Source organism: Gopherus evgoodei, chromosome 17, assembly GCF_007399415.2.
Source record: "Gopherus evgoodei ecotype Sinaloan lineage chromosome 17, rGopEvg1_v1.p, whole genome shotgun sequence".
Lineage (NCBI taxonomy): Eukaryota > Metazoa > Chordata > Testudines > Testudinidae > Gopherus > Gopherus evgoodei.
The window spans coordinates 22,090,297-22,234,475 of NC_044338.1; the positions used below are offsets into that span (position 1 = coordinate 22,090,297).

General features: G+C 49.0%; 1 protein-coding gene and 1 long non-coding RNA gene across 2 annotated transcripts in view; one reads left to right on the forward strand and one right to left on the reverse strand.

The window, feature by feature from the left end:
• Nucleotides 1-24,658: 24,658 nt before the first annotated feature.
• BAZ1B (bromodomain adjacent to zinc finger domain 1B) lies at nucleotides 24,659-93,816 on the reverse strand. The gene is made up of 16 exons (XM_030537094.1): nucleotides 93,642-93,816; nucleotides 85,173-85,294; nucleotides 83,662-83,859; nucleotides 78,209-79,904; nucleotides 63,876-64,014; nucleotides 59,823-59,965; nucleotides 52,365-52,476; nucleotides 45,024-45,122; nucleotides 44,405-44,582; nucleotides 43,302-43,487; nucleotides 38,559-38,706; nucleotides 36,556-36,703; nucleotides 34,293-34,411; nucleotides 29,679-29,830; nucleotides 27,102-27,205; nucleotides 24,659-26,465 (listed from the first exon to the last, which is right to left on the reverse strand). The coding sequence occupies exons 1-16, from the start codon at nucleotides 93,643-93,645 to the stop codon at nucleotides 26,099-26,101; spliced, it is 3,915 nt and encodes a 1,304-aa protein (XP_030392954.1). The 5' UTR covers nucleotides 93,646-93,816; the 3' UTR covers nucleotides 24,659-26,098.
• Nucleotides 93,817-138,442: 44,626 nt separating this feature from the next.
• Nucleotides 138,443-144,179, forward strand: part of LOC115636531 — a 14,334-nt gene continuing 8,597 nt past the window's right edge. The window contains exon 1 of the long non-coding RNA XR_003996980.1: nucleotides 138,443-138,530. This is a non-coding gene — a long non-coding RNA (uncharacterized LOC115636531). The remainder of the gene's footprint in view (nucleotides 138,531-144,179) is intronic.

Here is a 144,179-nt window from a genome sequence, read left to right on the forward strand (position 1 = left end):
GGCAGGCCCAGGGAGAGGACACCTGCAGAATGGCCGGGTTGGGGACAGGTGAAGAATACCATGAGCTGGGGCATGGGCTAAGTTATGTCCCCTAGTGGTCAAAGTCCGTCTTCTGAGCGCCAAGTGCTTTCAGCCACCCAGGGCTGAGCAATAGCAGCCTGGGATGCCCTGGAGCACCTGGGGCTTCGAACAGATCTGGATCCCCCCAGGATCCCACTCCCAACAGAGGGCTCTGGAGAGCCTGTCGGCAGAGAGGTGATGGTGCCCTGCTGGGAGCTGCAGGCTGTGCCAGGGTAGGGCTGTCTCTGGTATCTTCTAAGTGTGTTGTGTTAGCTGACAACAGAGCCCACTCCAGCCCTCCCCTGCTGCCAGCTTGGAAGGAGGCCTGGAGGCTGCCCACGCTCTCCAGGTGCTCCTGCTGCATCACCCTTGTGGGGCACCTACCCCTGTCCTCTGCAGCTGGGTTTTCTACTTGGGAATCTGAGCTGCTGCCACTGGATTTCAAAGGCACAATCCTTAGTCCTCCCACAGGGAGCAGGATCAGAGCGCAGGGGCTGGAAAGCACCGGGCATTCCCCTTCTGGCTAGTCCCAGTTAAACTCCAGCAAGACCAACTCCCCAGGCACCTCCAGCAACACCTGGCAAGCGTGTGTCTCCCCAAGGAGCAGGGTTGCTGTGGCATCCTGGGCAGTCTTCACTCTGCCCGCTCCAGGAAAAGGCACGCAGCCAAGGCCAGCTGCTAGGCAGGCTGTTTGCTGAGCTAACGAGGAACTTTTATTGCCTCAATAGAGAGGTGCTGTGGCAACTCCCTAGCCATTCAGACAAGCTGGTTGCCTTCATCAGCTTATCCCAGACCCGCATGTCTGGGAGAGTCAGTTTGCAATGAGGCCTGTCAGATCCAGGTACACGCATGGGTATCGTGATGCAGAGTGCAAGGTAGCCAGGCGGGGGTTTGATGGGTGGGCAGACAGGCACATACCTCGCCTTCTCCATCTCTCTGCAGCTGTGGACCTCACTCGTCGCTGACCTGCAGGAGCCCACAGCCAGGTCCGAGTGCCCCATCCCTGCAGTCTGTCACACGTGAGGGCTGGGGTCCCTCTCGCCCATCCTGAGCAGGAGTAGTGCTTCTGTCACAGAGAGATCTCCACCCGGCTGCTGCTGAGGTGATCCTGCAGCCTTCGTCCACACCCACCAGCTCCCCATGAGGCTGTGTCTCTCTGACCTGGGGAATGCTCACCAGAGGCTGAAATCAGCCACCTCCAGGAGGTGCTTGTAGATTCTGCATTGCGGAGAGCCATAGAGGGGTCTGGATGGATGAGCTTTTTGCTACGTCTTTCAACGCACCTAGAAGGGGCTATAAGCTGCTCCCACATAAAGGCAAGGTAAATCCTTGGAAGTTCCTGCAGAGCCACACGGGCGCAGTGAAGCAGACCCCCACCCACCACACTCAGCACTTTGCCCTCCTGCACGGATGCTCGGGGGAGCCCTTGGGGAGAGGAGGAAGCCACCACACCAGTTTAACACACAGTGTGAATTTAAACAACTTTTGTTAAACCAGTGCCACCCCCCTGTGGATGCTCTTAGTTTGGTTTAAGAGCAAGTTAGGTGTGTTTAGCCTGAGTCTATTTAAGCTAACCCAAAATATGCCACTCTTCAACCGAGAGGCGAGTGTCCGCTCGGGTTGGCACCGATTTACTTAAGCTGGGTTAAAAACCAATTTAAGGGCAAATTGGTGCAGTATTTCGGTACAGACACATCCTCAGCAAGATTCTCGGTGTCAGACACCACCGTACCGGCAGCCATGCAGGAACGGAGCTGGATGCGATGAATGTACAAAAAACACCTGTGTCTGAACGCTGCAGCTGGCTGGGATTCCTCGGGCTGGCCCAGGTCAGAGGGGGAGTGCTCTGCTCTGCTGATTGCTGGGGGGTCTTACACAGAGGCAGCAAGGAGAGAGAAATAGCTCCGATAACAGACAAATGCTGTTGTTAAAGCCCAGGCAGTGGGTGGGGGCTTTGGGGGGGCAGTAAATAAAACTCCTTTTCACTCAGTGTTTGAAACTGACCTGATTTCACGCTGCCAGCATCCCGCACGCTGCCACACCAGAACCAGATCCCGCTGGGGGTAGGGGCAGGAGTGCTGGGGGCCGTGCTCAGGGGAGTCAGGCCTGGTCGTGCAGGCGCCTTGCTCGAGCTACGTGGTTACTGAAACGGGTCTCGCTGGCAGATTAACGTGGGGACCCTCCACCTGGGGAGTGACACGCGTGTCACTGACATGCTCAGCAGGATGCAGTCAGGGCAAGCAGGAAAACCACCCCAAGGAGGGTGTCAGATAAAGCAGCCTCCTGCCTGCACCAGCCGGGGCTGCGTCCCGGCTGGTGGTTCGTAGCCTTTGCTGGGAATTGCAGCCCCATGCTCCAGGACTGCGAGTTCCCCTCAGAACACAGATCAGTGCACCCTCCAGCTATGCTAGTTACTGCCTCGGGCCTCGTGGGCTGTAGCCGGGCTAATGCTGGCCGAGGGGCTGCTGTCTCTGCCTCTCATTGAGCACTGCTGCCCTGCTGCAGGCCCTGGGGAAAGCCAGCCCGCTGAGTGAGCCAGGGTGAGGGCCCATCTTTGAGGAGACCAGACACGTGAGCCTCAGTGCAGACAAGGCTGCCTCATTGGGACTCCAGCAGCTAGCACCTCTCTGCGTGCAAGGGGTCGCTCGCGGGAGTGGGTTTGCACAGGTGGGCTTTGCAAAGGGTCACCACTCCCAGCCCCCAGGGGCCTAAGTGAACAGCCCCTGGCCTCTCCAGTCCCCCACGCACTCCAGCTACCAGAGCCCCACGATCCATGCCTGACTAGAGGGACGGGCTCCAGCAGCAGTGGGGCTCGTGTCCAACCCCCAGAGTGCTGGGATCCATGCTCAGCCTCCACCAGCATAAGGGATCGGGTCCCCCACATCCCTGCAGGACCAGGGCCTGTGCCCCGAGCCCCCCAGAGGGACCCTAGCAGGGCACGGAGCCATGCAATGCTGCTGCTTTTGCTGGCTCCGCATGGGGACAACTGTTCTGTTGGGTGCTGCTTGGGGTAGTCTGTGTGGGCTGTGGGGGTTCGAGGCTGATGCTTGGCAGAGGCCTGATTCTCGCGGGTGGTCAAGACCCCATGGAAGCTGCTTTGGCAGCTGCAGCAGTCAAAGAGTTAAGCGTCTCTGCTGCTCGCCTGACACTGCAGCCCTGGCCCCGCAGATCTGAGCGTGGAGGCTGCTTTGCGCACTCAATTCAATCTGACGTGATTGATGTTGTGAGAGCCTTTAATCTGCTCCCCCCACCCCCTTGGGGGCTCCCTGTCTTCAAGAGAAGTTGAGAGAGCGACGTGCTAAAACATCTGCCTCCCCCTCCTCTGGGAGCTGGTGCGTTCAGGCCCAACCGGGGAGCCGCGCTCCCGGGAGCTTTTCACTTGCAACATGAATCCGGCCCAGCGCCACTGCTGTGCTAGGGGCTCTGCTTTGAAGGTGCAGGAGAGAGGAGGCAGCTACTCAGCAAGGATAAGAGCCCAGCTCGGGGTGTGCATGCGTGTGTGTGCGTGTGTGTGCGCGTCCAGTGCTGCACGGGTTTGTGTGCATCTGTATGTGTGTGTGTAGCTGTGCGGTTTTGAGTCAACTGCATGGGTGTATCTTGGCAGGTGCGGTGTGTGTCTGGCTTGGGGGGAGAGTAAGCTTGTGTATGTTTGTGGGTCTGTCAGGGTATATGCAGGCAGGGGCATGCGTGTGCACATATCCCGGAGCATGTGTGTGTCTGCCTCTCGAGGTGAGTGCAGCCCCGCGTTCGCAGGTGTGGGTGGGGAGGTGTGTGCTTGCATAGCAGTGTGTACTAGCTTGTATATGTATCTTGGTGGGAGGGGAAGACTCAGCGTGCGCGTGTTTCTATTCACAGTTGAACCTTCCTAGCAATTTCTGCCCCGCGGTGCAATGCTGTTGAGACATACCATCCCCAGCTCCGTTTCCCTGGGCTGTGAGCGCGCGTCTCGGCGAGAGGGACAAACCCATTCATGTTGCTGTACGCTGGCCTGGTGTGTGTGCGGCTGTGTGCCCTGCCTGTAGCACCTCGTCTGCGTCCGTTCTCAGGGCCCCCAGTGCAGAGGGTGAGGCACCTCCAGGGAACCAGCGAGGGCCAAACTGCCCTGGATTGTTGACCCCCCCAGAGAGCTCCTGCCATGCTGGCCATGGCCTGAACCTTTCACCTGACCTGACCTGCACTGGGTGGCAGAGGGGGTCTTATGCAAATCACCAAATGAGCTAATTTGCATCCAATGCAGCTGGCCTTAGTGGAAAGTGCTGGCTACTCCACCTGGGTTTCTTCTTCCCACATGAGTGGCCAGCCCTGGGAGAGCTGAAAGCCTATGTTTGTGGGCCCTGGATCATAGACTAGAATCACAGAATCTCAGGGTTGGAAGGGACCACAGGAGGTTCTAGTCCAACACCCTGCTCAAAGCAGGACCAACTCCAACTAAATCATCCCAGCCAGGGCTTTGTCAAGCCGGGCCTTAAAAACCTCTAAGGAAGGAGATTCCACCACCTCCCTAGGGAACCCATTCCAGTGCTTCACCACCCTCCTAGTGAAATAGTTTTTCCTAATATCCAAGCTAAACCTCCCCCCACTGCAACTTGAGACCATTGCTCCTTGTTCTGTCATCTGCCACCACTGAGACCCCCCCCGAGCAGTATGGAATCCCCCCCATTGGGCCCTCCCCTCAGGGGGAGGGAGGGCCTGTCACTCAGCAGGGGGCAAGGATATCCCTAGACCCCCGGGGGTGGGGGGGGGCGGGTTGTACACCTCCCCTGAATTTCCCCAACACTCCCTCCCAGTGACATGCAGTGTTGCCAATTTAGTTGTTTGGACATTTGAATTGAAATTGAAACATTAACACACACTTTAAAAGCACAGCCAGCGGATGAAAATCTACTTGTACCTGAGAAAACAATAATGGGTCTGAAAAGTCTGAACAAAGACTAGCTTCCTCATACAGCTGGTATTTCTGACAGTGCCGGCACGTTTGTTTCAGCTGTATTGGCCAACCTAATAACGTCAAATTCTGATTTGTAAGCAAGAGCTGAAGGAGCTCTCCCCAAAAGGCTTCAGCACCTGACTGTATTTACATGAACTCACCTACTCTGACCAGGTATTCGGCAGCCAGAGCCGTGCTGCTCAAGTGATCAATTTTGGCTGGTGTTGGTTACAAACCAAACACTGAGCAATCCCTCCCCCCTTACTGCGTTATCCCTCCCCCTCAATAGTGATCTCGGGATTTTACTCAACCGCCACTTGGTTTTTACAGCTGCCTGTCTTACAAAACACCAGCAGTAGAGCAGAGCGAGGCACTCCCAGCTCCGTGATCGGGACAGACTAAAGAAATGTGAACAGTGGACTGTCATACGATGAACGAATGATGATTTAACTTCAACTTCTTCTCTTGATCATCACTGCTGGTTCCACCCGCTCCACGTGCTACGTTTCCTGGGATGAAAGCAGTGGGAATTCAACTCTTGCTGCTCCCAGGCACAACAGCTACAGCTGAATGCTCTTTTTCCTCATTGACTAGGATTTTGTGTTCTGAAAGGAGTCGCCTCCTGCCTGACCGTGAGCGTGTCCTGAAGGACTGGCAGTGCTGGACACAAAAAGACACCAAAGAGTTGTGCAAAATTACAACAAGAAACAGCTCCCCATTCTGGCCCCGCACCCACCGCCGAGTGTCCCCCCTGGCTCCCCCCTACCCCCTCCAATTCAAGGCTCTGCGTCTCCCTCCTTACACAGCCTCATCTCCCATCGCGCTGCCCCCCTCCCACCTCCGCTGTGCGTCCCACAACAGCTCTCGGGCCTGGCGCCCACGACCTCTGAAACGTGCTCCCACGATGCCGACAAGAGGCTAGTCAGGGCCCAGCCTGCGGGGAAGCATTCAGCGGCGTCCCTGTGGAGCCAGCCCCCGCCCTGGCCTGTCTCTGGGTGCTACGGACCCACACTGGCAATGAATCCAGGCTCTGCAGGACCAGGGAGGTGGGTGCGAGCAGCTGGGGCCCAGGAGCAGGACTGACCCCAGCGGGACAGGAGGGGGAGCCAGTACTGCCCCCATCCCTGGCCGGGCTCCACTCCCACCCCCGAGTCCTACAGCTGCTGGAGCAGGGTGCAGGCCAGGCAGCTCGGGGGCTGCCCGAACTTGTGCTCCTGCTGCTACAGCCCCTTGAGACTTCTGGCCAAGGGGAATCACTGGAGGGGAAGGACTGGCCCAGATCATCCCCCTCCCTTGTCCCCGAGAGCACTCCCTGCAGGCAGCTCCACACTGGCTGTATGCTGGGCAGCGGGGGGGGGCCTGCTCTGGGCAAGGGGGATCTGAGCTGGGGGGGGCTCTGCACTGGGCAGGGACTCTGCTCTGGGCAGCGGGGGGGGCCTGCGCTGGGCAGTGGGGGCAGGCTCTGTGCTGGGCAGGGGGGATCTGAGCTGGGCAGGGAGGGCTCTGCACTGGGCAGGGAGGTTCTGAGCTGGGCAGCAGGGGGGCTCTATGCTGGGCAGGGGGTTCTGCGCTGGGTGAGTGGGCTCAGCATTGGGCATGGGGGGTTCGGCACTGGGCGGGGGGGCTCTGTGCTGCATGGGGGGGCGTTTCTGCGCTGGGACAATTCCTGAGGAGGGCAGCAGGGCCCCTTTGCAGCTGCTTGGCACCAGTTTCTGGATGAACAGCCCCCTCGCTGGGTCACAGGGAACAGCACCGCAGAGCCAGAGAGCTGGGAAGGGCAGAAGGGGACAGCAACATCCTCACAATCTGGTTGGGTTCAGAACGACCCCTGAGCAAATGCTGTTATCAGCCTGAACTGAACCTGACCAATGTGCTCCTAGGTAGCCCAGAGAGAGATCTGTCCATCCCCAATCACACCCAGCCATAGATCGATTGATCAGTCTACTCTATCTGTCTCCATACACCCCCTCTATCTATCTATCTATCCCCATACACCCTCTCTCTCTCTCTATCTCCATACACCCCTTCTATCTGTCATCTATCTATCTGTCTAATGTCCCCCATCACCAGAGGACCGGAGAACCTCACACTCTTCAAGGTTGTTATCCCCTCCCCCCCGACAAAGGCGGGGCATGGCAGGACTGTCACCCAAGTGTACAGCTGGGAAACTGAGGCACAGAGACTGGCTAACTGGCCCAAGGCCAGCCTGGCTGCAGAGGTTTAAAGTGCATGTGGACCGCTGGTTCCCAAACTGTTTCATTGCAGCCCTGCAGCAGCCGGGGGCCTGGCACGCAGTGCGGAAGGGAAGGAGTGTGACATTCTATACCTTGGGGGCTTGTACCATAACCCCTGTATTCCTCATTTTCATATAATCGGGATCTTACATATAAAGCAGGTCAGGATCTGCTGACAGTCGTTTCTCTATCCATAGATGTGTATCATTAATGCATATGAGAATTGTGTTGTGTGGTTGTCACTAAAACATGCTGTAAGTAGGGGAATCAGCCAGATATTAGCTCCCCAAAGGCAACAGCAAGGAAAATATCCAACGTCCAGGCAGTGTGTCAAACAAACCATCCCCAGCCATTGTCCAGCAAGGGAGCTACAATGCATGAGGCCACACCAGGGGAATTGCTCGACCTTTCTGTGAGAGACTCAGCAATGCCCCGCAGACATGCCTGGACATGTGCTCCCCAAGCACATGGACTGAGGGTATAAAACAGACAGAGCGGACACACACTGGGCCCTTCTCCTGCCCCCATGTCTACTGCAAGCAACCAAGACACTGAGAAGAAGACAAGGCTCCAACAGAGGAGACTGGCCCAGGTTTAAGGAACAAACCTGTATATTAAGGACTGCAATATCCAGTGGGGTGAGAAAAACGGCTTCATCTAGTTGCTGCCCAGTCTAACAGGGTTGAGGATTTTGACTGCACTTATACTGTATTTCTTTTGGTAACTGACTCTGACTTTTTGCCTATCACTTAAAATCTACCTTTTATAGTCAATACATTTGTTTACTTGTTTATCTTTACCAGTGAGTTTGTAGGAAGTGTGGGGCAAAGGCTCTGCTCAGGTTTGCAAAGGCCGGGGTCTGTCCATTTTCCATGGCTGAAGTGGGGAACCAATTAATAAAGGTGCATTGCCCATCTTGAGCAGCGCAAGACGGTATATTCCTGGGTACAGCGCTGGGAGCTGGGGGGATTTGGCTGGTGCCTTTCTGTGTGTGATCCATGAGTGGCTCTGGGAGCATTCATGCAATCTAGCCAGGTGTGGGGGTCCACATGCGGTTGTGCTGAGGGATCACAGCGCCTGGATGGGGTTGCTGCTGGTCACTAGCAAGCACTATGAGAGACGGCCCGGCTGGGGAGAGATAAGAGGGCACAACGACCCCACGGGTTGCATCCTGGGGGGATCCCATCACAACGAGGCCTGGGTCGGAGCCGTAGGAGCCAATGAGCCTGTCTCCCATGACAAACAGCCATCAGCCAAGCGGCAGCAGAGAGCTCCAGCTGAGCCTGGAGGGCGTCAGGGATGGGCATGGCTGTGTGCTGTGCACAGAGGAGCTGCTGAGCAGAGTTCGGGCCCCTTACCCCACAGCACTAGGATAATATGTCAGACTTAAGGGAGGGTGCTTGGGGGGTGTTAGTGAGTGCAGGGGAGGAGCAGAAGGAGGACGTGGGGGCCAGTAACACCCCCTGAGAGTGGGGACTCCGAGCGTGCACTGCCAGCCTCACAAGAGATCTACTCTAGTTCAGGACAGGGCTCTGGCCTGGGTCATGCAGGAGGTTGGACGAGATGATCCCAGTGGTCCCTTCTAGCCTTGGGATCCATGAATCCTTGAAACCTAGTGGAGAAAAGCAGAACAAACCCCACGGCCAGGCGCTGAAGCCAGGCAAATTCCAATCAGGAACTGTGGCAAGTCACCCCTGGGAAAGGTGGCATCTCCAGGGCCTGGTGTGTGCAGTTCAGGGCTGGAGGCGTTTCAGGAAGACGTGGTCGCTAAATGCAGGTTATTGCGCTCGCTCTGGGGGGAGCTGCAGGGGACGTGCTCCGCAGGAGGCCAGGCTAGCTGCTGGAATGGTCCCCTCTGGCCCTAAACTCTAGGAAGCTCTGAATCCACCTCACAATCGGAAGGTCACCTGGACAAAGCCAGTTCAGTGCGCGCCCTGGTGGAGCTCCCGCCGGGAGATGCTCAGCGTCGGGTGAGGTGGACAGATAGGACGGGAGCTCAGCAGCGCTGATCGGTTCCACCACCAGCCCGCCAAGAGAAACCAGACATCTGCGGTTCTCCTCCAAGAGACGCAGCGCTGAGAGTTCACATACTGAGCCTGTAACAGGCAGCCAGTGAGCCTCGTGCTGGGGTGTGGAGCCATGTTGGGCCTGGGGTAGTAGAGAAATATTAGCACATGGGAGCCTGTCATTCCAGTACCTGCATCCAGCATAGAAGAGTCCCAGCCGCCCTTGTTTCTGCAGAATCTGATCCCACTGTGAAAGCTCCCCGTGCAAGGATTGTGAGGCAGCTGTGACTGGTACCCCCCAAAGCAGAACAGGCTAGTCCCTGAGGTTGCCTTCATGCTTCAGGGTCTGGAGAAATTCAGCGAGTGAAATATAAAGAGCTAAACACCAATGAGTGGTGGGCAAGTGACAGGTACCTGGAAGGTCAACACTCCGTGCAGGAGGATGGAGCATTTTTGGGAGGGGCTCCAAGGTCACGTAACTCAGAATTATGGGATGAAGTGGACTATCCTGGGAAATGTCCCAATTAGCAAATCCATAACACAGGGCGTACTGGGCTAAAATGTGGGTTAGGGACTCAGGGAGCTTGAATTCTATTCCTGGCTCTATCACCAAACTGCTGTGAGGCCTTGGGCAGATAACTGCCCCTCTCCGTGCCTCAGTTTCCCCTTCCACTCTGTCTGGTCTATGTAGACGGTGAGGTGCTTGGGCAGGGGCCTGTGATGGAGTAGGGACTGTCTGTCTGGGGGATGGGAGAGCAGGGGGTAACTTTAGGTGAGGGACAGGTGGTCAGCCTGTAACCTGAGCTTGGTGGAGGGGGAGGGGTCTCAGCACCTTTGCCGGGAAGCTGGACAAAGGAAGGGGCCGGCTGGAGGGAGTTGAGTGAGTTCAGGTTCGGTTTTGGGCTGGGTGGTTGGAATTCAGGGAATCCCAAGCTGGGGACTAAGCTTCCTGAGCCCCAGAAGAACTCGATTGAGCGATCCTGGTTGTGCCTCCAAGCTCTGCTGTAGCCTGCGTTCCTGTTGTCCAATAAACCTTCTGTTTTCCTGGCTGGCTGAGAGTCACTGTGGGTCCCAGGAAGAGGGGTGCAGGACCGGACTCCCCTGCACTCCGTGACAGGGCCATCTCTCGCTCTGTACATGTCAAGCACCCAGCACGTGTCCCAGATCTCAGCTGGGACCTCCAGGAGCTGCTGTAATAATAACCCGGGGGGCTCTGGAGAGCCGGTTGCCGGGAGCGAGCCTGATGGGCAGGGTATTTAATCGCTGCCGTTCTGCTACGTGCGGTAGCCTTTCCCTACGGGGTTCCCGCAACCGGGGTGGGAGTGGCTGTAGTAGGTGTGTCCCGCCCCCCGCCGCCAGCAGGACATTGCTGCAGGCGATGAAAGGGAGCGAGGGGGGGGCTCCAAGGCTGCTCCCAGCACTGGGGGTCGGTGTCACACTCTGACAGCGGAAGCACAGGCAGTGGAGCTGAATCCCACACCCGGCTCTGGGCAGGAGGCGTGGGGAGGTCACTGTGCAGAGGGTCCCGGAGGAGGCCAGGTAACTCCCCAACCCCTAGCTCCTTGGGTCAGAACCACAGCAGCTCTCATCCTCCCCCAGCTCACTGCAGGGTGTCACTGGCTGTCAGGTGAGGGGCAGGGCCCAGCCCTCCCTACCCTGCAGAGCCGGTGCCCAGGCCGGGCGAGGGGTGGGTTAGAGACTCATAGACTTTAAAGTCAGAAGGGACCATTATGATCATCTAGTCTGACCTCCTGCAGGCCACAGAATCTCACCCATCCACTCCTCTACCAAACCCCTAACCTATGTCTGAGTTACTGAAGTCCTCAAATCATGGTTTAAAGACCTCAAGGTGCAGAGAATCCTCCAGCAAGTGACCCGTGCCCCACACTGCAGAGGAAGGCGAAAAACCTCCAGGGCCTCTGCCAATCTGCCCTGGAGGAAAATTCCTTCCCGACCCCAAATATGGGTTCTGGGGTCGGTGCCCAGGCCGGGCAGCCAGTGGGTTCTGGTGTCTGTGCCCAGGCCGGGCGGCGGGTGGGTTTTGGTGTCTGTGCCTAGGCTGGGCAGTGGGTGGGTTCTGGGGCCGGTGCCCTGGCCGGGCAGGGGGTGGATTCTGGTGTCTGTGCCCAGGCCAGGCGGTGGGTGGGTTCTGGGGCCAGTGCCCAGGCCAGGCGGCTGGTGGGTTCTGGGGCCGGTGCCCAGGCCAGGCAGGGTGGACTCTGCAATAGGAGCAATGTCCTGGTTTAACGACCTTCCTACAGAAAACATCTGCTGTGCTCATGAAAGGCCCATTTGTGATTTCCCCACAAGTGTGCGCCCGGTCCCTCCCCCCACCAGTCCCTGTGCGGCTGCTGCTGGCCCTGCTCCCTGCAGCAGCAGCAGCTCCTGGCTGCAGGAAGGAACCCCTGGCGCTAACCAGTGGGGCATGGCGCTCTCTGGCCAGCCGCTGGGTCCGGGCAGAACTGGCAGCAGACGGCACCTGCTCAGCCAAGCGTTGGGCCTGGATTGCTGCCCCTGCTCCAGCTCTCACCAGAGATCTGCTCTGAGTTTCAGACCGATCCATGCCCCTCAGGCTCCATCCCCGAACCTGCCCCCAGCTGGGTCCCGCTATCCGGCTCTGCCCCCCATCCGGCCCTTTGTTCTGGGGCTGCTGCCTGCCACGCTCCTCCTTCCCCGCCTCCCATGGCTGTGCCCTCTGTGGTGCCACAAGGCAATGCTCCAACTAGTGCCCCCCGGGGGCTCACGCAGCTGGCATGCCCAGAGAATCTGGCTACAGCATGAACCAATGGCCTCAAGGTCAGGAACAGCCCCACCTCCTGCCCCCCAGTAGCAGTGTTAGGGGCTTTGTTCCCCTGGCCTGGAGGCAGCATCAGGTATTGGCCACAGCTGGGGGTGGGGCAGGAGTGTGCAGCTCGTGGGCATTGAGGCCCTACTCCTGCCTGGCTCCCTCAGTCTCCCCCCCTCTAGCTGGGCCCAGGGCTCCAAACTCTCCCCGCCTGGCCCACTCCTCCTCCCCAGGCAGCCGTCTCCCCCGCCGAGAACCCCAGAGGCAGCAGCATGTGAAGGCCAGGGCCAAGGTAATTCCTCCAGCTGACGTCAGCCTCCCAGCCCTGCTGCCGCCCCCGCCCAGCGTCCTGTGCCCTCCCCAGGGCAAGGCCGTGAGGCACAGCCACCAGCCGGGGGGTGGGGGGGGGCGTTCGCTGAGCTCTGTGCCCTGCCCTGGATACAGCTGGCAACCGATCGCGCTGGCCCAGGAGCCACTCGTCCGTCATGCCGTGACGTTCAGTCCCCGCGGGCTGCGGCTCAGCGGCGAGCCTGGCGCTGCGCTGGGGAGGGAACGTGGCTGGGCTGGTGGCAGCTTGTGGATTTGCATGTACAACATGGAGCATTGCAGCCCGGGAGGAAGCGGTTTGGATTGTGGCAGGGGTGCCAGGGTCCCCGAGGCACTGGCAGGGTGTGTGTGTGGACGGGGGACGGGGATAGCGCTGGTGCCAGGGTCCCCGAGGAGCTGGGCCTGAGGAGACTCTGCTTCCCTTGGGTCTAAATCCACCAAGGAGCGCAGATGCCCTGCGGCCCAGGCTCCCCACAGCGTGTGGGGGAAGGGAGCTAGCAGCCAGCACAGCCCAGGAGGGCAACGCAGAGGAAATGGGTGGGTGTCATGGAGTCCCCGGGCGATGCTCTGGAACTGCTCCCCACCAAGCCAGTCAGGACTTTGGGGAGCCTCCTCTCCCTTGGAGCAGACTTGTTCAGGGCAAGAAGCTCACACAGCTTCACCTCCTGGGTCTCTCCTTGGAGCATTCAGCATCCTCTGCCCCTCCGTGCGCTTCCCACAGCGAGTCCACCCCAGCTGGGTCCTGGGGAAGCCACCGGGTTCTGCACCCCCACTTCGCAGTCAGACGTGACTCTCAGCCAGCCAGTAAAACAGAGGTTTATTCGATGACAGGAACAGGGTCTAAAACAGAGCTTGTAGATACAGCGAACCGGACCCCTCGGCCGGGTCCATTCTGGGGGGCAGTGAGCCAGACCCCCCGTCTGCACTTCACTCCTCGTCCCCAGCCAGCTCCAAACTGAAACCCCCTCCAGCCCCTACTCTCTGCTCAGTTTCTTTCCCGGGCCAGGAGGTCACCTGATCCCTTTGTCTCCAACACCTTCAGCTGGCACCTTTGCAGGGGAGGGGCCCAGGCCATCAGTTGCTAGGAGACAGAGTGCCAGGCATTTAGGTGCACTGGCCCCTTCCTCTGCAGCAATCACACACCCTTATTCCACCACCTAGATATTAAGAACTGCCTAGGGGACACTGAGGCACCAACACAGTATTCAGAGGAAACATCAAGAACATTCCCAGTTCGTCACAGCGAGGCCAAGCCCCATCCCCTCCAGGATATCTGGGCTCCTAACTCCCCTTGATCTTGGTCGCTAGGTGCTCTGGCGCTGGAGTCTTAGCTGTGACCCGTCTCCTGGCATTAGGTGCCTAGGCCAGGCTGCTGCATGGGGACCCGAAAGTCAGAGCTTTCTTGCGCGAGAGCCCATGGTGGGGGAGCCCTGGGTTCACGCCCCTGCTCTGCCCGAGTCGGAGCAGGGGCTCGAACCCAGCTGGCTGATGGAGCCCTTCGCCACAGTGCTGCCAGGCCGGGGCTCACCCTGGGCTGAAGCCCCGTGGGGAGGGCTGTCTCCTGGGGAAGCTCTCCGCCTGCTCCTGCCTGCCAAGCTGGGCGATGTTTGCTAGGGGCTCGCTGGCTTTGCAGAGGTTCGCAGGCCCAGGGTGGAGAACTGCCGCCAACCCCCGGGAGGCTCCCAGCAAGGCCAGCACCCAATGACAGGCAGGGAGCCGGGGCCGAGATGCCTCCTCCAGGGCCTCTCCCAGGTGCCGGGGCTGGGTCACTTCCATCACCTCCTCTGGCTGGAGACGCCTGAGAGGCCAGGTGGAAAACACGAGAAGGGAGCCAAGGAGTTATCTGGCTGGTCAAGTGGCATTCCCTCCCGCTGGTGCCTGGTCCTCTGGGGGCTGGGGAGAGCCCCACAGTAGGGTTTGCTCTTCCTGGGGGGCTCAGCAGTGAGAGGGGCACTTCCCACCCCGCCGTGCTGCTCAGTAAAGTTCCCGTGGCTCAGGGGAGGGGAGGCAGGGCCCCCCAGCATGCTGCCAGCCTGGCTCTGCTCAGGTGGGGCTCAGCGGGAGGCAGCCCAGGCTGGCTCCCTGGATGGGATTCCCAGCAGCTGTTGTGCTCGGCTGTTTGTTTGGGGAAGATGAAAGCAGCAGCCCCGACCCCTGGGCAGTGAGAGTCAATATTGGCTCCGGGGAAAGAATCCAAAGTTCAGAACCCGGGGAAGGTCGTTTAGAGAGCGCGGCTCAGGGGGCTGCTCTGGGAGGCATGGGGGGCAGGTCACCCAGAGGCCGGGGTTTGTGCTGGGCCAGGGAGAAGGTCACCCCAGAGGACAGTGCTGTGGGGCGGGGGCACTGATGGCATCCGCCCGAAGCCATATTTATAACTCATTAATAGGCAGCTTGGCTGCTCCAATGGGATTCCGGCCATGGCTGTTGTGGGCAATGCCGCTATGACCGGGTTCCCTGCCCCCCAGCCCTGCATTGCACTCGCCCCTCTGGCTCTGCCGCCTTTTTAGGAGATTTCAGCACAGCGCTGGGCCCCGTGACGCCTCCGCCCCTCACGGCTGCCTCCCAAAGGCGCCAGGCTGGGCCCACATGGAAACGTGCCCAGGACAGCACAGAGCCAGGGATGGAAACAAGGCAGAGCTGGGGATGGGGACCCGGGAGCGGGGATTGGGATGTAGGTATGAGGGGACATGGGGTTGGGGCAGGGTTGGATGTGGGAACATGGGGACCGGGCAGAGCTGGGGACACAGGGACGGGGATAGGGATGTAGGGATGAGGCAGAGCTGGGGACGCAGGGACGGGGATAGGGACGAGGCAGAGCTTGGGACGCGGGGACGGGGATAGGGACGTAGGCACGGAGCAGAGCTGGGAATGCAGGGACAGGGGTAGGGACGTAGGGATGAGGCAGAGCTGGGGACACGGGGACGGGGATAGGGACATAGGGACGAGGCAGAGCTGGGGACACGGGGACGGGGACAGGGATGTAGGGACCGGGCAGAGCTTGGGACACGGGGACGGGGACAGGGATGTAAGGACCGGGCAGAGCTGGGAACGCGGGGACGGGGATAGGGACGTAGGTACGGGGCCGAGAGGAGGACATGGGGCATTGGGATCTGGCAAGGCACATGGCTGCAGGAGGGGTGCAAGGCGGGTGCTGATGGGGCGTGATGAGCACCTGTGGTTGTGAGCAGTGGGGCACCGTGAGGCAGTGCCGCTAGTCAGGCAGGTGAGTGAGCCGGGGGGAGGAGGGGGCATTGCTAGAGCAGAGAGGGACTTGGGGGAGGGGCTGGCATGTGTGGGAGGGAGCCAGGGCAGCAGGCCAGGGGGGTCTGTGGAGTGACAGGGGAGGAGGGTGCAGGACTGACGGGGTGTGGAAGGCAAGTGGGCACTGTAGGGGCACAGGAGGAGAGGGGCTGCGGGGTGTGATGCTGCGATTCTGGTGGGACCAACTGAGAGTGCCAATTCAGGAGCAATTGCTCAAACAGGGCAGTTACAGCCCTAGGCTGGGGTTTTTCCACCTCTAAGGCAAACCAAACCAGCCAGCCAAAGAGGACTTTGGTTTTACCCCACTGACTAACCACAAGTCACACAAGCAATTCCCTTAGACACTCCAGTTTCCCAGTATCACCACCAGTGCCACTCGTCCTGGGGATGAATGGTTATGAAAACCAACACCCCAATAAAGGAAAAAGGTTCTCTCAATCCCAAAGAATCAAGCCCCAGACCCAGATCAATATATAAATCAGATCTTACCCACAAATCACGCTGTTGCCAATCCTCTAGAATCTAAAATCTAAAGGTTTATTCATAAAAGGAAAAAGAGATGAGAGCTAGAATTGGTTAAATGGAATCAATTACATACAGTGATGGCAACGTTCTTAGTTCAGGCTTGTAGCAGTGATGGAATAAACTGCAGGTTCAAATCAAGTCTCTGGAGAACATCCTCCGCTGGGATGGGTCACCAGTCCTTTGTGTAGAGCTTCATTCAGTTTGTAGCAAAGTCCCTCCAGAGGTAAGAAGCAGGATTGAAGACCAGATGGAGACGAGGCATCAGCCTTTTATACTTTTTCCCAGGTGTAAGAACACCTCTTTGACCTTACTGTGGAAAATTACAGCAAAATGGAGTCTGGAGACACATGGGGAAGTCTCTGCATACTTTGCTGAGTTACAAGGCGTATCTGCCTTCTCTCAATGGGTCAATTGTGTAGCTGATGGTCCTCAATGGGCCATCAAGCAGGCTAGGCAGAGCTAACACCAACTTGTCTGGGATGTTTCCCAGAAACTCAGCACAAATTTGAAATACAGACAGTATAGAGCCAATACTCATAACTTCAACTACAAAATGACACATGCATACAAACAGCATAATCATAACCAGCAACCCAAAACCTTGTCTCAGACACCTTATATGACCCCCTTTACATAAGATTTGGTGCCACTACAGGACCTTGGTTGCAACCATGTTCTATATGGTTCCAGATTATATCAATAACGTCACAGGGGGACAGGCCGCGGGAGGAGATGGGGTGTGGAACGCGAGTGGGAGATAATGGGGCGGACAGGCCGCAGGAGGAGACGGGGTGTGAGACACGGGTGAGAGATGATGGGAGGACAAGCCACAGGAGGAGATGGGGTGTGGGACACAGGTGAGGGATGATGGGGGGACAGGCCACAGGAGGAGATGGGGTGTGGGACACGGGTGAGGGATGATGGGGGGACAGGCTGCAGGAGGAGATAGGGTGTGGGACGCAGGTGGGGAATGATGGGGGGGACAGGCTGCAGGAGGAGATGGGATGTGGGACACGGGTGGGGGATGATGGAGGGAACAGGCTGCAGGAGGAGATGGGGTGTGGGACGCAGGTGGAGGTTGTTGGGGGGACAGGCTGCAGGAGGAGATGGGGTGTGGGACGCTGGTGGGGGTTGTTGGGGGGACAGGCTGCAGGAGGAGATGGGGTGTGAGACGCTGGTGGGGGTTGTTGGGGGGACAGGCTGCAGGAGGAGATGGGATGTGGGACACGGGTGGGGGATGATGGGGGGACAGGCTGCAGGAGGAGATGGGGTGTGGGACGCAGGTGGGGGATGATGGGGGGACAGGCTGCAGGAGGAGATGGGATGTAGGACGCTGATGGGGGTTGTTGGGGGGGACAGGCTGCAGGAGGAGATGGGGTGTGGGACGCAGGTGGGGGTTGTTGGGGGAGGACAGACCACAGGAGGAGATGGGGTGTGGGACGCGGGTGATAGAAGAGGGGTAACGGGGCACAGGAAGTAGGGGAGGGGAAAGGAGGCCGGCAGGGGATGGGGGAGGCAGATTTGGCAGGGCAGGGGGCCGTGATTCATGTCATTCTCCTGGACTCCGGTTCCTCTTGCTGCCACATGAGCAGGGACGGGCCCAGCAGGGGGCGCTGACTTGGGGCTGCTGGGGTGAGGGGGGAGCTGCTTGTTCCTGACCCTTACTCGGGGAATGAGCCCAGGTTGTGTCACCCGCACCACAACCCATAGTGTCCCCTGCTGGGAGAGGCTGGGATCACAGCTCTTATTGCTGAGCAGAAGGGCTAGAAAAGCCTCTCCCGAGACATCCTGTCTGGAGCTGGGTGTGCTGAACTGGGCAGGCTTCACCACTGCTCCCACCAGTCCCACGTGGGCAGCCTGTGCCAGCCCGAGCCTGGGAATGCCAAGGGGATAGTGAGGCACCACTGGGCTGAGAGCTGCATGGCCTGGGGTGCCGGCTCGGGCTCCATGCAGAGGAAGGCAAGGTAGATTTCACCCACAGCAGCAGGGGTGGTGGACCTGCTGTCCCATGGAGGCTGGGTGGAGAGAGGAAGCAGCATCTGACCCCCACAGCCCCTTGCGAAATCCGTCTGCACTTCAAACAAGGGGGTTCCCCAGAGCTGGCACCCCAACTGCAGGCAGGCCCCTCAGTGTGTCCCAGAGCCCAGCCCGCGCCTTGGAGAGCCCATGGGTCAGGAACACAAGGAGGGTCCTACTCACCGCCCAGCCCAGGCGAGTTATAGCCTGAGCTGGGGGCCCCTCGGGGCTCAGAGAAGCTCCCTGGGCAGGAGCAGCTGGGTCCCCGCCAGGCAAACCTCTCGGCTGGGAGGAAGGGGCAGCCTGCCCTTGACGAGCAGCTGCGCTAACGAAGTAACTCCTCACCTCAAGTATCCCGAGACAAGCGGGTCCCGTGGGCCGGGGCGCAAGAGGCAGAGAGCGCGGCGCTCCCAGCTCCAGCCGAGGCCACTTCGCATTCTAACACCTCGGGCCAGCTGGGAGCAGCCCCCCTTATCAACCATGTGCCCCCGCTGCTCAACCCCCCGCAGCAGGGGCGCTGGCTCCTCCACCAAGGCGAGCGGCCGGTGCCTGGCTGGAGGTCACCCCAGTGCACTCGGGAGAGGGGACCTGAGCTCAGAGCAGCTGCCCTTGACAGCGCTCCTGGGGCCCAGGCTCGGGCAGCACAGGGACTGACCCACTTGAACTGCAGCTACGGCCCTGGGGGGCCTCAGCAGCCAGACGCTGGAGCAGTGTGTGTGTGGGGTGGGGGGGTTGCTGAGAGCCACTGACCCACACTGGAAACCCTGTGTGATGGAAACCACTTCAAGCCAGGGGGGGTGAGAGCACATACTCCTCCCTCCCCAGCTCCAGCACCTACAGCGGCAGGGTCCAGCTCTGGTAACTGCTGCATCATGTTCCCTCCAGCGCCCCCCCCAGCCAGCCCTCCCACACCATTTCCTATAGCGCCCCCCCCCCCAGCCAGCCCTCCCGCACCATTCCCTATAGCGCCCCCATAGCCAGCCCTCCCACACCATTCCCTATAGCGCCCCCATAGCCAGCCCTCCCACACCATTCCCTATAGCGCCCCCGCACCATTCCCTATAGCACCCCCTCCCAGCCAGCCCTCCCACACCATTCCCTATAGCGCCCCCCCACACCATTCCCTATAGCGTTCCCCCACTGGGCCCAAGCCCCACAGCCAGCCCTCCTGCACCATTCCCTATAGAACCCCCTGTTGGGACCGCGCCCCACAGCCAGCCCTCCCGCACCATTCCCTACAGCGTCCCCCCACTGGGACCGCACCCCACGCCACAGCCAGCCCTCCCACACCATTCCCTATAGCACCCCCTGCTGGGACCGTGCCCCACAGCCAGCCCTCCCGCACCATTCCCTATAGCATCCCCCCACTGGGACCACACCCACAGCCAGCTCTCCTCCACTGTTCCCTATAGTGCCCCCCACAGCCAGCCCTCCCGCACCATTCCCTATAGAGCCCCCCACTGGGACCACACGCCACAGCCAGCCCTCCCACACCATTCCCTATAGCGCCGCCCCCCCCCCCCCCCCCCCCCCGGAACCCATACCCCACAGCCAGCCCTCCTGCATCGTTCCCTATAATGCCCCCCACAGCCAGCCCTCCTGTAACCTTCCCTATAGTGCCCCACCCCTAGGGCCACTCCCTACAGCCAGCCCTCCTACCCCATTCCTTTATTCTTTGCCCTTGGGCCCCCTTGAAGGGGTGCTGAAAACGTTTGTATAGCAGGGGGACTGAGCCATTGACCCAAACTATAAATCCTGTATATGATAGAAATCACTTGAAGCCAGGGGATGCTGCTTTACCCCCAGCACCCCTAGTTCCAGTACCTATGCTTGACTCTCCCTATGGGCCCTTTCGGAGCATGCACTAAGGCCAATTGGCAGCTCCCGCTCTGGTGCGGACACTGACTGTGCACGTTGGCTTCCATTGTCACATTGCCCGAGGGGCCTCGTTCCCTTCCCACGCACTAGTGATTACAGACAACAAAGCTGGTCCAGTGCCAGAAACGCACTCCAGCTTGTATACGCCATCCAAGCACCTGTGCTCCTCACTACTCGGGGCCTCTCCTCCACAGCTCAGCGGGCAGCATGGCGCTCACCAATGGGGCATTACTTGCCCTTGTCTCGGCATCCCCTGAGAAACAGGCAAACACCAGAGGCCCTAGCTCGTTTTTGTGCATGGCCTTTCTGCCAACCCCGGAGCCAAGCAGGCATTTCCCCAGGGACAGTAGCACTGCAGAGTTTAGACCGTGGGGGCAAGGAGAGATGAGGAAGGGGTAACATTTTTCAGAAGCGGTGGCATAAACTATTTACCAGAAGCAGAAGTGTGTGCGCGCATGGGGGGGGAAGCAGCTGCTGTGAATTAGACCTTTCAGAAAGCTTTCAAACTATCCAAACTGTCTGTCCCTCCTGCTCACACCTTCCTCCCCCATTGATCAGTCAATTCATTCCAAATGTCTGACACTCAATTCATTGGAAAGGGAAAAGGGAAACCAAGCTTGACTTCGGCAAAAGACCCAGTGGCTGAAATCCCTGCCCCTAGAGGTAGCACCTTGCATGCAGAAATCCATGCCCACAGTTGTACTATTTCTGGCCTGGGGAGCCCCACCTTCTGTTCCCACAAGAGGAATGTGGGCAGTTCCCAGGTTTTCCTTGCTGCAGATTAAGCCCATTACTTCTTGTCCTACGTCCAGTGGATATGGAAAACTGATCCCGGTCCGCTATAACAGCCCTTAAGATATTTGAAGACTGCAATCAAATCCCCTTCAGTCTTTGTCCAAGACTTAACCTGCCTAGTTTTTGTAGGGCAAGTTTTCTAAAGCGCTGATCATTTTTGTTGCTCTCCTCTGGACTCTCTGCACTTTGTCCACATCTTTCCTGAAGTGCAGCACCGGAACTGGACACAGGCTCCAGCACTGAGCATAGCAGGGCAACTACTTCCTGAGTTCAAGGCATTAATGAAAACATTGAACTCCACCCACCCCAGCTTGGCAGTGAGCCATTGAGAACCACTCTTGGAGTACGGTCTTTCAGCCAGTTGCCCACCTGCCCACCCACCTTTCCATATTTGCTTTGAGAGTCAGATGGGGCTGTGTCAAAATCAATATATGACATCTACTGCTTCTGTCTTTATCCACCAGGCCAGTAACACTATCAAAGCAGGAAATCAGGTTCTTTAGTACTTCGTATTAGCAATGCATCCATGTCTCCAGTTTTTGGCAGAATCCTTTTGATTTCCAGCTCATTACAGAGCTCCTGGTGAAGCCTGAGGGTGTGTCTACACTCTGATGAAACACCTGTGGCTGGGCTGGAGCAGCTGACTTCAGCTCCAGGGCTATGAAATTGCAATGTAGACATGTGAGCTCAGCCAGGTTGCCAAGGCATCCAGTTTTTGACTGGAATGTCCAGTTAAAAAAAGGGACCCTAGTGGCTCCGGTCAGCCCTGCTGTCTGGGCTGTTAAAAGTCCGGTCGGCAGCGCAGCAGGGGGGCCCACAGCTAAGACAGGCTCCCTGCCTGCCCTGGCTCCATGTGGCCTCCAGGTCCTTGTGGCCTCTAGGTGGATGGGTGGCCAGGAAGCCTATGTGTATTGCCCCCATCCAAGTGCTGGTTCTGCAGCTCCCATTGGCTGGGAACTGTGACCAATGGGAGCTGTAGGGGCAGCACATGCAGGTGCAAGGGCAGCACATGGAGCTGCCCTGGCTGCCTATGTGCTTAAGCACTGCCAGGACCCCCCCCCCCCCGCCTCAAACCCTAGCCCAGAACCTCCTCCTGCACCCCAAACACCTCATCTTCATGCCAGAGCCCAGCCCCACACCCCAACCCGCACTGCAACTAGAAAGTGGGTTCCATACCCAGAGGCATATACATCACAAAACAAACTGTTCTTTGGAGTTATAGGTGGTTTGTGTGTAGACACTGCAGAGGACACAGTGAGGTCTCTGCTAAAGGCTGGAGAGAGACCAGTTTGAGTCACATTTTCATGCATACAGGTTCTACTGTTCTTTCCAGGAGCTAAAAATTAGGTTCTAGAGGAGCCTCAGATGAGTCCAGCATCTCTGCTGGAGAAAGCATTCACGCCTCCCCCTTCCACCCCGAGATCTACTGGAACAGACTGGCAGGTTCCACCATAAGGTACAAGCCAGAGCCCCACTCACTTCGAGATTTTAAACTACAGCAAGCCAGGAAATTCAGTTCCTTCGCAGCCGTGCAACTCAGACTCCTTGTAAATGTGTCCTGTTCAGTCTCAATGCATGTCATTGCAAGTTCCAAGGCACAGTTGCTACGAAAACGAGGTTTGCATTTATTTAGGGTTTTGCCTTTAAATACAAGACAGCATCAGGAAAAACCCAAGCTTTGCAAATCTTTCCTAGCAAAACGTAGCAGTGCCGGTGTATCTTCCGAGCACAGAGGCAGCTTATACTACCCATAAAAAAAGTTTATAGGGGAATAGCTTATACCTGTTCCCAAGTAAAATAAGCTGTGCTGGCAAAAACACTTATCCTCGTCTGTGTCTACATGAGGACTTTTGCCAGTGTAGAAATGCTGCCTCCCCGGACCCCCAACAAAAATAATCACACCCTGAACTGATAGTATAAACACCAGCAAAAATTTCCAGTGTAGACCTGGCCCAAGATTTTAGTTTCTTCTGTTTATTCAAATGGACAATTAGTCACAGAGATAAGCATCGTAACCCATCATGTCTCAGTCTGCATGGCTTCCATGTAGGTCTGCAGCATGACTCCTCAGTGTGAAATGTCCTGCTCACAGAATACATGTTCTCAGTGGCTAACTTCATTATCTGGATGTCACAATTCTTCAGACATGCCAAAGGGACATGTCCTCAATAACACCGAAAATGAAGCTGTTGGGATCATGAGAACCAGACAAGCATTCAATGAAACTAGCGAGGACGTTTTGTTCAAAGTACCAGCCAAATGATACTACAGACTCCCCAGAAAGTTCACTTTGGGGGTGGGGACGCAAAGAGAGTTGCAGCCTATTGCACTTGAACAGACAGGAGTGTATCTGAGAAACTCATTCTTTCCATGTATCATAGAATATCAGGGTTGGGAGGGACCTCATGAGGTTCTAGTCCAACCCCCCTGCTCAAAGCAGGACCAATCCCCAACTAAATCATCCCAGCCAGGGCTTTGTCAAGCCTGACCTTAAAAACCTCTAAGGAAGGGGATTCTACCACCTCCCTAGGGAACCCATTCCAGTGCTTCACCACCCTCCTAGTGAAATAGTGTTTCCTAATATCCAACCTAGACCTCCCCACTGCAACTTGAGACCATTGCTCCTTGTTCTGTCATCTAGTCAGAAGTGGGAAAATGCTATCATCCCCATTTCACTGACGGGGATTGAGGACCAGAGTGACTTGCCCAAGAGCCAGTTACAAATCCAATGGCTGGAAGCGGAAGCTAGACAAATTCAGACTGGAAATAAGGTGTAAATTAACAGTCAAGGTAATTAACCACTGGAACAACCTACCTGGATCATGGTTGAGTCTTCATCACTGGCAGTTTTTAAAATCAAGATGGGTTTTTCCCTAGAAGTTCTGCTCCAGGACTTATTTTGGAACGTTCCATGGCTTGTGCTCTAGAGGTCAGACTAGATGATCACACTGGTCCCTTCTGGCCCTGCACTTGATGAATCTAGTCTCTTCCTCTCTAGCCTAAAAGGCAGTTTTCTTCAGAGTTCTAGATGCCTGAAAAGTAGCCTTGGTGGGAGCCTTCTCAGTCTCAACTTCTGGGCTGTTACACACCCCCAACAACAAGACTGCACTGTTGTAAGTTCTGAAAGCGACAGTATCAGACTCTTGTACAGACCTTGAACAGTTGCACGTGAGGTATATTTCTTCCAAGATATTAGTTCCACTTACCCAGTCTCTCCCTCTTCCCCAGCTCATTCATGGAATACTGGTAGTTGCTTTGTGAAAGTAGCCCCATTTCTCCTCAAGATGCCAGCCATTCAGAAGAGGGCTGTGAAGGGGGGAGAGCCCTGCAGCGAGCACTACTCGGCTCTGCTTGGACAGGCAGCGGGAAAGGACTCTCTACAAGCAGTTTTACAAACACAAGAACATAATGTTTATTTTTAAATTTCCAATTTATTACAAGTACAGCCCTTAGCAGAACCCCCCTCCCCCCCATGACAATTTTTTTTTTAAATAATGTACAGTTCCAAAGGTTTCACTGTGTAGGAGCTGCACAAAATGGTCAATATTAACAAGACAAAACAACGCCTTCAAGGGGGGGGTGTCAAACACAAGTGACAGTGCTAGTTCTGTGGGACAAGCTGGTGGGGCTGGGGGAGGAGAGAAGGAGGCTAGAATTCTGCTATAGGCTCACAACACTGACTGACAGTCCAGGAGTGAACCAAGTGCTTGGTTGAAAAAACAAAAACAAGTACATAAACACTGGGCTGCCATCTTCATTAACCTTTTTATTCTCAAATCATAGGAGCTGCACCAGGTTGTTTTAAATTTAATGATCAGCATAGAATAGCCACACTGCTATTTTGTTCCAATTTAAAGACATCATAAGATGTTCAAACCCTGATTGTTAGACCAAAATCTGTCATAAGGAGGGAGAGGCAAAAAAAAAAAAAAAAAAGTTTTGCTTAAACAAAAATCAATAACTCAAGTGGCACAAGCTGTTGGGGACGCATGACAGAGCCATGTCTCTCTCCCCAGCACAACAGATCTTTCCCACTAGTCAACCGCTGTTTAAGTCAGAGTCCACCCTTCTGCACGTTACAGGGCGTGGCGGGTGGGTGGGGGGGGAAGGGAGGCTGAGTCAGTGGAGGTATTACTATAAAAGGAGAGAGCAAATCTAGGAAAGGGTCAGTGAGACCCCTCCCTTCCCTCCCCAAACAAATCCCCCCGCTCAACTCCAGCTACTGAGAGGAAAACAAGAGTTTTAGAAGGAAAAATATAAAGCAAACACATTTTCATATAAACTGTACTGTACATGTGCCAAAGCAAGACAAAGGTATCTTACAAGGTGTTCTTTATACAAGCTCACTGCTAGAAACAAGTGACAAACTAGAAAATTAATTTAAAAAGTTACACAGAACAAGTTTCTGCTGCTTCCCCTCCCAGGGTTTTCTACAGGATGTGTGGGAATGCCACATCTCTGATATGCCTCTGACACTTGGTTCATCCACTCCAAGGCTACATGATTATGTGCTGTTAAAGGTGAGCAGGAGAACCAACGATCATGTCCAACTGGAGCGCTGCAGTCAGAAGAAAGGACAAGCTCCTCAGAGCATGGCCTCAGAAGACTGCTCCCCAGAAGAAAGAGAGGAGAGAAGCAAGAGCACCTCAAAGCCATTTGTATTATGATGCTGGTGAAAGCCATATCTCCATAAATGTAAGTGCTTTGCTCACTCAACGCGTCCCTTCATTGGGGGCTCAAAATTAACATCATATAAATATACACATACAAAACTAATGGCCATTGGCCTGATCACACTCCGTCCTTCTGTGAAGCAACATGATCCCTCCCCATGCTAGATGAGGGCTGGTTTCACATCACAGGCAGCAGATGGCAGGAGGTCCCACAGCGCTCCAGTGTTGGCTGCTCAGCTAAAGGGGAAGGAAGCAGCTCCGTTCCGAGAAAGCAGATAGCGCTCCAAACTGGAGGAGACTTCACACTCCCCTGTCCAATGAGGCTTAGGCCAGTTCTTCCGCTTGCCCTCCCACCTTCTTCTTCTAGCAGGACAATCCCATAAGAGCTTTATGTATTTTGCTGGAAGCAGTAAGTCACCTCTGCTCACTTGATGGATGCCAAATACTTCAGGAAGATACAGAGAAATTACAAACTAGAACTGGTCATGGGAAAGGCTGGATTAATAAAGTAGTGTCTGCTGCTTCCTAAATCCCTTCAGACAGCCAAGCCTGCCGCCCAGCAGCACCAGAAGGCCTGCTCCAACTCTGTCTCCCCACAGTCTCCCTGCCCCTCATTTCTTTCTCTTTCGCCCCCTGGAATGTTCAGTGGCCTCTGACTCACTGTCTCCTTCCTGCTCCTCTAGTCCCTGGTGCCTGGCAGAGGGCTTCTTGCGTTTTCTGCGTGAGTACGTATGGCCAGGCAAGTGTTTGTGCAGCATGTCAATCAAACACTGTTCTGTCTTCTCCAGGCAGGACAGTACGTGGCTCCCATTCTGATTGTAGTGCTCAGCGTTGGAGAACACTTGTTTGATGTCAGAGAGAAACTCTAGCACAGAGCGATAGCTGCCACATGAGCACTTGCTCTGCATAGTCTGGAAGTCCATCGGGTTGCTGATGACCTCAAAGTAATCTTCAGCTTCCTCTGTGGTCACTGGCTCCCTGCCGAGGAAGGAGTCAAAGACAGGAGAAGAATTAGCGTCAGATATTGGTATTACCTAGATACTAGCAGGACACTCTCACAAACCTGCTATATCCACTGACATGGACCTGCAGCTCCCAGCAACATCACAAACCTTGGTGCCTAAAGCCCTTTACAAACCAACCAATACCCAGCATCCCCAGGAGGTAGCCAGCTTACAGATGGAGAAATTCAGGCAGTTAAAATGCCTTGCCCTTCATAGGAGGGAATTGGTAGCAGAGCTGAATTTGAACTCTGGCGATGAGGACTATATCCACTAGAACATGCTTCCTCTGGAGGGAACACTTTGGGTGGCCCAATGCTCGGTACTGTGCAGAGAAGGGAATGGGAGCATGTCACTTCCTAGCTTTAGAAGTCAATCTTGGTTCCCTCCATAGAAACTAGTCTCCAGAGACACTGGGCACAGGGGTTCCTAGTGTAACAGGTAGACCCCTCCTTCTTCTCTGTACTACTTCTGCTTCTAGCACACCCAGGCCTCCGGGCCAGCAGCCACTTGCAGCCATGGCTTCATGCGGCCCTGAGGTGGATCCACGCCCACTGCACGGGCAGAGTTCCAAGGAGAGTTCACACAGGGAAGGAAGCCCTAAGTGCCTCACCTGAAGGGCCAGCTGAAGCGGTACTTCATGAGCTTATTGAGGATTTCCTCACACTTCTGCAGCTCCAGGTTCTGGCGACGTGAAGTCTTCTTCGTTTGAAGCACCTAACCACACGAAGTGGAGCAAGCCATTAAAAAGGAGGGAAACCGGCATATGATTTAACCGTAGCCAAAATAGTTCCTAAGGACTTGCCCACACTGAGTCTTAGTGAGCAGCAAGTCAGGGTGTGACTATACAGCTCACTAAGTCGCTGGCAGGACCCTGCTACCATGCACTAAATGTTGCCTAATGCACACCAGCAGGGTCATGACGGTAACTTCGTGTGTGGCAGGCTAGTGTGCTGAGCATTCACTCACACCCTAGCTTGCTCACTGCATGGACAAGCCCCGAGGGGAGGAAAATAGGAGCAGAGTTTTCCTTTTCAATCCTATCACAAGCAGGTGTATCAGTGGGTAGGGGAGCAGTGATACTGATGTAAACACTAAAGCTTAAGGTGTTCAAACTCAACTATCCTCTCTGCAATAATCAAGGAGCAAACTGCTCGGCTGCGGAAGCTTTGATGCTAGCAGCCAAGAAATGCCATGGCAGCTTGAGTTACAAAATGGGAACTCTGTCCAAAAGCTCTGACAGGAATAGTTTACAGGCAGCCCTGTCCTTTTTTCAGGGGCAGGAGGCTTTTTCAAAGAGGTTCAAAGCAAGTGGCCAAAGAATAAAATGACAACAAATGGAGTGTGCAAATCCCTCCCCTCCTTACCCCCTGGGTAGACAGCATATGACAGGCAAAGGAGAGGAAGAAAGCAGTTGTGGTGCCATGTTAACAGGCCTGCAGCATAGGCTACCATGCCATTTTAAATACCAAACAGCAGCTGATGGCTCCAAGCTTTGCTGTACTCGAGAAACAAGCAGTGCACAAGGTCAGCCATTTGTCTAGGGCTTTGTAGCCAGTCAGCCACTACTGTACTGGAGCCCCCTCGGCTCTGAGCTCTGCAGGGTCACTGCATACAGATACTGCAGTTCCCTCCATATCAATGTAACATCCTGGACCTAGGCTACGATTGTCAACAAATCACATTTGTGCTGGTAAGAGGGGCAGGGAGTTAACAGGACCTGTCTCCTAAGCCTAGAGGGTTAGAGAGAGAGAGAGAGAGAGAGAGAGAGAGAGAGAGAGAGAGAGAGATTTTAACCAAGACACCCAATATTTTACTGAGGTCCACAATTCCCAGCAGCCGACCCTGGTGTTTAGATGAGACCATTCCTCACCTCAAAGGTACCTCTAGCTGGCTATGGTGCACTTCCCCTGATCTGGTGAGCATGCGAGCAAGCAACAAGAAAAGGCCAGCAGAAAAGGGGTCTCCTGTATAGGTTAGCACAAGGTGTCATGGAGCGTGGGGGAATCCGGTCCTGCATCCCTCTTCCTGGGACTCACAGTGACTCTCAGCCAGCCAGTAAAACAGAAGGTTTATTGGACAACAGGAATGCAGGTTACAGCAGAGCTTGGAGGCACAACCAGGACCCCTCAATCGAGTCCTTCTGGGGGTTCAAGGTGCTTGGATCCCAACATAGGATTCCCTGAATTCCAATCACCCAGCCCAAAACCGAAACCGAACTGCCTTTCCTCCAGCCGGCCAATTCCTTTGCCCAGATTCCCGGGCAAAGGTGCTGACACCCCGCCCGGCTGAGGTTACAGGCTTAAAAATCCTGTCCCTCACCTAAAGTCCTCCCCAGCTCTCCCATCCCCCCACAGACAGACCCTACTGCATCACACAAGGCAACTACAGACCCACTAGCTGTTCTTTTACCCCACCTCAGGTACCCTATTGCAGCAGGAGCCTGAGCCCCAAGCCCTGCACTCCAGCCCAAGAAGCAAAAGCTGTTGATGCTGGGCACTTTGGGAGGAGCACCTGTGACAGGCTATAACAGCAGCACTGTTAACACTGGTCACTAGATGTACAGCAGATCTGTGGGAAGATCCTGTGACACTGCACCATGATGCTAGAATGCCAATATCCCCACGTAACCCTAACGGCTACATCCCCAGGACAGTTAGCATAGAACCCCCAGCTCCGCCCTTCCCAGCACACCCATAGGATTGGCTCTATTCAAACACATAAGGTTTTATTCATTAAATGTCAAGTGAAACCTAAACCAGCTAAATTATGTCCTGAAGGTTGGGGAGTGACCGTCCGGACAACAACTGTCAGAAAATGGCCAAGCCCGGGGAGCGAGGGTCCAGCATTGCTGGCATTCTATCACCATCCCGGACCCCCCCTCCTCCCCCACCTCTCTGCACAGACATATGGATACTATTTAAAACCCTTTAACAAGCTGCAGGCCGCCTGCTAATCAAGGGGGACAATGTGTGAAAGCGGCTGGGGAAGGATGCCTGGCATATCTGTGCTCCGTTTGCGCTGGGCCCTTAAGGATACATGGCCTTTGTTAGACAGACCTCAGCCCCGTGTGGATTTCACAATACAATTCGGGGCATTTCTTTGAGAAGGGGAGGGGAAGGAAGCGTAACACCTGTTGAGTTTATAACTCATGAAATGAGCAATCTCCTGGGGGCAATTTGGCTCTTACCAGCTCATCAATATCTGCTCCATTGACAGGTGTGGCCTGCTGCCGGGGTCCTCTGGTGACATGCAGCGACTGTTTCTTCCCTTGGTGCCTGCCTTGCCTGGAAGGATACATCATTGTGCTCTGCTTGCCCTTGGGTGCCTTTCTGGGTCTCACTGAAACGATCAGCACAGTTTTAAGAACAGGTTCACTTTTGGAGAGAAATCTGAGAGCCTTAAACCAAGGAGAGAGGATGACAACGGAGAGGAGCCCTTCAGCCTCTTGGCTTCTGCTCCTAATGTTAAGAAGCTGACTCAAGTGTTATCACCTCTCCAAGTCACTGAGACTGTCTCCATCACAGACAACAGCAAATAATCTAATCTCTGCAGAGACAGTCGCATATAACAGCAACCATTCAAAGAAGAATTTGGTGCCCTGAGTAGTGGCCACATAAAGGTTTAAAATGGAGAGTTACACCATCTCTGCCCAGCTGGACCAACGCACGTACGGTCATACTGCTGTCTCAGTTGGCTGGACAGGTGCTGCTTCTCACCAGTCTTTACTCACTTATGCATACACTGAGTAAGCCAAGCAATCATGCCTTCTCCAGGTGAAGCAAATGCCCCCTTTCCAGAAAGGGCACTCGTGGTTGGCAAGGATGTTATGCCTACTCATGGGTGACCACACACACTGCCAGCAGACCTCTAGCTGGGAGGGGGATTTGGAATTCTGAGCTCTTTGTGAGCAAGGTTCAGCTGTGGCAGTGTTGAAGCAGAAATGTCCTAGTGCTAAAATCCTGATATTTCCAAGCTCTTGGGGGGGGGGGAGGGAGGAGGAGGGAGGGAGTTATCTCCAAGGCTTAACTTACACCTTCCTGCACTGTTCAGACCAGAAATATGTGGGAATCCCTTGGTTTCCTGTTGTCCCCTTGCTCCCTGCCAGAGTGTGGATGGCTGAATGGGTGCCTTTACAGGCATTTACAAGTGGCCCACACAATAGGATAAGCCAGTTGCTAAGTCCCCCTGAAAAGCTAACTGTGTTCACAGTGGGTGTCGAGTTACTCTGGCAGGGAGCTGCTCCACATGCTGGAATTGGTAAACAATGGAATTTTATTCCAAACATTGGGGCTGCTACATTATGTTCCAGATAAATGTTTTTGCCCATTTGTCAGCCTGCCTGTCACCATTTTAAATGGAGGGAATGCAAGCATGGTGACGAACTGTCTCCTGTCTTAAAATTCTCCTGCGACCCCTGTGCATTGGGTGTATGTTGGTCTTTCTTCCCGAGCAAGCGCCTTACACCTGGTCATAAATGCATACGAAAGCCATGTCCAACATGCAGCAGTCCTTCACTTGTGGCCTCTAATCCAGCCCTGTCCAATAAATCATCTTGTCAGGCCCCCTGCAGGAGCAGCGTGTGTCAGGGCAGTGGGATGTCTGTACACTGTCGCTCCTGCTTGTGTGTCAAGTTCACAGCATGTGTTAAATGTCTGACAATCCAACATTCTATATTCTATCCTCAGGATAAACGCTACACAAGGATTAACTGGGACTCCTCCACTAAAACAAAAAAGTTTTCCACCATGACCTTTCCATGCTAATGCCCTGTAAAGCTGGGGGTTGAGTTTAATGCTTTATTTTTAGTGACAGTAACCCTCTTTTGCTATTGTCTGAAAACCCTGGCTTTGGTCCTGGAACTGGAATGCATCAAGGGCTGAACATACTCCAAAGCGTGGACATGGATACTTCAAAGAACAAAGAGCAACCTATATCAGAAGATCAAGGAACACCCCACAAATTAAACAAAATGGAAAAATGTGTAAGGCCTGAACCAGCCAGCTGGAGCTCAGTAGTACAAAACACTCCCCAGTCGGAGACCACTGGGAGAACGTATACAAATCCCCTGGGTCTCAGTAACTGAATTCCATCACCAGCTTTAGCTGAAGAATTTGGTCTGAAGCTACAACTTTCATGTCAATGACATTTCAGCTGAAAGCAAATGGTGTGCATGTGCATTTCAGGGACCTTTCCAGTTCACGCTTCCTGATCTACTCCAGTGGGGCAGCAGCAAAGTCCCAAAAACAAAAGGAAGGAGATGGAGCGTGGCAGAAAAACTGTTGGATTTGGGGTGGAGAAGCATGTTTCACACTCAGGTCTGGTCTACACTATGACTTTAGGTCGAATTTAGCAGCGTTACCTGAATTTAAGCTTGGACCGTCCACACGATGAAGCCCCCCTCCCCCTTTTTTTTTTTTTAATACTTAAAGGGCTCTTTAAATCGATTTCTTTACTCCACCTCCGATGAGGGGATTAGTGCTGAATTCGGCCTTGCCGGGTCAAATTGGGGTAGTGTGGATGCAATTTCATGGTATTGGCCTCCAGGAGCTATCCCAGAGTGCTCCATTATGACCGCTCCGGACAGCGCTCTCAACTCAGATGCACTGGCCAGGTAGACAGGAAAAGCCCCACAAACTTTTGAATTTCATTTCCTGTTTGGCCAGCGTGGCGAGCTGATCAGCACAGGTGACCATGCAGAGCTCATCAGCATGATGTGCACACTGCCGGGGCACGTTGCCCGGCCCGTACTTTGTGAGACGTCTATGACCATGTCTATGTCCTCATCACTCTCGTCACCGCACTGCCATCACCTTCTCGCCTGGTTTTGCTTTTGCAGCTTCTGGTTCTGTGCTGAAAAAAGGCGCAAAACAATTGTCTGCCATTGCTCTGACAGAGGGAGGGGCAACTGACGACACGGCTTACAGGGAATTAAAATCAACAAAAGGGGTGGCTTTGCATCAAGGAGAAACACAAACTGTCACACAGAATGGTTCCCTCAAGGATTGAACTCAAAACCCTGGGTTTAGCATGCCATTGATTTCATAAAACAAATTGGGTCAATTTCTTCATAGAATCATAGAAGATTAGGGTTGGAAGGGACCTCAGAAGGTTTAGCAGGCCAATGCTCAAACCACTGAGCTATCCCTCCCCCCATCTACTCCATCTATCTTTTACATCTTAGGCTGGCAGCAGACGCTACAATATGACTGCTAGCCATCGTCATGTCCTGGGTGCTCAGCAGAAAATGGAAATGACCTGGCTGAGTCACTCCCATGTCTGCCCAGGAGCCCCTGACCGACCTCACCAAGGTCGGCTAAAAGAGCACCCAGGAGTACGACTATGATGGCTACCAATAGTAATGCGCTGTCTGCTGCCAAAAGGCAATGAGCTGCTGCTGTGTAGCAATGCACTCCCACGTCTGCCAGCACCCAGGAGATGTACGGTGATGGGGAGCTGAGCGGGCTCCATGCTTGCTCTGGTAGGATGTCTGCACAGGTAACCCAGGAAAAAAGGTGCGAAACCATTGTCTGCCATTGCTTTCACAGAAGGAGGGAGGGAGGGAGGGGGGGCCCGACGACATGTACCCAGAACCATCTGTGAGACTGTTTTTGCCCCATCAGGCATTGGGATCTCAACCCAGAATTCCAATGGGCAGTGGGGCGACTGTGGGATAGCTACCCACAGTGCAAGGGGCTGGAAGTCGACACTAGCCTTGGTGCTGTGGACATAATCCGCCGACTTAACGCATTTAGAGCATTTTGTGTGGGGACATGCACACTCCACTATAAAAACGATTTCTAAAAATGACTTTTATAAATTCGACCTAATTTCATAGTGTAGACATACCCTTAGTCTGGAATGTCATTCTGAACCCTGGTGGGTGAAGTAATCTTTACTGGACCAACTTCTGCTTTGACCTTAAACAGAGCCCTTCTTCAGGTCCTTGAAAGCTTGTCTCTCTCACCAATAGAAGCTGGTCCAATAGAAGACCTTACCTAACCCACCTTGTGCCTCTATTATCCTGGGACCCACGGCTACAACGACCCTTCATACATTTTGAACCCTGTGACTATTTCACCCTGCTGCCTGAGAAAGCTCAATCTCTGAGGACAGTTACTACAGCTCTGTTAGAAGCTTCCCTGTCAATGTTTGTTCAGTTTGGAGAGGGCTGACTCATACTACCGTCTGGACAGTAGACACTGGCTGTTCTACAGGAAGGGATAAGTGAAGGTGAATTTTAACAGTGTACAAAGGGAACCTGACGGAGACAGGCTAGAATTGTACTCCCCACCCCTAATCCCAAACAAGATAACTTAGTTCTGCATTTAAAAAAATAAGTCTTGGGGTGACAGTATTTCACTTCCTAGGGACAGCAAATGCTGAAGAGTAAAAAGGCTATTAACAAAATAAGCAATCATGCTGCTTGCTAACCCTTCGCTGCTGCAGGCCCCTGGCTGACAGCTTAGCAGCAGGTTTTATGGCATCAGCTGTGTATCAAGAAGCGTGGATCAGCACACTGGAATGCAATCATGCTCCCACTCCTTTGAGTTGATGTAGTATTTAAAATGCTGCAAGGACAGTCTCAGTCCTGAAGTAGCAAGAGGCACAAAGGCAGTCGATTTCCAGTTCTCCACAAATACATCACATGTCTGCAGCCTTCTCTGAAAAGAGCTTCCTTACACATCCATGTGAGAGCCCAACCTCTTCTTCAGATAGGACACAAAGCCTCAGACAGGATACATGACAAACATGGAATAGACTACAGCTGAGCCCACATGACAACTTGTAACTGAAGACTTACATTTCAGTCCAGCAACCTCATAATCTTCTTCCTCTTCTTCATCCTCCTCAGCATCCTCCTCATCTGGGCCTTCCTCGCCCTCTTCAGCCTCCTCTTCAGCAGAATCTTCGGTATAGTTTCTAAAGGCAAGATAATTAGCTAGATGTCAGACGCTCTGAATAAACTAGCAGAGCCTGGCTAGCCTTGACCCTGGGAGTTTCACTGCATGTTTGTTCCTACACACAGACTTGCTGATCACCTCAATCTAAAACAAACATTTGCTTCAAATTGCTTCACACTATAGTAATCTGTTCTTTTTCAGCCAGGATATCATATTATAGTTATGGCTGAGATGGCACTTTCAGTCTCTAGCTACTTTCCAGGCTATCACTTTGGGGCTGACAGATTTCGGCCCAAATGCTAAAAACTTTCAACAGCTGAATACATGTGCAGAGAGAAACAGCTCTGCTGTTGTTCCACACATCTCAGCGTCATGTTACCGATAACTCCATTTAACACTGTTCGCAAGGTAGTTATTCCTCAATAAGGACAAGTGCTTTGGGGTTTGAGGAAGAATGTCAGGATACCACATTGACCGTATGCAGTCCTCTTGCCCATGAAGTACAATGCTACTGATGCATGGGAAGCATTTGAAACATGCAGTCACTACCAGCTTACACTGTCCAAGTGCAATGCAGACAAGGTGGCCTTACAGACTCTCCACACATTTGGTCAGCCAGTCCTTCCTCAAGTCTTCTCCCTCCAAATCCATACTAAGTTTGTTCGAACATGAGAAGTAACATGAGACTGCAGGTAGTAGTGGAGCAGAGAAGAAGGCAGCCAGCAGACAGACTGTCAGATCTCCTGGCTGCCTTCTTTCTTCTCCCATTAAAGGGCTGCTTAAGAAGTTTTTGGGGGGAGACAGGGAGAGGAGAGTGTCTCCTTCCCTACTCCATCTCACTGCAGTGCCACTTTTTATGCCCTCCGTGGAGCGGAGCTGATTTAATGTGCTAACAATCAGGCAGACGTCACAGTTACATTCCCACCTTTACTGAGGGTGCACATGCACAGATGTCATAAAATGCAAAGATCTGGTTCGCACAGTGAGTCTGACCCTTTGCATACATCTAATGCGGAATAACAACTGTAACAAAAAACAGGAATAAAGAACAATATGCATGTGCAGAAAGAGGCAGAGGAGCTACAACTTTGAATTTTCTGCCTTGCATGAGTAAAGTCTCCATCATTAATTAAATGGAAAAAGACTAAGTTCATGCAACACTAAGAGCTGGAGGGTGTTCCAAGGCCAACATTTTCTCCCCTTCTATTTCAGCTGGAAAGGATAAAGTAGCAAGTAGATAAGACAGGTGTTACTCCACCTGATGGCTCAGATCCAGGAGCAAAGCAGCTTGCAGATGACTGACACATCAAAGCAACTGTGATCTCAGGCTAGAACAGCTGTGTTAAAGCCTTGCCATTTCAGAACAAGCCTGATAAACTCTTTTTAAACAGTGCCCAGAGAGTAATTAATATTGTTCGGCCCATATACCACCTGCACATGACAGTCTAATATACTTTGTATCACTGCTCTGGAGGGGAGGCCGGCTAGGTACCTATTCTTCAGGTGGCAGTTGGTATCTCATCCCTCTGGCATAAGTGAAAATGCAAACCCCAGACAGCCATGATTAAAAGAGGAGAGAGAGTAGGTATCAAGTCTTTTGAGTTCAAAGGTGAGTGACAAGGTACCACTGGCTATCTGGTCTAAACAAACAGTTATACTCAACATTGTTCTCTGCGGAGTAACAGACTATGGGCTCCACGGCTCTCTCTTTTGGATGGACAGGAACAGCAATCAGTTCAGGCCACTTCCGAGCACTCACCTCAGCTGGAAGTCAGAAAGGACTGCAGTGCTAAGGAAGCCTGTTCCTATGAACAAGCAGCCAGACTTGCTGCTCAAATGAGCTGAAGCACCAAGTGAGTTTCAGCACTAATAGCAGCTCTTTATTACTGCAGAGACTCTTCCACTGCTACAGTGAAGTTATTTATTTAATCCCCTAAAATGTCATGCGTCACTACAACACAGGTGCTCTAATGTAAGAGCAGCCTGAAAAGATTGCTCTGCTATTGTTCAAGTGCCATCAGGTAATCTAAGTATTTCCCTCCTCTAAAAGTAGTTACTGATTAAGGACTAACGCTTTGGTCTCTTTGTGAAAGCCTCCTTAGTTCTCAGAGCCTGATTAGAATTCCCGCCCAGTGAAAGCATTAAGAGAAAGGAGGGTCTCACCTCCCCCGGGAGCTGCGCCTGGCGGTAGAGGGCTGGCAAGCTGGGCACTGCCACTCGCCATCTGGTATCTCGTAGAGTGCTGGTCTCAGACAAAACAGGTGGAAGGCTTTGTTACACTCATCACACAGGATCAGCTTGTCATCCTCACCTAGGAGAAGAGAGAACTTGCATGAAGTGTAGTAGCACAGCTCTGCTCACACTGAGCAGAAGCAGCTACCATTACAATGGAGAAAGGGACAGAGGTGGAGGACCACAAAAACTCCTCAAACAATACTGCAGCCTTTTAAAGCCTATGCGAGTTTCCCAGCCCTGTTGGGTCTGGCTTTGAGCAGCACAGCACAATTGCCCCAGTAGGAATGCTACCTCTGTGCTCCTCATTAACTTGAGCAAAAACCTATTTTGAGCCAGCTGCTTAGAGAACTTCACAACATGACTGTCCTCTCTACATCTAAAATTCTAGTTGTGTCAAATCAAGCCAGTTGGACCTAGGTGGGTGCCTTTGACTCAACTACAGCACCCTCTGCTGGCAACGGACTAAAGAGTTTTTGCAATGCTTCAGAAGCTCGCCCACAGAGGGGATGCACTGTAGCTGTTCAAGAGGACATCTCGCTCAGTCTTCCTAGCTTCCTCTTGCTACTGATGCTTAGTTCACAAAGGTAAGCCTAAAAGTGCAAAGGTGATTAGTATGAGCCCCTGGCAAACTAGGAGAGAAAGTCTGTGTGGAAATAGAATCTCTGTTGCCCCTACCTCCCATGAGCATTTAGAGAGAGTTCAGCACCTTCCAGCTCACAAATGCAAAACAAGACAAAGTTGCAACGAGGTGCTATGTGCTACCAGGCTCTACTCTAAGGGCAGAGAAATGGCTGCTGCCTGTGCACACCTCCCATTCAGAGATCATCATGGCAGGGCAACTACTGGTGACTCTCTACACTCCCTCCCCCATAGCCCCCAATTTATGTAGCTCCCCTTTGCAGACCTTCACTTTCATACCATGTCTTGCCTAGAGCGGGATTCCTCTGGCCCAGGTCAGTTTCCTCCTCCACTTCCCAAAGTAGTAATAGTTCAGGACATGAGGCCTCATCTCTCTGCCTACCCTGACATGAAGAGCAACAGCCAGGAGTTGCTCTCTCCCAGCCCCATTAACCGCTCCCTAGAGCAGAGCATAGATTGAGACTATCCACCATCACTCAGCCTAATCCCTCCTTGTTCTGCCTCCTTCAGTTGTGGGGTGTTGTATTAGCTCCTTTTGTAGCAGAGCAACCAAGAGATGGGCTCAACTCACAAGGGTCCCAGAAAATTCAAGCCTGAGAGTGTGTGATATGAATACAGACAAGACAAGAATTGCTTTCAGGCAGTCGGCTTTGACCAAGCGGAAGAGCACTAACAGAGGGCATATATAAATAGCTCTTAGCATGCGGCAGCTTCACCTATCATCACAGAGCCAAGTTACAGTGCAGGGGGCATAGAAAATATGACAGTTTCATTTAACCACAAACACTTGTGAGTTATTTCTGTCAGAAATGCTGAACTCAGAGTAAGCCCTGGGTTTGTGTAGGATGGCATGCACTTTGGATAGGAAATGAAGGCATGACTGTTCCCAGAAGGGTTTGTTATTATGAAGAGGCACTTTCATACGATAGGGATTTGTATCCAGGTGATCCAATATTTAGGACACAATACTTTCATAAACACAAAGATACAGGGGACAGCCCTCTGATGATGTGCAAGGCTAAGAAGGACCAGGTGTACTGCAGAGAGAACCAATAATATCTTGGAGTGCAGGAGAGGCTATGGAAATCACAGTTCTGCAGTGTTCTGTAAGTTTAATATTAAAGACTTTAAATTGACTTTTGGTCTTAGGGCTCCTGTGACATTTGTGTTTCTGCTTCTGAATCAATGAATCCTGATGTTCAGAACAAAAGCACAGCCAAGAGCAGGATGGGGTGACTCACTACAGGAGCGTGTTCCCCACTGTTAAGCAAGCTTGGGGCTGGAATCCATACCTTTCTTGCGACACACTTTGCATCTGGCATTCTCTGCAGACATATCCCATTTGATACAGGCATCCAGCATCCCAAGCAGCACATGCATGCGGGAGAAGGTCTGGGCCTCCCGGATTGCTGTCTTCCACTTCTCCACCGCTGAAGCAACCTGCAGACAGAACTAAGTTTATACCAAAGCACAGGAACACAGCTCACTATAACTTGAAGATTTTTTACATCTCTTAGTTGGGGCTCTTGTCAGCCATAATTCAGCTATTGTATTTTCTACCATCTACATAGCTTCAAAGTCCTATTTGAGGATTACCCTCTAATCAGCCTCACTGGGCCAGACATCTTGTTCATAACACTACAGTCCTTGTGTTTCATGACCAACCTGAAACAGCCTACACAAACTGCACTACATTCTTTACTTGGAAAGAATAACCCAAATACTTGTCAAAGAAAATAAACGGCGGAATTTTAGCCCCATTAAAAGTAGGATGAAAGTTAAAAGGCAGCTGGCAGGCACTGTTCAGGTCATGACTTCTGACAACAGTCTGTGCTGCCCTCCAGTGGACACTTGAAGAGCATTCATGTCTGTCAGCAAGATCCATTAAACAGTTGCCCTCAAAGCTGTTCAAATGACAGGTGGGTGACAGTGACATCAGCCACAGTCAGCTTTGACAGGCAAAGCATTCCGGGTCCCAAATACAAGAACAGTTATTTTCACTGAGCTGCAATAACTTCAGCACATTTGAGGTCCTCTCATTAGCCACAAATTAGACCACAGTATTAAAACCTGGGATTTGCACCAACATGACTGCTGGAGTCTGCACACAGTAAGCCACCTGTGAAATCTACATTTCAGCACCAGAGGTTTAAAAACAAAGGTGCAGTAAGTCAGAAATACACTATAACAGAGAAGCAATCCACAGCCTCTGCATGTTCAACTAAAAGGCTAATCCTCTGCTTTACAACGAGTCCTAGTCCTGACAGGGACATAATAGGACTCAAGTAAATATTCTTCTATCCCAGGAAAATGAAAAACACAAAAAAGTCAAGTGTCAGATGTGAGAAAACTAAACTCTGCATCTGACAGCAATTTGGGAGCCAAACAAAACCCAGAATTTTTGCAGAGTTGCACATTCCCCTCCCACTGACTTCAAGGAAGTGCAGTATATACTGGATGCTTGAAAAAAAACAAACCCACCACACAAATTGTTTTAGCACCCTAATATCCTCATTGTCACTTGCTGGTGTGGTACCTAGAGCAGGAGCCACTGCCAGGGTCAGTGGAAAACTGCACAGAAAGTTGTGGAAATTTCAGGGCATCTCACTATTTTTTGCAGAACATTGTTGAGGTGCTTCACATATTATGTAATTGATTTTCCAAGTAACTGTTCCATGGCTTTTGCAGTTAACATACTGGATCACTGGGCCAAGATAAATTTGCAAAAGCTGTTGGCAGATTCTGCTCAGATTTTTCTACCCAAGTCTGTGGAATTTACCAGATCTTTAACACTGTTTCCCAAGCTCTATGAGGCTGGGGCATTTCAGCATTACCAGTCTCCAAGGTACTCTGTTTATTGTTGCACCTTAGACCTGTCAGGCATAGCATGAGTCAGTGAAGTTACTTGCATCCTCCCGGCTAGAGGAGATAGAACTCTACCACTGCAACAAATGAACAGAGGAAAATATCAAGAACAAAAAGAGTGCGACAGGAAAAGCCTGTTGGGAGAAGGACAAAGAGCAGGCTAGAAAGCCTATTGTCTGGCAACCTGAAAATGAAAAAATTCCCATCTGAACAAATGAGATTTCATTGTTTTTTGCTGACCTTCACTTAAAAAACCTAGCTGCACTGAGGGTATGTCTACACTGCAATTGCAAACCTGTGACTGGCCCACAGGGCTGTTTAATTGTGGTGTAGACATTTGAGCTCAGGGTGGAGCCAGGGCTCTAGTATCCTGCAAGGTGGGAGGATCCCAAAGCTGAAGCAGCCTGAGCCCAAATGCCTACACTGCAATTAAACAGTCCCGCAGCCCAAGCCCCGCAAGCCCAAGTCTGCTGGCATGGGCCAGCCACGGGTGTCTAACTGCAGCGTACACATACCCTTAGTGACTAATACATCCAAACCTATGGCTAAAAAGCAAGAACAGGCCTGCTGCCTGCTCCCACGCAAATGCCATTGACCAGTAGAAGGGCTAGTGATCTGCCCATCCCTCTCATTCTGGTCAGACAGTTGTGACCCACACTGTACTGTAGGTAGAAGGCACATGGCTAATTTTGCGTGCTCTCTCTAATGTACAGTCTGGGGTACATCTGCTAGTCAGGGCCATTTGCATGGAGACCAAGGCTGGTTTTCACATACTGCCTTAGGGGAGTCAATCAGTGTACTCAGTATTTAAGTTCAGGTTCATGCAGGAGCTTGTCCTAGAGGGAAGGCGAGCTACAATTGTAACTTTCATTTACATTTAAAAGTTGCAGTAGTCACATTTTCTTGTCAGATAATTATATTTGAGATCCAAACTGTCCTTACAAGGTCATCTTAAAAAGCGTTTCCTAGTTTGGCAAAAAGCAAATTCCAGATAAATTGGGGTGAAAAGACAATGTACTTTAATGTTAAACATACCAGGTAATGCCAGGAAACTCGCACCAGCAATAGCCAGACGTAACTGGTATTTACTGGCTGTTCTATCAATCTATTGCCAAGACACAGGCATGACAGTAAGAGTTAAGAAAGCATTATTTGTAAGAGATCTGCGGCTCCAGAGAGTGATTTAGACTGGCATGCTCTGGGAGTGCTGAAATCTACACTGTCACCTTTAAGCTCAACTGGACAATATGAACAAGAGTCACCCTAGACAAATTAGGTGGTGCTAGAAGAGTTCAAGAGCCACACCTGACCTCTGCTGGGCATGCATTCCCAAACTGTTTTTAGAATACCACCACCCCAGGGTTTGTATTTACAGAGTGGGAGTTTGAATGTTCTAAACAGCTTCAACAACACTGAAGGAAATTCAGCTACATTAGGAAAATAAGTCTGTTTTGACAATGGGTGTCAAATTTCTCTGTTCCCAGCTCTGGTGTAGACAGAGTCAATCAAGTTCAACACTCCATAACCCTGTTCATGGTAATAGGGGTACTGTATGACAGTGCTAGAAGGAGTGGTGAGAGCAATCCAATGTCTGTTACAGTGGCTGACTTGACACCTATTGTCAAAAATGGCTGAGTTTGGGCTAGATACATAGACAAACAGCCACAGTTTTGAAACATGGTTCAGCTCTAGTACTAGTATGGAAGAAACTAAAGGTTTATCTCCATTTTTTGTACTGCTATAACTATATCATTCACAAATGAATGTTCTTAAATTGGTACTACCCCTAGTATGGACGCAGGTCTATAGGACTTGAATAGCTTATTCTTTGTAAATGTTCCTGTAAATATGGGAAGATTGGAATGGAAAGGATCTGGATCATCAGAGATCTATTTACTCTAGAGTTTGTTTTCTAGGATAACTAGATCTTCCCTTTGTGCGAGTCACTCTGTTCTGGAAAGGACAGGAAGATTCATCAAGAACTAATTAATTGGACTTTTCTATAGGAAACAACAAAAACTGAGTATTGCAGAAAAACTGAGGGATGCATCAATTCCCACTGGCTCTGGTCAGTCTGGCTCTGTGCCAACTCTGCAACCTCTCTGAAAGTTACAGCGTAACAGACAAAGGCTCTCATCTCCTTTCTAACAGCGGCTCAGCAATGTTGATAAGAGCGCAAAACATGCAGAAATGAATGCGTCATAGGAAGGTATCAAGAGGCTCCAGCTCTTTCATGGCACTGGAAGCCTCTGTAACTTCAATGGGAGCAGATTTGGCCAACTTGGAGTGCTTCTGAAAGAAATCAGTCATAGGAAACATATCCCCACCTAATGCAGTGTACTGAAACTACACAGTGCTCCTCTGTTCCACATCTTCACCAGGGTGGACCTTTTTAGGCACCAGACAAGCTCCTTTGATTAGATGATTGCAGCGCTCCCACCACACAGCCGGGGTGTAGGGGAGAGAGAGCACTCATCCTGGCACTGCAGCTTCTCTCCAGGTCTTTTTGGCCTCCTGCATCTTAAGAACACCTCTTCACTTCTGCTAATGTAGCTTCTCTGTTGCAGGCAGATGCAGCTCATCTCCCCCACTGGCCAGTCAAACTGCATGGAATCCTCAACTCAGCAAACTCTGGATCTCCCAACCTATCAGATACCTCTGCCCTTGTCCCCTTGCATAGCACCTGTCCTACTGCACCCCCACTCCCCAGGAAACTTCAGCACCCCCTCTCTCTATAGGTGAAGGGATTAAGAACACTTGGCACCTGCTCTACTAGCCCTTTCCAAATGGATGTAACATTGTAATTAAGTTTTCTAAAAACACTCCAAGAAGTTCTCTTATTTGAAGATCCACCCACAGAGCAGGGAACCTAGGACCCCTACCAGCACTGTAGTAGGGGCATGGGAACCAGAAAGTTAAATGCACTAACCAGCTTAATGCTTTTTAGGGAGGGAATAAACTTAGGATTCTGAAACATGATTTTTATTGTGACAGCACCCACTTTAGAATGTATGAGGCAAGTCACCCACCCCCCACAATACTGGATTTGATTACACACAGAACCTGAAACAATGCAGGATGAGAGGAGGCACTGGGCTTCTAACAGATGGAGTAAGCCCAAAGAAGAGCTATTTAAAAGAAGAAATGGGTCCTACAGCAACCAATAATACCTTGGCTTCTTCTGCCATTTTCTTCTCTTCATCTACCTCCTCCACCTTGGCAACAGAGTCCTCTCCTTGATGTTTCCTTCTCTTCTGCTTAGGGGCCATGAAACCTTGTAGGAACTTCTTAATGACACTGGCCTGGAGGGCAATCACACATTCCCCAAAATCCTTTAGGCTCTCCAGCGAGCATACCTGTTGGGAACACCACAAAATCATCTAATATTAGGACAACCTACCTTAACCACCATCCCAAGTAGGCTAGTCCTGCAAGTGTAGACCAGCGATACAGCATATTTCTGTTGCCACCAGACAACAGGTTGTAGATTCCCAACTCAAGGTGGTGGTCTTCCTGGATAACCCTGACAACACAAGCAGTCTATAAAAATAGAACCCATATTTTTAAATGCCTCTTACCATGGTAATTAAGTACCAGAGTAGACTTCAAGTAGCTCATCCATTTAGGTACTTCAGCAGCCTAGGTCCCCTGACCAAAAGTACTCCTTAGCATTCACAGGGAAAAAGGGGCAAGGAAGTGAATATTTTTAAAAGTTGGCTATGGATTTTCCGAGGAGCTCTCAGCAGCTGATTTCGCATCTCTATCAGTACTGACAGGTGTGGTGAAATGTCGCTACAGGAAGGCCAAAAGAATTGATAGCTGCCAATTCAGGGTCATTCTGAGGGCTTGGAGCAGTTTTCAATTGTTTTGGCCATCCTGCAGTAACATTTCACCACAAAAACTTGCCAGTATGGATAGAAAAGTTAAAACCACTGCTGAGAACTCCTTTAAAAAGCTATCCAAAGTTGTGGGAAATCAGTTGATCTAACAGTTTTACTGGATCTCCAGCCTCAAATTTAAGGAGGCACTTATGCGGAGAAGCGTGAGCTACCAGTTCTTATCTAGAGGTTGGTGATGCATTTAGAAATACCACTATGGAAATGCAATACACAAAAGGGAAAGTCACAACTGAATTTCTAGAGCTATTTGCTCAAGGGAATACTTAAGAGCAGGAACTCATAATGGTTACAAGCCCTGGTGTGCTAGAACTTTGTCCTAGTTTTTCACCTTCAGAGCTACTACAGGGGCATAAGTTTAATTCCTGTTTCCTCACCCTGGCTTCAAACTCGGACGTCTCATCAACATATCCCAGCCCTCCTTTCTGTAGCCGAGTTGCCACCTCAATAAGATCGCTACGGAGGAAGTTGAGCAGCTCCTGATTGCCATCACAGTACTTCAGGCCCAGGTTTTGTTTCCGAGCTAAGTGGATGGAATGCGTGAGGTCCTGATACCTGGAAAAAAACAAGAGACCACCTTTTAAACAGATGCAGGCTACTACACAGCACATAGTCAGTAATGGCTGGAGTATGCTGGAGGGAACAGCAGAAGCTCAAGTTTAATCTGCACATACCATCAGCTACAATTTTACAGAACTATCAAATTTCAACAGTATGCTGTAGCCCTGCCGCTGAGGAACACTGCCCTTTCCCCAGCTGTGACTGCAGTAGTTTTAAGAGCTGACAAGGTGTCTTGGTAGCTCAAACTTTTGCTGATGGAGAACTCACAATATGTTCCTGAAAGAAAAGCAGCCCCTCTTCCCATCCCCTTCCTTTATACGCACATGATCATAACTTTGCTTTGTGCACCCACACTGGTACCAGGATGGTTTATCCTGAATAGAATTCACCTTGCAAAGGGGAAGGTGTATGCAAAGCAGAGAATAGTGGCCTCACCTTTTCTGCAGCCGCTCCTTCAGCTGGCTCTCTCTTATTCCCTGGGGATGCAGGCAATCCAGCAGCTCATCCAGTTCCTTCTGACTATCACAGAGAAACCTGAAAGACATAACAAGCATTGACACCAGCTTTGCTGCCTTAACAGGGAGCATAAAAGCCTCCTCTGAGATGGTCAGTCCTGCTCCCTGCCTTACACGTATTTGTGAGCTATGGCCCAATCCCCACCAGGCAAAGTGACAAATCATTCAAGTTGTATTATGGTGGCACAGAAGCCTAAAGTTGCCCCCATTTGCTATGTCTTAAATGCAGCTAAGTCTAGGGTGGAGAAAAAACAGAATGTGTGTGTCTGTGTGGGGGGGTGTATTGTTTTATTTAATTACAAATAAATACATTTAAGGTAGCAGATTGCTGTTCATCCATATCTACCCTGCCTCCCCCATCCGAAGATTTGAATGTAGAACTAATAAACCTTAGGGAACTCCCTCTCTTAACCCTCACCCAAGTGCTGTCTCCCTCATCTTGCTCTCCAAGCAATGAAAATGTGGTTACTTCCTCGGCAAGGTGTTAGCGAGATTCGGCACTAATGTCAGTCCCCTAAACACAGGCAGTGCTGAGACCTCACCCTAAGTCTCTTACTAGAGGGGTGTCTGATTTTTTTTCCCCACTTAAACTAAACAAATCAACTTCCTGGTCTTCTTCCCCAAACCCTACCCTAATCTGGGAGAATCCAAGGTGCATACTTGAGATGTTCCTAAACCTTCCTTTATTTCTTAAACAGGACAGAGCCATTTGGGAAATAACGTTGGTTGTGACCTTGGGGAAGACTGTAACAGGTCAGGTCATCTCTCCTCAGAGACTATGCAAGTGGATTACTCACTGCATCACAGCTTGTTACCAACTAGCATGTATGCCCCTTTCCTCAGGCACCAGGGCCCAGGCAACCGCCACAGCAGGCCTGAGAAATATTCATATATCAGACCTCTGCAGGCCAGCCACTTGGAGCTCAGCCCATGCCTTTACCATAGCACGGTTGGTCCTTAGGCACTTCTGTAATACTCATGATTTAATAATACCAAATATTACACACTGGATGCGGAGTCTAGATCTGAGGCCAAATTCCAGAGAGCTGTTTGGCAATTCTTAGCTAGCGAGGTGTAGTGTAGCTTAGTTTACATGCTCCCATGCCTTGATACGAGGCAACCTAGTATTTCCACTGCTGTTTGTCTAGTGACATTTTTTGCTCCATTCTAGTCTATTTCCAAGACTGCGGCATCTTTCTCAATTTTCTTATGTAGTTCATTGTCCTCTTTTCCACATTCCATGAGCTGGTATCCAGTCAGGACCTTCTTTAGGAGTGCAGTTTTTAGGCACTCATACAACATATCCAAACCACAGCATTTTCTTGAATCATTGTCACGTCATTGTAGGTGTAGTTAGGACTCCTTAGACCCTTCCTGTTCAATATGGCTAGTCACCGTAAGTGGTATCTGCACAGAAAGACTCAGATGAAGGGATGCTTACTTTACCTTACAGTAACGAATTCTTTCATGTGTTGTTTACATAGAACTCATTACTCACCCTCTGCCCCTGCTCCTTCAGAGTGCATCTCTGCTAGCAGTCTGGAGTAGTGAGAGAACTGATCGGCAGTTGGGGCTACTCAGTCCTATATACCCTTGGGTTTTGGTGGGGGAAGCATGAGGACATGCAGGGCACAGGCATGGGCCCAGCAGACAGTGTTAGTCAAAAGATTTGCATCTCATGCACACCATAAGTGGAATCCACATGGACAAAACATCTTAAACTGTAAGATACAAAGCCATTCTTCTCTTCAGTTCTTATTTTGTCACAGTATGTCACATTTGTTTTATTGGACTAACTTATTCTGTAGCTGTATTAATAGAAATGATTCAAACCACTAAAACCAGCAGGCTCGAATTTTCAAAAACTAATTTTATTGCCCCCCATCCCCCGATTTTATATTCAACAAGTTTTGTTATTCTTTTAAAAATACAAAAAAATGTAAAAACCCCTCCCCCTCAGCAAATACTGTCTTATCCCAAGAGGATCTGTAACAATCTCTTTCTAGTGGTCCACCTGTATCTTACATTTACACACAACATAAGGGGAAAACAAGTGTGGAATATTCAGTTTGGCTGACTAGAACTGTTATGGAGCGGGATTAGTCATTCCACAGTTGAAGATGCATAACTGTATTTCCAATGTAAACCCAATCTTGGCACTCCCTCTCTACTACACAAATAAAGGAGTATCTGCCTTAATGTCAGTTAATTAAGTCTGGAGCTTGCTGGAGCAGAGGCAGAACTTTGCTACCAAATTTGAAGTGAACTGAACAAGGGGTTCCATTGCACTCTAAAAAATACTGAGTAACAAAAAACATTTGGCTACTGAGAACAGTTTACATGTAGTTGAAATCCAACGCCTGGCACTAAAGATCAGTCAATTAAACTATTTTTAAATTGTAATTTCACAATGCTCCAATAGCCCCTTGCACATAACCTCTGCATGGGTGCTGGACTGTCAGATTCATACTATTGCAGATCTGCCAGCCCTGGTATGAGATCCTCTGTTCAGGGAGCCCTTATGGAGCACAGTTCCATTATGCACATGAGATATGGGAGCTTTCATAGAAATCCTGGAAGATTAGGGCTGGAACAGCCCTCAGGAGGTCATCTAGTTCAATCCCCTGCTCAAAGCAGGATCAATCTCCAACTAAATCATCCCAGCCAGGGCTGTGTCAAGTTGGGCCTTAAAAACCTTTAAGGATGGAGATTCCACCACCTCCACAGGGAATCCATTCCAGTGCTTCACCACGCTCCTAGTGAAATAGTTTTTCCTAATAGCCAACCTAGACCTCCCCCACTGCAACTTGAGACCATTGCGCCTTGTTCTGTCATCTGCCACCACTGAGAACAGCCAAGCTCCATCCCCTTCAGCTAGCTAAAGGCTGCTATCAAATCACACCCCCCCCATCCCTTCTGCAGGCTAAATAACCCCCGTTCCCTCAGTCTCTCATCACAAGTCATGTGCCTCAGCCCCCTAACCATTTTTGTTGCCCTCTGCTGGACTCTCTCCAATTTGTCCACAACCATTCGGGGGGGGAGGGGCGCGAGGGGCGCGAGGGGCAAAACTGGACACATTACTCCAGATGTGGCCTCACCAGTGCTGAATAGAGGGGAATAATCACTTCCCTCGATCTGCTGGCAATGCTCTTACTAACGCAGCCCAATATACCATTAGCCTTCTTGGCAACAAGGGCACACTGCTGACTCAAATCCAGCTCTCTTCCACTGTAATCCTCAGGTCCTTTGCTGCAGAACTGCCGCTTAGCCAGTCGGTTCCCAGCCTGGAGCGGTGCAAGGAATTCTTCTTTTCCAAGTGCAGGATTCTGCACTTGTCCTTGCTGAACCTCAGATTTCTTTTGACCCAATCCTCTAATTTGTCTAGGTCCCTCTGGACCCTATCCCTACCCTCCAGCGTATCTACCAAGTTTAGTGTCATCTGTGAACTTGTTGAGAATGAAATCCATTCCATCGCCCAGATCATTAATGAAGATATTGAACAAAACTAGCCCCAGGACAGACCCTGGAGCACTCCACTTGATACTGGCTGCCAATTAGACCAAAGCTGTTGATCACCACCCGCTGAGCCTGACAATCTAGCCAGCTTTCTAGCCGCATTTAGTCCATTCATCCAATTCATACTATTTTAACTTGCTAGCAAGAATACTGTGGGAGACTGTATCAACAGCTTTGCTAAAGTCAAGATATATCATGTCCATTGCTTTCCCCAATATCCACAGAGCCAGTGATCTCATCAGAGAAGGCAATCAGGATGCTCAGGTATGACTTGCCCTTGGTGAATCCATGTTGACTGTTCCTGATCACCATCCTCTCCTCCAAGTGCTTCAAAATGGATTCCTTGAAGACCTGCTCCATGATTTTTTGAGGGACTGAGGTGAGGCTGTAGTTCCCTGGATTCTCCTGCCCTTTTTAAAAGATGGGCACTATATTTGCTTTTTTCCCAATCAGCCAGGACCTCCACCGATTGCAACGACTTTTCAAAGCTCCACAGGAGCTTCCGGAATTCCCACCGGCTGCCCACGGATAGCAATCTCTGCACTTGTAGAGGGAGTAAACCTTGCAGTATTGAGTTTGTGAGCATCAGTGGCCATGCCATAAACTAGGCTGTAATAAAATAAGTTGTGGACTATTCAGAACAAAAGATGAAATTGCTGTGCTATGCAATGCATAACATACAAACCCTTTCCAGCACATCAGACTGATTTTTCAGTTTACTTAAATGGCTGTAACTTAGTGAATCTAGCTCTTGGGATAGATGGCTGTAAATTCAAATGACAAATTTTAAACAAAGTCTATTCTTAGAACAAAAGGACAGCCACAATGGGTCAGAACAAAGATCCACCTAGCCCAATATCCTGTCTTCCAACAGTGGCCAATCCCAGGTGACCCAGAGGGAATGAAGAGAACAGGCAATCAAGTGATTCATCCTCTGTTGCCCATTCCCAGCTTCTGGGAAACAGAGGCTAGGTACATCATCCCTGCCCATCCCGGCTAATAGCCATTGATGGACATATCCTCAATGAATTTATCTAGTTCTTCTTTGAACCCTGTTATAGTCTTGGCCTTCACAACATCCTCTGGCAAAGAGTTCCAGTCTGACTGTGTTGTGTGAAGAAATACTTCCTTTTGTTTGTTTTAAACCTAGGACTCCATTTATGAGCTTTGCCAATATACTCGGGAGGTCAGAATAGAGAAAATGGATATATTACAAATAATTCAGTGTCCAGATTGTCTGCTAGCCTTCACAGCAACTCCTGACAACAACAGGTCCTTCCAGGAGCTGGAATCGGAGCAGCGTCACTATCTCCTCATGTGCGGAAATGGGGGAGAAAGGGTTGAGAAGAGGCTCTTGTGATCTTGGAGTCATTTCCTTCCAGTCTTCCTACTGAGCCTCTGCCTCTTTCCCTCACATTCTCTCGTTCTGTTTGAGGTCTACTTCACTGAGTGGTCTAGTTATGGACCTAATTGGTGCACTGGACCCTAGGCCATTTTTAGAAACAAGAGGGACAGCAGCATCTCCTACTCAAGCGGGACCGGAATGCCAAATAAGACCAGGGTGTAAACCAAATGGGTAAGACTGAGACAGTGCTATGGCTCAAAGTGATGGCTGACAAGAGACATAAGGGTATTTTGCTGGAGATCTCTGGGCAGCCCTAAAGACTGTTCATGATTGAGAGGATGATCTGGGAGTTACTCAACTGAGGGAATCCTTGGAGAGGAAGAAGGGGACGGATGTCTGAAAAGGGTCTCTGCTTGATTCTGGAGAAAGTCTGAGTGTGAAGAGGAGTAGTAGTGTGTCTGTTCTAGAGGTGATGTTGACTGTTCAATGCAGTGCAGAAGAATACCAGTACTGAGGGTACAATTCTTCCTGGTGTTGGGGGCATTAGTACAGAGGATAGTGCCAGGGGCTCAGTATCATTAATTTGTAACAGATTTGCAAGTACTGTTAAAGATTTCTGTATGATAACAGGACTGGTAGGGAGAGCGGGAGCATTGGTACTGGCCTTCGATGTCTGTATGGATTTAGTTCCACTTGCAGCCATTTGAGACAAAGAATTAGCCTTCCACTAACCTCTCCAGGGCAATCAGGCCTCTGTGCTCATGGTTCAGAGGAGACAGGAGGCCCGTAACTCCTCATTTCTTTCACCTCACCCATTCTGGGGAAGGAGATTAGTTGCTTGAGTTGCCCTTCACAAGCCGCTCAGATCTGCCTTACTTCAATGCGAGCAAACAATACCAGGCTTTGGCACCAAGCTCTGTTTGGAGGACTAAGTCAGCTGAGATCCTCCCTCTGTTTTGATGATGGCAGCCCTCTAGGTAGAATCCCTACTAATAGGAGTGCTGAAGAACTGGGATCTCTGGAAGGACAGCCTCTTCATAGAATCGAAGGAGCATCTTTCTGAATCTGATGCTCTCCTCATGGATTGCTCCAGTAGGTAGAACTTTAGCCATCAATGACTTTGAAACTGTCAGTTCTGACTGAGAAGACCAGCCTACAGAGCAATGGCCAAGGGTACTCATCAGTTGACGGAATAAGCTTGTCACATGACAGGCACAGCTTGCAGTCATAGGGGTTAGCCTCAGTCATTTGGTGGAATAGCACCTTGGTGATGAGTAGTAATCATCATAAGAAGGAAAGAAAATATAAAAAATAAAGGGACTTCCAACAGGAAAGTGTCCATAAATTAAGTAACTAAACTAGTTAACAGTAATTAATGTTTATGAAGTGTTTCAATTAAAGGGTGCAGGTGGCAGGTAGAGACCACAATGTTCTATCTCACTGCCACCAACAAGGAACTAACAGGCAGTTGGGGCCACTCTGCTCTATGTGACTTCACCACAGGAGGGTGGATGGGCACAAGGAAATGCAGGGCACAAGCATGGCCCCACAGGTCACTGTTGGTCAAAAGATTCCAATCTCACATGTACCACAAGTGGGAGCCACACAGGCTATTATAATTTAAGCAAGGTCACTTCTCAAGCAAGGTCATTTGCATGGTATTAAAGACAGGATTAGTATTGTAGGCAGACAGACATGTTCTTAGTGGATCCGAATAAATAATGTTCTGGCCATTGTACCAAAGAATGAGAATCTCAGAAAATTTAAAACAAAAACAAAAAACCCGACACTATTCGAGTCTGGCTTTTTTTTAATCTCCCAATTTAAAAATCACCCTATCTTGGCCACATCTAACATTCAAGCAGCAGCAAGTCAAAGTCTTACTATCTCTTTGCTCATCTGTCTATTACCCACAATAACCAGTACCGCATATTACTTCCAAAGTATAGGATTGGGAGGCTACCAAACTAATTCAGCAACTGAATAGGACAACTGAAAAAGGAATAGCTGCAATTAGATGGTTATTACAAAGAGACCATCATACATTAAGAATAAAAAGCATTTGTTCAAACAAAAATATTACTGGATACTCTTATTGTTTCTAACTTCACTACAGAACCACAATACACTGAGTGTGTGAAACAAAACGGAATGGTTGCCTTCTTAAAGATGCTCATTTGGCTTTCCACACTTCAATTTTTTTTCACTGGAAATGATCTACAGCTCCCTTTCATACAAGATACTGGTCTTTATAAAACACCAAGGTGGGTCAGAACCCCATGTATCTTATGAAGTTGAGACCCCTCATTTCTGGGACCACACTAAATGGTCCAGCAAATTTTCCTGAACCCAATTGTCTGGTTATAAGCACAGAAGTGCAGCCATGAGAAAGCATATTACCATAAGTTCTGTCCCTGTTTGGGTACAGTGGTCTCTATCGGAATGTCTGTAACATGCATGGATCTATGATGAGTGTTCACTCTGCCACCTGCAGCCACGTTCTTTCGCTTATCTGTAAAAGATTCACACAAAATTAAAATGCAATCTCATTCATGATCACGTGTCAACTTTTTACTTCACCGAGCTATATTGACTAGTTACAATGGTTATATCAGACTGCTGCTGGGGTAGTAAGACAGCAAAGGAGGCAAAATTCCTCAGTAAGCCTCTTCACATATTTGGCCAGGGAGACCTATAATTTGCTTTCCATAAAGAAACTAAATCAACAGTTTCAGAGTAGCATCCGTGTTAGTCTGTATCCACAAAAGGAGCAGGAGTACTTGTGGCACCTTAGAGACAGTCAGTTGCTATCCTGGTATTTACAAAAGGTATCACTATGGCATTAAGGCACAGTACAAGAAAGGGACATTAGAAATACCATCTATTACAATTTTACAAAAGGCTCTTTTCTCAGTATATATTGACCAGATACTCCATCTAGTGCTTGGAAGTACAAATACATTCCACCCTTATAATGTACAAATCTCAGTCTTTCCTTTCCAACAAAACTCCACTGTATAATTCCTTTGAAATTATTACATATTTGGTCATAAACATTCACTGACCTTTAATTTATTTCAAGTCTGTATGTATGTGCGTGCTATGAAAATATATTCACCAGTTCCAGCGGTTACACAAAGAATCCTTTCCTATATGCTTTATAGGTGAAGCCAAGCCATTAATGCCATTTCCCTTACTTCCCAGCCCTCCAATGGCTCAGGGAATGTTCTCTTCCTATCGTTGTGAATTCACAAGAGAAAGTCTCAGAATTTGTGCTGTTCACATTGGGATGTATGCCAAAAAAAGGAGGAGTTACCCTCAGATACCTCTTCCCACCAAAGTGTATGTGTACACAGCAAAGCAAACCTAGGGTTAGTGGGACTCAAGTCCGCTGACCCGTGCCAGGGAACCCGTGGCTTGAGCGTCTACACAGTTTTTAACCCCAGGTTAAGGATTTTCTGATCTGTGCTCAAACTTAGGGCTCTGGCCTCCACACTGTAATGCACAGATGCAAGTCCAAGTACCCCTATCCCAGAGCAGATAGTGGCGCTCTAGCCCTATGAATGTGTTTCACTGTGGGAAAACTCTACTGCCCCCTGTTTCCTGACTGTGAGGTGCTACTGATGGGACTCAGGTGCCATAAGAATCACAAGAGTAGATAACTGTGTAATTAGCTCCTTTGGTAGTGGTCTGAGGAGAATGACTGCAGTTTGAGAAGGCTTTATACTGAACTACCATCTAACTTGAGAACTGGGCTCTCCAGCTCTAGGCTGAGTAATATTGGCAGGAAAACACCCATGTGCACCTGTCCGAGGATAATTAGCACATCAATCTCTAGGGCTGTCAAACTATTAAAATGAGACACTGCAATTCTTAATTTTAAAATGGGATGTTCAGTGAAGGTCTTTTTGTTTGGTTGGCTTTTTATTTATTTGTCTGTTTTCAAGTTTGAAATAAAATGTAGGTTTCAGAAGGAAAAAACCCCTCCCCCCCAGCTGCTGCCAGTTGCAGAGAGATGAAGGGCTTCCCCCAGGCTTAGGATGCAGTGTTCTCCAGCACCTCATTGGGTTTCCTTAGCCCTGTCTCCACCACACCCAGAAAGATAGAGATAAGGGAACCCAGGAGGCTGTAGGGAAGTTTGGGAGCTGGCTTCCACTCACTGCCCTCACAGTGTACCTGGCTGGGTCTCCTAGGCATACGCTGAAGTGATGGCAACAAGCAGTCCACCTTAATGGGAAGGTGATGGAAGGTGGTGATGTATCTAACAGTCTGATAGTGACTGTAATGGAGGTTCCATAACTTCAGGAGAACAATGTTGAGATGCCACAAAAAAAAGAGTCGAGTTTCTGACAAATGGATAAGTATGCAGGAAGCCTGTGAGGAGTCTCAGTACTGTCTGATGTGAGAAGAGCAAGTATGACCGTACTGAAGTGTACATGCAGTGTTGCTGTAGCTATGTCAGTCCCAGGATATTAGAGACACAAGGTGGGTGAGGTATTGCAGTATGACACGTCATTACTACTGCAAGGTGGACTTGCAGAGAATTAAGTGACAATCGACTTTGTTTCAAGTGCAGCCTGTAGTGGAGGCTCTTTGGTACTGGAGCCTCAATTGGGTCCAGATTATACTGGATTGCCCATATGGACAACTGTTTCCATGTGGAAAAGTATGTCTTCCTAGCAGATGGCTTCCTGCTCTGTAGGAGGATTTCCTGAAACTGTTGAGAAGTCTGTCATGCTCAGTCAGCCAACAACCAAGCAGTCAGGTGCACTCAGACCTGCAGTCCTTGCAATACCTGGCAGTGGAGCTGGGATCTCACATCGAGGGCGACAGAGACAGATAGGAGACAGAATGGAAGCGTGAAAAAGGTCCAACAGCCAAAATTGCCTCTATCAATAAAGAGCTATTTAGGATCAGCATGGTCTTGTCCCACCAGATGATAGCCTGAGGGTAACTGGGGGAAAGCTGTATAGGAGGCCTGGAGTCCACTGAAGCAGGAACACATCTGGTGAACAGCCCATGCTCATGCACTCTCTGGAGCAGAAGTTTGGTGCTGTCCTGTCTGGCGAATGGGTCTATCATGAGACCCCTCAACTGGTGAAATATTGGCTTTATGATGGACATCTGCAGTGCCCATTCAAGTGCCTGCATGCCTGTGTAAGAGGCCAAGTTGTTGCTGACTTCTACAATGTGCAGAGTCAATGGGGTTATCCCATGGGGATACAACCAGGCCCACAGTTTAATGGCTTCCTGGCACACAGGAGGTAAGAGCACATCCTTGCTTGTTTACATAGTTCACTGTGGACATGTCCATTAAGATCTGTATGGGCTTCAGGGCTCAGCAGCCCAGGACCACCACACAGGCTAGCCAGATGGCCCTGAGTTCCCGGACATTGATATGCAACATCAAATCGTACTGGGACCAAGTTCCTTACATCTAGAGATAGTTCAGATGGGCACCCCAATCTGTCCCTGAAGCATCTGCTATGAGTCATCGTAGGGAAGGGGGTCAAGAAGGGAACCTCCTTTCAAAAATCTTCTCCAGGTCCAGCTGCCACGTTCTTGTAGGACCTCGGGAGGGACCACGACTCTTGATCAGGTGATGCTTGGATGACTAGCAGCCCCAGACCTGGCCTCTGAGTTGTGTCCTCAGGGCATCCATTACTGATTTTCTGTATGCTGATGACTGTGCCATCCTCGCAAACACCAAAGGTCAGACTTTGGAGACAGTCGAGCACTTTTGCTATCTCAGTAGCAAACTCTCAAAACGCAAAAAATCAACAGAGAGATCCAGTGCGCATGTGCTTCCTTTAGGAAATTGCTCCAACGGACAGTGACCTACCACAGGACACCAAGATTCAGCTCTATAAGACAAAGGTTATTCCTATACTCCTTTATGGATGCCTTATCAATCGCACCTCAAGAGTCTGGAGAGGTACCATCAATGATGCCTCCAGAAGATCCTTCGCGTCCAGTGGGAAGATCGCTGCATTAAACACCAGCATCCTCAGTGAAGCCAATGTCACCAGCACTGAAGCAATGACCCTAATGCATCAACTCCACTGGGCTGGATATTGTTTACAGATTCCAGACTCTGGCCTCTCAAAACAAAGTCTTCTACTCTCAGCTCACCCGTGGTCAGAGGAAACACTGCAGAGACAATGATAGCAATCTCTCAAGAAAACTGAGGTGGACATCACAAGCTGGGAGGAGCAAGCCACCAACTGACCCCAACGGGGCTACATCCTCCATCAGGCAGTGGCCTGCTTTGAGGAGAAGCGCCTTGCCCTCAAAGCTGAAAAGAGAGAAGGAAGGAAAAATAACTTTCTGCCAGCAGCAGCTGCCTGCCAGGAAATGTCTGTACCTATTGCGGGCAGATCTGTGGTTCCAGGATTGGATTCCCGAGTCATCTCAGGACCCATATGTAAATGCATGGTAGAGATCATCCTCGAATCAAGGGATCGTTGCCGATGATGACACTGCAATTAAACACCCGTAGCTGGCCCATGTCAGCAGATTCAGGCTTGCAGGGCTCTGGACGCAGGGCTATAAAAAACTGCAGTGGAAGTGTTTGGGCTTGGGCTGGAGCCTGGTCTGTGGGACCACGAGGGAGAAGGTCCTATAGTCCAGGCTCCAGCCCAAGCCTGAATACATACACCACACATTTTCACGGCCCTGCAGCCTGAGTCAGCTGATACGGGCCAGCTACAGGTGTTTAACTGCTCTGTAGACATACCCCTGACATGTAAGCTTGCCTTGAGAGAGTTCATAGACAATCAACTATCATCTGCATGGCTGTTACAGGCTATTTCTTGTAGTTCACATGGAGTTCTAATTGGGAGAGCAGGGAAAATATACACTCCAGAGTTGTTAACATCTCCTGCTGTGATCTATCCCTGATTGGCCAATCATCTCAGTATAGGTAGACATGGATTCCCTTACTCCCTAAGAGTTCTGCCACGGATTTTGTGAACACTGTGTTGTGGAGAGTCCAAAGGGCAATACCCTGGATTGGTAATGGTTGGGTCCCACTTGGAATCTTGGGTACTTCCCATGGCCCAGATAGAGAGCTATATAGAAGTATGCAGATGCATCACACAAGTAGAGAGCCATGAACCAGCCTTGAGCATAAACATATGGAATCAATTCATAGAATCAGATTAGATGACAGGCAATTCCTGAAACGGCATGTTTTTGTTGAGTCTTCTCAGGTCTAGGACAGAACAAAGACCCTCTTTTTTTCCTTCTTCAGGATAAGGAAATACTGGGAGCAGAAGCCCCTTCCCCTAAAATCTAGTGGCAGCTCCTCAACCCCCTAGAGGATGCAACAAGGCCACTTCTGCCTGTAGCAGGCTCATGAAAGGGGTCCCTGAAGAGGGCTGGGGAAACTGGGGCAATGGCCTCTAGCACCTATTTGTACAATGTTATGGCAGATCACTCCTGGTGGAATGGGGAGATGGCTTCTGAAAGTCATGCTCTCTAAATTGGATCTGGTGAGGCTCCCAACAATCCTGTCAAATTCGCTGACATGCCATAGGAGCGAAATACGTTGCCAAGAAAGGAGGAGTCTGATGACCCGTCATACTTTAGCTTTTTATTGGCATGGTACTCAGGTTGCTTGAAATGACAGCATGGTGCTTGTTGTCTTGACTGGGATTGAGGATGGTATGGCTTACAGTATGAGGCTGGGGTGACAGTCCCCGGGGAGCCTTTGAGTCTTCAAAAGAGCGTGAAGAGCTGTCTGTTTGCTCTCTAACTTCCATGCTTTCAAAGGACTGGTCCCCAGTCATACCCTGTACCTCTCAAGGGATGCCCAATATTTGGAGTCAGGATGTTCTGTGCATTGTCACTGCCATGGAAATAGATCTGACCATAGTGTTGGAAGTGTTAGTTGCCAACACCTGGCCTACCTTTTTTACTTCCCTGGGTGCCTTCCAGTTGTCACATGGGAGTTTCAAGAGAAAGGGCATCACTAGCCCAGCTCAAAGAGTAATTTGCCTCTTGCAGTTGCAGAAAAGCAGAGGAGTAAGTAGGTAGAGCCTTTCTGGGATCCTTGTCTTTAGGGGCATTATTTTTTGCTGTAGATTTTTCCTGTACCTTTGAGACAGATAAAGATCCCTGGCTAAGGCAGGCAAAGAAGTATTCAAACCCTGTCTGAGGGATTGGGTACTGCTTCTCTACCCATTTTACACTGGGTGGTATTGTGGCAGGCATCTGAGCCTTAGCCTGGGTCATTAATGAGGACAGCGACTGTGACTGGACAAAGTTGTCAAAATATCAGCTTATATTTTTTTCAATATGATCAGTGTCTCTCTCCAGGATGTAAGTAATTCTCATACGAGCTCTTGGAATTACTTGAAGTAATCAGGTTCCAGTATTGATGCTGACGATATCACTTCACCAGGAGATGAAGAGGAGATGTCTTTTGGTGATGACCGAGGACGTTGTTGCTCTGCCTCCAGTTCTGTCTTCCTTGTAGTCTGGCATAGACAGTCTCTGACCATACATGCTGATGGCAAGAGGGATCTCTTCCTCAAATACAGTGGAGACAGGCTTATAGAGGTGTGTGATGGCAGACCACAGTAAATCCAATAGGACCATGGTGATAGGACATAAGGGCACAGTTGACTTATTTGATACTGGCTAGTCCAGTGCCATTCCTCACAAGAGTCAGCAGTTGAGACCTGTAGAGAGAGATGACATGCGTTTGTTGTGTTGACTACAGAGCTCCAAGTAGAGGATTCTCTGCTTGAAGGCAGTGAGAACACATTTGATGGAGAGCAGGAATCATCATCATCATCATCAAAGGGCGGTGCTGAGGTAAACGGAGTTCTTGTCACTGGGGCACCATCAGCTCCTGTGACAGTCCTGGCTCTTCCAGAAACACATCGTCAGTTGTAGGTGTTGCCACTGAGGGATGCATCGCCAGAGCTAGAGTTGTTGCCGGAGGAGAGTCTCTGTGCCACAGGTTCCTCCTTATCACTAGTCTTAAACACCACGAGGGGCTTTGTGGTTTTATCCTGAGGCTTTAGAGGGTCCATCCCTGTGGGAAGATACTAAGCTCCTCCTAGTGTGTCTGCTTGCACGTTCACAGCAGTCCCTCTCAGAGCTGCACTTTGGTACCAGAGATACTGATAGTGTCTGTGGTGGCGGTTGAGTCTACAGTGCTGTTCGAGTCTACTCTGGTGAGGAGGCCAATCTTTTTCTGTGCCATCTTCTCTGTACTAGTCTTTGGGGTCCCTTGTCTGCTGCTAAGAACTTGGAGTTCTTCTCAGATCCAAAGAGCTCTTCATAAATTGCTCCAGAAAATGAAGCTTCAACCACACATCTCACGACTTGCGTGTTCTTGTGGCAAATTAAAGGCACACCAAACATCTGCTCAGTATTTGGGACTCTTGCTCCCTCACTCCCCTGCATCTGTTTTTCAATAGATTCCGTGTATTGCAGGATAGGCAGGGCTTGAAGCCTGAAGGTTTTGAGTGGATCAGAAAAGTGCTGAAGAGTTTGAGAAAATTTAACCAAAGCCAAGAATTAGTAGGTTGGACACATGCCAGGTTCCACCTGACTGCCACAAGAGTTAAGAAGGAACTGAAGACAGATCACGGCTCCCCCTCAGAAGGGATAATAAGGAGCACGAGGTACAAGCACAACCCTTGACAATTCTATTCAAAAGACTCCAATCTCACGCACGAGACTCATGCACATCTATACTGGGATCCACATTGACACTCTTGAACAGCACCTTTACTGATCAGTTACATGGTCATCCATTTGCTGATCCACCCCAACCCCAGCTAGTAACAAAGAGGACCCATTAGTGACAAAAGATGGTATGCAAGAGAAGTTGGCCGATCTTACCCATTGGGTAGTAGTCGTCATCATCATCATCTACCACCTCCTCCTTCTTCTGGCGGCGAGGGATGAATCTGTAGTCTATGCTGTCATGTACCCAGCCCTTCTCAATGAACAAGCCAGGAACCTCATCTGAAAACAGCCAATATCTGTAAAGAGCATAGACATTACTGCAGGAGGACAAGGGTTGCACAGAAAAAAATACATATACATTCACACACGAGAAGAGAGAACACAAGTATGCAGGCATTTAAAATACGTGCAAGCATCTATATCTTGAAGTGCAGCATGAACAAGAAGAAACTATCCCACGGTTCTTTCTGAAGAGTCTATCATACAGCAAGTCTGAATGAGAGAAGGATAATAATGGTAACTGCTATAGCCAGCACTTCGATAATTTTAGCCAACTGTTACAACTATTGAGTTAGGCCACAAAGCTAATCATGAGAAGAAGCAATTGAAATTGTATTACAATCTAAAGCAAAGAAAACCCTTGCTCCCTCACTCCCCCACACACTCTTGCTTTTCAAGGAGAAGTACTTCCCGTCAGCCTCTCAAAACAATTCAATTACACAGCATTATCACTGATATTTTTTACCCTCAATTTATTTTAAGAGTGGAACAAGGGGTCATTGTGATGCAGTAGGGACTGTCTGTGTAGGGAGTGGGAGAGCAGGGGAGGACTTTAGGGGATGGACGATGCCAGGGCCTGTAACCTGAGCTAGGTAAGGGAGGGGAAAGGTCAACACCTTTGCCCGGGAAGAGGAACAAAGGAAGGGAGTGGCAGGAGGGAAGCAGTTTGAGTTTGGGCTTGGGGCTGTGTGGGTGGAATTCAGGGTATCCTAGCTAGGATCCAAGCACCCTGAAAGCCCAGATGGACTCGGTGGAGGGGTCCTGACTGTGCCTGCAAGCTCTGCTGTAACCTGTGTTCCTGTTGTCCAATAAACCTTCTGTTTTACTGGCTGGCTAAGAGTCACTGTGGGTCCCAGGAAGAGGGGTGCAGGACCGGACTCCCCCACACTCCGTGACAACTGGTGGCAGCGGCGGGAGATACTGCACCCCGTGGACGGCGCTTCCTGCAGTAAGTGACTGGGGAGCAGTAAAACGAAGGGGTGACTAACCGCTGGGAGTGTGTGCCCAGTGAGAAGGACTTTGCAGTAACAGGGTCCCCCGGGGGATTGCAGCGAGCGGTTCCAGGGGCGGAGGAGTCTGCAGCTCGACCCTGGCAGAGAGCTGGTGACCTCACGAAGGGCTGGTGCACTAGGGGTCCCCCTGGAAACCGTGGGGAGCGGCGAGCACCCCGGCCTGTGAGTGGCCAGCAGGAAGATGTATGCCAAGCGGCGCAAGTGTGACCTGCTGGAGCTGTGCAAGCAGAGGGGGTTGCGCCCGGGGAGACGCACCAAGGACCAGCTGATTGCCCAGCTGGAGCAGGAAGGCCGCTCCCAAGGGAGAGTCAGTGGTGGAGTATGTCCTGACCTTCCGGGAAAGACTGGCCGAGTTCATGGGCCTGGCCAGGGAGAATCTGGCCCGAGCCCAGAGGAGGCAGGAGGTCTGGTATGACCGCACAGCACGAGCCCGTGCCTTCGCCACCGGGGATCAGGTGATGGTTCTTATCCCCGTGAGGAGAAACAAACTCCAGGCCGCCTGGGAAGGGCACTTCAAGGTTATCAAGCAACTGAATGAGGTAAACTATGTGGTGGAGCTGTCAAACCGGGCACATCACCGTCGGGTGTACCATGTGAACATGATGAAACCATACTATGACAGGGGGAATGTGGTGTTGGCCGTGTGTGGACATTGGGAGGGGCAGGGAGATGACCCCTTAGTGGATCTGTTCCCTGAGACAAAAGCTGGTTCCCCCCTGGAGGCGATTCCCCTCTCTGAGCAACTGACCCCGGGCCAGCACGCTGAGATGAGAGGGGTGCTGCATCTGTACCGACAGCTGTTTTCCAACCAGCCTGGACGCACTAATTTGACTGTCCACAGGGTGGAGACCGGGTCACATCCCCCTATAAGATGCTCCCCTTTTCGGGTCACTGGGAAAACTGCCCAGGATCTTGAAAGAGAGGTCAGGGACATGCTGGCTTTGGGGGTGATCCAGCCGTCCTCCAGCCCTTGGGCCTCGCCAGTGGTGCTAGGCCCCAAGAAGGATGGGTCAATCCGGTTCTGTGTGGACTATCGAAAGCTCAATACCATCACCGTATCTGATGCCTACCCTATGCCCAGGCCTGACGAGCTCCTAGACAAGCTGGGAGCTGCTCGGTACCTCACCACTATGGATCTTACCAAAGGCTACTGGCAAGTGCCGCTGGACGCAGATGCCAGGCTGAAATCGGCCTTTATCACCCCTCTGGGGCTCTATGAGTTTCTGACCCTGCCCTTCGGCCTCAAGGGAGCGCCGGCCACCTTCCAGCGCCTGGTGGATCAGCTACTGAGGGGGATGGAGAGTTTTGCCGTGGCGTATACTGACGACATCTGCGTCTTCAGCCAGACCTGGGAGGACCACATGTCCCAGCTTAAACAAGTCCTAGACCGACTCCGAAAGGCTGGGTTAACAGTAAAGGCTGAGAAGTGCACGGTGGGGATGGCTGAAGTATCTTACCTGGGCCATCGGGTGGGGAGCGGCTGCCTGAAGCCGGAACCAGCCAAGGTGGAGGTGATCAGAGACTGGCCTGCTCCCCAAACCAAAAAGCAGGTCCAGGCCTTTATTGGGATGGCGGGGTACTATCGAAGGTTCGTGCCCCACTTTAGTGCCATAGCCGGCCCCATCACTGAACTGTGCAAAAAGGGGAAGCCAGACAAGGTGATCTGGACTGAGCAGTGCCAGGAGGCTTTCCGGGTGCTGAAGGAGGCTCTGGTTAGTGGCCCAGTTCTGGCAAACCCAGATTTTGACAAACCCTTTATGGTGTTCACTGATGCCTCAGACACAGGACTGGGGGCAGTGTTAATGCAGGAGGATGAAAAGGGGGAGAGACACCCCATCGTGTACCTGAGTAAGAAGCTGCTACCCCGGGAACAAAGCTATGCGGCCATTGAGAAGGAATGCCTGGCCATGGTGTGGGCCCTTAAGAAGCTAGAGCCATATCTCTTTGGGCGACACTTCACCGTGTACACCGACCACTCTCCCCATACCTGGCTGCACCAGATGAAAGGAGCCAACGCCAAGCTCCTGAGGTGGAGCCTGCTCCTGCAGGACTATGACATGGACGTGGTCCATGTGAAGGGAAGTGCCAACCTGACAGCGGATGCGTTGTCCCGGAGAGGGGACCCTGAACTTCCCCAGGTCACTAGGCAGAGTGACCCCGCTCAGTTCAGTCTCGAAGGGGGGAGAGATGTGATGCAGTAGGGACTGTCTGTGTGGGGAGTGGGAGAGCAGGGGAGGACTTTAGGGGATGGACGATGCCAGGGCCTGTAATCTGAGCTAGGTAAGGGAGGGGAAAGGTCAACACCTTTGCCCGGGAAGGGGAACAAAGGAAGGGAGTGGCAGGAGGGAAGCAGTTTGAGTTTGGGCTTGGGGCTGTGTGGGTGGAATTCAGGGTATCCTAGCTAGGATCCAAGCACCCTGAAAGCCCAGATGGACTCGGTGGAGGGGTCCTGACTGTGCCTGCAAGCTCTGCTGTAACCTGTGTTCCTGTTGTCCAATAAACCTTCTGTTTTACTGGCTGGCTAAGAGTCACTGTGGGTCCCAGGAAGAGGGGTGCAGGGCCGGACTCCCCCACACTCCATGACAGTCATCACAAAAGTTTTTGATTTAGAATAAAGGATGCCAGCCTGAGTTAGACTGAGTGTCGTGCATCCCTCCTGCAGAGATGCAGGTTCCCCAGACTACAGCAGTTTGGTGATGGTCTCATCTCTATTTTAGCTTTACAGTAGGCCACCTCTGAAGTTCTTGATACACAGGAATGCATTGCATACTGGTAAAAAAAAAATCTCAAATACATGAAATATTAATTTATAAAACTTTCTATTCCAATAGAAAGGAGGTGATCACTTAACAGGACCATTAGCAGTTAAAGGGATACAGATAGCACAGGGAAGCTTTAAGGTTAGGTCTTCTACCTGTTGTGGTTACGGTCAGTTCCAACTGGCGTTCTGCGCATCACCAGCTTAGCTTTCGCAATCCCATCTTGGAATGCCTTTTCAGCTGCAGCTTTATGCTTCCGGATTCTCTCCTCCTCTGCTTCTTTCTCCTGTTTCACTGCAAGGATTACCAGACACATTAAAAGAAAACTACCAGAATCAGATTCACCACATATTGCAATAGGCTATTTTCTATTTTGCTGATTAGCTAGGTGAAGAAAGAAGACTAATTTACTGGTAACTTCTGTTAATGTATTTCCAAAGTAAATCAAGCTAATGCACACAAAGGCACTCAGTGTGCAGTGGGAATGTCCACATGGGGAGTTATTGCAGAGTAGCTTGTGAACTTTAGCTAGTATGCACGAGTTACTAAGGACCCCGCCTCCCGCCCCCCCATGTGAAAAACCCCTAGAGTTTCTCCCAATTCAGACCACACAACTGTCCAAGGGTCCTGAATCTGCAGAATCCCAAACCTCAAGCTCAAATGCTGCTAATTTCAGTTTGAGAAAGAATGCAGAACAAAACCAGAGCAGGAGGGGGAGCTGGCCTGAGGCAAAGAGAAGAAAAGACGGTTACTCACCTTTGTAACTGTTGTTCTTCGAGATGTGTTGCTCACATCCATTCCAGTTAGGTGTGCGCGCCGCGCGTGCACGTTCGTCGGAAACTTTTTACCCTAGCAACTCCAGTGGGCCGGCAGGTCGCCCCCTGGAGTGGCGCCGCCATGGCGCCCAATATATATCCCTGCCGGCCCGCCCGCTCCTCAGTTCCTTCTTGCCGGCGACTCCGACAGTGGGGAAGGAGGGCGGGTGTGGAATGGATGTGAGCAACACATCTCGAAGAACAACAGTTACAAAGGTGAGTAACCGTCTTTTCTTCTTCGAGTGATTGCTCACATCCATTCCAGTTAGGTGACTCCCAAGCCATACCTAGGCGGTGGGGTCGGAGTGAGAAGTCGCGGCATGGAGCACTGCAGTTCCGAAGGCCGCATCCTCTCTCGACTGCTGGACCAGGGCGTAGTGGGAAGCAAAGGTGTGGACCGATGACCAGGTCGCTGCCCGACAGATTTCCTGGATGGGCACACGGGCCAGGAAAGCCAGCGACGACGCCTGCGCCCTGGTAGAATGCGCAGTCACACGGCCCGTAGGGACATGGGCCAAGTCATAACAGGTCCTGATACAGGACGTAACCCACGAGGATAACCTCTGGGAGGAGATAGGAAGCCCTTTCATACGGTCCGCTACCGCCACGAAAAGCTGGGGGGATTTGCGGAAGGGTTTGGTCCTCTCTATGTAGAACGCGAGAGCTCTACGGACATCCAGCGAGTGGAGCTGCTGCTCCCTGCCTGAGGAGTGAGGTTTTGGGAAAAAAACCGGGAGGAAAATCTCTTGGTTGACGTGGAAGGCTGAGACCACCTTGGGTAGAAAGGCAGGGTGTGGTCTAAGCTGCACCTTGTCTTTGTGGAAGACCGTGTATGGGGGGTCCACCACAAGGGCTCGGAGTTCCGACACCCGTCTAGCTGAGGTGATAGCTACTAGAAAGGCAGCCTTCCAAGAGAGGTAAAGCAGGGAGCAAGTAGCTAACGGCTCAAAGGGGGGCCCCATGAGCCGGGACAACACCAGGTTAAGATCCCAGGTTGGAGCAGGGGGACGGACGTTAGGGAATAACCGTTCCAGCCCCTTAAGGAATCTCGACACCGTCGGGTGAGAAAAAACGGAGCGACCGTCCGCACCCGGGTGAAAGGTGGAGATAGCTGCCAGATGGACTCGCAACGACGATAAGGCCAGACCATGTTCTTTGAGGGACCAAACATAATCTAAGATTTCGGATACCGAAACTTCCATAGGGCGGAGATTTCTCTCTACGCACCAACAGGAGAAGCGTTTCCATTTTGCCGAATATGTGGCTCTTGTGGATGGTTTCCTGCTGCTCAAGAGCACCTCTCTCACAGGCGTGGAGCAGCGCAGCTCGGAACCAGTTAGCCACGCAGGAGCCACGCCGCTAGGTGCAGCGACTGCAGGTCTGGGTGACAGAGGGACCCGTGGTCCTGGGTAATCAGGTCCGGATGAAGGGGCAGGGGAACTGGGTCGGCTACGGCCAAGTCTAGCAGCATGGTGTACCAGTGCTGTCTGGGCCATGCCGGGGCCACCATGATCACACGAGCCCTGTCTCTGCGCACCTTCAGGAGGACCTTGTGAACCAGAGGGAACGGAGGAAACGCATAGTACAGGTGGGTCGACCACTGGATGAGGAAGGCATCCGCTATCGACCCCGGCTCCCTGCCCTGAAAGGAGCAGAACGCTTGGCACTTCCTGTTCCCCTTGGACGCAAAGAGGTCCACCCGGGGATAACCCCACCTCCGGAAAATGGAGAGAGCGACGTCCGGTCGAAGGGACCACTCGTGTGACAGGAAGGATCTGCTCAATCGATCCGCCAGCGTGTTCCGTACTCCGGGAAGGAAGGAAGCCCTGAGGTGAATGGAGTGGGCTACGCAAAAGTCCCAGAGTCGTATCGCCTCGAGGCACAGGGAGGAGGACCTGGTGCCGCCCTGCTTGTTGATATAATACATGGTCGTCGTGTTGTCCGTGAACACGGCTACACAACGACCCTGAAGCTGATGACAAAACGTTTGGCAAGCAAGGCGGACCGCTCTCAACTCCCTCATGTTGATATGTAGCCCCACCTCCTCCTGGGACCATAGGCCCTGCGTCCGCAGGGTCCCTAGGTGGGCCCCCCAGCCTAGATCTGAGGCATCCGTTGTCAGGGATACCGAGGGCTGAGACGGGTGAAAGGGAAGACCCGCACACAATACGGACTGGTCCACCCACCAGCCGAGGGAATCTAAGACCTTCTGGGGGACTGTGATTAACATGTCTAGCGGTTGCCTTGGTCTGTAATGACTGATAAGCCACAGCTGGAGAGGCCTCATGCGGAGCCGAGCGTAGTCGGTCACAAAAGTGCACGCCGCCATGTGGCCTAACAGGGTTAGACATGTCCTCACTGACGTCAACGGGGCTGACCGCAAGCGTTGAACGATCGCCGCCATGGTCTGGAACCGCTGCCGAGGCAGCGAGGCCCTGCCCACAGTGGCGTCCAGGACGGCCCCGATAAATTCCACCTTCTGAGTGGGCCTCAGGGTGGACTTGTCTGTGTTTATCAAGAGGCCCAGACTCGCAAACATGCCGGTGATCACGCGGACATGGCTGTACACCTGCTGTTCCGACGTGCCCCGAATCAACCAATCGTCCAGATAAGGGAACACGTGGACACGGTTGCGCCGAAGATGCGCCACGACAACTGCCATGCATTTTGTAAACACCCTCGGGGCCGTGGACAGGCCAAACGGGAGGACCGCAAATTGATAATGACGAGCCCCCACAACGAAGCGGAGGAAGCGTCTGTGGCGTGGCCAAATGGCAACGTGGAAATACGCGTCCTGCATGTCGAGGGCGGCGTACCAGTCTCCCGGATCCAGGGATGGAATGATGGTCCCCAGGGATACCATGCGGAACTTCAACTTCACGAGGTATTTGTTGAGTTCTCGCAGGTCGAGGATAGGCCTGAGGCCCCCCTTGGCCTTGGGGATCAGAAAATAGCGGGAATAAAACCCCTTGCCTTTCTCGTTTTCGGGAACCGCCTCTATAGCTCCTTTGCTGAGGAGCGTCCGCACCTCCTGCCGAAGGAATTGCTCGTGAGAGGGGTCCCTGAAGAGGGACGAGGAAGGAGGGCGGGAAGGAGGGAACGAAACAAACTGCAGGCGGTACCCCGTCTGCACCACGCTCAAGACCCAGCGGTCCGATGTTATTTGGGACCACGCCGGGAGGAAAAACGAAAGGCGGTTGGAAAACGGAGGGGAAGGATCCGTAGGGGAAACTGTTACTGCGCCCTCGAGCGCACCTTCAAAATGAAGGCTTAGGACCAGGCGGGGGTTTTGAGGAGCCTTGGTTCTGCCCCCCTTGGTTCCCCGACTGCCTGCGCCTCCCGTTCCTGCCGCGGCGCCTGTAAGGGTCCTGCCGCTGGCGGAACTGGGAAAACGGCCGACGGTGCTGCTGTTGCTGCGGCCTAAAGGGTCTACGCTGTGTCACGGGGGTGTGCATCCCGAGGGACCGCGCAATGACCCGGTTGTCCTTTAAACTCTTAAGTCTGGGGTCTGTCTTATCGGAAAACAGGCCCTGGCCTTCGAAAGGAAGGTCCTGTATCGTGTGCTGGAGCTCTGGCGGAAGGCCGGAAACCTGCAGCCAGGAGATGCGACGCATCGTAACTCCTGACGCGAGGGTACGGGCAGCCGAGTCCGCAGCGTCCAAGGAGGCTTGCAAGGCCGTGCGTGCGACCTTCTTGCCTTCGTCCAAGATGGCCGTGAACTCTTGGCGAGCATCCTGTGGCAGCAGCTCCTTAAATTTGTCCACTGCCACCCAGGAGTTAAAGGCGTATCTGCTCAGCAGGGCCTGTTGGTTAGAGACCCTGAGCTGCAGCGCCCCAGCCGAATACACCTTACGGCCAAGGAGGTCCATCCGCCTGGCTTCTCTGGATTTGGGGGCCGGAGCCTCCTGGCCGTGACGCTCCCTATCGTTCACCGATTGCACTACCAGTGAACCGGGAGTCGGGTGAACATGTAAATATTCGTACCCCTTAGAAGGGGCCATGTACTTCCTCTCGACTCCTTTCGCTGTCGGAGGGATGGAGGCCGGGGACTGCCAGATAGTATTGGCATTGGCCTGAATGGTCCGTATAAACGGCAGGGCGACCCTGGTGGGAGCATCGGAAGAGAGGATGGTAACAATTGGGTCCTCTATCTCCGAGACCTCCTCTGCCTGCAGACTCAGGTTTTGAGCCAATCGCCTGAGGAGATCCTGGTGCGCCCTGAGATCCAGCGGGGGGGGACTGTTGGAGGAGGTACCCGCCACCGCCTCATCCGGGGAGGAGGATGATGAGACCCCAGGCACAATAGTGTCCAACTGAGGGTCTTCCTCAGCCCTCGCCTCTGTCTCCGGAGCCGCAGCGGAGTCCTGCTGTTTGGACCCTTCGTCCCCTTCCGGGGAGGGAGAGGGGCGAGACAAAGAGGCTTCAGGGGCCCTACGCTCCGCAGTCGCCGGCCTAGCAGGGAGCTGCTGGGGGCCCTGGGCCTGATGGTACGCCCAGGGTGTCCAGAATCCCCACTGTGGGGGGCCTTGGTCCTGCAGCGGCGGATCAGCAAACAGCGCCGCCTGCCGGTCGGTGCCCAGCGCATAGCCGCTGTCCGTCTGGGAGGACACGGACGGCTGCCTGGAGGGCCACGGCGGGGCCGACCCTGGATGGTACGGGTCTGCGCGGGCCGGCACGGAGGATCGTCTCGGTGCCGGGGACCGGTGCCGGGAGTCATAACGGTGCCGGGACCGGGACCGGGATCTGTCACGGTGCCGGGCGCTGCTTCGGGACCGGGATCTGTCACGGTGCCGGGCGCTGCTTCGGGACCGGGATCTGTCACGGTGCCGGGCGCCGCTTCGGGACCGGGACCTACTACCAGCTCGGTGCCGGGAGATCGACCGGGACCGGGACCTGCCACCAGCTCGGTGCCGGGAGGTCGAGCGAGATCGGGACCGGGACCTGCCACCAGCTCGGTGCCGGGAGGTCGACCGGTGCGGCGAGTAGCGTCGGGACCTGCTCCTGGAGTCGCGGTGCCGGTGTCGACTGGAGCCTGACCGCGACCGTCTCGATGCCGACCGGTGCCGCGAGTGCGACCGGTACCGCTGAGGGGAGCGGTGCCGGGACTGCGAGCGGCGTCGGGATCTGGAGCGCCCAAGACGTCGGGGCCTGGATGGCGAACGACTGTCCGTGGGCGGTGCCGACATCATGGGCTTGCCTCTGGACGTGACCCGCACCGGAGGAACCGGGGGTGGCAGTCGAGTAGGCTCCGTCAGGGCAATAAGGTCCCGAGCCGAGGCGAAGGTCTCCGGTGTGGATGGGACCATTATCTCAACCCCAGATCTCATGGGGGAGCTCGGTGGCACCGGACTCAACAGACCCGCCGGGCCCGGAGTCAACGGTGCTGACGGTGCCGGCGGCGCCGCGGCCGATGTCGAGGCCGGGCGTTCAAGCCGGGTCTGCCTGGCCGGAGTATTAGACTTCGACGGCCTAGGCACTGATTCCGGTGCCGGAGAAGGTCGGTGCCGAGGAGTCTTCTCGGTGCCGGAGCGATCCGGTGCCGGTGCCGAAACCACGGTCTGCGAAGTCGACGGGTCAAGTGCCGCCTCCATTAGGAGAGTTCGGAGCCTCTGATCCCTCTCCTTTTTTGTCCTCGGCTTAAAAGCCTTACAGATGCGGCACTTGTCAGATCTGTGCGATTCCCCGAGGCACTTCAGGCACGCTTCGTGGGGATCGCTGGTAGGCATGGGCTTCTTGCAGGCCGCACACTGCTTGAAGCCTGGCGAAACAGGCATGAGCCTGGCGCCCGGTGCCGGGAAGGGCTAAGCCCCCCGGCCAGGAACTACTTAACAGCTATTTACTAAACTATCTACTTAACAATACTAATTAACAACTATCTATAGAACTAGAGATAAGCGATAAACAAGCGATAGAAACTAGGAGAGCTAGGGACGTGGAGGACAGCTATGCCGCGCTCCACAGTTCCAACGACCGACACGGCGGTAAGAAGGAACTGAGGAGCGGGCGGGCCGGCAGGGATATATATTGGGCGCCATGGCGGCGCCACTCCAGGGGGCGACCTGCCGGCCCACTGGAGTTGCTAGGGTAAAAAGTTTCCGACGAACGTGCACGCGCGGCGCGCACACCTAACTGGAATGGATGTGAGCAATCACTCGAAGAAGAACTTTAATATTACTGGTATTTTATTTTCTGGTCTCCTGTTCCTCAGCATGGCCTTATGCATCACCTTCACTTCGTCTCACTAGCTGCTTCAACTCAGATCTCACCATAATGGATCTTTTCTGAAGCTTTCCTACCAAATGGACAATTGTAGACTGGAAGGCACGCCCCCCCTTAGTCACATAGGTTTCCAAGCGCAGCTGTTCTGCTCTGGCTACACGAGGGACAAGCACATGCTTTAATAACTCGTACATTCCCAGATATTCTGCCATGTCAGCAGAAGAGTTCAAAACCAGCAAGCTTAGGTTACCTGTCAGGACAAAAATCTTGGCATTCCAGTAGCTCCTACATCCCCCGGGAAGTCCACGAACAGACTGAAATAGCGAAAGGTAGCAGGATTCTTGCAGATGAATAGTATGTCTACACAGCAACTGTAGGGTAATTGCAGCTCAGGCAGACATAACTATGCTAGCTTCAATCTAGCTAGTATAGCCAAAAAGAGCAGTGAAGATACAGCTGACACTGAAGACTGTGCTGCTGCACAAGCCCAGCCAGAACCAGGAGTACGTATTCCTATTGCTAGCCCATGCCAGGGTCCATGCTGCTGTGTCTTCACAGCTTTTTACGGAATACTAGCTACACTAAGACTAGCATGGGTATGCCTACCCTAGCTGCAATCATCTCCCAGTGCAGTGTAAACATACCCAAGAGCTTTACTTAGACATTTCATCTCATGATCATAATAAATAACCAACTTCTGCCAAAAGGCAAAGAACTGAGGTCAGAGGGCTTTAAGCTTTTCTTTTGGGCTCAGGGTATTTTACAGATATCTTCTGCATCTTTACCTGCCTCTGAAGAACAAGTCCACCTCACTATGTAAGAGATGTGTTGAGAAAAAGGGAACAAAAATGAATCTGTCTAAAGTGAGGCTGAAATCCAGACCCCAAAGACAAAGTTATATTACAGTCCAGGGCCAAAAATCTAAGTAAGTAGATTCTGAACTTAAATACAAGAGCTCAAATCCTTGAGAAAATTAGAACCAACAAAATATTGAAGCCAGCCTAGGGAATTCTGATCACAGTGGGAGACAGGCAACAAGATAATGTGGGGCAATAGCCCTCCTCCAAACATACAGGAGGCACCTTCCCCATATAGTGCTAACAGCTGGAAGTGCTCCTCACAGCACTCTATGCAGGCTACAGTCCTTTCTCGAAACCTAGGACTGAAGCCTCATTCTCTGTACATGTACTGCCTGTATAGCTGCCAGAACTTCACCACAGCTTTTTACACACAGTGCAGAGTAGGACTTACAAGATATACAACCTACGTCTGTACTGCAGACAGATATACAGAACAGCCAACAGCTAGCTGAGGACTATAAGAACAGTGCACGCTCAGAGCACCTTTACACAGGGCCAGCTCTCAAGAAGACCTTGTAAAGAGTGATTAAAACCCTAATAAGCTATTTGTTGGTTCTGGTTTCCATTGCATACCAGCAGGTTTCCAGTTTCAAATGTAGGAACCTTCATTGAGCAGGCTTGCACCTGGGCTAGAAAGGTTGTCAGCTTGACACTTGCTAATTTCTTAACACCATATCCTCTTCCCCACTCCATCCCATTTACCATCATACCCTCAAGAGCTCACTAGTTACTTGAACAAGGTTGACTACAAGCTTTGTACTGAGTCAGCATAGAAAGAAGTGGGACCACTAAACACTGAGGATGGAGTGGAGGTTAAGGATAACCTAGGCATGGCCCAATATCTAAACAAATACTTTGCCTCAGTCTTTAATGAGCCTAATGAGGAGCTTAGGGATAATGGCAGGATGACAAATGGGAATGAAGATATGGAGGTAGATATTACCATATTTGAGGTAGAAGCCAAACTCGAACAGCTTAATGGGACGAAATCAGGGGGCCCAGATCATCTTCATCCAAGAATTTTAAAGGAACTGGCACATGAAATTGCAAGCCCATTAGCAAGAATTTTTAATGAATCTGTAAACTCAGAGGTTGTACCGTACGACTGGAGAATTGCTAACATTGTTCCTATCTTTAAGAACAGGAAAGAAGAGATACTGGCAACTACAGGCCTGTCAGTTTGACATCTGTAGTATGTAAGGTCTTGGAAAAAATTTTGAAGGAAAAAGTAGTCAAGGACGTTGAGGTCAATGGTAATTGGGACAAAACACAACATGGTTTTACAAAAGGTAGATTGTGCCAAACCAACCTGATCTTCTTTGAGAAGGTAACAGATTATTTAGACAAAGGAAACGCAGTGGATCTAATTTACCTCGATTTCAGTAAGGCATTTGATATGGTTCCACATGGGGAATTATTAGCTAAATTGGAAAAGATGGGGATCAATATGAAAATGGAAAGGTGGATAAGGAACTGGTTAAAGAGGAGACTACAACGGGTCGTACTGAAAGGTGAACTGTCAGGCTGGAAGGAGGTTACTAGTGGAGTTCCTCAGGGATCGGTTTTGGGACCAATCTTGTTTAATCTTTTTATTACTGACCTTGGCACAAAAAGTGAGAATGTGCTAATAAATTGTGTCATCCGCACAAAGCTGGGAGGTATTGCCAATACAGAGAAGGACTGGGATATCGTACAGGAAGATCTGGATAACCTTATAAACTGGAGTAATAGCAAAATGACGAAATTTAATAGTGAAAAGTGCAAGGTCATGCATTTAGGGATTAAATGACAAGAACCATTGTTATAAGCTAGGGAAGGCATCAGTTGGAAGTAACAGAGGAGGAGAAGGACCTCACAATACTGGTTAATCACAGGATGACTATGAACTGCCAATGTGATATGGCCGTTAAAAAAGCTAATGCGGTCTTGGGATGCATCAGGAGAGGTATTTCCAGTAAAGATAAGGAGGTGTTAGTACCCTTATACAAGGCACTGGTGAGACCTCATCTGGAATACTGTGTGCAGTTCTGGTCTCCCATGTTTAAGGATGAATTCAAACTGGAATAGGTTCAGAGAAGGGCTACTAGGATGATCCGAGGAATGGAAAACCTGTCATATGAAAGGAGACTCAAAAAGCTCAGGTTCTTTAGCCTAACCAAAAGAAGGCTGATGGGAGATATGGCTGCTCTCTATAAATATATCAGAGGAATAAATACCAGGGAGAAAGAGGAATTATTTAAGATCAGTACCAATATGGACACAAGAACAAATGGATACAAACTGGCTATCAGGAAAATTAAACTTGAAATTAGATGAAAATTTTTTAACCATCAGGGGAGTGAAGTTCTGGAACAGCCTTCCAAGGGGAGTAGTGGGGGCAAAAGACATATCTGGCTTCAAGACTAAGCTTGATACATTTATGGAGGACATGGTATAATGAGATAGACAAATTGCCCAAATTAGGCTGACTAGTAGTGGTAAATATGCCCAATGGCCTGTAATGGGATGTTAGATGGGTTGGGATCTGAGTTACTACAGAGAATTCTTTCCTGGGTGGCTGGCTGGTGAGTCTTGCCCACATGCTCAGGATTCAGCTGATCGCCATATTTGGGGTCAGGAAGGCATTTTCCTCCAGGGCAGATTGGCAGAAGCCCTGGGGATTTTTCACCTTCCTGTGCAGCGTGAGGCACCGGTCACTTGCTGGAAGGTTCTCTGCACCTTGACGTCTTTAAAACATGATTTGAGGACTTCAATGGCTCAGACACAGGTTTGATACAGGAGTGGGTGGGTGAGATTCCATAGCCTGCACTGTGCAGGAGGTCAGACTAGATGATTATAATGGTCCCTTCTGACCTTAAAGTCTATGATTCTGAAGCACTACTTTTGGCATCCTAACTGCTGATATGATATCGGATTAGGAGTATCAATTTGGTTTGACCACTACCATGGCTTGAAAACTCCATTCACCATTGACAAGTGAGAAGTTTGTCATGGCTCATGACAGAACACACACCATCAACTTCTACTGAATTTAAGTTCTCAGAAAATTACATTTCCAGCCCTTAAGATTGCAAAGTAAACCTCCAAATGGCACCTGAACATACAAATGAATGCAATTTGTTCCTGGGACCGCAGAGAGCTCCAGTGCCTCTGTCCCTGCTCAGAGCTTTCCCAGCCAACACAGTGCAATCTACAATTCTGATCAGTTTCACTGCTGATACCCAGAACCCTATGGGCCATAGTGAGACAATTTCATCTTTTGCTGGTTGGAAAAGCTGAGAAAGGCATATTTTGGAGGAAGACTCTCTCATTGCTGCTGCCAGAATGCTCTATAGGGCAAGGGGGAGAAACAGATTTGTGGGGAGATGAAGCTCTCTCCCTTCTAGTAGCCAGATCAAGACAGGAAAGGCAGCAAATTTGAGGTGCCTATCAGCCAGATGCTAATAAAAAGATGGAGCCCATACAGGGGTGCTGTCCCCAAGAATCCCAGCAGCCCTGGTGTATGCCACTTCTCACTAAAGTATTGCCCAGGAAGCTCATTGGTGGGCACCCACCTTATTCTCCATATCAAGGTATGATTGGTAGGTTCTGCCCTCTAGCCAGTACATGCCTGGAAAGTTTTTTGAGTCCTGTCAATTCCTACGTCTGACTGATTAAAGAGGACAGGGAAAGTCCTATATGCTAGGAAGAGCAGTTTCTGCACTTTGAGGTCTCCAAGATTTCTGTCGCTTTCCTCAAAGCATGGAAACTCATTTTTTCAACAAGTCGAATCAGATTGCAAGGATTTTGTCCTGTTGGTAACTCCCTCCAATCACAACATAGCAATGCAAGTTGTAGAATAGTACTTAATTTTCCTATTCGCTGCAAAAATGTTACCTCCAGTGCCTAGTTGGGCCATTTCAATTAGAAAGCAAAACAGCAAAGTCATTCGTAGGTAACATCTATGGCATCCGTCACTATACCTGAGCACTTTACAAATGATAAAGAGTAAAGCTTAACATAGTTATGAGGTAGGGAATATATTATTCCCATTTTAATGATTGAGAAACAGAGACTAAGTGATTTGCGTAAGATTACTACTTGTGGCAGAGTAAGAAGAGAACTTGGATCTCTTGACTTCCATTCATGTGCCACATTCCTCCTTCCTTTTAAATTGAGTTGAGTTTTTTCCATCTGAAGTGCATCATTATCCAAGATACCTTTTCATGCTCAAATAACACACTACTCAGTTTAATAACTGGGTTTTCAGGTTAAGAGCTAATAATGAACACGAAAGTTTGGGGGGGGGGGGGGGAATGTTCCTACTCAAAAACAAAGGGATATACCAAGCAACAGAAACACTTGTTCTTGCCAAAACCAGTCACATTGGAAGACAGCTTTTACTTTAAACTCAACATCCTCAAAACAAATGGGTTTTATTTCCTGTTTGAAGCCACATAGCATAAAGAGGGCTCCTGGTTGACAGCGTCCTCAAAGTAGGATTTGAATCAGTCAGCAAGGAATAAGACTCATGGAGCACAAGATTTCATCCCCTCTCCTCTGATTATAGATGTTGACTCTAAAACTGACAACTATGGCAAAAACTGGGGTGACAGAAGCCACCACCCTGGTGTTTGTTTTTTTTTTAAAACAGATTTTAGTGATAAATCAGCAGCAACAGGACTGACAAAAGGCTGGATGCAGAGTAGAGCACTTTACAAAGGTGAGAGAGGTTGCAAGGCAGGAAGACGGCAAGGACAGTGGAGTTGTCAAGAATGATGCAGAAGGAGGCTACTTATGAGGAAAGACTGAGATGGAGTTTCAGAGAGTGGTGAGACAACCAAAAGATGACATCAGAGTGGTTCTTGAAGAATGGGGAGCAGGAGCAGCAGGCTTGGCATTAGCACAGAGATAGCAGCAGAAGTCATAGGATCAGAAGGGGTCTCCTGCAGAGACAGCATAGAATCTCAAGGGATGACAACAGATATGGACAGGGCCTTAACAGGCTATGTGATTTGCCGCTGAATCTCAGTTTCATTTAAAACAAACTCTCCACAGGTTTCTAGCCTTTATGGTGGTGAAGGAAATTTCCACCTGAGACCCAATGCTGCATTTCCCCAGCTACATCTCTACTGAACAATTACAGTTGTGACTGAACTAGAGAAAGTTGCAAAAGTGCCATGTTTTCACACTGACAATCCTATTTTGGGTGTTCTCCCTGCACCGATCGTACAATGCTCTGCGCAGCTTAGGGTTGCCAACTTTGTAATATCTTAAAAAAGGACGCACCAGCAGGAGTGCGGGAATCCGCCCCCCCTCTTCCCCAACACATACTGCTTTTCCCCTCTCCTCTGGTCAGTAGGGACTTGCCTTTAGAGCCAGGGCTAGGAGCTGCAGCTACCTGTCACAGATAGGAAGCGACCAAGGCTGAGTAGGGGCTGGCACAGGTGATGACCCATCACCTCCCCCGCCTGCAGAAATCAGATTTTGATCTGACCAGACCCTGTTAGGTCCCCTGGACACCTGGCCACCCTAGTGCAGATGCATGGTGTCTATGGTATATTTATGCCATTTCTCATTTTTGATGTATTTGTTCCATTTTCTGATTCATCTGGTTCTTGTCCCACATAAGGAACCACTCAGTAGCATGGGGAGCAGAGGTTCCTCACACCTGGAAAACTGCATGAAACAGTGTCCACAGCTGCCTCCACACCTGGATTGATTCTGTAGTTTATTACTACAATCACTGACATCTTTGGAAATCAGTGCTTGAGGGAACAGGAGCTTATTCTTTTTACCTGTGTTCAGCTGCTGCTACTTCAGCCATAAAACAAAAGGAAATAAATACTAGAATAAAAACTAACCGCTGTTCTTTCATTTTCTTCTATGATCCAGGCACAGCGGTGGCCTGGGCCAGGTGACCCCAAGGAAGGGGACCCTTCCAGGCCTCTCTACCTGGCCTTCTGAATTCCTCAAACTCCATTCCCCTTCTTCATCTTCTACAATGGAGCCTATAGAGCAGAGGTGGGCAAACTACCGCCCACGGGCCACATCCGGCCCGCTGGTCCGTTCTGCCCAGCCTGAGCTCCTGGCCTGGGAGGCTAGCCCCCAGCTCCTCCCACCTTGTCCTCCTTCCCCCGCAGCCTCAGCTCACTGTGTCGTGGGCGCAATGTTCTGGGCAGCAGAGCTGCAAGCTCCTGGGGCAATGCAGCTGCAGAGCCCGGCCTGACCAGGTCTCTGTGCTGAGCAGTGCATAGCTGTGCTCCAACTAGGCTTGCTGTTTTCCAACCTTCCCCACGTGTGAGAACTAGGAAGGTCCTTTGTGGGGGATTTCTGAAGAGGCAAAACTGAAAGAAGGAGGATCCAACATATAGCACACCAAATTTTGAGCTACTGGAGTATTAATATTAAAGCACCACATAGCTGTGGCTTTGAAAATCCTGCAGGCTGCACAATGCCTCACATCAAGAAAACTAGAGACCTTAATCGACACCAGCCATAAAATCCCTCATGGCCAGGTAACACTGTTGGAAATGGAGAACTGAATTATCTACATTACTTTTGTATCCCATTCCCCCGCTCCCCCACACACATTCCAGTACTCTAGCACTGTACCTCTCATTTGCCTCTCCTGTTGCTCCTTCTCTTTCTTGGCTTGAATGGAAAGAAGTCTCCTGCTTTTCACAGCACTGATCATATCTTCAGCCTCTATTTCCATCTGTTGCTCTGTTTTTACCATCTCAATTTTTTTCTTGTCATTCCTTCCCACCCCATTCTCATCTTTCCCATTCTCTTTGTTTTTAGCCTCCATTTCTTTCCGTTTCTGCTTTTCTGCTCTTTTCTTGTCATTCTCTTCCTTCAGCACAGCTAGCCGCTCCTTCCAAAGCTCAGCTGACATCTGCTGCTTTGCTTCCACATGGTCCTGCACGGAGTACGTCATTAGGATTCGGTGGCAGAGTGCTGTGACTATCTGTAGCTTCTCCTCAGATGTCAGCTCAAAGAACTCTGATGTCTCCAACTTCTCCAAAAACTCATCTTGTACCTCATTATCCTCAAAGGTAGCTGAATCCTTGCTCTCATCTACATTATCAGAAACCTCACTTTCTTCCTGCACATCTGACTTGCGTAGACAGAGGCGGACAAGCTCAGAAACAGAATGCAAGGTAAGGGGGATTTCTGAGAGTTTCATTCCCAACTCAGCATAGTCTTCGGCAATTTCATCCTGCAGCAGGGTCTGCAGAAGAATGACCAGCACCCGGTTCAAGTAGAGAAAGCCCCCTTTCTCTGCACACAGAGCCTCCATCAAGGAGACTGCTGTAATGGGATACTGAGCATCTGGCATCAGTAAGCTTGAATAGCAGCTCAGGAACTCCACCACCATGGCCACATCCCCAAAGAGAGTATTGGGAAGTCCTTCTGGAGTATCCACTAGTTTAAAAGCAGGCAAATTCTTTCCTTTAAGATCTTGGTCCTCATACCTCTTCTGCTTTTCCAGTTTTTCCTGCATCTCCTTTTCCTTCCGCTCTTTTGCTCTCTCCTTTAGTTTCTCTTTCAGCTTCTCCCGTTTCTTCTTCAGATACTCCTTGCGCTGTTCCTCTGTCATGGAGGCCCATTTCTTTTTGTGCTCTAAGAGTTCATAGCGTTTCTGTACTATCCCTCGCAACTCTTCAGGAAGGCGGGCACGGTCCTCATTTGAGAGTAGCCGGGCTGTTTTGGAGATGATGCAGGAAAGGGCACTTTTTTTATCCTCTCGATCTTTGTTTTCCTTGTAATAGGCAATGAGGTGGAGCGCAGCAGGAGGAAGATGTTTCTGGGGTTTGCTGGAGGACCTGGGAGTCCCTGCTGAGTTCTTAGGAGTTCTAGACACCTTAGGGGTGCCTTTTGCCATGTCCAGTAGTGTCATTTGTTTCAGTTTCATCTTGGGATTCTTCAGACCTTTCCTGGGTGATTTTGATTTCCCAGGGGACTTCTGCCCATTCAGGACCCTTTTGCCTTTCAGTTTCTTGTCTAAGGATTTGTCGCTGCCCTTCCCTAATCGGCTCCTCTTAGGAATTTGGAAGTCAGCACCAAGTTTGCCTGGAGACATTATTTTCATCACCTCCTCCAACTCCTCTCTGGAGGATTTTGGGTTCTTAGAGTTCTTCACTTTTAGTGGAGAGCCAATAATAGATTTCTTCAAATGCACATGACACCACAGCGTAGGGCTCAGTGGCTGGCCCAGTGAAGATCCATCAGTTTTGGATTTCTTGGAGGGCTTTCTGTCAGGTGATCCAGAGCTCTTCCTTTTGGTTGAGGGGTTGAGAGTCATGTACTAGAATTTAAGAAGATATATTAATATAAAAGCAATCTAAACAGGGGCAATTTCTGAAAAACCTTTCCCTGATAATTATTTTTAACAGGTAAGTTTAGTTCAGTTCCCTGATCAGTTTAACAGGTAATTTCAGTACACAGTATACTGAGGGGGACACACAGACCACTGCAATGGTTTTCAGTTTGCTATAGAGTTCCTCAGTTTATAAAGTTAACAGCCCATCTTAGGAGGATTTAACATTCAGCTTTAAAATCTGTTGTTTGTTAAGTTTGCTTGCTACAATGATGTTTTAAAGTTACTTCCAACTGCATTACATGAAAAAGCTTTCTAGTTTTCACAGATTTATGCATTTGTTTGCTTGAAAGTTTGTACAGTAAAAAGAGGACTCATTAGTTTCAGAGGCCTGCTCTGAAGGCTTTCCTGACAATATGAGGGTGGACTTGAAGGGTTTTTAGCCTTTGGAGTGATCCATTTGTCAATACAGTTCTATTGTTCAGAACTGTTACCTAATCAAACAGGACTACACAATTGTTTGTAGCATTTGTGTAGCTGTGTTGATCCCAGGATATCAGAGACACAAGGGGGGGTGACAAGCCTTTTTCTTGGACCAACTTCTGCTGGTGAAAGCTCATTTTGTCTCTTCCACCAACAGAAGTTGGTCCAATAAAGGACTACACAGTGGTAGTTTAGCAGCCTAATTTTTAAGGTGCTGTGATCACCCCCAGCTCCTATTGATTTCTGAGATTCAGGTCATGAGCATCTGGATGGGTTAATTTCAAAAACTCAAAAATAACAGAAGACTTGCAATAATATTTATAACCTTCGTGTTATAAATATTATTGCAACTATCAGAAGTCAGAGTGAAAAAGTTTAGGTTTCAGTAAAAATTCTGTCATGTCAAGCATAACAAAAGATACAGAATGTTCAACATTCTAATAATTGCTATAATAAGATACATATTTCAGAAGCAATAAGCATGTGCCCATCATAATCAAGTTACCTCTCTCATAGCAGTGTTGGCATTCTTATTTCCTGACTTCTGAATGTTTACTACTACATTAAGATTAGCTATTTAATGAAAGTTTAGTTTTCTTTTAATGCCGTTTGAGCCCTTATTGCAGAGAGCTCCACTGAAGATAGCATATAAACATTGCAGGAGACCACCCACAGAGAAAGTTGTTTTCAGCATGATATTAGTGATAACCCTCCTAACCATTTATGTTAGATATAAATGTGTGTCATGTGTGCCAGCTGAACATGCTGACAGCTCAAAGTTATTTTGGCAGAACTGAGGAATGAATCCTAGATTGGTTTGTCTTCCAACAATTTCAGACTTTAAAATTGTGTGAATTTACCTCTGGGCTAAGGCCACTCATGGAAAACTTCCTCCCTAAAGATTCTCAGAGTTGTGATTATGAAAGTCCTGAAGTAATCTTAACTATTACATTAATTCCCAGGCACTTAGTGTTATTCTTTCTACCCCACAGGGTAATGAAGGCACTTTAGTGCCATTCAGCTGACATTAGCAGCTCTTGTTTCCACTTAAGAGAAGTTATAGACGTGAAGAGTCATTTGCTTTTACTCTCCCTTAAGTTGGTTACATTCTGCCTCTTGAACATAGGAAATGGCTATGGTATATAGATTCATAGATTGTAGGGCTGGAAGGGACCTCGAGAGGTCATTGAGTCCAGTCCCCTGCCCTCATGGCAGGACCAAATACTGTCTAGACCATCCCTGATAGATATTTCTCTAACCTACTCTTAAATATCTCCAGAGATGGAGATTCCACAACCTCCCTAGACATTTTATTCCAGTGTTTAACCACTCTGACAGTTAGGAACTTTTTCCTAATGTCCACCCTAAACCTCCCTTGCTGCAGTTTAAGCCCATTGCTTCCTGTTCTATCCTTAGAGGCTAAGATGAACAAGTTTTCTCCTCCTCCTTATGATACCCTTTTAGATACCTGAAAACTGCTATCATGTGCCTTCTCAGTCTTCTCTTTCCCAAACTAAACAAACCAAATTCTTTCAGTCTTCCTTCACAGGTCATGTTCTCTAGACCTTTAATCATTCTTGTTGCTCTTCTCTGGACTCTCTCCAATTTCTCCACATCTTTCTTGAAATGTGCTAATAAAGTTTGCAGATGACACAAAGCAGGGAGGTATTGCTAACACAGAGAAGGACCGTGATATCATACAGGAAGATCTGGATGACCTTGTAAACTGGAGTAATATTAATAGGATGAAATTTAATAGTGAAAAGTGCAAGGTCATGCACTTAGGGATTAATAATAAGAATTTTAGATATACATTGGGGACACATCAGTTGGAAGCAATAGAGGAGGAGAAGGACCTTGGAGTATTGGTTGATCACAGGATGACTATGAGCCGCCAATGTGATATGGCTGTTAAAAAGGCTAATGCAGTTTCAGGATGCATCAGGCGAGGTATTTCCAGCAAAGATAAGGAGGTGTTAGTACCGTTATATAAGGCACTGGTGAAACCTCATCTGGAATACTGTGTGCAGTTCTGGTCTCCCACATTTAAGAAGGATGAATTCAAACTGGAACAGGTTCAGAGCCAGGTTACTAGGATGATCCGAGGAATGGAAAACCTGCCTTATGAAAGGAGACTCAAAGAGCTTGGCTTGTTTAGCCTAACCAAAAGAAGGCTGAGGGGGGATATGCTTGCTCTTTATAAATATATCAGAGGGATTAGTAATAGGGAGGGAGAGGAATTATTTAAGCTTAGTACCAATGTAGACACAAGAACAAATGGGTAGAACTGGACACTAGGAAGTTTAGATTTGAAATTAGATGAAAGTTTCTAACCATTAGAGGAGTGAAGTTCTGGAACAGCCTTCCAAGGGGAGTAGTGGGGGCGAAAGACATATCTGGCTTTAAGACTAAACGTGATAAGTTTATGGAAGGGATGGTATGATGGGATAGCTTAATTTAGGCAACTGATCTTTTATTATCAGCAGATAAGTATGCCCAGTGGTCTGTGATGGGATGGGATCTGAGTTAATGCAGAGAATTCTTTCCTGAGTGCTGGCTGGTGAGTCTTGCCCACATGCTCAGAGTTCAGCTGATCGCCATATTTGGGGTGGGGAAGGAATTTTCCTCCAGGGCAGATTGGCAGAAGCCCTGGAGGTTTTTTGCCTTCCTCTGCAGCGTGGGGCATGGGTCACTTGCTGGTGGATTCTCTGCAGCTTGAGGTCTTCAAACCACAATTTGAAGACTTCAATAACTCGGACATAGGATAGGGGTTGGTTATAGAAGTGGATGGGTAGGGTTCTGTGGGCTGCTTTGTGCAGGAGGTCAGACTAGATGATCATATTGGTCCCTTCTGACCCTAAAGTCTATGAGTGGGGGCTCCTTATGTAATTGCCACTGATTGGCAAGGAGAAATGCAATTTACAATAGACTTCATCTGACGTTAATTCTACCTGATGACCCCAGAACTACAGGCTTCTCACCTAGTTCCACTCCTTAAGAGGGTTTAAGACCTCTCGTAGCCCAACTAAACGCACTCCAGCCAGTCTTTTCAAAGATGACTATTTTAGGTGCTCATCTAAAGTTGCCTTAATGGAGCTGATTTTCAGAAAATGCAGGGCTTTCAGTCTGAAAACTAAGCCCCTACAAGATGTCTCAAGTTTGGAGCCTCCAAAAAAGATTATTCACTTGAAAATCTTAGCTAGTGTCTCTTCCATACCCCCAGCCCTACCCTGCAAGCAGATTTTTAAATGAGCGTTCTTACCTTATGTGGGTCTAGCAGAAAGTCACTAAATTTACTGGGAAGAGAGTACTTCTTCACTAATTCATCTTCTACCACCCATGGAGAATTCTCGCCTGTGCCAGCCCGTAGTGCATTATGGCGGATGAAATATCTCAGGATTTCTTTGTTGGGTGGTCGCTCTGTACGGATTAAGCTATCTGCTGGCACATTGCTGATTATCTTTGAAACATCACACCAAGACAGATTAGTAACAGTCAATGTTTATATATTATCTCAAACACCACACAGCACAAGAGCACAGGTATGGTACATTACATCACCTCTTACCCGTTTCTTTGTGTGACCACCACCAATGCAACCTCAGATTAGAACAAATAGCGCTTGTAGCGCTGAGAGAAGTTGGTGGGATGTTCAATTAGCTAAAAGCTGTCACTGAAGTATTTGAAATGTTAACTTACGTTGTGGATTCCTTGCCAAAGTCTACTACTTTGTTTTGGCGACAACACTCAATCATTAATATTTGGTTAAAGAAAAGAGAGTAGTTTATCAAAACCTTTTTGAGACCAGGGGAGTTACTCTGCAAACTGTAATCATTAGTTTCAAGTCATTGCTGCCTTCCTATCAGGATTACATCACCTAGTGAACAGCTGATAGAAAGCATGCAGCAGTGCTGCAAACCACAGTGCATCCTGAAGTGTAATTAGCTACGATGTCACTCAAATATCACTGGTTAATTAAGTATAAGTATCAGAGGGGTAGCCGTGTTAGTCTATATCCACAAAAACAATGAGGTGTCTGGTGGCACCTTAAAGACTAACAGATTTATTTGGGCATAAGCTTTCATGGGTAAAAACCCACTTCTTCAGATGCAGTTACAATATAAGCAGTTACTCTTGATCACTTCTACAAGCAATACCAGGAGGGATGAGCTAGAGTGCTGATGAGAAGCACATTTGGAAAAGTAACTGAAATACTTTCCTAATGGATTGTATATTCTAAATGGACAACCCACCCTAAATTCTCAGTTATTGAGGGACAATCTTCACTCATTGATATATTTTGCTTTACACAAACAACTCTACAACTTTTTATCAGTGATGTACCTGAATATTTGGATGCTAATATCTAAATGGTACTGTTAAATTTATTCACCTAAATTTAGGTTATTGCTGATTATGTACTATATGCATCTTATGACTTTTAAGACAAACTTTGTATTTGTGGACAATCTAAGCACTATACCCACATGTACAGATGCTCTTTTCTTAACCTGTGTATTACTGTTTTTTTTTTTACATTAGCTTTAATAAAAAAATTTATATCACTGGCCAGGTTTCATCAACCAATTGGCAGACAGATCAGAGATTAGCCAGTTAACAGCCATCTTACTCACCAAGGCTTCAGACAACATTTCTATACAACACTGAATGTGGTTAAAAGAATCTTCACTGCTGCTTGATGACACATAGGGGTTATTTATTTCATCCTTTTCTGTCACACTGAGTAGTAGAAGATTCATACAGGCAACTCACCTTATCTTCATTTTGCAGCTTGACATCATATTTGTGTGGCAGGAACTTAGGTGGCACCCACTTCTTCTCTTCCTTCTTCAGAGAAGTAGGAAGTTTCCGAGGGGACCTACGTGCCCGGTCACCTGATCAACCAGAAGACAGACAGTTATTGATGCACTGCTGAGACAGACTGACTAGGGGCTACAGAATTAAAAAAAAAAAAAAAGAAGACTACAGTCATACCATTAACAGATCATGCTTAGACTTGTCACATGTTCCTTTAATGTTCCCCAGTCTTTCAAGTTCCCTCAGTAAAGCACCTAGGACACCGTAACATGCATGAGGGACCACCACTGAGCCCATCTTCACAGTGGTTTGCCTATAACCATCTACACACAGAGAGGACAGTTTTATAGGGATCTAGTCCTCTACACCTGCTCAGACCCTTGGAGCTGGTCACCAATAGATAAAATTGGTCAGTGTTACTGCCAAAAGCTCTAGTTGTAAAACTGATACTTAGATGCACCATTCACTTTACCCTTTCCAGCAGTATCCAGCAAATGCAGTGGCCTTGCTAAAGTAGATGATCACATCCCAGAAGAGCTGTAGTACTAAATCACAATAGGGCAAGCCCAAAGTTTTAAGTATTGATTTCTCAGTGGTGTTTTCGGTGTGCCATTTTAACAACCAACCAGAACTGGTGAATTTGATCAGATCACTTAAATCTGGAAATAAATTCCACCACGGAGACTTTCTACAAACTAATGGTACAGAATAAGCTAACTTTAATGGTCTTAAATGGCTTATGAAAATGTGAGCAAGAATTCTAAGTTATTAAGTTTCCGAGAAAAGATGTTATCAGGAGAGTGAGTGGGTCAGCTGTCTTCAACACAAGATGTTCAGTCTATCGAAATACACATATTACAATTGTTAAATTGTTCAAAGGAATAATGACAACTACTAGAATGAACAGATGTGTATTTCTTGACCAGAAAAACAGCCAGAAGTTTGTCTTTCCTAAAAAGATCTCTTATTAAAAAAGAACTTACTGTGGAAGACCATCCGCAAGTTCTATTTTACACTCATTGCTATGAATTAAAAAAAAAAAGAAGATAATATGTGTGTACTTAGGCAAATTCTAGACCAGGGATGGTCAACCTGTGGCTCTGGAACCGCACGCGGCTCCTTGCATAGGTGCTGACTCCGGGGCTGGAGCTACAGGTGCCAACTTTCCAGGGCTCAACCCTGGGCCCCGCCCCCCCCTCCACCCCTTACCCCAAGGCCCCTGCCCCTTCCTCTGAGTCTGCTGCACCCTTGCTCCTCCCCCCTCCATTGCAGAGCCTCCTGTGCACTGAGAAACAACTGATCACAGCAGGCAGGTGGCACAGGGAAGGGGGAGGGGAGGCGCTGATCGGAAGGAGGTGCTGAGGTGGCGGGGCGGGGAGCAGGCTGCTGAAGTATTACTGTGGCTCTTTGGTAAATTCTGGCTTCTTCTCAGGCTGGCAACCCCTGTTCTAGACCTAGGCTAGAAACAGACTTCTATACACCATTATGTCTATTTGTAAACATTATGATTTTAACAAACTTAGCACCTCTAGACATTAACAATTAAAGGACATCATACAAATATCAAAGATAAATCCCTAGCCACAGACTATCTACACATCAATGTGTCAACAAAATCATAACATTGCCACATCTAACCAACTTTATCCCTCACTGCACTTACAATCTGGATGCAAAGGGGAAAAAAGATGGCATTGCAGTCTGCTCGGAAGGCAGCTAAGATCTGGTAGACAACATCAACGAAGAACAAGTACCTAAACTGAGGATTTATTTGTAACTCAAGGACCTCCTGATGTCGACTGGCAGAAGGCACAGTGATACCACAGATCCCTGGGTTCACCAAAATAATGTCATGTGAGGTCTCTAATGAAAGCATGTTGTCACATTGGTCATCAATCACTGTGAGATGTATGTATGGAACATATATGAGAAGTCATATAGATATGTTGAAAATTATGTTCTCTAGGCCTTGTAGTAAAGGCAGGTCACTCACAGGTGCCTTGAGACAAACTTCTCCAGACAAGAAATGGGAGACACTTATCCCCTGCTGGACCATTGCATATTGTGTGCGTCTTATAACAAAGTCTATTAGCACAGTGGCTCTCAACCTTTCCAGGACTACTGTATCCCTTGTAGGAGTCTGATTTGTCTTGCGTACCCCAGGTTTCACCTCACTTAAAAACTACTTGCTTACAAAATCAGACATAAAAGTACAAAAAAAAAGTGTCACAGCACACTATTACTGAAAAATGGCTTACCAACTAATTTTTACCATATAATTATATGATAAATCAACTGGAATATAAATATTGCACTTGCATTTCAGTGTATAGTATATAGAGCAACATAAAGTCGCTATATATAAAATTTTAGTTTGTACTGACTTGGCTAGTGCTTTTTTATGTAGCTTATTGTATATCCAAGCAAATATCTAGATGAGTTGATGTACCCACAGAAGACCTTTGCGTACCCCCAGGGGTACTCATACCACTGGATGAAAACCACTGTACTAGCATACTGAGTCAAGTGCTAATGAAGGGCTTGCTGAGACTTCAGAAGGAAATTAATAGGAAAAGGTAAACAGCAGAGGAAGATATGGTGGGGACAGATGGACAGTTTTCAGGTGAAAATCAGAGGTTCATGGTACATCTTGGGGTGCAGTGAGACACACTGGCATCCTTCAATCTGCAAAGAAACTGCAAGAAGTCTTGATCTTATGAAAGGAGATCTCAGCCATATTGGTTAACAACACTGGGAGAAGAAAATGGTGTAAGCTAGGGGAATGTCCCGTGAGTTAAGTTTGGGCTCTAGAAAGCATGTTATGATTTTGGTTTATATGTAAGCATTTGTTTCTACTATTCTTACTTTCTATTATTTGAATCTCTGTTTTTATGTATATTTATAGTGAAAAAAAGAATAAGTTTATCATCAAGTGCTGTTTGTTAAGCAGACTGGTGATCCTGAGTTAAAACCAGTAAGCTGGTGTGTACTATTCCTTTGGGAGTAGTGAATCTGTGAGGCTGAGTAGAACAGGGGCTGGGCACTCCAGAGAAATGCTTGAAGGGCTTGGTGTGTACTTACTGCTTGCTTGCAGAGGGACAGCAGAGCCAGAGAAGGTAATACTTGTGTTGCCTGTGGCCAGCATTGTCAGGGACCTGATCCCTGGCAGGTATAGAGAAGATACTCTCATGCTAAGGGCAGGTGGTAGCAAGGTGCCTCACAACCCTATTATGCAAGAGGGAAAATCTCTCCTTTTTAAACCAGGGGACCATAAGCTCAAACATTTCAGCTGATTCTACCTACAGCACTATTGCATGGTGAGAGAATCGGTCTCCAACAGCCAGGTCCTAAAGCATTGTGGCTTTACAAGTTATGCAGCCAACACTTTACTCTCCTTCCAAGATTAATAAGGAGGCATTGTTGATTACATTAAAGAGCATAGGTATAATGTGTTCTCTGCATGAAGTACCATTTAATAAATGGGCAGCCACATTCTGCACTAGCTTTAGTTTCCAGAGTCTAAAAGGCTGTGCCCCATGTACAGCACATTACACTAGCTTGGTCCTGAAGTGAAAGGCCCAGAACACAGTAGCAGAGGCCTGAGAGAAGAGGCTACACTCTGCTTGTCAAGATCAGATAAGAAGGGAGGCACTTTTGGCTGCTCAGGATACAGAAGTCATAAGTTGGTCTTATGCATTTGTTCTACAAATATTTGTTAACATTTTAACAGTATTACTGACTATAGTCATAGAAGGGACATTACCATATTATGTTTTTGATGATCAAGAGCACAATGAAAGTTGTGTGCAAAACATTTCATCCCAGATCCTCAGTAGGTATTTAGGCAGCTAACTCCCATTGATTTCAGTGGAAGTTAGGAGCCTAAGTAGCTTGGAGGATCTGGGTCTTAGAAAATGAAAGCAGAGAACTGAATGAGCAGAACTCAGTGTCTGAATGCTAAGACACATTTTGGCTGTGGATACATTGACTACATATAATAAAGGTTAGAGTTAAAAATGAGACCACATTTTTAGGCATTACAATCTGATTTTAAAAAGTCTTCTACAGGTACAAGTTATTCTCCAGCAAGACCTGGATTAACCAAATGGCGTTAACACCCTAAAGCATCCAAATGAAGCTGTCTCCTTTTGTTTACCAAATGTTTTGGATAGTCCAAAAACGTTTTGTGACTGCTACAGTTCGGGTTATATAACTGTTTCCAATGGCTCACAGTGAGTCTTAGAAAAACACTTTTCACGCTGAAGTTTAATACTTTGCCTCTGTTCAGATTTTTTGGCTCACTTTCTAAGACGTTTCACTCATTTTTAAACAAGTGGAAATAGCCTTTGAGGAGCCTTGCTCCAGAGAAAGTTGTTTTGATTTAATTGCATTGTGACTATACAGTACATTTTTTTCACTGCACTTGTGAAGAGTACCCCCCCAGACTTGTGCACATGTACACAAAAATCATAAAACAGCTTAAATGCTAATGAAATTAGTTTTTCAACATTAGCAGAGTTAAATGTATGGCTTCGCAGCTGCCTGAAGTCTCCTAACCTGACAATTTCAGCTGCCCAGCCTGCTTATTCCCATTCCATGATGGTGAACCCACAAAGGCAGACAGGACTGCAAGCCTTGTTTGCACACCTTAAGAGTCCCTTCCAGCTGCACTACTCATAAGATAAACAAAAGGGGGAGCTTCTCCCCAAGCCCTAGTGCAGGGATGGGCAAACTACAGCTCGGGGGCAGCATTCGGCCCTCCAGATGTTTTAATCCAGCTGTCGAGCTCTCGCCGGAGAGTGGGGCCTGGGGCTTGCCCCGCTCCGCGCAGCTCCCAAAAGCAGCAGCATGTCCCCCCTCTGGTTCCTACATGTAAGGGCAGCCAGGGAGTTCAGCGTGCTGGCCCCCCAGCTCCCATTGGCTGGGGGGAGTCAGAGGGAAAACATATCGCTATTTCTGGGAGTTGCTTGAGGTAAACGCCGCTGGAGCCTGCACCCCTGACTCCCTCCCATGTCTCAACCCCCTGCCCCAACCCTGATCCCCTTCCTGGCCTCTGAACTTCTCTGTCTCAGCCTGGAGAAACCTCCTGCACCTCCAAACCCTCCTGCACCTCCAAACCCTCCTCCTCAGCCCCACCCCAGACCCCGCACCCCAGCCGTCACCCCTCCTCCCCTGCACCCTAATCCCCTGCCCCAGCCTGGAGCCCCATCCTGCACCCTGAACTCCTCATTTTTGGCCCCACCCCACAGCCAACACCCCCAGACAGGGCTCTCACCTCCTCCCACACCCCAACTCCCAATTTCATGAGCATTCAGGGCCCACCATACAATTTCCATACCCAGACGTGACCCTCGGGCCAAAAAGTTTGTCCACCTCTGTCCTAGTGTATGTAGGACAGGGGATGCCTACTGCAGATTTAGATATATCCAGGTCATAGAATCAACATGCACTATACATGAACTTCTGCAAGGCAGCAGGGCTTCAAACCCAAGAGCTGATGCTGCTTTATTTATCCCTTTTACCAAAAAAAAGGGAAGGGGCAGGATGAGTGCCAAGAAAATGCTAAGGTTTACTCTGCCCGCTTGTGTATATTCCATTAACTGAAGTTGGCATATATACCAGATGTTTTCATTACTACATTTGTAGTGCGTTATAAGTACAGTAAGCATTTTATATATTTATTTTCAAGAACTCTGGAACTCAGCTAAGTATTACACCTGCAGTGCAAAAGCTCATCTGCATTGAGTGAGAATCCACAGAAGCTAAGGACCGGAAGTTGGAAAACCTGGTTCCAGTTACTGTTCTGCCAGTGATTTGCTGTGTCACTGTGCGTAAGCTACTTCACCTCTACTCCTAGTTTCCTCATGTGTAAAATGGGGACTATGCTCATCCCCCTCAGGTGTTACATATGTTTAAACAACAATCACTTTACAAGAATCAATGAAGTGTCTTTAAACATAAACTTTGATATTTAGCCTGGTCAGAGATGGTTGAAAGTTCTCATTCAAGTGGCCTTTCCAAAACCACAAGCTTTTGCAAAAAAAGTTCAAGTTCTTAAGAGTTACATAGGGTAATGTTTGAGTTCCATATTTTCCTTTGACACTAACTTTTCCAAACTTGAGGGAGTTTTGAAGAGTTATAAAAGAGCAAAAGGCAAAAATGAAAACATGGAGAAAGCCTTGGACATTTGTTTTGTTGTGTTCAATGGGAAAAAGGGGTGGAGGGAGAAAAAGAGGAAGAAAAACAATTTTTAAATTGTTTTATGTCCAACCTTGTAAAATAGTAACTGAGATTTTTCCACAAAGTTGATTTTGGTTTTCCAATCAGCTCTAAGCCTGAAAGGAAGAACTGGTTCCTAAGGCGTATTGGGGAGGTGAGAAAATACTAAATATTGACTCAAAGTAGAGAGTCACAATGTTTAGAGTCAAGAGTCGGTTGATTTTATGGTTGGGCTGTGAAGGGAAGTGGGGGATGGAAAAAAATCACAATAAAAAATTAACATTAGAGCATAAAGCTCAGCTTTGGTTTTCTTTGCTTTTGATTTGCCTCCTGGTTCCATCAGCCGTTCTTTTGAACCTCCTGTGTCAAGCTACACCGTCTGAATTTAAGATGTGGTTGACAGAAATTTAAATTTAACTCTCAGCAATTCTACCACACTAGATGTTAGCTAGTGCCTAACTCCCAGTCCCATCACCACGCATGCATCACCTCCGTTGTTCTCAGAGGGTATTTTCTTCCTTGTTAAATACTACTGACCTTACAGAAGGGCAAATCATTACCTAGTTCTGCTGATCCCTATTTTTGTTGACAATGCTCTGTTTTAGCTGCATTTTGTCGTCTGCTGGTCACTACGTAGGAAGTGACCCTAAATACCAGTGTAATCAGTTATGCTCCAGCAGGAAACCCAGACAGGATGAGATACATCTTCATGACTGAGTGGAGAAGAGAAGTGTCTGGAACCAGCAGGAGGTTGAAATACAGGAAGAGTCTTGAAGCGTTCCCACAACAGAGTGGAAAGTTTTCTCAACGATTCCCTCTAACCACCAAGAAGGTGACAGCAACATCTAGGTCCTGTCCATAGCATCAACCGAGCAAAGCTTAGCCATTATTTCAGTGACACTATTTCAGCTGCAGTGTGCACAGAACACTGGATGGTTGACATTCTTGGTGTAGGTCATTCAAGTGTGGTGAGTATGCCTCCATGTGCCTGGGATTAATAAAGAACACTGCCTCTAGACTGACAACTGTCAACCAGTGGCAGTAATTTTGGAAGCTACAGCCTAGTCATGGTAGTTGTGTCTACCCTTATCTAATCTAACCTTACTCTGAGCGAAGTTAAACATACTGATGAAGACACGAGCCCTGGCTATACTACAGCTTCTATCAACACCACTAGCGCAGCTCCACCAGTGAAAAACATGCCCATTTTCTTAGCTTTGATAAGGGTCCTAAAGAAACTGCACACATGCTGTAATTAACAGGACTACTGAAGAAAGTTTCATATGACTATATAGGACAAAGGCAAATCTAAAACACATTTTGATTTCTGTAAGGCAAAGTAATGGACTACATGTAGCTGCAGACTTGCAGTGCTTTTTAATTCCATTACAACTTGTGACAGACCCAGACCAGTGGGGTACAGGAGTCTGGAAGGTAGGGCAAATATACTGGTCACTGGATGAGTAGTTTTCTGTTCCCTGAGTGACTAGAGCAGGGGCTGCACTAGAGTAATCAGAAACCTGTTAGAACCAATTAAGGCAGACAGGCTGATTAGAACACCTGCAGCCATCAATGCAGGCTAACCAGGGCACCTGGGTTTAAAAGGAGCTCACTTCAGTTTGTGGGGTGCATGTGAGGAGCTGGGAGCAAGAGGTACAAGTAGCTGAGAGTGATAGGGTGTTCTGCTGGAGGACTAAGGAGTACAAGCGTCATCAGACACAGGAGGAAGGTCCTGTGGCGAGGACTAAAGAAGGTGTTTGGAGGAGCCATGGGGAAGTGTCCAGGGAGTTGTAGCTGTCATGCAGCTGTTACAGGAGGCACTATAGACAGCTGCAATCCACAGGAACCTGGGCTGGAATCTGGAGTAGAGGGCAGGCCCAGGTTCCCCCCAAACGCCCCAACTCCTGATCAGACACAGGAGGAGTTGACCCAGACTGTGGGTTCCACCAGAGGGAAGATCACTGAGGTGAGCAAATCTGCCAATAAACGCAGGACCCACCAAGGTAGAAGAGGAACTTTGTCACAAACTACACCCCTAGCTCAGAAGTTGGTTGTACCATGTAACACTGAGTGAGAAGATCCACACAGTGCTCTTCAGAGAGCATGTACAGTATTTCATAACCCAGACCTGAGAACATTTGGGTTTGTGCTTCCCCTTTGCCCCCCCAGATCACAAACCCTTAAGTAGGCTGTCTTGTTACTCACTCATAATCTCTCTTCTGCTGTCATCCTCCTTCAGCACTGACTCCTTCTGGTTGTCCTGGGCTACCTGACTGGAGTTCTCTTTGTCACTGGATGGGGAATCACATGTTCCATCAGATTTCTTTTCAGCAGCCTCCTCATCCACCTTCTCCAGTGGATGTACTTTTCAAAATTTTTACTGCAGCATTTTCTCTTTTCCAACCTGAGCAGAAAAATGCACCAAAACACAGTAACTAGGCAGGAAATATGAGTTGATCAGCTTTTTAACACTTGAAGGGAAGGAAGGAAAGTGAAATAAAGTAAGAGTCACATACACACTATGGTTTGAGAGAGAACAATTTTTAATCTTTGACCTCAAGTGAGACACTTCTATAGTTTCCTCTGTCACAGAGACTTAACAAGATCTCCCCATTATCCGCCCCATTCAGAAGTCCTGCTCATTACTCCTATGGAAGGAAAACCCGCACACAAGCTTTTCTAAAGTCCACCATTGCTACTTCCTCAATCTTCCAGATGTGTTGCAAGGGGTTGTGTGTGTCATCTTAATAGCCCCAGCTCAGGAAACAGAGAATACAACTCAGTCCAAAAATATATACTGTCACAGCACCAGGACTGCGTCTTCCCCTTTCTTTTTGACAAACCTGAGTTTCCACTCAGTCCACTTTTTTTTTTTTTTAATTGGAGGTGGGGAAGGCTTCCTCTAATCACATTTGAGTTTCTGCCATTACTGTAGATCTTTCCAAGAAGCAGGAGAATCAAACTAGTGGGCAAACTATTGCCCTTCAGATGTTTTAATCTATCCCTCAATCTTGGTTCGCTCTGGAACTCCAGCTGGGGAGCGGGCCCAGAAGCAGTGGCATGTCCCTCTCCAACTTCTATGCGTAGGGGCAGCCAGGAGACTGGTGCGGGGACATGCCGCTGCTTCGGGGAACTGCTTGAGATAAGTGCTGCCTGGAGCCTGCACCCCCTGCCCTAGTCCCGATACCTCTCCTGCCCTCCAAACCCCTCAGTCTGAGCCCAGAGCACCCTCCTGGACCCCAACCCGTCCCAAAACCAACCCCAATTTTGTGAGCATTCACGGCCACCATAAAATTTCCCATCCCAGATGTGGTCCTCGGGCCAAAAAGTTTGCCCACCCCTGAACTAGTGCAAGCTGTGTCCGTTACACTCTGCTATTCCTATTGGGAACATGGTGTGTGTGTGTGTGTAGCAGAAGAGCAGTTAGATGTGAACCACCTTCTTCTGCTAGGCATGACATAAGTCTCCTTTTCTCAAGTCACTCATCTTCTGACAATGCCACGTTAGCCTCGGCTTAAGAAACAGGTTTCCACACTATTGCTTTGGAAATAGGCATTATCAAGGGAATCCCACAAAGAAGTGAGAGAGTCCTACCATTCTGCACCAAATTTAGATAGTCATGAAGATTGAAGGGGAAAATGTTTGTGACCTCCTCTTACCTCTCTCCTGAGGATGGTGGCATTAAGCAGAAGCATGGCAAGTATTTGAAACTAGAGCCTCACCTCAAAGTCACACTCCTCGTCCACTGCATATTTGGTCATGATCTCTAGCCAGGCTGCATCTACAAGCTTCTCCAAGGAAATGGTATTGTGGTGGACCATTTCCAGTACCAGTTTCTCATACCAGGTGGGAAATTCCTCCTTCAAACTGAACAAGGATGTGAAAAGTTTACATCATCCAGCTAACAAAATATGAAATGCAACATGTTCTGCCAGTTCATGCCACTGAGAGCATTTTGACAGTAAATTAAACACTTTTAAGGTGACAACCCCATTAAAAATAAATAATGCAAATAGTCAGAGTGGGATTTATCACAAGAAAAATAGATGTTCATACGGTCACCAATATAAATTCACTTCTGTGCCCATAAGAAATACAAAGCACATCTGTGCAACAGGGCCATGCTGACAGTGCTCATCTTGCTGCCTATTGCCATCTCCCTATGAAGTGCTGCCTACACACCAAACAAACCCTGCCTGTATTACTGATCCAAAAACATGGCAATAGATTTTTTTTAATATAATTCCTATCCAGAAAAATAAGTTCCATATTTTTTATTCTTAAACATTTCTACTGCAGTACGTGCCTAGAGGAACCAATCTTTCTTCAGGTTATTTTGTATTCTGTCCAGGAGAGGCATATAATTTATGTAACTCAGTTATGAGACACATGGACACTCAATTATCTTTTCACCAGGGCTGTCAAGCGATTAAAAAAATTAATCTCGATTAATCACATTATTAAATAATAATGAATATCATTTATTTAAATATTTTTGGATGTTTTCTACATTTTGAATATATTGATTTCAATTACAACAGAATACAAAGTGAACAGTGCTTGCTTTATTTTTTATTACAAATATTTGCACTGTAAAAAGCAAAACAGTATTTTTCAATTCATCTCAGACAAGTACTGTAGTGCAATCTCTATCATGAAAGTTGAACTTACAAATGTAGAATTAAGTACAAAAAATAACTGCATTGAAAAATAAAAATGTAAAACTTTAGAGCCTACAAGTCCACTCAGTTCTACTTCTTTCCCAGCCAATCGCTCAGACAAACAAGTTTGATTATAAGTTACAGGAGATAAAGCTGCCCACTTCTTGTTTACGTCACCGAAAAGCAAGAATGCACATACACACGGCACTGCTGTAGCTGGCGTCGCAAGATATTTATGTGCCAGATGGGCTAAAGATTCATATGTCCCGCCATATTCAACCACCATTCCATAGGATATGCGTCCATGCTGATGTGTTCTGCTTGATAACGATACAAAGCAGAGCGGACCGATGCATGTTCATTTTCATCATTTGATCAGATGCCACCAACAGAAGGTTGATTTTCTTTTTTGGTGGTTTGGGTTCTATAGTTTCCGCATCTGAGTGTTGCTCTTTTAAGACTTCTGAAAGCATGCTCCCTACCTCATCCCTCTCAGATTTTGGAAGGTACTTCTGATTTTTAAACCTTGGGTCAAATGCTGTAGCTATTTTTAGAAATCTCACATTGGTATCTTCTTTGTGTTTTGTCAAATCTGCTGTGAAAGCGTTCTCAAAATGAACATGTGCTGGATCATCATCTGAGACTGCTATGATATGAAATATATGGCAGAATGTGGGTAAAACAGAGCCGAAGACATACAGTTTTCCCTCAAGAAGTTCAGTCACAATTTTATTAACGCATTGCTTTTTAATGAGCATCAACAGCATGGAAGCATGTCCTCTGGAATGGCAGCCAAAGCATGAAGGGGCATACAAATGTTTAGCATGTCTGGCACGTGAACACCTTGCAACGCCGGCTACAAAAGTGCCATGTGAATGCCTGGTCTCACTTTCAGAGGACATTATAAATAAGAAGCCGGCAGCAGCATCTCCTGTAAATGTAAATAAAATTGTTTGTCTTAGCAACTGGGTGAACAAGAAATAGGACTGAACGGACTTGTAGGCTCTAAAGTTTTACATTGTTTTGTTTCTGAGAGTAGTTATGTAAAAAAAAAAAATCTGCATTTGTAAGTTACACTTTCAGGATAAAGAGATTGCACTACAATACCTGCATGAGGTTCATTGAAAAATACTATTTCTTTTATCTTTTTACAGTGCAAATATTTGTAATAAAAATATAAATTGAGCACTGTACACTTTGTATTCTGTGTTGTAATAGAAATCAATATATTTGAAAATGTAGAAAAAACATCCAAAAATTTGATGAATTTCAATTGGTATTTCTATTGTTTAACAGTGCGATTCACCACGATTAATTTTTTTTAGTTAATCGCCTGAGTTAACTGAGATTAATTGACAGGCCTACTTTTCTCCTTTTAATTTTAAGATGAGTTTTCCCTTCAGGAGTATTGCAATCCCAACTGAAGTTTGGCATTTTCTCCCATATTAAGTTTATATTGTCAAAATATTTTTATATGTCTTATAATGCAGTAAGTAGGGCTTACTTAAATAAATTATTGCGCAGTATTTCAGTCTATGCAAATGTGTGTTCCACTGATGTTTCTAACATTGTTGGATGATCTTGAATTAGTTGTGTGAAGGATGATTAATTAGAACAGGGATTTTCAACTGGGGGGTGACAATCCCTCAGGGGGTCACAAGATTATTATGTGGGTATCGTGAGTATGTGCCACCCAGCTAGCTAGCAAGTCTGCTGTGAAAAGTTATATTAAACATAAAATACCAGTTTAAAATAGTATTAAATATATTTTAAAAAAATGTGTTTTTAATTTATAAGGGGGGCATTCAGAGGCTTGCTGTGTAAAAGGGATCGCCAGTACAAAAAAAAGTTTGAGAACAACTGAATTAGAAGAATGGGGGAAAGCTTGCCTGGTCACTTCCTAAATCAGAGCACGTTTGTCAGTCTGAATTCTTACCATTCATTCATTTTTTTTTATTATTATTTTTAAAAGGGAATGTAAGCACCAAATTCAAGTTTGTTTAGTGATAGAAAAAATTCCACTTCACCCTATCGAAAGTTTTCTTGTTTCTTAGATTTAAGGTAGCTCTTGCTGACCGAGTCCTCATTTGCAGTTATTCTAGGATTATTAACCAGTAGATTCCTCACGACAAGGGCTGACTAAACTTGTCCATTCAGATCAGTGTTTTAAGTTTTAAATCTGCAGCTGCATGAAATCTTTATTATAATTCTCATTCAACACAGAGACTGGTCTCTAAGAGACATTTTACTGAACGTCTATTTGGTTTAAGAAAAATATAAAACTCTGTATCCAATCTGAATTGAGACATTCTCTCATTTATGTAACTGATAACTTTCAGAAAAACAGGAGCAGTTAGCTAATCCTGTATCACTGCATCAGATTAAGACAGCAAAGCTAGGCAAGTGATCCACTGACTCAGCTACTTCAAGATTATGCAATTACAGAACCAGCAACATGCTCTTCAATATGAGGGAAGTGTATTAGCTGGGGAGAGATCAAAGACAACAATCTCTCTATCTAAGGCTTCCGGCGTCTAGTATGGCTGGGAAGTAGTTTTTAAAGGGAGCAATTTAATTGGACAAGAAAAATGTTGCAGGTAATTCCTCTCTAGGTCATGGACTATCACCTCTTATTCCAATCAAAATGATGAATTCCCTCCCCAGTAAACACAGCAGAAGCAATATCCAAGACAGATTTAACCTACAAACACACACTAAATAGGTGGGAACAGGTCATCTTTAGAGAGTGAAAGAGGCAAAGCCAAAGTTGCCAGTATGTAAAACTGAGAAAGAAATGCCTGTTGTTATTGTTCAACTCCCTCACTTTCATTGGGTACAGCAATTAAGGAATAAGTTACCTAATTAGTTCAATCAAGGACTTGCCCTTAGAAAGGTTCCTTCATCATGGCAAGTTTTACACTGGATATAAACCAAAGTTCTGGCCTCTCCGTGAGACTGACAAAAGTGGGCAGACCAACTGGTAGGGAAAAGAGAGAGCACTTGGCAGAACTATTCTTGCAATTTTGCTTTTTCGCAGTTTGTTTCAAGTGGAGCAGATCACCAATACCTGATTCCAAAATATTACTGAATTTAATGGCACCAGTTCACTGGTTGATACCTGCACAGATCTGGAAAAAACAACAACTGCCGCAGAGTTAGCTGGTATGCACACCATCATTATGTGGAAACCAGTACAAGTCACACAACTTAGGTGCTTTTGTTTTTTCTCCTTCAGCAAGAAAAATTCCCTCTTTGTGTATGTAGCTTTGAGAGATATGTCAAATGTTGTACTCAGTTATTTTGTGAAAAGAACATTACAGATTAAGCTGCATTCATGAGCATGTCAAATTTGGAGTCATATTTCTTTCATCTTACAAAGTCCTAAGGAACTAGTCACAACCTTAAACTCCTTGCTGTGTAACTGGCAGCCACCTATCATTCTAAAGACAGCTCTCCTGCCCCCAAATTCTAAAGACAGATGCATACCAACTTCTGCACTGTTACTTACAGCTCAGCAACTTCCTGCTCCTCCTCCCAAGCTTCTTTGTGCGTCAGCTGGCTGCTTCCTGTGCTTTTGCACGTCCATATTCGTTCGTTGTATCTCTCTAGCCGTGCCTCATACTCTCTGTAGGAGCATCAGCTCAGGAAAACAGAATTCAGGGAGCAGATGGCAAAACCAAAAGTATTATATAGCCCTTTCCATTTGACTAGGCTAGGAGACAATATTATGCTGCAGTTCTGCAGAGCCAAACCTTAGCTTCGGTATGTACACAATATTCTAAATTTAAGTTAAATTGTGTTTGAAAAATAGCATAAACAGCATCTGCACTAATGCACAACAATGTGATTAAAAGGAAATTGAGAGATGAGGGTCTTACTCCATTCTGGTCTTGTAAATTCCAGAATTAAAGACAATTTATTAGAGATTAAAATTACCGCACGGCAAGTTCCTTGAATTCCCAAAACAAGCAATTTGTTAAGTTAGTAGAATTGGTTCCTTTCCGTTCAGCTGAACTTTAATATAGTATTAGCTTCTTCATATATCAAAGTCAGCCTCAAGTTGCAGTTTTTTTGGTTATTAAACACTGGGAATTAAGGGGGCAAAAAATAGAGGAGAGGCAAGGAAAAGTGTCTTTACCTTGGAAACAGAGTTGCAATAGAACACCAAGCATGGAAGGTAAAGCACACTTACAGTAACTATGTATCACTGTAGTGACAGAGGAATAAACCCAGTTTGGCTAACCCAGTAGCTTACAACCCTTCCTGTGAAGGATTTCTCACTCTTATGCTCCCGTGGAAGGCAGTGCTATTCAGTGCTGGAAATTACGTCTAGGATATTATGCTACCTACAGTTGGCGTGTCTCAGTTAAACTAAGCATTGGCGTACTCATACTAGCATTACATTTTTCCACAGAGTCTGATTAAGAAGGAAAAGACATAGAACTATTAATCCCAGTCTTTGTGGGTCCCCTTCACACTATTCCAGCTGGAGAAAACTGAGCCACAAATGATATGATGCATGTGGCAAGTATCCACAGCAACCAATGTCATGCAAGAGACTAAACTGGGAATAGGTCATCTTTAGAGAAGGTTGCCACTAGCCAAAGCGTTAGACATTTCTCTCCCCTAAAAGCTTGTGTTGATGATAGAACAATAAAAAAGGCTTTTGGAATTCCCAATCTTTGCACCAGTATTAAGTGTACAGAAGCATTCACTGTGCCGTTTTTCATTTTAAAATACCTGTTTAGTATGTTAGATGGAATCACTAACTTTCAAGTTCCAGAAATTGATCTTTGCCTTCACTTACAGGAGGTATCCTTCACAGATTATTGTTTGCAGTTAACCCTGATAGAAGTTTTTTCTTTATACTGCATCAAGTATGCAGGCTGTCGAAGATGTTATTTTAACCAGCTCTCTAGAGATACTACGCAGAGAGAGCTAATTGTGAAACTAAGATTCCTACTTATATTTACAGCCACTACCAACCATTTCAGCAATAAACTTGAGAAACTGCAGCTACTGAACTAAAGCCGTACCTAAAACTTTTTAGCAAGAACAAAAAGTGCCTAAATCCATTTCTCGAGAGGCACTGACAATCCCGGCTCTTAGTGTAGGCAGAATCCCAAACCTGGAAGCAACAATTGACCCAACCATCTTTTGGGAGTCATCTCCCACCCCATAAACACACCACCCACATACCCACCAAATACAGACAATATCTGAACACCGAGTGTTCAGTTACACTAGCACATATAATTGCTAGAGAAAAAAGGAGGAGAGGGTGCCCTTATTTGTTAAATATTTAACAAAGTTTAACAAATGGTAACAGAACACACATCTTTGATGTCTAAAAGTGATTAAATGTTTGCAAAATTGGTAGACTGTGTGCTGCATCTGTGGCTGGAGAAGATAGTTAAGGGTCTGCTTTGCTGCCACACAACGTGCTGGGCCTTTGTTCTCTCTGTCCCTGAAGACAGACTCAGATCTTTCTGCAGCCAGTCTGAAAGAGAGCACGTAAATGCCTTGCCTGAGCTGGGACTAAAATTTCTAACAAAAAGAACAGGAGTACTTGTGGCACCTTAGAGACTAAAATTTATTTCAGCATGAGCTTTCATGAGCTACAGCTCACTTCTTTGGATGCAGAGAATGGAATTTCTAACACTATTTCCTACACCTCCAGGTTTTCTGTACACATTTTTTCCTTGCATTCATGGATGAAGCAGCAAAATCCCACTGTATAAAAATTCTATGCTTTTAGAGTATAATTTTAAAGCCAGCAGGTACAACAATTTATTAGTCTACAATCCAGAGGATGCGTCCCCATTCCAGTCCAGCTCTGTCACCCAAATGCAACTCAACTCCAACTCCAACTGGTCAGCGCCCATCAACGCTGACCTCTGGCCACATTCTTTAACTAGTATTTCAGGTTCATGTTCACAAATGCTACCCTGCTTTGTGTGTCCCCCAGCTCCTATAAAACAGTGCTAGGAAGCATACAGACTAGATACACCTCTACACCGATATAACACTGACCTCGGGAGCCAAAAAAAATCTTACTGCATTATAGGTGAAACCGCGTTATATCAAACTTGCTTTGATCCGCGGGAATGTGCAGCCCCGCCCCCCCAGCACTGCTTTACCGCGTTATATCGGGTCATGTTATATCTGGGCAGAGGTGTAGTGTTTTGTGATTCAGGGGCTGAACCCAGAAAAATAGGATGATGCACATCCGAATCACTGTAATAGCAAGTTCTATTTAGTTCTTTCCATTCAAATTGGAAAGAGATCCAATCTTTCTAATTTCAAGCCATCTGACAGGACTGTCTCGCTGTTATAACCAAATAGCTTCTCCACTAACAGCACTGAATTAGTGGTTGCAATTTCCATGAGCCTTGAAGATGCATTAATAAAAAAAATTCCAGAACATCAGCTGCTGATAGACTTGCAAAAATATCTCTGGATAACATGCAAGATCAATTTAACAGATGAATACCACTTTGGCAATGGACAATCTCTCACATGTAGGTAAGACACTAAAGAGCACTCAGGTGTTAAAACCTGGAAGACTAAGTTGTGCTAAAACAAAGAATGCTTAATCTTAAAAAAAAAAAAAATCAACTTAACACACACAAGACTGGCAACAGCTTGAGAATCATCTTTGAATTACTTTCATTTGCATTAACCACCAAGAAAGCAATTGCTTATCGTAAACAGGTTAATGTACTTATAACAAACTGATTCTTAGCCTGATGATGACAGTCACATTTGTCGTAACTACAGTGTTTAATGTGAAACATGCTTTTTACTTTATGTCTTGGCTTTAAAAATAATTTGCCACAAGGGTGACAAAGTTCCTATGACTAAGTCTCTTCAGCATGATGCGATACTGTTTTGGTGCTGCCTATAATACTATTTTCCAATCATATTTTAACTTTCTGGACACCCACATGCAAAGATCTGAAAGTTTGTCCTTTGCCCATCTGCAAAGCATTTCCCTTTTGTGAAACCTCTCGCTCTACCATTTTCTGTGCCACTCCAAAGTAGGAGACACTTTCAGACACAGTTCATTGCCTTAGAACACATACTAAACAAAAGGAGACAAATAAGTGAGAGCAGCAAGCTTTATTTTTGGGGAAAACAACACTGCTTTCAAACAAATTACACTGCTCAAGGGCATTCCATTTTTGATTTAAGGATTCCCTCCCTCACTCTCAGGTCAATTAGGTAGCGTCTCAAACTGTGCGTTTTGCACAGCGCATACCAGTTGCATTCTTCCAAACCACAATCAGTGTAAACAAAATACATCTCTAAAGAAGTCACAAGCTAGCAACCCTTCACACTGGAAAAGAGACACTTGGGCCACACAAAGCAAAGTTTGTCTTTTTGACAGGATATCAGACTCCTGAATTAGGAAAACATGTATTGCAGACTGCTCCCTTCCCATGTGTATGCTGCATAAAGCCAAGTGAGATGTAAAGTAAATGTTACCTGATTCTGTGTAGACCCGTTAGCCAACCTGTGCAGAAGAGTATTTCTGGCCTTGCCAAGTGATTTATTCCGCCTCTCTCCAGAGAGAGACGATTAACAAGGCTCATTCCAAGCCACAGACCTGAAGCCTAAGGTTTCATCTAGCATGCAGTGGACTCGGCAGAGTGTTTTTCCTCTAAAAAGGCTTGAAGAGGATTTGGTGGTGGAGGGCAGCCATGCACAGCTGCAAATAAGCACTAAGCCCAAATAAGTATTCAAGCTCCACTGACCAGCCCATCCCCTCCACCCACTCTGCTCTAGATACTTCCTGTGTCCCTTCCCATATGGAAGTTGAGCTCACCAATGTTTGCCACCCTTCATACAGAAGTTGAGGCTCTCTGCAGGAAAGTATTTTAGTAAGTATGACCTACAGTTAACCCTTAGACAAAATCCAAAGAATTTCACTTTTCATCATCAGAGGGGTAGCTGTGTTAGTCTGTATCCACAAAAACAATGAGGAGTCCGGTGGCACCTTAAAGACTAACAGATTTATTTGGGCATAAGCTTTCGTGGCTAAAAAAACCCCATACTTCTTATAGGAAGAAGTGGTTTTTTTTTACCACTGAAAGCTTATGCCCAAATAAATCTGTTCGTCTTTAAGGTGCCACCAGATTCCACTTTACATCTTGTTGATGGATTCAGTATAAGAACCTACACAACACAGAAGGAAGTGTTGAAGGTTGTCTTTGCTAGGGAAAATGGTGGGTTCTTAACTAAGGCCTTGTCTACACTGCGATTTTACAGAGCTGCAACTTTCTCGCTCAGGGGTGTGATAAAACACCCCCCTGAGTGCTCCAAGTTTCAGCGCTGTAAATAGGGTGCCCAGATGAGAATTCCAAAATATCAGGACCGCCGCAGGGGGAGCACCTTTTCAATTGTTACAGTCATCCGTCCGAGTCTTTGGCAGCAGGTCCCTCAGTTGCTGACAGCCTTTGGTGGCATTTCGGCAGCGGGTAATAAACCTTGCCGCCAAAGAAGGAAGTACCTGCCGCCGAAATGCCGCCCAAGACTGTCGGCGACTGAGGGACCCGCTGCCGAAGTGCTGCCGAAGACCCGGATGTGCTGCGTGAGTGCAACAATCGAAAAGGCACTTCCTCTGCTGGTCACTGCCGCCTCAGCAGCATGTAAAATAGTGTAGACAATGCACTAGCACTCCCAGCGCTGGAAATTACTCCCCTCAGGGAGGCGGTTTTTTTAATAGTGCTGGGAGAGCTGTTGCGACTACACAGCCTCATTAAAGCGCTGCTGTGGCAACTGCCAGTGAAGACATGCCCTTACACACCTTTTTGCCTAGGGAACAGAAGATCTAAATGTCTTCGAGTTTGACTGCCTTGAAAGCAGCTTTAGGATGAAAACCCAGAGACTCTTCACCCTGTCACTCTCCTGGCCTCTCACTGTCCTGGGCAATTACCTTCAACCATTTGCAGACGTATACCTCACATCCCCTCACTAATTAACCAACACATACATATCAAGGTGCATAAACTATGATTAAAATGATTGTATTTAAATCAGATTTTTTATTTCAATTTAATACAGGCTTTTTTTTTTAAATTAAACCTATTTAAAATTAAATTTGAAATTATGACAACCAGTGTTAAAGCATAAATGTATTATAATCTGTTAAAATAATTTAAAATTAAACAAGCAGTAGTATATGTTTACTTCCAACAACTTAACGAAAGTCAAACCATGGTGAAGGCCACTGGCTAAGCACCTGGAACCAAAGTCTGTTGAAGTACTAAACCAACTTTTGACAGCAGTAGCTGGTTCTGCAGGAGCAGAGAATATTTTCATCACTGCAGTTTATTTGGCTAGTTCAATTAAATGTGTAGTTCTTAAAAACCAATAGTAAACTGAAAATGCACACTTCCAAACTATAAATGAAAACTAGGTGTAAGAGAGCGAGATCTACTAGTTCTAAAATCTGAAGGGCATGCTGACAACAGTAAGTTTAATTCACTAACTGCAGATAATACTTTCTTTTCTTAATAAATCAGTTAGTTTCAAATGCAAAACATGTTAAGAAAAAATATTCTCACCTGTATCCACACATTTAAGGTAGTTTTATTTAAAAAAATTAAAGGCTTTAAAATGTTGAGGGTGTGTTTTTTTATTTTTATTTTTCAGTACTTTTCATTGTTTTGGAATTCCCAACCAAACAGAGTTTGATATAAACCACAAGTAAAAAATTAATCTAGTAAAATACTAGATACACCATTTCCTAATATAAAAAATGTAAAAATTAAGAATCTGAATAAATGTACCTTATGTTATAGAACCGCTTAAATAAATGTGCATCAATTTATTATATCCTCCTTGCAAAAAGGAAGGACCAAATTTAGTGTAAAGACTATATTTAGTTGCTCATCGACATGTTTTAATAGAAACCAACTAATAAAAAGCAACTTTTCTCTAGGAAATAAATAAATACAAATGCATAACAATTAAAATCAAATGGTTTAACTCAAGGTTTACTGCTTACTGATTTAAAACATGATTAAAACCAGTAATTAAAGTCAATCCACCCTGCTGTATATTGCAATTGTAATAGTCATTGAAGCCTCCAAGCCTCAATCTTGTTGCTTTTCTAAGCTCTTTTCAATGTCATATCCCACATCATCTAAGATGTCAGTCACATGAACTGTAGGTTTATTCAGACTTAAATTTAAAATGAATTTTCACATTGAATTAAGGCACCCCAACACCATTTCATTGTACTGAATGCATTAGTAATACCTGTCTGAATCTCAGACTTACACTTCCTTCTCAAAGGCTGCATAATCCTTCCTACAGGCATTATTACCTGGTTGCACTTCATAGTGAAGTAATAGAACATTTTCTAATGCAAGAGTCTTAAGAAGTTGTGGAGCCCCTTTGTCTCAAGGGCTGCCAAGATCTCTTGCACATTATATACATTTCCTCCACAATCTAAATACTCCTTGCAGTTTCCATCCCACTTGTTGTACAGAGGACAGATCAGTCTCCAGGGCCAGTAGTTTGTAGAGTTACAGCCCATTAAAAAAAAAACACACCCACAAAACAAAAAAACCCACCCACACACCAATCTACATAGACATTAAGGGTATAGCTACACTTGAAGCCGTACAGCGCTGCCGCGGGAGCGCTCTGAAGTGCAAGTGTGGTCGCAGTACCAGCGCCGGGAGAGAGCTCTCCCAGCACTGCAGGTACTCCACCTCCCCGTGGGGATTAGCTTGCAGTGCTGGGAGCCACGCTGCCAGCGCTGGGGCACTGTTTACACTGGTGCTTTGCAGCGCTGTAACTTGCTGTGCTCAGGGGGGTGTTTTTTCACACCCCTGAGCAACAAAGTTGCAGCACTGTAAAGCGCCAGTGTAGCCAAGGCCCTAGTCCTCTGCACAGAATTACTGGTGCATCTCCTATGACTGTTATTTGATTTGTCTACCACCCACTTTCCCCTCTTCATCCTCCAAGAAGTGATGAACACTGATTACTGTGCTACAATACCATGAACTTATAGGCTACCTTTCATACAGGAAAATCCCAGAGGGTTTTCAAACTGTATATATAGAGAGAAAAGAATCCACTGCGGACAAGCAACTTCCATTGCCTGTTTCTTAATTTTTCCCACAAGAGCTATGTTTTCCACACCATCACTTATGCAAGAAATACACTTGCTAAATAAGTCCCCTTCTCAATTCTGCTCCAATGAATAGAGTAAACTGAGGCCTATTGACAACTATTACATATATGGCCAGTTGGAGTTTCTGACATTTATCTCATTAATATTTATTGTAAGACACTCAAACCTTTATACCTGCATACAGTCCTAGCCTATGTGTTCTTGTCTGCCTCGTTCTCTTGTTACACAAACTATTTTGCCATGTCTTAAATTGGGGTATAAGTTTGTCAAGCAGGGACCACAAACCCTCTACTCTGGCTCTGATCCTACAAACACTTAGGCCAAGACCACATCACTCAGGAGTGTGAAAAATCTACACCTCTGTAGTTATACAGATCTTTCTCCCGGTATAGACAATGCTATGTCAGAGGGAGATCTTCTCTCATCAACCTAGCTGCTGATTCTCACAGACATGGATTAACTACACTGATAGGAGAAGCTCTCCCCTCAATGTAGAGGTATCTTCACTTAAGTGCCGCTGCATAATTTTAAATGTAGATCTGCCCTTATATGCAAGGGAGGGCCAATAATCAAGAAGAATTAAAATGGTTTAAATCCAATAGTTCTCTGTCCTCAAAAAGAGTTATAGACGCAAGTTCCTACAATGTAGGCTACAAAACAAACAGTGTGCAAAGTTCTAGGGCCTAAGCTTTAGCAAGGCTAGTTTTCTTAACATATTTACCATTTCAAGTGTTTAAGCAGCAAGCATGTAGGTCAGAGATTCTTAAAACAGGCTTTGTCAAATTAACTCTTATACTTGGGTTCTTTCACACAAATCCCCTCTATTTTACCAAATTAAAAATTATAAAACAGAAACTGAATTTTACAAGAATATCCTGAGACACAAGCAAGTTTCCACAACCATCTGCGTTTACTACCAGCCTAACAATATGAACCTAAAGTATTCAGTTGCCTCATCAGTTTTTGGAGGTGGAAGCCCTGATTCTTGCCCAGCAAGACAAACCATTCAATAATCCAGGGAACATGGAGTTATAAAGCAGCTTTGGTGGCACTGCGAAGAAGTGACAAACGAACAGAGCCGTTTGGGGTTTCTCCACAGAAGTGTAAGCATCTGCCACACAAATCACGCAGCATCGGGTAACAGAACCTGACTATAAACAAAACGGGACGTGACCAGTTCACTTTCGGTGCGAGGCCGGGCCAAGCGCAGCCCAGGCGGCCGGGGCAGAAGCTGGACGGCAGGAGCCTGCGAGGCAGCCAGTTCCGGCCGGTAGGACCCCACCTGCCGAGCCCCCGACCACCGGCTGAGGTTTCGCGACCAGCCGCTCTCGCCGGGCGCGGTGCGCGGCGCCCGGGCTCCAAGGGGAGTGACAGCGCCGGGCTCGGCGCGCTGCCAGCCGCACAGCGAGCCGAGGGGGCCCGGTCAGCAGGGGCGGGCGCTGCCCCTCCCCCAGGGGGGCGCGGGGCCACGCGGGGCAGCGGCCGGCACCCAGGGCCCTTTCGACCCGCCTGCGCCGCCCCAGCCCAAGCGGGAGCTCCTCGCCGCCGCGGGACAGCGCCAGCAGCCCCACGCCCAGCCCGGGCAGCGGCCGCTCAGTCACCCCCCTCCCGGTACCGGGGCCAGGGGAAGGGGCCGGCAGCCGTACGGAGCCAGCACGGCCCGTCCCCTCGGAACCGCGCCTCCCTCAGGCCGCACGGGCCGGGCGGATACTCGCGGGTGCGGAAGGCCTCCTGCGTGTGAGGGACGATGAACCTCTCGCCCGCCTCCCCCGGCGGCAGCGGCTTGGCCAGCGGGAAGGGCTTGCGGCCCAGTAGCGGCGCCATGACGGGAAGCGAAGTGGCCCCGGCTGGGCCTGGCGGCTCCCCACAGCAACCCCGGCAGCTGTAGGACCCGGGCGGGAGGATTGAAAAATGGCGGGAGATTCCCCTCCCCCCTCCCGAGCGAGCGGCCGGCAGAAGCTCTGCGCGCGCACCCTAACCTGCTATTACCGCCAGGCCGGCCCTTCCCGCCTACGGCACCGCCCGATTGGTCGCAGTCTGGGGCACACACACTCTAGTGGCCATGTGGCACGCCTGTCTACTAGGCTAGCCCCGCCCACTTAGCGGACAATTTAGGCTGCAGAGCGCGTAGGGTGAAAGGTCACGTTATGTAAGCGGAGGGGAGCGAGACTCCATTTTGTGGCCCCGTTACTAGCCCCGCCTACTTCCCTCGCCGGCCAATGGGAGCGCGTCTCCCTCATGTCCATCCGGGTACCACGGAGAGGCCGCGCGCCCGGCTTTGTCTCCACAAACGGAACCCACCCCCTTCGCCCCTTAAAGGGGTAGCGCCTGGCCCGGGCGGCTGAGATGCGCCGAGGCTGTAGAGGGCGCTGCTGGCTCTAGGGGGCCCGGGCATGGGACCGCCTCACCCCCGCCCGCCCCCTGCGCAGCGCAGCCGGCTGCCCCCGCCCCTCCCTGCCCCCGGCTTGGCCCGGGGGGGCTGAGCCAGGCTGAGGAGGGTCCCTGCTGCCCTCCCACGCCCAGCCGTGGTGCCCCAGCCTGCCTTGCCCACCCAGGCACTGGAGTGACCCTGCCAGGCTCCTGGTGTTTCTCCAATCTCCAGCGCCTGGAGTCAGGTGATTCCATGAGGCTCTTGCAGAGAGAAGCCTGAGAATGTGACCCTGCACTGTACAGAATTAAAGGCAAATAGAAAGAGAACAAAACAGCAATTTGTGTTTATTGATCTATCTTTAAAGTCATGATTTGTAAACCAAATACTTGGTGCTGGACTCCTGACTGTAGCAAACTCTGGTCCTTGGTCAAGGTGCACTGGGTGGGGCCTTAAAGACCTAGGTTCTAGTCCCTGGCCTGCCCTCAGGGGAGTCAATTGCCTCCTTCATAGGATCATAGATTATTAGGGTTAGAAGGGAATTTAGGAGATCATCTAATCCAACCCCCTGCTCAAAGGGGGACAAATCCCCAAATGGCCCCCTCAAGGATTGAGCTTACAACCCTGGATTTAGCAGGCCAGTGCTCAAACCACTGAGCTAACCCTCCTCCCCCCTTCTCTACTGTTGTTTCATCCTCTGTAAAATGGGGCTACTGTTATTCTTGGGGAAGGGAGAGCTCAGTGGTTTGAGCATTAGCCTGCTAAATCTAGGGTTCTGACTTCAAGCCTCAAGGGGGCCAGTTATGGATCTGGGGCAAAAATCTGGGGATTAGTCCTGCTTTGAGCAGGGCGTTGGACTAGATGACCTCCTGAGGTCCCTTCCAACCCTGAGATTCTATGCTATGTAGCAACACTGTATTAAAAAAAAAAATCTATTCCAACATAGGAAAAACCAAGCAGAACAAACTACACTCCCAAGCAGCAGGCACTTCACCTGTGCTTCATCCAACCCTCTTCCGCTCTATGATCTTGTCATTTTTGTTGTGATCCTAGGCTCCTGTGTGGAAATTTGATTTGGCTTGAAAATTGCCACATTTAGGCTGTCTACACTACAGACCTTAGGGCAGCACAGCTGCGCCACCATAACTGTCTCCCATGTAAAAAGAACAGGAGTACTTGTGGCACCTTAGAGAGTAACAAATTTATTTGAGCATAAGCTTTCGTGGGCTACAGCCCCACTTCATGGGATGCATGCAGTGGAAATTACAGTAGGAAGATATATATACACATGGAGAACATGAAACAATGGGTGTTACCATACACACTCTGAGAGTGATCAGTTAAGGTGAGCTGTTATCAGCAGGAGAGTAAAAGAACTGTTTGTAGTGGTAATGAAACTGGCCCATTTCCAGCAATTGACAAGGAGATGTAAAGAACTGGATGGGGCAGGGAGATAAGTATGGGGAAATAGTTTGTCTCACATGTAGCCGCTCTGTGCCATGGTAACTATGTCGGCAGGAAAGCATGTCCTCCCAACATACCACTGTCCACACCAGTGCTTTTGTTAGTGAAACTTATGTCACTCTGAGGGGAGGGGGGCACTTTTTTCACACTCCTGACGGACAAAAGTGCTACTGTAGACATAGCCTTACTCTGAGGGAAGGAAAATGGTTTTGCAAGTTTTGAAAACAATTAGTCACATAAACCATTCCATTGTTTTAAATATGACTGGATTAATGCTTACCTCCCTCTAGCTCAGAAATGGGTTGTTTTTTGGCCCTTCAAATTGTCCATATTGTTAAATCACCTTTTGAACTTGTTCAGTTGCTAAATTTGATTAAAATAAAATTAACCAAAGTTATTAATGATTTTTGTTGTGGATAATTTTCAGCTCAATCTTGCTTTTGCGGGTATTAGCTGAACCTTTTTTTGCCATTGGTTTATGTGATTACATGATTGGTACTGTATATTTGGGATCCTGTTGTCCTTTATTGGCTGGTTACAGATTAGATTGAATGTAAGGATGTTCTTATAGGCGACAGCTAAAGAGATCTTCCTTTAGCTCAATTGGAATTGGAAAAGGTTCAGAGAAGGGCAACAAAAATTAATAGAAGTATGGAACAGCTGCTGTATGAGGCGAGATTAATAAGACTGGGACTTTTGAGCTTGGAAAAGAGATGACTAAGGGGGGATATGATAGAGGTCTATAAAATCATGATTAGTGTGGAGAAAGTAAATAAAGAAGTGTTATTTACTCCTCGTAACACAAGAACTAGGGGCCACCAAATGAAATTAATAGGCAGGTAGCAGGTTTAAAACAAACATAAAGAAGTATTTCTTTACACACACACACACACACACACACACACACACACACACACACACACACACACACACACACACACACACACACACACACACGTTAACCTGTGGAACTCTTTGCCAGAGGATGTTGTGAAGGCCAAGACTATAATAAGGTTCCAAAAAGAACTAGATAAGTTCATGGAGGATAGGTCCATCAATGGCTAATAGCCAGGATGGGCAGGGATGGTGTCCCTAGGCCTAGCCTCTGTTGGCCAGAAACTGAGAATGGGCAACAGGGGATGGATCACATGATGGTTATCTGTTCTGTTCATTCCTTCAGGGGCACCTGGCATTGGCCACGCTCAGAAGACAGGGTACTGGGTTAGATGGACCTTTGGTCTGACCCAGTATGGCCGTTCTTATGCTCTTAAGTGGTGGAGGCCTGTGTGCTTTGGAGCTAGAAGAACAGGGTTCTGACTCTGTAGTTGTGTATTTTATTATTTACATTGCAACCTCTATCCCATTATCAGACCAATTTTGACCTATACTGGCAACCCTAAAAAGAATACCCTCAACATGTGGAAACAGGAAGAGTTAAGTCTCTCACTCCAGACAATTCTGAAAAATCTGATAAAAGTGTTATTAATTAGTGGTTACGGTAAAGTCTAAAGGCCCCATCAGATTGGGGGCCCATTGTGCTGTGCATGATACAGACCCACAATCTGAAAGTCCCTGCCCTGAAGAGTTTACAACTAAAAAGTACAACAGTATTTTTGGATGAAATTTTCAATAGTGCCCAAGTGACCTAGGAGCACAAATCCTAATGAAAGTCAATGGGACTTGTGCTCCTAAAACATGTAGTATCAAAGTATCAAATATTTCTGTCTCCCTCACTCTGCCCAATAAAATCATAGTGTGTCATTACATCTAAAACACAGGCAGACTCTGAATATGATTCAAGACAAAGGTAATTTTTAAAGCAAGAAGAATAAACAGGTTTAAGAAATTGCTATTATTTGAATACTAAATATGAGTCTCTGTCAATGGAATTGATGCGCAGGGGACACAAGTGATGAGAGAAGATTTTTGTTAATCTGCAAAAATCAGCCAGGGTTACCTTTCAGAAGTGAAATTAAATGCTAAGATGTGGCAAAATGACTCTTCTTCCTCCGTGCCCTGCCAGCCCAGCCCTCGTCTCAAAGGAATGGGCATTTATCAGTTGGGACAGTAAGAAAACCAACATTTTAATGACTTGCTGAAAGCTACATCGGAGATTTGAGGTACAGTTTGTGACCGCCCTGACCTTTAAGGTGGTCGACCCACGTCTTATTCACTAACCCATAGTATCTTAGGCATGCCATTTCAAATCTCTGTAGTCAGGTCAGCAGGAAAACAGGCATAATAACCTTGAGCTCTACCACTGAAGAAAACCACTATGGGGTAGACTGTGAGTAGCTCTGAGTAGCACCTTACTCCAGAGGAGTCTCATTCATACTGAAAGGATTTCATATAGAGTAAGATACTAAGGCTAAGAAAGGGATCAAATTCTGGCCCAATGTAATTGCAAAGTCTTAGTTCTAGATCTTCGATCATACTTTTTAGGTCTGGGTAACAAATCCTACCCTGCCTATGTAAGCACACACAATTTTCTTATATTTTGTATAGTAAATGAAGGAAGTTTTTAAAGGGTTATATTAACGGGCTCTGTCACCAAATTATTGAATTATAGAGGTGGGTGGTGCCAGCTAAGCTAATTTTGGCTCCTGCAGAACCCTGCCTCATTCAAAACACAGCTGACAAGCTACACAAATGTAACTAAGTGATCCTTGCATACGCTGTACAGCTGGCCTTCACCACTCTGTATATAAACCATATTAGCAGAGTAAGCATCAGACCAAGACTAGAACTTTGCTTTCCTGGTTCCACAGCTTGTGTCTAATACCCTAGGCCACATTACTGCTAAGCTACTGAACCTGTTTTAATGATTTGCATTTATATTGCTTTATTATACATAGCTCTCAAATCATCTTAAAAGGGTGGAGAGGATTTACTAGCTGAAATTGACCGTTGACCTAAGTGCACGGATTTGATACAGTGACAGGCAGTGTGGTGCACTGCAGTGGTTCTCAAATGTTTGTACTGGTGACCCTTTTCACACAGCAAGCCGCTGAGTGTGATCCCCCCCCACTATAATTAAAAACTCTTTTTAATGTATTTAACACCATTATAAATGCTAGAGGCAAAGCAGGGTTTGGGGTGGAGGCTGACAGCTCGCGACTCCCTTAGGAGTCCCAACCCCCCATTTGAGAACCCCTGGTGTACTGGATACAAGATGGGTCTCCTAGTAAGTTATTCAGCTGCTGTAGGAATATTGGGTGAAAGTCTCTGGCCTGTGCTATGCACGAGGCCTGTTTGATGATTAGAATGTTCCTTTCTAGCCTTAAATCGGTAGCAGGATTTTGTCTCCAGCCTTATCCAAAATTTCTTAGGTAACTTTCTCCAGGGCATTTATATTTCCTATTCCCCAGTTACCCCAGTACATCTTGCCCCTAGGTGAAAGAGGCACTTTGGCGAGAAAGGCAGGGAGAGTTGTCCTAGGGTGCAGTCCTGACCCCACTGTAGTCAAGGGCAAAATCTCTATTGATCTCAAAAGGGCCAGAATTTCCCCACTGAAGTTTCCTCTCACTTTTGAGGCGTAACTTGGGCTAGTTCAGAGGTTGACAGTGAAAATTCTCCCTCACCAAGTTTTTTCTCCTTGGCTTCACTGACAGAGACTAATGTCTAGTTTTCAAATAATGGCCATTTTGTAAACATTTTACCATTCCTAACATTGAAAATTGCTTCTTGCTTCAGCCCGTCAAGATCTACTTATGTTTCACACTCGTGCTACACTGTCCCTCTCTTGGCCCAGCTTGATCACACAAAGAAACAACACACACCCGCTACACACTACGAAAAGGAGGCACTTCAAATGATTTAAATCTCAAAAAGCCCTTACTCAGTTTACTCAAAAACATTAGAAAATATTCTCTATTGTCCGACAAATGTGAAAACAAGATGGTTTGTCTTTTTAACCCCCTTCTTTCTTGTCTAACAAAGGGGATCAAAGTCAGATTTCTAATGCGTTGTAACCTTAACTATGAAGAGGCTATATCAGGGGTGGGCAAACTACGGCCTGGGGGCTGCATCCAGCCCTCCAGACATTTTAATCCAGCCCTCAAGTTCCTGCCGGGAAGTGGGGTCCGGGGCTTTCCCTGCTCCACGCAGCTCCCAGAAGCAGCAGCATGTCCCTCCTCCAGCTCCTACACGTAGGGGAAGCCAGGGGGTCTACATGGGAACCATGGCCAATGGGAGCTGCAGGGGCGGAGGAGCCAGAGGGGGGACAGGCTGCTGCTTCTGGGAGCTGCATGAGGTAAGTGCTGCCTGGAGCCTGCACCCCTGACCCCCTCCTGCGCCCCAACCCTCCTGCCCCAGCCCTGATCCCCTTCCCACCCTCCAACCCCCTCCATCCCAGCTCAGAGCAAACTGCACCCCCAACTCCTCATCCCCAGCCCCACCCCAGAGCCTGCACCCCCAGCCAGAGCCCTCCCCTCAGCCCCCTGCCTCAGCCCACTCTCTGAAATCCTCATTTTTGGCCCCACCCCAGAGCCCATACCGCGAGCCAGAGCCCGAGCCCTCACCTGCACTCCCAATTTCGTGAGCATTCACGGCCCACCATACAATTTCCATACCCAGATGTGGCCCTCAGGCCAAAAAGTTTGCGCACCCCAGGCTATATCCTCACAGTTACAAATCACACAGGGTGCAGAAGGTGGGTCCAGAACCCTGATCCTGAAGCTCCAAACTCAGTCCCAACCTGAAGTAAAAGAAAGCTATGCTTAGCTCTCTGATATAAAAGGAAGCTTGTGTCCTTTCTAAACTGTAACTCACGAATGGAAATCAACTTACTCTCACACACCCGTATAGTATCTGGTCAATAACCAACAAAATAACCATAGCCGTCAATAACCAAAAAAAAAAAAAAAAATTAAAATCTAATGCGTCATACACTTAGGAATGGGAACAGAACTGGGTCCCAACAAAAAACATTAATAATGTTTGCTTAATTACAATCTATTTTCTCCCAATAGAGCCAAGGCATGAGTTTTCCAGGAAATTTAACTCTATGAAAATTTGAAGGATAACAAACAAATCTTTTTGTGAGCTAGAGGGACCCAACGAAAATGTTAGACAGCTGAGTTTCACATGGGGTATTTTTTTAAATGATCTGTAACTCAAAAACTGTTTGATTCATTTTCTTCAAACTTTGCAGAATTTTTTTCCTTTGCCTTCAGAGCAAATCTGGTAACTGTCATAGCAAATCAATTTTCTAAGCCAAAATTCTTGGTGGATTAACATAGGACTTTATAACAGATGCTCGCTGCAACACCTTTAATTTTGGAGCTCTGTATTAACACAAACACAAAACAGTAACAGGTGCTGATGTTTTTTATTTTGGATGACAGGTGAGATCCAGGTGGACAGAGGATCTGGGAAAAAAATGAAAATACATAGGTCAGGCTAGGAGATAGCAGTAGTGTGTTCTAGGTAACATGCATAGAATGCTACAACATATGTTTGTTCATGGCCTGAGTAACACCTATGTAGATTACACTATTAATGAAAAACAAACCACAGATTGACAGGAAAGTTAGCTGCCTAGCGACGAATGTTAATACTTCTGTTTTGCTTAGAGAGAAAACACACTTTGGTAAGTTTTGTTTGGTTATAATTCGTTTCCTCTCCATTGTATGGAGAACTCAGTGGCGTGAGTATAAAAGGTGTTGCTCTCTTGGCTCTGGGAAGCAGGGGTGAATGTTTGCATCTTCCCGCTCCCCAAAACTTTGTACAGAATCCTGGAGAATTTCAGCCCAGCTCCAGGAATAGCTGTTGGAGCTTCTGTAGCAGATGCAATAGAGGAAGCACAAAGATGGCAGCTAATGTAAGCCATAACTGGGGGGGATCTAGTGCGGGAGGGGTGACGATGCAGATTTAAGACACTCCCACCCTCAGAACGTAGTGAACGAGTTTCTCTTGTACCAAGATACGTTTGGGATAGGTGACGGAGGGACCAGTCTCCGTGAATCCCATGATATCTGCCCCAGCCTATCAGCATGAGCAAGAGCAGCTTAGGTGCTTCTCTATTTTAGACCAGCTGGCTACGTGCAATGCAAGCTCTTTGGGACAGGGGCTGTCATTTAGTAGGTTTACACAGAACTCAGCACATCAAGGTCCTGACCTGGTTGGCCTCTAGGCACTATAGCAATAGTGGTCCCTATATGCCTTGAGCCAGCTGTGAATCAGTGTAGCATGGACATGCTCCACCCTGAGCACCACCCCTACACCAGGGCAGGGTGGGGAGTATTTGGTGTCTGGGTTGGCTATGCTTTGCTGGGGGAATCCTCAGAGCCGGATTCAACTCCTCTGTGCCACCTGGGCGGTGCAAAGGGGCTTGAATCAGGGCAGAAAAATCAGACCCATGGTACTTAGAACAGGAAGAAGGGACATCCTCTATCTGACTGGAACAAAGTTTTACTTAGAGCGCTTCCTGAAAGGCTTGGAGATCCACAGATAAAAGGCACTGGCCAGAGACCATTATTATCGCCAGGAACAGGCCCTGCATTGGGGCAGTGTCCCTGTGACATTAGCATATTGCCATGTAAGAGTCGCTGCCTTACAAGGGATGCAACAAATGTAATTAGTTATGGATGCCAAAGGCTAATGAACTGCTAAGCATATTTTACTTAGAATACAGCGTGAGTCACTTAACCAGCTTCCGTCTGGCAGACAGACTATGTTAGACAAATTGGTTTGCTAATGGGACATCACTGTGGACAGATTCTTTTGCTAATGGCTAAATGTAACTTGGCAGAGTAGAGTCAAAGGACACTCACCTGTGGGCAGGGAGCAGGCCCAATGGGACCCGGTCTCAGGTGCGAATGTTTATGTACTGGCTTCCAATAATACCAGCACACGCCACACAGAGCGCCCCCAGGACTTTGAAGAGGGTGGTTCGTGAAACCCAGACAGCATCTTCTGGCAAAGAAAATGTTATGAAAAATTGTAAAAAGATTATATATTTAGGAACCTAAGTTCCAGTTTTAGGTGCCATGGCAATCCACAAAACCCCCGCTCGGTTGCTGCCTAACCCCATGGGTGTCTAAAATCACTCAGTGTCTACATTTCCGCTGTACTAGTTCTCTAGGAACCTAAATTCCTGGCTCTGGGCATGAACACTTCTGCCTCCCTCTGGGTGTCCAGGACCAGTACCTATCTCCCACCTGATTCCCCACAGTAACCCCCGACCTGGCAGAAGACAGGCGTATGAGCACCTCACTCAATCTGGTAGGCATACTCAGAGACCACTTACTGGATCATGTCCCACTCGAAAGCTGGCCAGAGGAAGAGGCTTCAACAAGAGAGATTCAGGGAGCCCCACATCAGAATATCCCAAAGCCCAGTGGTTAGCACATCCCCTGAGAGGTGGGAAACACTTGTTCAAATCTTTTCTCCACATCAAGCACGGGGGGAACTGAACCCAGGTCTCCCATGTCCCAGGTGAGTGTACTTACCAAATGGGCTAAAGGCAGTACCCCCACTGCCTCCTCCTTCTCTGGACATTGTGTGTGGAGTCAGGCAGGTGACTAATTAATTCTCACATGAAACAACTTGTGTCCTTGAGTTGCCTGACTCCAGAGCGGGGTTCCCAGTGGTGGATCACAAGCAGGACAGGTAGTTCCCTACAGCCTGGACTATAGGTGCTCCCTGAGAGGGCTGAGAACACACCCTCTCCTCGGTATCTCCCACTAGCTAGCTTATGCAGGTCCCTGCACAGTGTGCCAGCTTTTGGGGATCCCAGTCTTAGGTGTCTAACCCTCCCCACTCATTGCATAGGGAGGCTAGGTGCCTAATTCAGACTCTGTGGATCTCTATGTATTCCTGTGATTTTCTAGGTGCTTAAGTCCTTTGTGAAGCCAGGCCCTACAGCAGGGGTTCTCAACTGGGGCTCGGAACCCCTAAGGGGGTCACGAGGTTATTACATGGGGGGTCGTGAGCTGTCAGCCTCCACCTCAAACCTCACTTTGCCTCCAGCATTTATAATAGTGTTAAATATATAAAAAAGTGTTTTTAAATTTATAAGGGGGGGTCGCACTCAGAGGCTTGCTGTGTGAAAGGGGTCACAAGTACACAAGATTGAGAACTACTGCCCTAGAGTGTTATAGTTTAAAACCAACCCCCCAAACTCCACAAGTAAAGAATAAAACACCCAGAGTAGAGCCAGGACTCCTGATATGAAGCTCCACCAAAAATTCAAGCAGCCAAATTCAGCACCAGTTTCACTTTACAGGTTTCCTTAGGAGGCAGCTCCAAGAAGACCATGTTACAGCAGCTTCGTGCAGAGGACACAAAGGTGCAGATGTAAGTAGCAAGTTCCCTTCATTCAGAAGAAATGGTCACCCTCACCTTGCCAGGCATAGTTGGAAGAAACACTCTTAGCACAGCTACTCCCCAGGAATTCATTAGCAGCCGACGCTCTGACACGGCCTCTAAGTTATGACTCCACTTCACAAATGACAGACACGCTCCCTCAATCAGCAGGCTGACAGAAGCCTCTCCACTTCCTCCTACTGCTTCCCCCCCAACCCTTCAATAGAGCTTCAGGGTACCACAGTACTCCTCTAGCCCAATGGAGCTCTCTACAATAAGGTAAACCTCGCCCGAGCGGGAGATGGAGCTTCCTCAGGGGCTGGTCTGAGGCGGTGAATTAACTTCTCCAGGAACTAAGGACTGTCCCAGACCTCCCCACCTTCCACCACATTACAAGGAGAATGTCTTTGGCTTTGCCTTCTCTAATGTCAACGTCTAGCCACATGGGTAGATATTTAGTAAGATAAAAACTCCAAACTAAAGACCACCACCGCACACCCTTCTCCTGGTCAGGGGGTGAGAGAACGGACATGTGATAGATGCATGTCATGTGCTTTAATGTACAACTGGAAGGTGCTCAGATACTACTGTGATAAGTGACTAACCCTCATCCCAAACCCCAACCTCCTGCACACACGGGGCCTTTTGTTCTATGGCTCCACTGGGATTCAAAGTTACACCCAATTTATCAACTGGTCAGTGCATCTTGCTATGAACACTTACAGTGTCAAACACAAGAGAGCAGAAATGCTTCCCACTCTACGAGGCTTGGCATTATTAGTTATCTGTACTGTGACAAAACCTGGGGGCTAGAATTAAAGACCCAGATCCCACTGGGCTGGGAGCTGCCAAACCCAGAACAGAACGACAGGCCTGCCCCATGGAGTGAACCCTTTATAAACCCATGTGAACGCAAAGAGGACACTGTAGAATGCCAGGCAGTTTGCTCGTGTCAGTCAGGAACAAAACGTTCAAGCCAGCAATGTTTCCGTAGCTCAGGGCTCGTGGGGCAGCGCCTCCTCCTTGCTGCAGTCGGGCAGGTTATGAAGAGAGCAGCCTTCATTGGTACTATCAGCTCCACCCCTTCCTGCCTCCTGCCAGTTTCCTTCCTGCCTCGGCAGCAGGAGGTGGCTGCCTGTACTGCAGTGAACATTGTCCTATGAGCATTAGGTTCCTCGCACCTAAATCATTGTTGAAAATGGGACCTGGGCTCCTAAATCACGGATACTTTTGAAAATGTTACCTCAGATTAACGACAGGAGTTGTTCTCAAAAACTTTTCAGGTCCAGCCCCTGAGCTTGCCTCCTCCATCTGCTAATCTCCCTGAAAGCACAAGCCAGACAGAGAGAGATTTCTCATTCATTTCCTTCCTCAGGCCCGTCAGTCTGACAGAAACATCCCTGTCTCCTACATTCTCCACTTCTGAACCAGCCTGTCCCAGTTCTAAGCAGAGCAGACAGAGGACCAAGAGTTTCCTTTTTCAGCAAAAGTGGGCAGCCATGACACAGGTCAAATGGGTTATTCAATTATCTCATGGACTCTTGCTCCTCCTCCTTCTCCCATACTAATATTTTCTTCCCTTTCTCCCAACGTTGAGAAGCAACTTTCTCAGCTGCAGTAAAGGCCATAGGCCATGTGCCCTGGCAGCAGCTGCATACAGGCACATATTCAAGAGAATTCTCAGGGGCCATGTAGCCAGCGGGGTGCATTCGGCACTAGACCTAAAATGCCAACTTCTTTAGCTAATTCAGTGTATTGGACATGTGCTGATGCAGAGCTCAGAATCTGGTATCGTGTCTAGCAGCGAGCAGTCTGGGTGACCTTTCATTTTGGACAGATTTAAAGGAGACCTGTTTACCTATCCCTGCCATCCTATGATTCACCCTACAGCTCCGTCCTTTTTTACTCAATCTGGTTATGGCTCTCCAGCCTTCGGAAGGCGATGGTGATGGTGGCAGTGCCTGTTTCCCTGCAGCAGTTCCTATTAGAAACTTGACGCTCTCCCAACCATCCAGAAGTGGAGCTGTCCCCTCCTCCGGGCATCCAAATGCATAAGGCAGAAAGAACATGCTGAAAAGTTATCCCTTGATGGCTTAATATCACTAAGGAATCACTGGGGATTCCTATGCACAAGCTACAGCTCAAGCAATGTGATTGTCTGTGGACAGCCTCTCTGAAGCCATCAAGCCAAAGGTCCCCTCAAATTCAAGATCAACACATCCTGGTAAGATCAGACAATCCAGCTGTAGTGCTGGATCTCAGCTGGCGCAAACCTCAAAGCCACAACATCCTTTGTGTGGGTAGAATGCACTTTGTGGGCTGAAGGAACCTTTTTCATCCCACAATCCAAAGGCAGGCTAACTAAGCAGGTCATTGGGGAGGAGTCACTCAGCCGGGGTGGGCTCCATCCAGCACGCTGACCTCCTCACAAATTCAAAGCCAGTGTGTAAATTCTGCAACTGTTACCCTCAACCCACCAGGCCGGGGCGCACAAGTCCAAGGGAACTTTCCCCATGTGTCTTCAATGTCCCTCCGATACTTCACCACAGACAAGTTCTAAAAAAGGGAGGGCAGAGTGAAGGCGGCCCTGCAGGCCGGAAGCAGCCTCAGAAGGTCCTGCTACAGACCAGCTCCAGTTTGCTCTGGCATGTCCAATCAGGTTGCTTGTGTAAGCAGAATCAGGATGGGCTCCACCCTGACATCTGGCGGTGAATTGTGGGGAGTGTGGAAGGGATTTTCAGGTATTTGCATTGGCACACCCACCCCGCCTGGTGTGGCCTGCGGCAGCCCAGGATGGTTGTTTTTGACAGCTCTGGGATTCCCAGTTTCTTTGTTGTTGGGGCGGGAGAAGTGGAGTATTGTCGCCCTGGTTGTGTGGATGAGGAACTGTGGGACTGCTTTGTGACAGAGATGTCTCACCATCAGGTGGGTGGCGCTTACTAGACAGGGGACATGGGTGCCAAAACCCAGTGAATGGAGAGAGGTTGGGGACTGGTGTGTGTATCTGATGGTATGGGCCCCTTTTGAGGGCCTGGAACACCAATTGCACAACCTCCTTTCTTCACCGTTGAAGGGCAGAGCTAATTTTGAATCCATTAGGAGTCCATCTAGAGGCTGCTGAGCTGAATTCATGTTGGCCAATGGTGCACCAGCACCGGGGCTCCCCTACTACAAGCTGAAATCACTAAAAGAGCTAAGCTTACTGAGCTGAGATCACTGAGTGCTGTGTTAACTAGAGGGGGAGCCTGAAGATCTATCGCTAAGTGGCTGGCAGAGCGTAGCAGTTTGCAGCATGTTGGAGCAGCCCATGGAACAGTGAGCGGAGCAGTTTGTGGGAGTGGCTCACGGGTCGGCCGGAGGAGCGGCACAGCTGGTGGAGTGGACTGGAGTGGAGCTGGTTGTGGTGAAGGCTGCAGCATAACTCCATGGAGAGGCGGAGCAGTTTGCAGCACGTTGGAGCAGCCCATGGAACAGTGAGCAGAGTGGAGTGGTTTGTGGGGTCGGCTGGAGGAGCGGCACAGCTGGTGTGGTGGAGCTGGTCGTGGTGAAGGCTGCAGCAGAACTCCACAGAGAGGCGGAACAGTTGGCCCCTGGCCCACGTAAGGTGCCCCTTAACACCCTGTGTACGCCCCCCATTTCCACCGAGGCTGGGGGATAGGGGGAGAAACTCTGCAGATAAACTTCTGAACTCTGGGGTGGCACTGACCAGAAACAGAGACTTTTGGGTTGTTGGACTTTGGGGTGATTGGACTTAAGATCCTAAGGAGGAAAAGACATTGCCAAACGTATTTGGAGGTGGGTTTTTTGCTTATGGTTCGTGTTATAATTCTGTTCGTGGTGTTTCTCCAATGTGATGCCGCATTGTTTCCCTCCTTTATTAAAAGGATTTTGCTACACTCGGACTCCGAGCTTGCGAGTGGGGAAGTATTGCCTCCTAGAGGCACCCAGGGGGGTGGTATGTAATTGTCCCAGGTCACTGGGTGGGGGCTTAAGCCGGTTTTGCATTGTGTTATTGAAACGGAACCCCTGGATACTGAACCCAGCCCTTGTTGCTGCCAACTCAGAGGTGCAGAAGGGTTACACTTGTGTTTCCAGGCCTTCTGAGCGCAACACACCATCTCCCATCTGTAATGATGCGGTTCTGGTGGGACCCAACTGAGAGTGCCAATTCAGGACCAATTGCTTAAACAGGGCAGTTACAGCCCAAGGCTGGGGTTTCTCCACCTCTAAGGCAGACCAAACCAGCCAGACAAAGAGGACTTTGGTCCCACCCCACTGGCTAACCACAAGTCACACAAGCAATTCCCTTAGACACTCCAGTTTTCCAGTATCACCACCAGCGCCACTCGTTATGGGGACAAATGGTTATGAAAACCAATACCCCAATGCAAAAAAAAAAAAAAAAGGTTCTCTCGATCCCAAAGAATCAAGCCCCAGACCCAGGTCAATATACTACTCAGATCTTGCCCACAAATCATGCTGTTGCCAATCCTTTAGAATCTAAAATCTAAACGTTTATTCACAAAAGGAAGAAGATATAGATGAGATCTAGAATTGGTTAAATGGAATCAATTACATGCAGTGATGGCAAAGTTATTGGTTCAGACTTGTAGCAGTGATGGAATAAACTGCAGGTTCAAATCAAGTCTCTGGAGAACATCCACAGCTAGGATGAGTCATTCAGTCCTTTGTGTAGCGCTTCCATTTGTAGCAAAGTCCCTCCAGAGGTAAGAAGCAGGAATGAAGACCAGATGGAAATGAGGCTGTGACGAACTGGGAATGTTCTTAATGTTTGCTCTGAATACTGTGTTGGTGCCTCAGTGTCCCCTATACAGTTCTTAAGTATCTAGGTGGTGGGATAAGGGTGTGTGATTGCTGCAGAGCAAAGGGCCAGTGCACCTAAATGCCTGACACTCTGTCTCCTAGCAACTGATGGCCTGGGCCCCTCCTCTGCAAAGGTGCCAGCTGAAGGTGTTGGAGACAAAGGGATCAGGTGACCTCCTGGCCCGGGAAAGGGGCTGAGCAGAGAGTAGGGGCTGGAGGGGGTTGTTAGTCTGGAGCTGGCTGGGGACAAGGAGTGAGGGCAGATGTGGGGGTCTGGCTCACTGCCCCCCAGAATGGACCCGGCCGAGGGGTCCGGTTCGTGGTACCGACAAACTCTGTTTTAGACCATGATCCTGCCATCGAATAAACCTCTGTGTTACTGGCTGGCTGAGAGTCATGTCTGACTGCAAAGTGGGGGTGCAGGACCCTGTGGCTTCCCCAGGACCCCGCTGGGGTGGGCTCGCTGTGGGAAGCGCCCGGAGGGGCAGAGGATGCTGAATGCTCCAAGGAGAGACCCAGGAGGTGAAGCCGTATGAGCTTCTTGCCCTGGAGACAGTCTTCTCCGAGGGAGAGGAGGCTCCCCAAAGTCCTGCCTGGCTTGGTGGGGAGCAGTTCCAGAGCATCGCCCGGTGACTCCGTGAGAGAGGCATCAGCCTTTTATAGTCTTTTCCAGGTGTAAGAACCTCTTTGTTCTTACTGTGGAAAATTACAGCAAAATGGAGTCTGGAGTCACATGGGCAAGTCCTTGCATACTTTGCTGAGTTACAAGGTTTATCTACCTTCTCCCAAGGGGTCAGTTGTGTAGCTGATGGTCCTTAATGGGCCATCAAGCAGGCTAGGCAGAGCTACCACCAACTTGTCTGGGATATCTCCCAGAAGCACAGCATAAGTTTGAAATACAGACAGTATAGCCAATATTCATAACTTCAACTACAAAAATGACACATGCATATAGACAATATAATCATAACCAGCCAATCATAACCTTGTCTTAGACACCTTATACGACCCCCTTTACATAAGATTTGGTGCCACTACAGGACCTTGGTTGCGACCATGTTCTATATGGTCCCAGATTATATCAATAATGTCACACCATCCAAGCTCAGTCAGTCAGCCCACCCCTCGAACTGCTCCTCGGGCAGGGTTCTCACCACATCCTTGAGCTCTTGGAGAGCAGACACCACGATGCCTGTTACAGCAGGGATTCTTTACATCATGGCTCAGGGAGAGGAAAATAAGGCTGGGGGGCTCTTCGGTTCCTGCCTTCCTCATTCTGGGTGTGAAAAATGCTTATCCCCAGGTTCTTTCAGGGTGCAAGTGGCCATGTTAGGGTCTCTCAAGGGATCTGTAAATGGGATCACCCAGGAGTTCCCCCACAGTCTCTCGTTCATTTCTCAGGCCTGTGGTTGGATCTCCTGTTTCTCCCTGGAAACTTCACATGGTGCTTCACTAGCTTTCACCTTACTCCATCTGAAATCCTGCTAACAGCTGTCTCACCTTTACCCTGCAATTTGGAAGGAGGCCTTCTTGGAGTCCTTTACATCCCTGAGCCCGATGGAAGTCTGCTGCCCTCACGTCTCTTTTCCTACTGAATTTTCTATCCAGTCTAAGTAGCATGTAGTCTTGGGATTCTTTCCCAAGGCCGTTTCCAGTTTCCACAAGAATCAAGCCAGTTCCCTCCCCAGCTTTTTTGTCCTTGACTCAAACTGAGGTGATGCTGTCACTCCCTTGGCGTGAGCAGAGCTTTCGCAGTGTACTTAACTCAAACCGTCCTCTTGAGCAACGTCATTGATCTCTTTATCCTCCTGAAAGACACAAAAGGGGCTTCCAGATGTGTCACCCCTAAACGTCCCAGGTCCTGCATTGCCAAAAGCTGGGAGTAGGCAACAGAGGATGATCACTCGAAATTGCCCTGTTCTGTTCATTCCCTCAGAAGCATCTGGCACTGGCCACTGTCAGAAGACAGGACTCTGGGCCAGATGGACTATTGGGCTGACCCCGTATAGCTGTTCTTATGTTCTCCATCCCTCGCTCAACCCCCAAACAGCTCCTTCTCATGCTCCAACCCAGCAGGCACTAAACAAACAGCCCCTCACCCAGCAGCAAATCCTACATTAACAGAGCAGCGGGCCTGTGAGATGGGAGACTGCATGACCCGTTCCAGGGGCTTAGAGCACATGCAGCAATGGCGGATGGGGCAGACAAGGAAGCTATGAAGGCTGTTTCAACAGATACAGGAGAACCTCAGAGTTATGAACACCAGATTTATGAACCAGAAGCACAATCAGGCAGCAGCAGAGACCAAAAAAAAAAAAAAAAAAAAAAAGGGTGAATACAGTACAGTACCATGGTAAACGTAAACTAGTAAAAAAATAAAGAGACAGCAGCATTTTTCTTCTGCACAGTAAAGTTTCAAAGCTATGTTACGTCAATATTCCGTTGTAAACTTTTGAAAGAACCAGAAGGTTTTGTTCGAAGTTAGGAACATTTCAGAGTTCTGCACAATCTCCACTCCTGAGGTCTTTGTAACTCTGGGGTTCCACTGTACATCCAGAGCAATGGTAACTGACTTTAGAGCACCATGACAGGCCTGTGACATTCTCTACCTTGTGGAAATACCCAGGTTCATCCTTATAGAATGATTGTGTGGTATCCAGTGCAAAATTTGTCATGTCGGGTGTCTTCGGAAGGCTCATGATGCACTGAACATTGTTGTTACAATGATGTTATAGTAATGTTATAGGTTATAATTTCATGTATATAGTTATGAGGCTGAAAATGTGTCCTCATGGCTTAAAGAAAGTCCAGGCAAAAGCTCTCTAAGAGCAGAGGGGAAGTTCACACCTCATCAAGGCATGTGTGGGACAAATCCAGCCCAGCCTCACAGGAACAAAGGACACTGGCCTAGGGGGGAGGGATAGCTCAGTGGTTTGAGCATTGGCCTGCTAAACTCAGGGTTGTGAGTTCAATCCTTGAGGGGGCCATTTGGGGATTGGTCCAGCTTTAAGCAGGGGGTGGTCATCACTACTAAAGCCCTGATCAAAGAGGTGAGCCTGGCTGAGGGGAAACCAGCCAGTCTGTGGTGAGAAGCATCTAAGTTTGTAAGGACACTGAAAGTGTTAAGATCAGCTCTGAATGCATTTTGCTTTTATTTCATTTGACCAAATATGACTTATTGTGCTTTCACTTATAATCACTTAAAATCTATCTTTGTAGTTAATAAATCTGTTTGTTTGTTTATTCTACCTGAAGCAGTGGATTTGGTTTGAAGCATGTCAGAGACTCCCCTTGGGATAACAAGCCTGGTACATATAAATTTCTTTGTTAAATTGACAAACTCATATAAGCTTGCAGCGTCCAGCGGGCATAACTGGACACTGCAAGACAGAGGTTCCTAGGGTTGTGTCTGGGACCAGAGATATTGACTAGTGTCATTCAGTTGCACAATCCAAGCAGCAGCTGGCCAAAAATGCTCACTCAGGTAGCTGGGAGCAGCTTACAAGCTAGAGGCTGTGTGTGAACAGCCAGGAGTGGGGTTCTCACAGCAGAGCAGGGTAAGGCTGGCTCCCAGAGTCAAGGATTGGCGTGACCTAGCAGATCACCAGTCCGGATAACACCAGGGGAACGTCACAAAGCCCCAGCCTCCTGTTGCATTATAAATACCAAAGTAGCAGCAAGACATCTTCTGAAGCAGAAGATTCTTTGCCAGACCCACTGTTCTGGTCTAATCATTGCAGAATCCAGACTGTCTCCGAAGGGAGAGTGGGCGTCCCGTCCCTTGAATCATTTTTCTCTGAGGGGGCACACAGCTCCTAAAGTGCCCTAGTACCTAGGTGGTGTGGCAGGGTCATTATTATTTACATGGAACCTGAAAATGTGCTGAGCACTTTACAGATCCTGACCCAAGCAGCCCGCAGTGGTGTGCTGGGAACATCTACCCCACACATTAATCAGCTATAGAAGAGCTATAAAGAGCCCATATTTATGATTCACATAGAGCTCTCCCCCATCTTCAGTCTGTTCAAAAATAACAACCACCACCAACAATAAAATGGCCATGACCTGAAACCCCTCATCCTGCCATCCAATGTCTCCCCACTTGCATACTGTAAGAATATAAGAACAGCCGTACTGGGTCAGGCCAAAGGTCCATCCAGCCCAGTATCCTGTCTACTGACATTGGCCAATGCCAGGTACCCCAGAGGGAGTGAACCTAACAGGTAACGATCAAGTGATCTCTCTCCTGCCGTCCATCTCCACCCTCTGACAAATAGAGGCTAGGGACACCATTCCTTACCCATCCTGGCTAATAGCCATTAATGGACTTAACCTCCATGAATTTATCCAGTTCTCTTTTAAACTCTGTTATAGTCCTAGCCTTCACAACCTCCTCGGGTAAGGAGTTCCACAAGTTGACTGTGCGCTGTGTGAAGAAGAACTTCCTTTTATTTGTTTTAAACCTGCTGCCTATTAATTTCATTTGGTGGCCCCTACTTCTTGTATTATGGTGTAACAAGGTCCTCTGCCCGCCCCTCTTCCTGGGGCCCTCTGTCACTCCAACAAAGCGCAGAGAGGCTTCTAGTTCTTCAGCACCTGGGGCTTTATTTACACCCTATTCTCCCACCACCAGTGATATACTATATACAGAGCTTGCAGGCCTTACAGTCGCCTCTCCAGCACAGAGTCTGCCCTCAGCCTGGAGACTGACCTTCCCCTGGCAATTCCCCCTTCTTCTGGCTGCCAGCCAGCCAGCCTTTATAGTCCTTGAATCCTCAGGCCAGCAGGTGCAGCCAGTTCTAAAGGCAGGGCACCAGACTTCTCTCCAGCCCCAATCTATTTCCCCTGATTAGGGCTGGCTGAGTAGGAGCTAATTATGTGCCTTTGCACCAGCAACCTGCTACATATGAGAATAAGCAAATAACTTTTCCTTATCTACTTTCTCCACATCACTCATGATTTTATAGACCTCTATCATATCCCCCCTTAGTCTCCTCTTTTCCAAGCTGAAAAGTCCTAGACTCTTTAATCTCTCCTCATATGGGACCCGTTCCAAACCCCTAATCATTTTAGTTGCCCTTCTCTGAACCTTTTCTAGTGCCAGTATATCTTTTTTGAGATGAGGAGACCACATCTGTATGCAGTATTCAAGATGTGGGCATACCATGGATTTATATAAGGGCAATAATATATTCTCCTTCTTATTCTCTATCCTCTTTTTAATGGTTCCTAACATCCTGTTTGCTTTTTTGACTGCTGCTGCACACTGTGTGGACATCCTCAGAGAATTATCCACAATGACTCCAAGATCTTTTTCCTGATTTGCTGTAGCTAAATTAGTCCCCCATCATATTGTATGTATAGTTGGGGTTATTTTTTCCAGTGTGCATTATCCACATTACATTTCATTTGCCATTTTGTTGCCCAATCACTTAGTTTTGTGAGATCTTTTTGAAGTTCTTCACAGTCTGCTTTGGTCTTAACTATCTTGAGCAGTTTAGTATCATCTGCAAACTTTGCCACCTCACTGTTTACCCCTTTCTCCAGATCATTTATGAATAAGTTGAATAGGATTGGTCCTAGGACTGACCCTTGGGGAACACCACTAGTTACCCCTCTCCATTCTGAGAATTTACCATTTATTCCTACCCCTTTGTTCCCTATCTTTTAACCAGTTCTCAATCCATGAAAGGACCTTCCCTTTTATCCCATGACAACTTATTTTATGTAAGAGCCTTTGGAGAGGGACCTTGTCAAAGGCTTTCTGGAAATCTAAGTATACTATGTCCACTGGATCCCTCTTGTCCACGTTTGTTGATCCCTTCAAAGAACTCTAATAGATTAGTAAGACACGATTTCCCTTTACAGAAATCATGTTGACTTTTGCCCAACAATTTATGTTCTTCTATGTGTCTGACAATTTTATTCTTTACTATTGTTTCAACTAATTTGCCCAGTACTGACATTAGACTTACTGGTCTGTAATTGCCGGGATCACCTCTAGAGCCCTTTTTAAATATTGGCATTACATTAGCTATCTTCCAGTCACTGGGTACAGAAGCCAATTTAAAGGACAGGTTACAAACCATAGTTAATAATTCCGCAACTTCACATTTGAGTTCCTTCAGAACTCTTGGGTGAATGCCATCTAGTCCTGATGACTTGTTAATGTTCAGTTTATCAATTAATTCCAAAACCTCCTCTAGTGACACTTCAATCTGTGACAGTTCCTCAGATTTATCACCTACAAAAGCCAATTCAGGTTTGGAAATCTCCCTAACATCTTCAGTCCTGAAGATTGAAGCAAAGAATCCATTTAGTTTCTCCACAATGACTTGATTGTCTTTAAGCGCTCCTTTTGTGTCTCGATCATCCAGGGACCCCACTGGTTGTTTAGCAGGCTTCCTGCTTCTGATGTACTTAACAAACATTTTGTTATTACCTTTTGAGTTTTTGGCTAGTTGTTCTTCAAACTCCTCTTTGGCTTTTCTTATTACATTTTTGCACTTAATTTGGCCATGTTTATGCTCCTTTCTATTTACCTCACTAGGATTTGACTTCCACTTTTTAAAAGATGCCTTTTTCTCTCTCACTGCTTCTTTTACATGGTTGTTAAGCCACGGTGACTCTTTTTTAGTTCTTTTACTGTGTTTCTTAATTTGGGATATACATTTAAGTTGGGCCTCTATTATGGTCTTTAAAAAGCATCCATGCAGCTTGCAGGGATTTCACTTTAGCCAATGTATGTTTTAATTTCTGTTTAACTAACCCCCTCATTTTTGCATAGTTCCCCTTTTTTAAATTAAATGCCACAGTGTTGGGCTGTTGAGATGTTCTTCCCACCACAGGGATGTTAAATGTTGTTATATTATAGTCACTATTTCCAAGAGGTCCTGTTATAGTTACCTCTTGGACCAGCTCCTGTGCTCCATTGAGGACTAAATCAAGAGTTGCCTCTCCCCTTGTGGGTTCCCGTACCAGCTGCTCCATGAAGCAGTCATTTAAAGTATCGAGAAATTTTGTCTCTGCATTTCGTCCTGAGGTGACATGTTCCCAGATGATTCAGTTGGGAATTGGTCCTGCTTTGAGCAGGGGGTTGGACTAGGTGACCTCCTGAGGTCCCTTCCAACCCTGATATTCTATGATTCTATGAATATGGGGATAATTGAAATCCCCCACTTTTATTGAGTTCTTAATTTTGATAGCCTCTCTAATTTCCCTTAGCATTTCTTCATCACTATCATTGTCCTGGTCACGTGGTCAATAATAGATCACTAATGTCATACTCTTATTAGAGCATGAAATTACTATCCATAGAGATTCTATGGAACATGTGGATTCACTTAAGATTTGTACTTCGATTCTACATTTTCTTTCACATAAAGTGCCACTCTCCCTCCCTGTTCTGTCCTTCCGATATATTTTGCACCCCAGAATGACTGTGTCCCACTGATTGTCCTCAGTCCACCAGGTTTCTGTGATGCCTATTATATCAATATCCTCCTTTATCACAAGGCACTCTAGTTCACCCATCTTATTATTTAGACTTCTAGACTATGTACTTCACTCCTCCATCTACTGCCCCCTCCCTGGCAACCCTCCTCCCTCCCCCCTCATCTGTCCATACCATCCTGCTTCACATCTGCAGACATGCGCTGCTGCAGGGCCTCAGAAGCTCGGCAGGCAGCTTTCATGATGGCCAGTTTCCCCCGTGGCCGGCCTGGAATGAAGACTTCCACTTCCACCTCCACCTCCTCCAGCTCCAGCGCTTGGCCCTGCTTCCTACCCCGCTTGTCCCGTTTACGTGGCTGTCTAGGGAAGGCACCCTGGAGCACGCTCTCCATCAGCTTCCGGGCCTCTGTCTCCTCTTCCTTCTTGGGCTGCACGATGACTCCCACCAGAGCAGCTGGGGCTCTGCGGCTAAACTTCTTCACTTCCTTCAAGATCTTCTGGATCTCAGCCTGCTTGCCCCGCAGGGAGGAAGCTCGGCACAGGAAGAAGATGAGTTGGGATCGACTGTTGCTAGCACCAGGCTTGGCCCCTGGCTGTGTCTGGGTTACAGCCATTGCTGGACTGATCCCTGGTTTGCAAGCATCTGGGAACAATTCTTGGACAAAAGCCGCCAACAGAGCCCGAGTGTCTTTTCCCTCCTGAGACTCTCCAACCAGCAGCACCTCTGGCTTCCCCCCAACCTTCTCTATCAGAACCTGGAAATCCTTTAGGATCTGCTCGCCAGGGGCAGGAACAGGGGTTCTCTCTGACACCTGCCCGTCACTGTCCATGTCCTGTGAGCATGAACTCTCCTGCCCTCTGCTTGCCTAATGCTGAAGGAATCACAAATTACACTTTCTTGCTATGTCACAATACAACACCTTGCCTCACCTCACCCTGGGGCACAGCCCCCCTCCATGGCCTAGAGCTGGGACACAGCCCATTATATTGTAAGGGATTATACATATATTCAGTGGATATTTCAGCACTCAGCTGTAATACAAATACAACAACTGGCAAGCATACGTAACAAAAAGCACGTATGGGTAGAAAGCCACTGCCAACTAGACAGAAGAAGGCCCCGCTTCATAGCTATGCTATCAACAAAGGAGTCTAAATTCCTCTGGTGCCAACATGCTTTTCCTACCAGTTGTGACACCCCGTTAAGCTGTGTGCAAATTAACTAGAGAGCCAAATCTGGGATGTCTGATTTACCCCAGTCACAGTCCCACTCAATAAGAGTGACAGTTGGTCACAAGAGTGGTAAACCCCAATACGAAAGGTCTTGTGGAAAAATTAGAAATAAAACTCAATAAAATGAGAGGGGTTGCAAAGAGACATTTCAGTTTCACTGTGAATGTCGGGCACAGGACTACAAAATAATTGTGAATAATATATATGTTTGAAGTCTGGAAAATCAAGGCTTGCCCCTAGTCTAGCAATCAGGCTCTTGACAGTATTCCTATGACCTCGCTCCAGCCTTACTAGCTGAGTGACCTCTATTGTCACAATCTCAGACTCCCCATCGCTATCTTGAAATCAAACCAAACACTGCCTGAAAGACCACGAACAAAGAGTGATGATGAAAGCGACAGTTTTCAATTAGGAGTTGGGGTTTATGGTGCTGCCAGAGGCTTGGGTGTTTAACTTCTTCATTAATGAGATGGGGACAGGGGAAGAGCATAATAAATGGGGAACTGGTGAGGCAGGACCACGTCCCAGTGGTGATATTCCTACACAAAGGACACAGCTTGAGTCCACAGGCTCTCGCTCAGCCATATTCTCACGGGTCCGACGAACAGAATTCTCACACCCAAGTTCACAGCAGCCAGAACACATCTCCTGAGTAGTCACTACATCAGGGTATGAGGCAGGAGTAGAGGCCAAGGACCTGCTTCCCCTCATGGATGCAGATGCATGCAGTCCAGGGACCCACTGGCCACATCCTTATTCTCTTCCCATCGCACTCCCTCAGGGTTTCTCATCACTAGGAAGCCTCACTCGGTTCACGCTCTATTTGTAGCAATCAAACTAGGTACAATGCTGAGCATGGCAGTGGGCAGCACAGACAAGGCCCGGTTGTGCCCAGCAGCTTGTCAGTTGGTGGGGAGTGAACCTAGCTCTTAGTGGAGTGCAGCCACGGCACGATGAGAGGATACTGAACAGCCGGTTCTAATCACACTGATCACAGCATCACATCAGCTAACTCAGCGCTTAAGACTCAAGCTGAAATATGATTCGATTTCTCAGTGAAAACCGGCCCTTGTTCTAGGAATCGCAGCATCCCAGAGATTCAGCCTGGCTGAGCTCTTGGCAGCTACAAGGCGGGGAAAGAAACAAACAGCAGATCCTGCAAGGCAGCCCTGCTGAGAGACTATGGGGTGCTGCAGAGAGCAGTGATGGGGTAGAAAGTCCAGTGAGATTTTCAGTTCCGTGTCCAGGTTCCACTGGCACAACTCTCAAGCACGTCCCTCAGCCCGGGATCACAGTCACTCTTTGTCGCTAAGGAGGAGAGGCCTTGGGGAAATCAATGCTTTCTCTGAAGATGAATTTGGCTGCAGTGACAATACTCTGCCCTTCCCAGCATCTTCCATCTAAGGGCATGTCCACACTTCAGCTGCTACAGGGACCCAGCTACCACACTGCAGTTGGGCCACCACAGCACCATAGTGTAGATGCTTCCTATGTCCCCTGAAAGATTTGTTCCATGGATGTAGATCAGGAGTCAGCAACATTTCAGCAGCAGTGTGCCAGTCTTCATTTATTCACTCTAATTTAAGGTCTCGCATACCAATAATACATGTTAATGTATTTAGAAGGTTTCTTTCTAAAAGTCTATAACATATAACTAAATTGTTGTTGTATGTAAAGTAAATAAGGTTTTTAAAATGTTTAAGAAGATTCATTTAAAATTAAATTAAAATGTAGAGCCCCCCACACTGGTGGCCAGGACCCGGGTAGCGTGAGTGCCACTGAAAATCAGTTTGCGTGCTGAAGCCATAGGTCACCTACCCCGATGTAGATAATCCATCTCACTGAGGCTGTAGGTAGGTCGATGGGAGAACTCTTCCCCCCACCTAGCCCTGGCTATGCTGGGCGTTGGGTTGACCTGTGGAGGGAGCTCAGGGCCTCTCATTTTTCACAGCCATGAGCAACACCCGGCTCTGCTGGTCTAGTTTTGATGTGCAGAGCAGGCCTGAGAGCGGGTCCCGAAGGGGCCTAAGATCCAGACTCAGGGACATTACCACTGGCCCTGGCTTTTATGTGCAGAAAAACAGGTGTTGTGGTACAGCTGGGCTGTGGAGTTTTTATGGGGGGCCTTGGTAAGAACAAGGTTGAGAATCCTGATTTAGCTGTTCTTTTGTTGTGTGTTTGCACAGCCCCTAACACAGTGGGGGCCTGCTCCTTGCCTAGGACTCTTAGGCTCCATGGTAATACCAATAACATTGTCGCTCACCTACCCGTACAACAAGGCTGCTGATAGCATTAGCAATAAAGGTTGAGGTGAACGCTTGGTTGGACTCCACTGACTACCTGTTCTTGTCAGAGCAGAGCTCAAGTCCTGCTCCTGCTCCCAGTGAACTGGGACTTGATTAGGTCAGAGATCACCTCAGTCTTCACAACCCCGGGGACAACTGTGCTTCCCAAGGCCAGGCTTGGGAAACAAAGTATGCCCAGGGACAGGAGCTCATTATCCAAAGAGATCGAACTGAGCCCAAGCTAAGCTGTAAAGCTGCAGTGCCTTTGTGGTAGTACCAGGTGGAGAGACGAAAATCTCCCTTTTGTTTGGGTTTTTGTTTTTGTGCAGCGCTGAGGCTCCACCTGCGACAGCAAATCACCAGGGTGAAAAGTTTTCTTTTTTAACACATTTAATAATCTTGTCACAGCCTCTTGCCCAGATGTGCCTTCTCTGGGGAAGCTGTAGGTCCGGAACCCGTAGGACAGGCGGCTTGGTGTTAAATCACAGCTAGGGTAGGGAATGTAGAGGGGCTGCTCTAGTGATAGCCCCTTGCTGATGGGACGCGGAGGGACCTGTCCTACGTGGATCCCTGGCAGCACCGACTGGCTTAGTGGCCAGTCACTGGACTCCCCAGGCCACCCCATGGGCTCCAAAGGCAGGTCACAGGCCCAGGGGAATTTGGGGGGGAAAGGCGATGTAGGAGGGCGGCTGTCTGTTCGAATGGTACTGTGATCCTGACCCCGGGAAGGGAGGGACCCCAGGGGAAGAGTCTGAGCCCTGGTCAAGTGGCTGCGTCGCTCCCGGGTGGGATTGTGACATGGCTGGGGGCGCAGCTCGTGGGCCCAGCGCAGCGGCGGGCGGCCATGGAGCGGCAGGAGCAGGCGGGCGGCGCCGAGCCCGGGGCGAGCCCAGACGGGGAGTTCCAGGCCGTGGTGCAGCGGACGCAGGTGCTGCTGCTGGCCGGGGAGACGTGGGAGCCGGACCGCGCCCAAGCCGCGCTCAGCTCCTTCTTCCACCAGGTGCTGCCCGTGGCCCGGCCGCCCAGCCCCACGCCGCCCAGCGCGCCCCCGGCCGGGCAGCTCATCTTCTTCCTGTGCCGCGCTCTGTCGCTGCGGGGCCGGGCCGAGCGGCTGCGGGAGGTGCTGCGGGGCGTGCGGGAGCAGAGCCGTGGCGCGCCTGCCGCCCTGGTGGCGGTGATCGTGCAGCCCCAGCCCGAGGAGGAGGCGGAGGCCCGCCGCCGCCTGGAGGAGCTGCTGGCGGAGCTGGGTTGCCCTAAGGCTCATGCCACAGGGGTCACCACAAAGCTATGTTGTTCAGGCTTCAGCTTCAACCTTGGGTGGTGAGGCTCAGGGCCATGGGCTGCAGTCCTGCACAGTGGGGCTTTGGCTTTCTGCCCTGGGCCCTAGCAAGTCTAATGCCAGCCCTGCTTGGTGGACCCCCTGAAACCTGCCCGTGGCCCTCCAGGGGGCCCCCGGACCTCTGGTTGAGAACCACTGAGCTAAATCATCATGTGAAAGGATTGGATGAAACCTCTCGGCCAGGCGAAGATTATGTGTTCCCCACTGCTATGGCAATCTGCATATCCAGGAGTAGGGGGCCTTAGTCTAGTAAGACCCCAAGGTTTTGCACCACCTTTACCATCTGTGGTCCGATGCCCTCAGTCACTGCCAATTTCCTCAAAATGTTTCCCCTTGTCTATCAGCATCACCTCTGCCTTTCCCAGATGGAGCTGGCCACTGTGTTTTATCCATCAGCTGCTTTCTTCCCAGCACTGGGATAGGCTGCATTGGTGGAAACTGTATCAGCAGAGAAGAGGCGTCACAATCTGTCATTCACATACATGTCACAATCTCCAAAGTCTCTTATGTGGATCTTGGCTAGGATGGGAGAGAGCACTGAGTCACATAGGGACTCCCTGTGGTCAGGATTTTGGTGGTAGGGAGTGTGGCCCCCTTGGTATCAATGCCTGCAGTGGGGTCTTGCAGAATAGGCTGAGAGGTAGGTTTGCTGTTGGTCGCCAGAAGAAGGTTGTCCATCAGCGAGGCCTGTTGTGTGCTGTGTCCTGGCCTGAGGCAGGCAGCCCTGAGTGTAGAATGTTGGCAGAGGACACCATTGTCCCAGTAACCACGGAGAAAGCCAGGCTGAGACCTGGAGCAGTAACTGGAAATATCTTGGAGGTGTGTAGGCTTCTAGGACTGCATGCTTGGTATCTGGTAACTACTTTGATGGACATGGATCTCAATTATGAGGAGGACCAGCCAGGTGTCCTCTGCCGGATTTCACCAGACATTCCTTCTTCCGAGTCTCCACGGCCTCTGAATAGGTAACTCGCCCAAACGCCACCAGAAATGTCTTGGGCATCTTAAAACCAAGGGGGCTGCTCCTCTTCCAATATGACATATATTTCAACACAGAGAGGTGCATGTGTCTGCAATTATCTAGAGACCATGACACATCCACCAACCAGGAGACACAAACTTAGCTTCAGCTATCCCTACACACTCACCTACGTGTCCCACCTCCGAAGGGGCATCCGCCGGTTCTCGGGCACCCCAGTCCAGCCTGCGGTGCAGACTCTACCCTGGGCACGGGGGCAACAACCTTTCCAGCAGGAGGCAGAGCATCTCGGGGGCAGGAAGCACCAATAACCCCGGCGAACCTGCAGCTCTGAGCTATTGGGAGCCGACCCCGCGGGGCAGGAGCTGGCTGCCCTGGGCTGGCCCGCGGGAGGGATGGCAGGAGGCAGCCTGCAGGCGGGGGGGCGCCGCTCCCGGGTGGGATTGTGACATGGCCGGGGGCGCAGCTCGTGGCCCCGCGGGCCCGGCCCAGCGGCGGGCGGCCATGGAGCGGCAGGAGCAGGCGGGCGGCGCCGAGCCCGGGGCGAGCCCGGACGGGGAGTTCCAGGCCGTGGTGCAGCGGACGCAGGTGCTGCTGCTGGCCGGGGAGACGTGGGAGCCGGACCGCGCCCAGGCCGCGCTCAGCTCCTTCGCCCACCAGGTGCTGCCCGTGGCCCGGCCGCCCAGCCCCGCGCCGCCCAGCGGGCCCCCAGCCGGGCAGCTCATCTTCTTCCTGTGCCGCGCCCCGTCGCTGCGGGGCCGGGCCGAGCGGCTGCGGGAGGTGCTGTGGGGCGTGCGGGAGCAGAGCCGCGGCGCGCCCGCCGCCCTGGTGGCGGTGATCGTGCAGCCCCAGCCCGAGGAGGAGGCGGAGGCCCGCCGCCGCCTGCAGGAGCTGCTCCTCGAGGTCTTCCAGCCGCCGGGGCCGGGCGCCGCGCCGCGGGTCGAGGTGCACACGGCGGTGTTCCGCCCCGGCCGGCCCGAGGGGGCCCTGGAGGTCAAGAAAGCCGCTTGCGAGGCGCTGAGGGAAGAGCCAGGTGCGGAGGGGGCCCTGGGGGCTGCCTGAGGCTGTGCCCGGCCTGGCATGTAGCGCAGAGGTGGGGCTGGCCCATGGGGCTGTGCCCGGCCTGGCATGTAGCGCAGAGGTGGGGCTGCCTGAGGCTGTGCCCGGCCTGGCATGTAGCGCAGAGGTGGGGCTGGCCCATGGGGCTGTGCCCGGCCTGGCATGTAGCGCAGAGGTGGGGCTGTGCCCGGCCTGGCATGTAGCGCAGAGGTGGGGCTGGCCCATGGGGCTGTGCCCGGCCTGGCATGTAGCGCAGAGGTGGGGCTGGCCCATGGGGCTGTGCCCGGCCTGGCATGTAGCGCAGAGGTGGGGCTGCCTGAGGCTGTGCCCGGCCTGGCATGTAGCGCAGAGGTGGGGCTGGCCCATGGGGCTGTGCCCGGCCTGGCATGTAGCGCAGAGGTGGGGCTGTGCCCGGCCTGGCATGTAGCGCAGAGGTGGGGCTGGCCCATGGGGCTGTGCCTGGCCTGGCATGTAGCGCAGAGGTGGGGCTGGCCCATGGGGCTGTGCCCGGCCTGGCATGTAGCGCAGAGGTGGGGCTGGCCCATGGGGCTGTGCCCGGCCTGGCATGTAGCGCAGAGGTGGGGCTGCCTGAGGCTGTGCCCGGCCTGGCATGTAGCACAGAGGTGGGGCTGGCCCATGGGGCTGTGCCCGGCCTGGCATGTAGCGCAGAGGTGGGGCTGTGCCCGGCCTGGCATGTAGCGCAGAGGTGGGGCTGGCCCATGGGGCTGTGCCCGGCCTGGCATGTAGCGCAGAGGTGGGGCTGGCCCATGGGGCTGTGCCCGGCCTGGCATGTAGCGCAGAGGTGGGGCTGCCTGAGGCTGTGCCCGGCCTGGCATGTAGCGCAGAGGTGGGGCTGGCCCATGGGGCTGTGCCCGGCCTGGCATGTAGCGCAGAGGTGGGGCTGTGCCCGGCCTGGCATGTAGCGCAGAGGTGGGGCTGGCCCAGGGGGCTGTGCCCGGCCTGGCATGTAGCGCAGAGGTGGGGCTGGCCCATGGGGCTGTGCCCGGCCTGGCATGTAGCGCAGAGGTGGGGCTGGCCCATGGGGCTGTGCCCGGCCTGGCATGTAGCGCAGAGGTGGGGCTGCCTGAGGCTGTGCCCGGCCTGGCATGTAGCACAGAGGTGGGGCTGGCCCATGGGGCTGTGCCCGGCCTGGCATGTAGCGCAGAGGTGGGGCTGTGCCCGGCCTGGCATGTAGCGCAGAGGTGGGGCTGGCCCATGGGGCTGTGCCCGGCCTGGCATGTAGCGCAGAGGTGGGGCTGGCCCATGGGGCTGTGCCCGGCCTGGCATGTAGCGCAGATGTGGGGCTGTGCCCATGTGGCTGTGCCCGGCCTGGCATGTAGCGCAGAGGTGGGGCTGTGCCCGGCCTGGCATGTAGCGCAGAGGTGGGGCTGGCCCATGGGGCTGTGCCCGGCCTGGCATGTAGCGCAGAGGTGGGGCTGGCCCACGGGGCTGTGCCCGGCCTGGCATGTCGCGCAGAGGTGGGGCTGGCCCATGGGGCTGTGCCCGGCCTGGCATGTAGCGCAGAGGTGGGGCTGGCCCATGGGGCTGTGCCCGGCCTGGCATGTAGCGCAGAGGTGGGGCTGGCCCATGGGGCTGTGCCCGGCCTGGCATGTAGCGCAGAGGTGGGGCTGTGCCCGGCCTGGCATGTAGCGCAGAGGTGGGGCTGGCCCATGGGGCTGTGCCCGGCCTGGCATGTAGCGCAGAGGTGGGGCTGGCCCATGGGGCTGTGCCCGGCCTGGCATGTAGCGCAGAGGTGGGGCTGGCCCATGGGGCTGTGCCCGGCCTGGCATGTAGCGCAGAGGTGGGGCTGGCCCATGGGGCTGTGCCTGGCCTGGCATGTAGCGCAGAAGTGGGGCTGGCCCATGGGGCTGGGGGGCTCTCCCTGGTAATGTCCCCGAACCCGGATCTTAGGCCCCTTCGGGACCCGCTCTCAGGCCTGCTCTGCACATCAAAACTAGACCAGCAGAGCCGGGTGTTGCTCATGGCTGTGAAAAATGAGAGGCCCTGAGCCCCGTCCTCAGGTCAACCCAACGCCCAGCGTAGCCAGGGCTAGGTGGGCGGAAGAGTTCTCCCATCGACCTACCTACAGCCTCAGTGAGATGGATTATCTACATCAGGGTAGGTGACCTATGGCTTCAGCACGCAAACTGATTTTCAGTGGCACTCACGCTGCCCGGGTCCTGGCCACCAGTGTGGGGGGCTCTACATTTTAATTTAATTTTTAATGAAGCTTCTTAAACTTTTAAAAACCTTATTTACTTTACATACAACAATAGTTTAGTTATATATTATAGACTTTTAGAAAGAAACCTTCTAAAAACATTAACATGTATTATTGGTATGCGAGACCTTAAATTAGAGTGAATAAATGAAGACTGGCACACCGCTGCTGAAATGTTGCTGACTCCTGATCTACATCCGTGGAACAAACCTTTCAGGGGACATAGGAAGCATCTACACTATGGTGCCGCGGTGGCCCAACTGCAGTGTGGTAGCTGGGTCCCTGTAGCAGCTGAAGTGTGGACATGCCCTTAGATGGAAGATGCTGGGAAGAGCAGAGTATTGTCACTGCAGCCAAATTCATCTTCAGAGAAAGCACTGATTTCCCCAAGGCCTCTCCTCCTTAGCGACAAAGAGTGACTGTGATCCCGGGCTGAGGGACGTGCTCGAGAGTTGTGCCAGTGGAACCTGGACATGGAACTGAAAATCCCACTGGACTTTCTACCCCATCACTGCTCTCTGCAGCACCCCATAGTCTGTCAGCAGGGCTGTCTTGGAGGATCTGCTGTTCGTTTCTTTCCCCACCGTGTAGCTGCCAAGAGCTCAGCCAGGCTGAATCTCTGGGATTCCTACAACGGGGGCCGGTTTTCACTGGGAAATTGAATTGTATTTCAGCTTGAGTCTTAAGCGCCGAGTTAGCTGATGTGATGCTGTGATCAGTGTGACTAGAACCGGCTGTTCAGTATCCTCTCATCGTGCCGTGGCTGCACTCCACTAAGAGCTAGGTTCACTCCCCACCAACTGACAAGCTGCTGGACACAACCGGGCCATGTCTGTGCTGCCCACTGCGATGCTCAGCATTGTACCTAGTTTGATTGCTACAAATAGAGTGTGAACCGAGTGAAGCTTCCTTGTGATGAAAATCCTGAGGGAGTGCGATGGGAAGAGGATAAGGATGTGGCCAGTGGGTCCCTGGACTGCATGTATCGGCCGATAAGGGGAAGCAGGTCCCTGGCCTATACTCCTGCCCCATACCCTGAGGTAGGGACCATTCAGGAGATGTATAAGGATTCTGTTCCTCAGACCCCAAGAAGGGCTTAGCATAAGCTTCAAAGCTTGTCTCACTCTGCAGCAGAAGTTAGTCGATGAAGAGCTATTCCCTCACCCTCCATTGTCTCTCGCAGACCTATGAGAATGTGGCTCAGCAAGAGCCTGTTTACTCAGGCTGTGTCCTTTGTGTAGGAATATCACCGTTGGGAGGTGGTCCCAGCTTCACCAGCTCCCCGCTGAATATGCTCTGCATGTTTGTTTAATGGAGAGTTTACCCCTTTCCCTAGGTCATTAATGAAGATGTGAAATAAATAGGGCAAAACACCTATGCCTCCTCCACTGCCATAAACAACAACTAACTGAAAACTGTCACTTTTATTGTCCCGCTTTGTCCACGATGCTTCCGGCAGTGGTTGGTTTGATTTCCAGACAGTGGTGAGATTATGATGTTAGAGGTTACTCAGCCAGCCGTTGTAAGGTTGGAGGAAGGTCACTGGATTATTCCCATGAACTTGATTTCAAGATTCAAGCCAAATTCTGATTTTCCAGACTCCAAATATGTGAACTATTCAAGTTTGTATGTAGCTCTGTGCCTGAAAATTATGATGAAGTCGCAATTTCTTTTTACATTTCTGTGATTTTGTTGATTTTTTTACCTCCATTATCCCACAAGACCTTTCTGTTATTGGGGTTTACCAGTACCTCATTCTTAGAGAGTGGGACTGTGACTGGCATAAACCAGACAATCCTCTTAATAATTAAAATTTGTGCACATTAATGTGCAAAGGCTGCCTGCATCTTCCACTCACCGTGGAGTTCCCCTTCTGGAAAAACTGGCCCATATGAGCCAGTCAGCCAGATAGGAAATATCATACAAGCCTCACATTTGCAGGGAAACAGCCATCTTCTGAAAGGCTGGAGTGCCATGACCAGAGCCGGTGGGAAAGAGCTGAGATGTAGGGTGAATCCTAGGATATGCGACTAGGACTTCTTTAAATGTGTCCAGACAGAACGGTCACCCAGACTGCACGCTGATAGGCATGATACCAAATTCTGAGCTCTGCATCAGCACATTTTTGAATTAGCTGAAGAATTTCGCATTTTAGTTCTAGGACTGATTGCATCCCCTTGGCTACCTGGCCCCTGAGAATCAGGGGTGGCTCTAGGCATTTTGCTGCCCCAAGCACAGCAGGCAGGCTGCCTTTGGTGGCTTGCCTGTGGGAGGTCCCCAGTCCTGCAAATTCAGCAGCAGCCTGCGGGAGGTACGTTGAAGCCGCGGGACCAGCGGACCCTCCAGAGGCATGCGGCCGAAGGCAGCCTGCCTGCCGCTCTTGAGGCGACCGGCAGAGCGCCCCCCCGCAGCTTGCCCCCTCAAGCACGCGCTTGGGGTGCTGGTGCCTGGAGCCGCCCCTGCTGAGAATCCTCTTGAAGGTATTTCCACCTACACCTGCTTTCCTGGCACATGGCCTATAACTTGTATTGCTGCAGAGAAATTTGCACCTCTACGCTAGGAGAAAGGGAAGAAAGTATTAGTATTATTTTGGAGAAAGAGGAGGGGAGAGAGAGACTGTGTAGGATCCTGCTCACAGTTGAATAACCCATTTGCCCTGTGTTGTGGCTGCCTGTTTTGGCTGAGAAAGGGAACTTGTCATCCTCCTAGTGCCATGCTCAGAAATGGGAGAGACTGGTTCAGAACTGAAAACCATGGGAGACTGGGGCATGTCTGTTGGACTGAAGGACCTGAGGAAGGAAATATCTTGAATACCGTGTCCAGTTCTGTTCGCCCCATCTCCAAATGGATGTGGTGGAACTAGAGGCAGTTCAGAGAAGAGCAGCAAAGATGGTCAAGGGTATGGAATGGCTTCCATATGAGGAGAGATTATAAAAAATTAGGGCTGTTTGGTTTAGAAAAGAGAGGTTTATGTGGGGATATGATAAAGCAGGGGTGGGCAAACTACAGCCCAGGGGCCACATCTGGCCCTTGAGGCATTTTAATTCGGCCATCAAGCTCCTGGCAGGGAATGGGGTCCAGGGCTTGCCCTGCTCTGGTGCTCCAGCCAGGGAACAGGGTCGGGGGCTTGCCATGGCTCTGCAATGGTCCCCGTAAGCAGCTGCATGTCCCTCTTCCGGCTCCTACGCATAGAGGCAGCCAGGGGGCTCTGCTCCACACACTGCCCCTGCCCCAAGCGCCACCCTGCAGCTCCCATTGGCTGGGATCCATGGCCAATGGGAGCTTCAGGGGTGGTGCCTGCAGACGGGGCAGCGCACAGAATTGCCTGGCTGCGCCTCCATGTAGGAGCCAGAGGGGGGATATGCCACTGCTTCCAGGAGCTGCTTGAGGTAAGAGCCTCCC

Bases quoted from the DNA above. Each gene is read 5' to 3' on its own strand.
- BAZ1B (XM_030537094.1), bottom strand. The intron at 52,477-59,822 runs GTAAGATCGGCC...AATCTTTTACAG, and splicing joins TGACGACTACTACCCAATGG to ATAAGCGAAAGAACGTGGCT. The intron at 38,707-43,301 runs GTATTATTGGTT...TTCTGTCTGCAG, and splicing joins AAATGGCAGAAGAAGCCAAG to GTTGCTTCAGCGGTGGAGAA.